This window comes from Pezoporus flaviventris, unplaced genomic scaffold (assembly GCF_033815535.1).
Source record: "Pezoporus flaviventris isolate CSIRO_AGI_PZ_B2104156 unplaced genomic scaffold, CSIRO_AGI_Pfla_v1 ptg000007l, whole genome shotgun sequence".
In the NCBI taxonomy this organism is placed as follows: domain Eukaryota; kingdom Metazoa; phylum Chordata; class Aves; order Psittaciformes; family Psittacidae; genus Pezoporus; species Pezoporus flaviventris.
Window position 1 is genome coordinate 31,305,083 of NW_026892555.1, and position 144,179 is coordinate 31,449,261.

The 144,179-nt window shown below is 37.8% G+C and overlaps 1 protein-coding gene and 2 long non-coding RNA genes across 8 annotated transcripts; 1 reads left to right on the forward strand and 2 right to left on the reverse strand.

The window, feature by feature from the left end:
* Positions 1-10,486: 10,486 nt before the first annotated feature.
* Positions 10,487-72,583, reverse strand: HNF4G (hepatocyte nuclear factor 4 gamma). 6 transcript variants are annotated; one of them, XM_061448257.1, is made up of 11 exons: positions 72,321-72,583; positions 44,611-44,711; positions 26,556-26,724; positions 25,531-25,625; positions 20,626-20,732; positions 16,704-16,859; positions 14,310-14,397; positions 12,072-12,224; positions 11,655-11,891; positions 11,035-11,157; positions 10,487-10,641 (listed from the first exon to the last, which is right to left on the reverse strand). In XM_061448257.1, the coding sequence occupies exons 3-11, from the start codon at positions 26,699-26,701 to the stop codon at positions 10,523-10,525; spliced, it is 1,224 nt and encodes a 407-aa protein (XP_061304241.1). In that variant the 5' UTR covers positions 26,702-26,724; positions 44,611-44,711; positions 72,321-72,583; the 3' UTR covers positions 10,487-10,522. The 6 variants fall into 6 exon arrangements, with proteins under 6 accessions (XP_061304241.1, XP_061304244.1, XP_061304242.1 ...); XM_061448260.1 differs by having other exon boundaries at positions 72,224-72,583; XM_061448258.1 differs by lacking the exon at positions 72,321-72,583 and adding an exon at positions 45,810-45,871 and having other exon boundaries at positions 44,611-45,111.
* Positions 37,317-45,818, forward strand: LOC133266739 (uncharacterized). Its single transcript, XR_009742499.1, has 3 exons — positions 37,317-37,470; positions 37,628-37,691; positions 45,673-45,818. It is a non-coding gene; the product is annotated as an uncharacterized LOC133266739 (long non-coding RNA).
* Positions 72,584-73,257: 674 nt separating the features above from the next.
* Positions 73,258-73,864, reverse strand: LOC133266331 (uncharacterized). Its single transcript, XR_009742329.1, has 2 exons — positions 73,730-73,864; positions 73,258-73,600 (listed from the first exon to the last, which is right to left on the reverse strand). It is a non-coding gene; the product is annotated as an uncharacterized LOC133266331 (long non-coding RNA).
* Positions 73,865-144,179: the final 70,315 nt, after the last annotated feature.

Sequence of the window (144,179 nt, forward strand, 5' to 3'; positions counted from 1 at the left end):
TACCTTTAATTCATACCTCATATATTTTTTTAAAGTAAATGTAGAGCTTGTAATGAGCTGGACTGACAGATTTTTAGATCACAAGCACAGATCCTCAGAGATACATGGGCACTTAATTACTATTTAGTTACCCAATTTCCATTGCTTTCAGTAGTAGTTAGGTGCAAAAATACCTTGGAAAATTGGTGTTGAAGTTTAGATTCATGTATTAGCTACAGCGTAAAGTTCTCATTGCTAGAACCATTTTGAGGGGTACTGTGTCTAAAGGTGTTAGAACATGTAGCAGGCTCTCATAGTCCATCCAGCCATCAATATTACTTCAAGTATGTGAGTATAACTCTACTTGTGAGCATAGCTTTGCAATAGGACAAAAGTTTCTACACGGCTGGTGCCTGAGCAGTCAGTTCCACCAACACTTCATATGGAGGTGGACAGAGTTACTTCCTTCCTTCAAAACCAATGTCCAGGTATGTAAATCAGAATTTTCCATCTGTGATTAATTTGTATTCAAAATTACAAGGAGGACATAGAGGACATTTAGCTTGATCTGCATTTTGTCTTCTTACATTGTTTCCTGTGTACAGGAGAGAGAGCATTCATTCTGCTGATAGTAGTTGTGTCTTTTAAAATACTGTGGTTGAAGCAACAACAAATACTGCAGCACTGCAGTATTTTCCATTCTGCAGGATGGTATGCAGCGGCATGTGGCCTTATCCCTAAACAGCACAGAGTGCAATCACATTTAAGCATAAGCTCCAGTGAAGTCAGCCATGACTGAAGTTAAGCACTGCTTAAGTGATCTGTTGGATTGGGTCAGAGTGCTAAGCATTTTTTCAGATTATATCTCAAATGTCTTAGCAGCCTGAGGACATCTACCTCATGCTCTGAAGCTGTTTACTCTTACACACCGGGTTACACTAGTGAGTGATATTCAGATACTCTTACTTTATATATGAGCAGAGATAACAGAACCCTTTATTTATGCATCAGAGTTTGAAAAGCAAGCTATTCTCTTTCACAAAATTTTTCTTCCATCATCATTTAAACTATGATGTACCTCAGTGTTTTGTACTGTGTCATAATATTGCTGTATATATTGTAAATATTGTAAATATTGCTGTAATATTTGTAATATAACAAAAGCAAAATGCCCAGTGCATGAATAAAAATCATTCCAACGGAGCAACAGCTTTAGTGGAGTCTGAGTTGTCTTTATTCCACAGAAAAAGAAGCTGAAGTTAACTCCCTTCAAGTAACAGGGTGATGTAGCCCTACAGACATGCTGGAGCAGGCACTCTGCTGCTCTCTTCTTGCATTTGGGGTCATCTGCACCACTTAGCCTCATTACCACGGGGGACATGAGTCACGTGGGACTGAGCAAGCACTCTCAGTTGTATTCCTCATCACCTGAAATGAAAGAATATTAAAGGAGCTTGACACTCTACTACAAAGGTCAACAAATAACTCTCAGTGTCTCCATATATAAAGCAAATGGCAGTGGACAATGGGCACAGCTTTGTCTCCTCTGCTGGTTGTAGGTTAAAACAAAGTGACAGGAAATAATGAGGTTTAAATTGGTGAATTGGCTTGTGTGTACTGAGGATTAACCTGTAATACACATTGCACCCAAATTACAGAACTTCACAGAAGGGCAACTTTAAAGCATTGTAGCAGACACTCTGACTGCAATGATAGCTCATTTACAGAAATACTGGTGTTCTACGTGACTGTCCTTCCATCACATGATGAACTTAGATTATAATCTTAAACCACCTTGTAGTAAAATAGAGTGGTAATAGAAGATGAACACTGCTTAAAGATGATTTTAGTAAGGTGAGTGGTAGAGAAAGCTATGATCTGGTCGAAATGTTACATTTTTACTAATACTTCAGGATCAGTATTTATGAGTGAAACAAAGCACAAAGAGGCAAAGCACTTTGTGGACTATGCACTTGTGCTTTTTTTTAAAAAAAAGAATGGGATGAATTAACTGTGCTGTTTGCATCCTTCCAAACACTGCCCATAACAATCCAGAAGTAGATTGCACAGAGAAAATGAGTGGAGTCATATGGACCTTTCTGTCACCATATATCTCCCTGTGACGTGATGAAGTACCATGCAGTCGCTAACATATTCAGAGGTTATAAATGGCCAGTACTGAGTACAGCAGCAGCAAGTAACAGAAATGACAGGATGTTCTGCATCCTCCTAATTCTGCTGCTATTTCCTCTTGCTCTTTCTAGTTATTCTAGCATGTACCTTTTTTTGCCCCAGGAATCTTAGCCAGAGCTCACATGAAATGGGGCTAGCAGTGTGACAGCACAAGTGCTATACGCTTGATGAGTTCAAGTATTCTTAGTCACAGGATTCAATATAAATTAAGCTGTAAATAAATAAGTACTCTTACTCTGGGAGAGATAAGATTCAGGTGAGAGAGGGGACAGAACAATACAATTAATAGTTATTACACTAAACAACCTTTATCACCAGCAAATTATATTACTAGTATTGAAGACAGTAATTTGAGCAAATAGTTCAATACACATGCTTTAGTTAAAGTAGGTCCCATGAGTCTATTTAGTGTGCTGATAGAGGTGTATCCTTTGGGTCTGATAGTTCCTACTGATTTGGGGTTTTTTTGACCTTTTAACAGCTTCATTCACCACCCTCACTCCCTCCAACGAGAAAGAGCATGAAGATGACACCTGACATAGCATGGTCAATTCCAAGCATTTAAAATTTGAAAAGAGCAATCAAAATACCAGCAATATTGACTTGTATAAAAAAATCAATAAGCTGAATTATTTCCAAATCAAAATAATATGTCTTCTGATTTTTCTGCATGTAAGTTTCAGTGTTTGATGAGATTGTCTGTTAACCATGATGTCTTGAAGCTTGCTCTAACCATGACAAAAGAAAGATTCCTATTCACATACTCATATACCTCCAGAAGCTGAGACACTGCAAAAGGCAATAGTGCTGTGCTAGTTCCTTGGCTGACTGCCCTTCTGTGCTCATCAAGCTTTCTTGAATCTATCCTCTCTAATAGGGTACACTCAAGTTTAACAACACTTTATTTTTTAAGGGATTTTTTTACCACTTTATCCCTATCTTCAAAGTGAAAATTTCTCCGTAAGCACGTTTGCTTACCTGAAAGCTGCAGCAGTACCTTCCTCATGGTCAGGGAGATATGTATTAGTTTCCTGCCCTCTAGAAGGACTCCATCCCTATTTTCATTATCAAATTATTTGTTGCTTAATGAACAGTACCTCAGGCTGTCAATCTCTGAAAGAGGCACAATGTCACAGGGACAGAATATCTGCCTCTATGTATTTAATCACACAATGCAATTTTAATCAACCTGCAAAAAAGCCTGCATTAAAATAGAGGACGGATCATGCTACAGTTAAATTGTGATTTTGCTGTTGAGATAAAAATTGGATATTAATGGTCATGTTGCAAAAGAAAAGTGCACTTCACAGTACATAAATTAAATATATAAAGTTTGTTATTTTATAATACATCTGTCTGCATATTTTAGAGTATTGTTCTGTTTTATTACATTTCTGATCAAGTCTAATGCTCATTAAAAAATCTAATATGACAATGAAAAATTTTATATGGAAAATCCTTGTCCTCTATTACAATTGCTATCTGCTCCACTTTTTGGAAACCACAGCAAATTAGTCTTGGGCCATGGTAATCTTAATTATATCTTGGAATAGATGATGTTGGAAATATATTGAATAAACTCTTTTGGTGAGATTGCCTTTGCCTCTTAATTCAAAATCTCTATGTTCATATGCTTACATTATTTAAATTACAAAAGGCAGGCATCTGAAGAATGGGATGCTTTGTTGGGCAGTCATATTCATAAAAATTCAGTCAATTGTGAGGGGGTCAAAAAAACAGCAGGGAAAAAACTGCTTGCTGATCAAAACGTAACATAAGCTGCACCATTTTGTTTAGGCAGCAAAATGCATTGACTAAACCTGAAAGTTTTATATGATCTCAAAACTGTGTTTCTATGAATCTGGCATACTTTCAGTGAGATAGCAGTTGTAACCCAGTTACTTTCTTTTAAAAAAGACATTAAATAGGGGCCATTCTAGAAAGTGACTCAAGCAATTCTGCAGATCAAGTGGCTGAGAAGGTGATAGATGAGAACATCCCAGCTCCAACATTTTTTTTCCTCCAAAGTTGCATCAAACTGAAATGTTGCCTCTGTACCCAACTATAAACTTGGCCAAATTTTTATCTCTTCTCAGCCTGTAAGAAGTACAAAATAAAGCATAAGTAATCATAATGTATCAACTGGTACTACCACTTTGTAAGGTGACTGACTGCAGGCACCATAGCATTCACTGTGCCCTTGCTGTCCTTCAGTATTCCCAGAATGAGGGAACTTCCAGAGCTGCTTCAGGAAAAGTGGTCGGGACATGTGCACATCTAGTGCAGGTGATACAACTGGCAGGTTCAGCTGTGCCACATACAACAAAACATGATGATAAAAAAGGGATTGGTGACAGTAAGCACTGCCATGGGCTACACAAAGGGTCCTATTTCACTCCATGGCATTATGTTGTGAACTGCTCACGAAAAAACAAAAATTAACCAACTGCTCCAACTTCATCTGCTGTTTACAGCGTACAGGTGATATACTGGACACAAACCAAACCATATTGAGTAAAGCTGTTTAATCTTACACCTCCACTGCAGCCGTTCTTAGAATCTTTTCATGAAATTGACAGTGTTATCAGATTTTTACAGGTCTTCTTTAGTTCCTTCTTTTGCTAAATCCCCTTCAAAGACTGTAGAACATCTTATTCTATACTCTATTAAAAAATTTTTACCTAACCAATTACTGTCTTCTTAACTTCTTAAGGTAATTTCACTCCCAGAGACACATCTCCCTGTGCAATCTTTGTCACTATGCTTCCTTGAAGACATTCAGATTCTAAAACATCAACTGCTTTCTCTTTGGTCAACTTAATAACAAACTGGCAGAGGGGCTTATGCGGGAGTCCAAACCCCACAGAACCACTGAGCCTAATCAGACATTTGAGGTTCAAAAGTGCTCAACTCTTGCTACGATAAGACTCAAAGAGACCAGCCAGTGCTATTCAGATCTAAGTCAAAGACATTTTAAGTGTGGATTTCTAGCCCTTCTCTAATCTTGGAGCCGTGACTAAGCTTTAGAGGAAATTACACGCAATCAGACTGGCTAAAGGAAAACCTTCAACATTTGCTGCTGTTTACCTGATGGAGCACACCTCATCACATTAGGCATCACTGACATTCACCTCTGCAAAAAAAAAAAAAGTGGTGTCAGGCCCCAAATCATTGGGTAATTAAGAGCTCTGTGCTGGTGCAAAGCTGCGCCATCACAATGTGACCTGGAGCAGCTATCATATCAGGCACTGTTAGTGAGGAAGGAACAACCTGCTCAGCCCCACCAGTAAATCTAGTCTTGATGTGACATCTGCACTTGGTTCAGATGAACTACCAGATAATGTCAGTAGGAATCATAACTCCACCACAAATTAAGGAACAGAGATCATTGTCATAAGAATGAATTTTAGGCATAGCATGCTTGCTCCCCCATAGTGGTGAGATTTATGCCCATCCTGTTTAGTGGCAATTAAGAGGTATTCTGCTGTTCAAAGACAATGCCTCTTGCATTTTGTGAAAGAAAATTGAGGTTCTCTTTCCCTGTGTAAGTCTTGATATTTCATTTCTCTCTTTAAGTTTCTTAGCCTTTAATAGTAATTTTTAGTTTATAATTTATAATATAATTTTAATTATAATATAATATTATAATTTATTTTATAATTTTGATTAGAAATTAGGCATGCATTTTAATTTTTATGAAAGATATTTTTGAAAATATATTTCCTGCAATTCATCAGGAATTTACCTTTACTCTTTTCTGTAATAAAATTTAGATTTTTACTTCAGAGGGTGGTTCATTTACACATAGACTTTTCAAATAATGATAATATTTGGTTATGCCATAAGACAATAAGGAAACAGAAGTAAGCAGAGATGACTGATTTCAATCTTGATGACAACTATGTTCTTTTTCTTTTTATATTACAAAAACAACAGAAGAGAGGGAAACAATTGTGTTGTTAATGCAATTACTTTAAATTTGAGGGTAAACTATGTTTTTAATTTCTTTTTGTTTTTTTTCCTATGGAGAATAAAGGGAAAGAAGAAAGCTAATAGCTCTACATCAGGGACAATATGAAAAATTTAGACATCTTCAAATCAATACAGAAGATTTTTGAAAACCTTACTGTAAAATCTGGAGCTAAATATTCTCTTACTATATACTTTAGCATAAGTAGCACAAATATCTGAGCTGACCAACTAGAAATGGTGTTATAATGACATTAAAGATTTTAGTCACAGACTGACATACATCCTTGAGGTAAAAATAAAACTGCCAGGAATACAAATATTAACCAAGAGCTGTAAGAGATTTTCTTATATTCTGAGAATGCTAAATTTTTTCTCACAGAAGGCTCCTGGAGCTCATTAAATACCTTCACTCACATTCAAAATTCCTTACTTGGGAGGAATTTTGTATGGTAATTAGAACTGAAACTTAATACATCCATCTTGCTCTTTAAAATATACACTCATGATTCACCCTCTGGAGCTGTTTGTAAAGATGATTTATGGAAATCATTTAAAAAAAGTCCGTTAGCACTTCATGCCATTGAAGATGCAGGGGGAATTCCATGTTTTCTCCATTGTAGGCTGAAAAAAAACCCCAAATCTCTTCTGTTCCTTAAAATCATAAATTTCCTTCACCCAAATCAGCATTTACAACTAAAGGGCAAAGAAATCCTTTATCTAAAGTAATCAGCCACAGACACAAGTTCCTCAGAGGAACCTAAAGATCTCCAGCATTCAGAACTGGAGCTTCTTCCTCCCATGGAAACTTTGCCCTGCAGCTCTGCACTCCAGAGTAGAGTATACATGAGCATGTGATCAAAAGCAAACAGCCCAAGTCACTGTATTATTACCACCACCTGATCAAAAACCCCCAACTCTCCCCTATTTGGAATCTGCTCAAAGGAGGCATAAAACTGATCATAATCCTGAGGAGATACTGCTTATCTTCAAAATAATGTATCTGAAAAAAAGTCTTTCTGAATTTTTCAAAGTCTTTATCTACAAAATAAATAACCGCATAGATGCAACTAAATTAGCCTAAACAACAATGCACTAGAACAATGAAAGGGAGTGATTTGTTAAGGTATCCCTGTCTAGTGAAAAAAAAAAAAGCTGTGAAACATGTGCTTCATTTTAAACACAGATGGAATTAAGCATGTGCTTCAGTTCTTTTCTGAGTCAGAACTAAAAGCTGTAGCTATGTAATACTTTGCCACATTACAGTAGAATCAACTAAAATGTTGCCATCTTGTTTTTTCATATGTATTCAATATCCTTCTCGAGCAGGGGGCTCCTGTGACAACCTCCAGAGGTCCCTTCCAACCTCAGCCATTCTGTGATGCTGTGAATACTGTAGAGATGAAAGCATGCTACAGTTTTGTATTTATTCATAGCATAAACAATACAAAGAATTGTCATTGTTTATGTAAATAGTTGAAAAAAAATGCCAAAAGAAAAATGTGTCATTTGGATCATTCATATTTCTTTATTTAGCTTTGATGGGAAACAGTCTAATTGAAATATTTCCAACAACCATTTAAATTCCAAATGTTCAACACAAAAACTTGGTATCAGATCTCAAACATATAAAGTTACATCTCATTATAATTTAATATTTAACAGAGCTAATCACTTCTGATTTTTCATAATTAGGTTTACAAAAATAATGTTACATTTATAAAATAAATCAGCTTTTCCCAATAAATTACAGTGGTGTTCTTATTCAAAAATGTAATATATCGTACAAAATAGATAACTTTTTGTCAGATGAAATACTAAAGCATAATTTCATCCAGTACATTTTGGCAGTGTGTGAAAACATTTTATTGTACTTTAGATCTAAAGTACAGTGTTAAAATGAAACCTATTAAGCTATTTATTCACAGTGCTTATATTAAGCAAGAATGGCCAACCTGCAGACTACTTTTTATTTCCAGTTAAATGTTTTTGGTCAGGCCAATACTGTCATGTTTATGCAACTGACTTAATTAATTTGACCTCGTAAAGTCCTGCAGATCCATCTTGAGTCCAACACTCTTTCTATGACAAGTCAATTTTTGAACTGCTTAGCATCTCTCATGCATGATTTACCTTTGTGTTTCCCCACAGAGTTTTGGTGGCCAACTTGTAAAAATAGCACAGTAAAGATTCCCCTAAAGTTAATGGCAAAATTTTGGTACTCTATTCTGTCAGAAAAACTCATACTAAAAGGGACTTGTAAAAAGAGAAATGCACTGATAAAAAATAAACACTAAACAACAAAAAGAAAAACACTCTAAAAAGCAAAAGGTGAAGATTAAGAGCTACTATCCGCAAACTTTACAAAAGCAACTATTTTAAAATAACAAAGAAACACAGCATCTACCCGGTGGTAGGTATATTCTCACTGAAGCCTTTTGAATGTTAAGGTCAGCTCAGCATTTACTGCATTGCATTCCCTGCCTGCAAAAACATATCTGAAGAATCACATCAGTTTGAGCAACTTTTAAAAGCCAGAGGTTTAACTACACCATCTTTGGATGCTTTGATTTATGCAGGTGTCTGGTTCAGGATGACCAACATCTCACCTTGAAGAATTTCTGACTCCACTATGTTTTCTCTTTGCAATAGTTCAGCAAACTGCAACATTTTACTCTGTTTTTCTGTATTTCTCTTACATAACTTCTGAGAAGAAAGTCTACTTTAAAAGCATTAAAGGAAAATCATTGCTGTCTGGAATAAATAAAATGTGCAAAGTGGTGATTTTCTTATGACATCACTATTGTATAAGCAACGGGTCACTTCATATATCATAATAGATTATTTTCACAAATTGTAAATAAGTTGTTACATGCCCAAGTAAGCATGTGTCACAAAGCTCCCTTTGTGCAGATCCACAGAGGGTCCAAATCTAGGTGGGTTATTATAGACTCCAGACACAAAACTTAGTTAATGTTGGATTCCCCTAGACTGAAAAAGGAGGAAGAGGAGGAGAAGGGAGCTTGTCATAGTAAATCAATTCATCCCAAGCTTCTGAAAGCTCTTCAAAATCCAGAGGACGAGTATTTGGTGCACTGGCTGTCTTCTGTCTTGAAATACCATGGTTCAAGCCAGGAACATCTGGAGCTGAACTCAGGCACATTGCCACTTGAGTTAGCAAACTCTCCCAGAGCTACCACATAACTACAACTTTTTTTGTAGTTGGATCCTGGAGTGATTGCTGAAACATTCATTCACCAGCTAGTTAGGCAAATAAACACAATGACCACATTGACACTAGGTAAATTAAACAGTACAAAGTCTATACTCCAGCCCTGAGGTCAAGTGACATGGTCTGGCCATATTCCTAGTTATACTTTCTGTGCCCCACATGAGAGGTGGCCATATCCAAAGCACATGGTGAGAAGTCCCTCAACTGGACCTGTTCCCAACGTGTGCCCAGAAATTGCTACAGAGAATACTAGTTTGTCTTGACCAAAAAGCATACCAGTCCTTGTTCTCATCTATATCTAGCAACATATATGCTAGCACCCATGCCTCAGCACTGTCCAATTGACCGATATAGACATTACTGTGGATACGAATTTTAAGAACTCCTCAAATATATTTGCCCATGGTATGCCCTCTGATTCATACAAACATGTAAGCAGGGAGGATTCAACTCTTCTTTTGAAATTCTACTTGAAAGCAAATCAAAACTTTTTTGTTAATGAGGTCGGTATTTCTGTCCATTAAATATTTTCTCCATTTTATTTGAGGCATGTCCTTTGGTTGGTAGCCTACTGTTTTACTGTTATTGGAATCTTGGATTTTTGCCTGATTAACCCTCTTCTTAATATCTACAATTCACAGCTAAATAAGCATTAACCAATTCTGTCACAGTGAAAATATTATATACATATCTAAACCAATAATATTAAGACAACTAAAACAAGAAATAAAAAACTAATCTGTGCAGTTACAAGTTCTAAAAATAATATCAACCTCTATACATATTTGTCAGACTGCAGTGTCCACAGTTAAAGTTGTATGCAGCAGTCAGAACAGTGAGTATTACTTTCCAAATCATGAGGTGTTTTAAAAAACACCTACAGTAGTGGCTGCTGAGGAATTACTTCCTTTATAATCCTGAGTTTTTAAATGTGCAAGTGTCCTACCAATTTATCTAGTGCATAGGAAGGCAGGAAGGCAGGCAGGCAGGAAGAAGGAAGGAAGGGAAGGCAGGCAGGCAAGCAGGCAGGCAGGAAGAAGGAAGGAAGGGAGGAAGGGTGGGAGGGAGGGAGGGCGGGCAGGAGGAAGAAGGAAGGAAGGGAGGACAGACAAGGAAGGAAGGACAAGTAAGGCAGAAACAGAAACATTATCACAATGGTTTTTGTTTCAAAATTGATTGTGGTGCAATAACTGAAGTCTGATTTGCAGACATTTTATATTCTTGCCCAGACCCTTGAGGAGGGGAAGGTAATGGAGTTTCTGGAGTTGCTGAAAAAGAATACAGAAAGAATTAGGGTTTTATATTCTGGCCCACTCGGAATACACATATACATACCACTGCAAAGAAATGAAGTTCTGTTACATTTGGCAGGCTGTGGAAATAGGATACTTTAATTATCATAATTTTTTGTTTATTAAAAATTGTGCATGTGAAAACAATGATATATCAGGATGGTGCTGATTTTTTAAAAGTAGATTAGATTCAGGTCAAAATGTCTTACTTAACACTGTTTATATACGTACATTTTTAATATGAAATTATTTTAATTCAGGAATGTTGATGAAATAACTCTATGAGCACTGACAGGCCATCATTCTAATTAATATTTTTAAATATAGAAGTGAAATATTATGACAGAAGGTTAACTTGCAATTACTTACAAATCTGTTCCGTATGTACAGGAGCAGACATGGAACTTATAAGGATAGTTTGGCCTGTTAATGGATCTTGGGCTAAGTGAGGATGTATTGGATGATGTAGATGACTGGCATCATTAGAAGTACCTACAAAAATAACATGAGCATATAACAATTCAAAAGAGCATGTCATTGCAGAGACTTTTACTTCAGTAATTACATTTCTGCAGACTAAATATTTTGATTGGCAATTTGAATAACTGCTTCTGGGTATTCATTAAACAATTTAACAATACTTCAACCATATTAAGTACTGTGTTTATTTGCACTGTTTTGATGGTATTAACAGCAGATTTCCTGAAATATTTGTAAGGATGCTTCCTTCTACCTACAGAATTGAATGTCTAGATATCCATCAATGATTGAGAAGTGCACAGCATAATCTGAGGCTGGAAGACTGAGTTAACATGATGAGCAGCCAAGTCAAGAAGGCTTCAGCTAACAATTACATGACCCAAAGCTCAGCCAGCAAGGCAGTGGTCGAAGTGCTTGCTCACATCATGATTCCCTCAACATCCCAGTAGGCTAAATTCAATATAATATGACATGTACAAAGTGGTGAATTTAACAAGTTGTTTGCTTACCTCCCAGTAACATTTCTTGAAGCAAACTGTCTATTTTAACAATTCCAAAGAGTTTAACCAGTTGTATTTGCTCAATCATTTGCCAAGTGATGCTCTGGAGTGTAGGCAGTAGAAGCAGAAGTTCTCCAAATCTTCCTCGGGAGTCATACTGATGGTCATTAATATAATCCTCTAAACTGATTTGGACTTGGAACCTCATGTTCTTAATCTTCATTGGATTACTCAGGCCTTTTGCATCTGAAAAAAATGACAAAATCTTAAAGTCAGGCCAGATTATTATTTGGGAGGAGCACTTCACTATTTTTCATTTTATTCTTTTTCATCCAAAGGTAACATGAGCAGATGCTACATCAACAAAAACTACTTTCAATATAATCACATGTAAAATAATTATGAGACATATTTTCAAAAAGATACCTGGATCAAAAAACACGATCGCTTTCAAGCAAGCATACTCATTGTCATCTATATGAATTTCCTGGAAGGGTCGGACTAATTCATCTAGAATCCGATTTGCCACTCGGCTGATCTCTACTTCGGTACTGTTGCGATGGATTATGTAATTGTTGCCTTAAAGAGAAAGAATACCAACACATGGATTGATATAAAGACTTTAATGTAATGTAGCAGATGAAGCCCATTTTCAAAATACATTTCATTTTGCTTAATCATTTTTTTCTTTTAGTATGTATCATACAAACCTGTTCTTTGTAAACAGAGTATGTGTGCAAAATACAGCTGTCACCCAGAAATAATCTGTGCATGTAAATATACCAACTTGTAAAGATTCTGATTAGTCCACAGCTCTGATGTCCATATTTGAATGCACAAGTATGGAGCAATTCAGCCTTTATCTTTTCATAGTAGATAAATATAATGGCAAACTGATCTTAAAATTTCTCCTTTCTCCATTAAAATAATGTTGAATGATCAGGATTTGTCAGTGGACAAAGAAGTCATCTTCCAGAGGAAGCATCAGAAATGCTTCTTTTGCCAACAGATGCATCTGTAATTCCTAATCAAATTTAAAAGCACGTTAAAATTTTCAGTAAAGAATGAATTTGCCCTGCTCTTTTAATTTTAAATTACCATTTTGGAGAAGTCTCAATCATGGCATCTTAATTCACCTTCTGGCCAGAAATCATCTAACATAAGAGGTGAATACACTGTGAAAGCCACAGAGCTTCCAAAAGCCGTCAAACAATTTTTGAAAGAAAAGCTGATGCTTGTATAACAAGAGATCTATGCCAAAGTAACTCGTAAGCTTTACAGATATCTGCCTCTAAGTATTAGAACCTAGCCTTGGTGCCCCAAATTGTTTCTTCTTTTGGTATAAATGCTGATGCTCGTGACACTGACTATAATTTTCTAGTTATTATTTTATCAGTATTTCCCTTATTACTTACTAATCCCAATAAAACTACAAACATTTAATTCCTGTATTTATGGTCAGTAAAGGTGCATCTAGAGAAAAAAACTAGGTCAAGAAAGTAATTTGTATAGTTTTTAACTTGAAAGGATTGCTGATGAAAGTATTATCTCCAGATATTGTCCTGCTTGTCCTTTTAATGTTATGATATGAATAAAAATAAAGTAAAGCTGATTTAGAGCTCTAAGAAGGCAGGCCCAAAGAGGAAGGAGAAAAAATAGCAGAAAAATTCCTTTTATCAATGAAGAAAGCAGTTTGAGTCTATATTCCATGTAGTCTTGCCTCACATAAAAAAACCTGTCCAAGAAGACTTACACATTTTCTCACAAAACAGCCCAGGTGCTGCACATGTTTCATGATGCCATTTTTGGGAAGGTGTACTTCAGCATGGCAGAGTGCTGTGTCAAGCAATGCTAACAAATGCCTCATCATGTCACTATGCACACAGTCAAACATCTTCCTGTTACTGTAACTCTCTGTTGTGTGAACGAAGGGAAGACGTTTCCACCATGTGATGATGTCCACTTCCCTAATAGCCATAGTCTCTTTAAATAATTCAGTGATCGAGCCATTTCAAGTGACCAAGAATATGCAGGCATGACTCCTCACCATGTCATGGATGCACCCATCTCCCACATGGCAGGGGACAACAGGCGTGCTGTTTGCATGATGGCCACATGGCAATTGTCATGGCAGAAGTGAGAGGGCTCTTGGAAAAACGAGTTGCAAGGAACAGGCTGTCCAATTTTTTCTAGCTTGTAGGGTTTCTCTGACTATGTCTGAAGGGCTCTTGAGAATGCTCCAGATAAATGGCTTTTATGAAGACTGAAATTAATACATCACCACAGGTTGGCTGCTCCTCTCTTAAGCAAAGGTGTTTTATGTTGTTTGGCAGGTTCATTGGTTGTTTTCATTTGTACTGTGGCGTGTTTTATGGGACAAAGATGCGGAAAAGATAATAATGTAAGGAGACAATTTGGCATGAACTCCCTTAAATTATGGTTTCTGGTATCCAATAAACCTTTAGACATAGTAACTCACAGGAAACTATCCACCTGCTTTAGCTGGAATGAGGCATGTGACATTATGTCATTAATAGCTATTTAGCATTCACAGAATGCATTGCTTTGATTGTGCCAGAACAGCTGTTCCACTTTAAGTGATTACATGGTTGCTAATGTACTATAACATAATCATTATTAATTAAAACAAAACCCAATATTTACCTAAAAGTAAAATGTCCTTATATGCCATGGACCGTTTTGCTGCCCCAAGCAACAGGTGCTCCCCAGCATGTGCTCTTAGCAAGGCAACCTCAAGGAAAGAACAGGAGACTCATTAGATGATAAAGCAGTAAATTCCAACAAGGGCAAAAGAAATAAGGATGCCTATTATCGTAAGCATATTAAGCTGCAGGTATATGTTTAAGACTGTTAAGATTCTGATGTAAATTGTAAGTGAACATAAAAACCCTAACACTGAGCTTTAAGCAACCTGGTCTAATGGAAGTTGTCCTTGACCATGGCAGAGGGGTTGGAACTAGATGACCTTTAAGATCCCTTTTCACCCAAACTGTTCTGTGATTCTCTGTATTGTTGCACACTATAATTAAATTGTCAGCCTCTGTCACTTGTAGCATTTGGTCTATATTTTAAACCTACAGCTCTGCAAAATACTTCTCAATACAATGCTTGTATTTATTTTCTAGTGAATTTCCCAATGATTATTCCCTTAACAAAATTTTCTCTGGAATTTTAAGTTGACACTAAAGACTCTGATGGGCTTGAATGAACCGTTACAGTAAATTTGACAGTATCTATATATGTATATATGTATAGATATGTATAGATATAGATATATATAGATATATATAGTAATGAAACTATATGTTTCATTTTTCTCACCTTGAATAAAAAAATTATGCAGCACTTAAAAGAGCTTTTTCTCCAGCAAAGACAGATACGCTAAAACATCCACTACTGTCAGCAAAGAAGAAACCTGATTCATACAAGGAAGGCACTTACTTAAAAATGTCGTCATTAGTTTACTCTTTGTCACCTATTTACTTTCCTCTGTTTTTAATGCCTCTGTGAAACTTCAGCACTGGTCTCTGTTTCCTCAATGAACTCTTCTCTTGGCAAGTAATTTTTTTCTTCTGAATCCAAGCCAATACTTTATGAGTGATGTAAAGGCACACAGCATCTAGGAGTACTTAATGTGTTAAAGACTTTTCAGGCTCTCAGTAGAATTAACTTATCTGAGCTGGCCTGGTCTATGGTTTGTAACTCAGGCTGATTCCCAGATCAGGAATAATTTTTTCAAACCAGATGTTTAGTTATTTTATAACTAAATGCACAATGACCCTTAGAAAGAGGCTATCACAAATGAAGAAGCGTAATTTGTTTTAACTCCCAATACCTCTGTGACTACACTTCCAAGGTATGTAAGGTTCAGCAGTACTTCTCAGTGCTCTCCAAGCACTGCACAGGTGTTTTCAGCCTCTCTTTCAAAGCTGTTGCTTATTTGTTTGCTGTTTATTTGTTTTTAATTTAAATACAGACAGGAACTTTTTAATGAGGTCTGATCCCTTCTCTTTTCCTTCATGGCATCTTAACAATAAAACCAGCAATATTTTTGCTTGCCTTTGTTGCCCTTGAGAACACTAAGCTCATATTATGGTGGGTCTCCTGTGGCCTGAAACACCTTCATATTCCTGAGGAAAAGTACATGAGGAATGACTCAGTTTGAGTCTCAAACACAAGGATAACCTAAACTTCCTTTCAGGATTTTGTTCAAGAGACTGAAAGGGCAAAAAGAGAAATGAGACTATTTCACTTCAAAGAGATGTTTTCAAGCTGAATCAGATTTTGGTGGACTGGAATCAAGAGATCCTGAACCATGAATTAACCTCCTGCCCAGGCAGCTGGTGAGAGAACCGCAACATGAAAACACTGGTTCTGAGTGTGCAAGCACAACTTACTCTGAAGCCCTGTGTTATATTAGGATACGTTAGAGATGAGATGATAGATGAGACCTGTCATAAAAACTCTTAAGAATTTTCAAGGTTTGATGCTTTTTTCTTCTGTAGTCATTATATACAACATATATGAAATATTATTTTCTATTGATATCAGTATGATTGGCATGTGTTTGAGATTCTAATGACTTTTATACTTTGCAAATAGAGAAGATCTACTTCAAACTAAATTACATGCTGTCTTAAGCCATATTACAATGAAAGGTGGACATAAACACTTTGCAAAGCATGCAAAGCATGCAAAGCATGTCTTCTTTTATAAGTTTGGGTTGGTTTTTTTTTGATTTTTGCATGCATGTTGCTATCTGTGCCTCCAAAAGAATACAAAAAATGCAAAACACTGAAAGACATACTGTTTTTCTGCTTTTCTTAATGTGATGGACCCACATAAACTTCATCTGGGTTTTTTCTTAATATTTTGTGGTATTGCCATTTTAAAACTTAAAAAAAAAAATTAAGATGGTGGGTTTACCATGCATCTCTATTTGATCAGACAAAAAAATGAGTGTGTAATCATAATGTTTAAATATCACAGAAATAACAGAACAATAATTAAAGTTCTCTCTTTGGTCTCTTCTTATACCTGGTCATCCAGTGGTAATTCACAGAAGCCTGGAATATATTTAGCCCATTCCACCAGGACCAAAAGTTGTTGCTTCATAGATTCACAGACATCACTAATACCAGCAATTTTCTTAACATTTATATCAGTGCTAGCACCGGGACTGGAGATTGAGATCTAGCCATAGTGAGAGGAAAAAAATTTACAATGTTAAATTTCATATAATTGCATTTTCACTGGTTAAGAGCATATTTAAGAAAAAATCACAGCAGTAATCATGCATACCCTTGAGAAGTTCCTTGACCATATAGTCTATTTGTCTGCATGTAAATTATACAATTTCACTTCTATTACCAGTGTGTATTACAATATATTAAAAATTACACTATTCATATCATAATATCTTCTCATTCAAAAATACTATTTTAAAGTATGCCAAAGTCCTTACTATTTGTACGGGGAAGGTGGGGTTTTTTTATTCCTTTGAAATGGTTGATATTTACTTCAGAAAAAAAAAAAAAAGAAAGAGCTCATAGGTCCATGCAGCAACATTAAGGGCAAAGAAAGAAAGAGACAAAGGGGTATCATGTTCTTCTAGTGAAAAGGTAAGTATCATTAAGTTTAGAAGGTAAAACAGGGGGATTTTAGTGCCTGGAGGAGAATGGTTTGTAATGATAAAGCAACAGTATAGGCAGAGGCCTGAGAACATTTCAGACTAAATGTAAAGGATATGAGTGTGCATTAGACCACCTGCAGTGAACAGTGTTCTGTGAAATAAGAAGAGAGCAGTATCTTTCTGGGCCTGAAGCTGAGGCACTTTCACATAATCACTGAGCCAAATCCTGAAATTCTTAATGTCTTTGCAAGGAAATGAACAAAACTGAGCTTGTATTTTCAGTCAGGCAGGAAAGACAACTTAAGATAAAACCAAGTTTGAGAATAAAGGTGAAAGTTTATATCTGCTATCATACCAGGATAAAAAAGAAAAAGATACCAGAAGAAGACAAAGATGAGGAAGAAAAAAAAAGAAGAAAAAGCAAGAAAAAGAAAAAGAAGAAGAAAAAAAGAAAACAAAAAAGAAAAAAGAAAAAAAAAAGAAAAAGGAAAATAAACCAAAAAAGATAAAAAATGAAAAAGAAAAAAGAAAAAGGAAAAGAAGACAAAGAAAATTCCAGGATTGTGGGTGCTACTTAGGTTGCCTCCTACCAAATCCCCTTAATTCACAGATCCATATTAAATCTCCCAGTGGGATTTGTGGTGAAACACCATTATCCTTCAGTGTTCAAATGGAGTTGTACTTCTTGAGCTAAAGCTCATTGCTTCCTACATAATTTAGTAGTCTAAAACACTGAAAACAGCTTAGATATCAATGGCAGCTAACCAGCTGAACACTAGTTCTCAGGGAAATACAGCAGCTAGGCCAGTGAAAAAATCCTCAGACACAAAATTCAAAGGCTGTCATGTAGGGAAAAGGTGAGAGGTATTGTCTTTTTGTAGACAGCACATTCGTGAAATCCTTGATGTAACCATGAGCCCATTTCTGGTGTGTTCCACAGATTGAAACAGCAATTGAAAATACTAAGTGTCATTCAGGTGAGAGCTACCAGAATGATTCAGTCTAGAAAACCATCAGTACAGAAAGACAGTAAAGAAATCCAACATATTTCATAAATTTCCAGAAGAGTACAAGTACTTACACAAAGAAGAGCTCTGATAGCAAGAGGCATTCTGATCTACCAGAAAAAGATACCACCATGCACCAACTAGAAATTAATTCAAGAAGCAAAACAGGCAGATCGCTTAGCTGTTACACTTAGTAAATCATGAACTTAATACATTGTCCTTCATTTAATATCTTTTAACCAAAGCTATGCATCTTTATAAATTGCATGCTATAGAACAAACTAGAATCTGCTGAAATTGCTTAGTGAGCTGCTAGGGATTCATGTGATGACTCCCATGGAGAACATTATGAACTCCTAGGGTTGCATCTCCTTACAAGAATATGAAGCTATAGATTTCTTTTTCTATTTCTCTATTGCTTTAACCTCCTTGTCATTTCAGGGGTGCAACACTGGAGTCTCTGATTTCATAGAATCATGAACTAGCCCAGGTTGGAAGGGACCTCAAAACATCACCTCATTGAAGCTTTTTTTGTAAGAGAAGCCTATATGAGATTATCTAGCACCCTGTCCAATCACATCCTGAAAATCTCCAGTAATGGAGACTTCACCACGTCCCTGGAAAGGTTGTTCTAGTGTTTGATTGTTCTCACTGCAGAAAATTTTTTTCTTACATGAAGATGAAATGTCTCCTGGTGCAACTTGTACCCATTAATGACCTGATGAACATGATGATGTAACACTATATCCCTATTGTCCTGAGAGCCAACAGACACACATGCTTTTACTCCTACAAGAGTCCAGCGTGCCTCTCTCATATTCACATAATCCTAGAAAATCCTGGGTCTGAACAAGAAAATTTGTAGTCAGATATGTTCCCCCTAGAAGGGATCTTCAGAGACAAAATAATTCATTTTCCTAATTTCAAGATGATTTTTTTTAAAAGGGATGAATGCCACCTTCTTCCTCATTTCACAGCTGATTTGTGACACTACTACACCTTCCAAGTCTCTCCTCAGGACTGAACTCATCCTACAGACTGATCTGATCAAGAATAAAACGAGGACCTAAAGTCTTTACTTTTCCATCATGCTAATGTAACCTCTTGGTCTTTAAGGCCATATACAAAGAGTGTATCTTTGTATATGCTTGGCATAGTAGGAACTATTCTCTCCCACTACAATATACCAAATAATAATAAGTAGAATAATCTTGTGTGCATACGCAAGATGATGTTTTAGGCCACGAATATACCATCTGAAAAGAACTTGGTGGCAGCAAGAGCTGAGGATATGATTCTGTTTAAGACAGCTTTTATTCCTGTATTGGATATACCAGTTGGACATGATTAAGGACTAACTCAAACAAGCACAATAAGCAAGTTCAAAGAATTACTAAGGAGGCAAAGATAAGTATATTTTTCAGATTTCATAGGTATGAAGGTAGGAAGATCCATTACATTCACCTAGTCTGCCCAGACATGAAATATGTGCCAAAGACTATCACCCAGTAATTCCTGCATCAATTCTTTACAGACAGTTCCACCCTAAGCAAGATGCTGATAAAGGATGAGATTATAAAACATTTGGGGATGTATAAATCAGTCAGCATGAAATCGTAAAGGTGGCAGTTAAATTCTATGTAAGTAAGTAAGAGGTGCAAGAATGCAGAATCAATGACCATGACTTATCTGAGGCGCAGAAAAGGACTGGAGACTGTTCCATTCAGCAATTGATTGGACAGGGAAAAAAAAAAAAAAAAAGAAAAGAAAAAGAAAATTAAGTAATTAAGTTCAGATGAGATAAAATTTAAAAGTGAGATGTGAATAGACTTTGCAGTTGGAGCACTTCTGTTTGAAATATTTATCATGTCTAAGGATATTAAAAATGGGATTTTCAAAAGAATCTAAGGAAGTGAGTGTCCACACCCCTTGGAATGTAATGGATTTGGACAATTTTTTCCCTAATGTTTTATGGGAAAGCCAGCCTCAAGGATAGCTAGATGCCACCAGCTGCCTGAGACAGCAAGTGATTTAAAAGCAGTAAGAACCATAAAGCTTTATTAAGAAAGGTGCCTAGGACATATTGTCCTCGACAAAGTAGAACTTTTTTCTTACTGACTTTAAGAACGTATTCTATTACCGATTCTTTCATTGGGAAGAGAAAGCTGGATACATCTTGGAAGTAGAAAATAAGTAGTTTTAATGATTACATTTAAGACAGTAAGAAAGTGAAAAGTACTTAACTTTCCAAAAAATGATCTTTAAACATTTAAACATAAACATTTAAACATAAAGTCATTAAACAATTTGATCTCAGTACCTGACGGGAGAGTGTCTCAGCTTGTGACAGTGTGCTAATAGAGGGGATGTTGCAGCCATCAAAAGTGTTTCTTCTTGTACTTATCCTGTCCCGTTCATTTTGTACAGCTGGAAAAGAATAATCATCTCATTTATTGACTTTTAGACATTGACACACAATATAATTTCATAATTTTACTAAATAACTATAAGAATTGAAAGGTGTGACATTCAAGAAACCCCTTTGTTTAGCTCTAAGTAATGAGGAAGGGTGAGAATACAAGATTATGGTCTTTATCTGGCCAGTTGGTCTATACAAACTATGTATAACTAATTGTAAATAGATATTGAATTATCAGAACTTTCGTGACCAGCTGTATTATAGAAAAACCTCTTTCTTCCTTTGAACTTGAACACATGCTGTCAGTTTTGTTATTTTAAACATTTTTTTTATTTTAAACAATTTGACCTGCTCAACAGGTCAAGTTGTACACCGACACCACTGACAAAATGTCTCAGTCAGAGGACTGGACTGAGGTATGTCCATCATATTTGAGAAATCATGGCAGTCAGATGAAATTCCCGATGACTGGGAAAAGGGTAATATAACCCCCATCTTCAAGAAGGGGAAAATGGATGACCCAGGGAACTACAGACCAGTCAATTTCACCTCTGTGCCTGGCAAAACCTTGGAGAAGATTCTAGTGTAAAGCATGCTAAGGTAAACGAAAAACAACAAGGTGCTTGGTGACAGCCAGCATGGCTTCACTAAGGGGAAGTCTTGACTGACCAATTTGGCGGCCTTCTATGGTGGGGCTACAGAACTGATGGACAGGGATAGAGCAGTTGATGTCATTTACCTGGACTTGTGCAAAGTGTTCAACACTGTCCCACACAACATCCTTGTCTCTAAATTGGAGAGACATCAATTTGATGGATGGACCACTCAGTAGATAAAAAACTGGCTGGATGGCCGCATGCAAGGAGTTGTGGTCAATGGCTCAATGTCCAGTTGGAGACCAGTAATGAGTGGTGTCCCTCAGGGATCAGTGTTGGGACTGGTCTTGTTTAACATCTTTGCCAGTGACATGGACAGTGGGATTGAGTGCACCCTCAGCAAGTCTGCCGATGACACCAGATTCAGAGCAGCCCTACGGAGAAAGACTTGGGGGTGTTGGTTAACATGAGCCGGCAGTGCGCGCTTGCAGCCCAGAAAGCCAACCATATCCTGGGCTGCATCAAAAGGAGCGTGACCAGCAGGTCGAAGGAGGTGATCCTGCCCCTCTACTCTGCTCTCGTGAGACCTCACCTGGAGTATTGTGTACAGTTCTGGTATCCTCAACATTAAAAGGACATGGAACTGTTGGAACAAGTCCAGAGGAGGGCCACGAGGATGATCAGGGGACTGGAGCACCTCCCGTATGAAGACAGGCTGAGAAAGCTGAGGCTGTTCAGCCTGGAGAAGAGAAGGCTGCATGGAGACCTCATAGCAGCCTTCCAGTATCTGAAGGGGGCCTATAGGGATGCTGGGGAGAGACTCCTCATTAGGGACTGTACTGGTAGGACAAGGGGTAACAAGTTAAAACTTAAAGAGGGGAAGTTTAGATTGGATATAAGGAAGAAGTCCTTTGCTGTAAGGGTGGTGAGGCACTGGAATGGGTTTCCCAAAGAAGTTGTGAATGCCCCATCCCTGGCAGTGTTCAAGGCCCGGTTGGACAGAGCCTTGAGTGATATGGTTTAGTCTGAGGTGTCCCTGCCCATGGTAGTGGGGTTGGAAGTTGATGATCTTAAGGTTGTTTCCAGCCCTAACTATTCTATGATTCTATCCTATGTATCATGAAGTCTGAAAGCTCTAATCCTGCTCTCCTGTGAGAACCCCTGAAACACGAATGAATCATGAAACTAAGCCATTAGTAAGATAATTTTCAAACATAAATCTCATCCTCCTCCTCAGTGACACTACATTCTTAACCAGTTTACAGAAGATTAACTAAATAATAAAAACAAATAAATGAAAAAAAAGGCACCAAAAAAGTTTCAGGCCAATAAGTTTTGTCTCGTGGGGTCCAAAAAAAAACGCAGTTGAAAGGGCTTTGGATAAGGAATCCTTTAGCAGCACACACAGGGCTTATGACGCAACAAGGCCAACTTTTGTACTGAAGGAAGAATTAAAAAATTAAAGTATCGATCAGATTTTTTAAAAATCTAGATCAAGTCCAAGTTTAGGCCAAGGAGAAAAGAAAAAAAAAAAAAAAGAATTGCGATGATCAAATCTTTTTATTGCACAAGGAATCTCATGATCTTTTAAGAGCAGCAGCTTTATTTCCAAAGATGTTTGCTATTTTGTGAGAAACAATCTGCATTACAGAATTTAGGAGCAGTACCAAAAGCTTCAATAAAAACGAAAGAAAAAAATCTATTCACTTAATAGTTTTCAGGGTTTATCCCAACAATGCACATAGTTTATTCCAGAGGTGTACTAAGTTTTTGCCAAGGACACTCATTGATGTGCCTTTTATTGAGGTCACAGTAAGAAATGTTGTGCAGTGATAAACACAAAGCAGTAAATGTTCATGAAGACAGAAAACAAAAAATATAACCTTTTTCAAAAGAATGGAAGAAAACCCTATTCACTGAGTTTCAGCAGCTTAAGTACTACATAGGTAATTAAAATAAGTTTGGGCCTGATTAGCATTAGAAAAAATAGTCAGCTCCTCTGACAATCACTGGTAAAGTGCTGGAGCACTTTAAGAATCATAGGGAAATGCTTGTTTTCTCCCGCATATGTATAATTTTGGATTATTAGACTGCATTGTCTGTCTTGCTAAAGCTTTTTTGTCAGTTCAGGCTAAAATTGCCTTAAACAGAGACTCCATGAGGAAGGGGGGATATTTGCTCAAAAGGGGCTTGCATAGCTAAAGCTTTTCTCACCTTTGTCCTGAAGAAACCCATTTGCTAGAAACAAGCTGAGAAACTACCATAAAGACTCTGCTACACTTACACTATGAGACATCCACTGATGGTGTAGAGAGGTATATAACAACACACAAGCAGTAAAATTTACAGTTCAGTGTTTTAAATTATTTTAGCACTGGGAAGCCTTAAATAAACATGGCTTGGATGGAATGAAAAACTAAATTTATATAGGTAGTGAGACCAGAGGAGGCTGTGTGGAGTATATTAGGTTAAAAGTTTTGTGCAGGATACATCTTCACTTCATAAACAAGAGTCAGCAACATGCCTTATGGCAATGTCAGTTAATATCAGTGTTTATTTCTCTGGTTTTGGGCTCCCCAGGACATGGGGAAAGTGAGCAGTGTCCAGCTGAGGGCTATGGAGATGTAACTCACAAGGTACACAAGAGAGAAGCATCTTTGCTTATATAGAAAAGCGAGGACCAAGACAAGAGGCAGGGAGTCTTAATTTCTGTAGTTTACAGGAAATGGGGCCGTTTGAGAGGAGAGGTTCTTCTTAGATGCACAGTGAAAGAAACAGAGGCAATGCGCACTACCCTAATTGCAGTAAAACACATTCTAATCACAAGGAAAAAAGGGTGGTCAAGCACTGGAAAAAGTTGCTGGGAGAAGTTGTGGAATGTCTCCTCTCAAATGAGGGCATAAATCTCGCTGGACAGGGTCCCAACCTACTTGCTTGAATCTAGAAGTTAGACTTAAATGGGGGCTAGAGTAAATTACTTCCGGATGTCCCTTCTGAGCTAAACTATTCTTTAATCCTGGGGCTTGAAAGTCTCTGACGCTTTGCATTTTGCAAAACTCTTAAAGCTGCTGTGGACACACAGGTTTCCCCTTTTCTTCATTTCAGATTGATAATACAATATGTTACTGGTTTTAATGGACCAAATTCCAAAAGGCTAAACTGTATTCAAGAGATTCACAAGCATTAGCAAATGCATTTCATGCATAGGCAGCGTAACACTGTTTAAACTATCCTCATCCAGCTGCAAGGAGAAAATACATTTTACCTCACACCAAAACTTGATCACTAGCAAAGCAGTGCTATAGTATCAATATAAAAGAGCATTAAGAAACAGCTTCCTTTTACTTAGGGAAGCTATGTATAGACAAAAAAATATTATAGACTAGTTACAGCACACGAGAACTGCACACTCACATCGCAGACTGGCCTTCAGGCAGATACACCATGCGCCAAACAGGTAGCAAATTTCGGGATGAACCATTTTTGAGTGCTTATTTGAACCAGATCAGGACGTCTTTTGACTCTATATCGTAATTGCCACTGAAGCAACAGACCCAACAACCTGATACAAAAATCCTCTGATACTCCTACTGCCTTTCTTTCCCTATTGCTCTGCTCCTGTGGTCAACTGGTTCTTCTACTTTGACAGAAGGATCACTGTGACATTGGCAAGTAACAATCTTCCCATATTAAGTCCTAGTGAGATCATAAAAATTTTTAATTAATGTGGATAATTCACTGTCAGCTGCCCCTACTGTTCTCACCACCACTTTTTTGCTTCCCCTGGCTTTAATTGCTTCAAACATTTAAATTTAAGGGAATAACCAGTAAATTTGCATTACTTCAACTCGGTAGAAGCAAAATCCCAGACACAGATTTTTATGATTCAAATCTGGTAAAAATTAAAATCTCACACTTTGAACTTTTCCAGGAGATGGCTCACCACTTAGAAATCAATGAATCTTGGTGCCAGGATTCACAGGTTAAACAGCTGCAAATTCATTTTAAACCCATATATTTGCTAATGCTCAGTGGTGAAAATTAGATGATGCATATTTCACCTCAATACAAGAGCATTTTTCCATCATGAAGTCATTATAGCAGACTTTCCACTGAATTTTTTGCTGGAGTTTTTTAGAATTTCTATTTCATTTTAAAACTAATTCAGGTTATTTCTCTTTTTATATCAAATAATAAATTACTCCATTACCTTCTTTTTTCATTCCTGCTCGAAAACACTTTTTTAAACGACAATATCTGCATTGATTCCTTTTGTCCTTGTCAACAATACATTGCCGGTTAAATCTATCAGAGACAAAAAGAGGTAAACGTATAAAGCATTAATAAAGCAGCATCCTGATTATGAAGAGGAAAAACTAACTAGTCTCGCCTATCATAAAAATGTCTACAAAAACAACTTTCTTCTTCTGTTGTTTTTATTTTTTTTATTAATTATTTTTGAGGGATATTTCATATCTGCTTTGTTTGAAGGAATATACATATATGTATAGACACTTATATGCATTGGAATGGGAAAGCATGGAAGATTTTGGAGTTACATATGTGCATTATTTACACTTCAGCTTATTTGTGAGATGTGTCAGTAACTGGCTGCATCAAATGGTGGTGGTGGAAAAAGGGAGGAGAAACTACAAATCGAAAAAAGAAAGGACCATCAAAGAAGATGCCAAGCATGGCTGGCATGGAAGAACCCTAGCCTAAACAGGAAGTATTAAACTAATGCTAATATTAAACAATGAAGGAAAAGTGTGGCAAACAACATTTCTAGTTACAAGTAATTCTTACAAAAAGTTTTCTCCTATAGTGATTTTCTGAACTCTCAGAGGTGTCTGTATATTTTGTGGACAGCTTAAAACTGATATATTATGGACTTGTGCATGAACAGAGCAATTTGTCAGACATAGTGCACAGACCTGTAGTGTGATAATTTGGGCAGCCAGACACCCAGAAATTAGCAGATAGCCATTCAGACTGACAGGGGGGCCATCTCAACAGACATCTGGAATGTGTAATATTAAGTAGTCTTGAATAAAAGACATTTTTTTCCCATTATAAGATCATAAGAATATACCATAAAACACATGTTCATCAAAAATGCTGGTTAGAATTCAATGAGGAATTAATGAAAATACCCTGACATAGTTCTGAGAAGTCTGAAAGTAATATTTGCTTAAATTCATTAATTTAGTGTCTCTAGATGAACTTTTGAATTACCTGCATGTATAGACATGATTTTTCCGTATACTGCGCCTAAAGAACCCCTTGCATCCATCACAGCTTGAAGCACCATAATGTTTTCCAGTCGCTCGGTCTCCACATATTGCGCAGAGACTACTGACCCCATTGTCAGTGGCATTCATGTTGACAGTGTCTCCTGAACTGTCTGAGGGAGGTAAGAGCAACATATGTAGTTATGGAAAGTACTTTCAACAACCACCCTATGAAAATTTGTACTTAAATGGAGGCGCTTTTTTTTTGCCTTTTCTAATTGCTGCTTATTATTTATATAACACATTATATATGATTACATCTGGTTCCTGTCCAGATCAACACTTTCAGAGTTACAGAGATGTTAACAGAGTTTATGAAGTTCAAAATAGCAAGTAATTTTCTTGACCTCTTTCCAAATGAAAGGGGTTAAAGTGTAACTCTGCATGCATATACGTTCTTTGCTAACATGAAGAGGAACTTTGGCACAAAGCAGTGTTAGCTAGTTAGCTGGCAAAGATCTCTTGCATCGGTTCTTATAGGAGCTGGCAATAACTGGCAACTATCATACAAAAGCACATAGAATCATAGAATAGATAGGGTTAAAAAGGATCTTAAGATCATCTAGTTCCAACATCACTGCAATGGGCAGGGACAGTCATGACAGCAAATAAACAAACAAAAAAAAAAGACAAGACTTTTTTTGGCACAATACTTGATGAACAAAGATTGCATGTTAAGACAACTAAGCGTTATTTCCTTGTACAAATTTTCCAAAGGAACATTGGTGCAGACTTTACTTGCACAAAAGAATATTAGCTATGTGATTAACAGTTAGTCACTGAATATTGTAAACAGTACTGAAGAAATTCACCTGAAATCAAACCAGACATATCTATTCTCCTTTGAGTCACACTGCTGAACTGATTTGTTCAAGGAAATAATTACAAAATAGCTTTTACTGTTATGCTTCTGGTTTTACAAAAGAAAAGCTGTTTGTATCATGCCCTAAATATTTGCAATTTTTCTGTCAGTGAGAGGAAAGAGTGCCACGTTAATTAGTTACTCAAACATGCATTCAAAAGTCAAGTACATGAGTTCAGGAACAGTGGACAGCTCAAAAAATAAAACTGTTCACACTGATACATACTATTATTCAAAAAGTACTACATGCAACTGAAATACATTATTATGCAAATATATTATAAAATGTTCATTGTGTCCCAAAAACCTTATAATTTAAACAGAATTCTTTAGACAAAGAGAGAAGAAAACACAATTTTTTTCTATTTTACAAAAACATAATTGGTAGGAATTATATTCAATATTGACTAAATACAAATGAAAACTTAAAGGTAAGAATTCAGTTCTGTAAATATTTTATTTTAAACCTATATTTTGTCATGACTAGAAAATTAATTTTAAAAATGGATTAGAGAATTACTTTAGCTAGAACAATATAAACCCTTTCTTTTGGAGTTTTGAAATTTCGATTCATAATGATACAGCAGAATAATTAAAAATACAATATGTAAATTTAATGGTGAAATATTTCATAACAATGTAAGTTGGGTGCATGTGTTAGGATATATTTCTCCTTTTTGGCATTATTCAAAACAAAACCTTTGGGAAATTCACATGATTTTTCAAAATTCTTTGACTTCAACAGCACTGCATAATCTGTCTGAATGTAGCTTTTTAAACTTCTCTGAATGTTAGTAATTAATTTAGGCAGCTAAAAAAGACACAAAGGAAAGTTCATAAGAGACAGCTTTCAGTTCCAGATTAGCACTGCAACTGCAAGACAATGTCTGTATAATTCTATAAGAAAATACTTAAGGTAAACTCAAAAGGAAACTCTAAACAGGAAAAGGCTATACCTAATAGCTAATAAATAAAGTATTCACTTACAGTGAATAATCACCAACATCTGATGTAAAACAGCATAACCTCCCTAATCTGCTTTCACATTTTATGTACCATTAACAGATCTAGTCAGCAAAAAAACCCAAACAAATGACCATTGAATTCATCCATATTAGAACCAAAAGCAGAGAAATCATCTAAAAGTTGCATAATCATTGTCGACAGCTTCGGAATCACTTCAGGCATAAAGGTCTGTTTTCTCTTCCTGAATCAATAATCAAAGCTATCTTTCTGTTTACTAAGCTTGCTCTAAAGTGACATCAGAAATTCAGATAAAACTTCAAGCCCAACAATAAAAACAACTTAGAACTTACTTAGGTTCTAATTTAGGCAGTAATATGTGGAAACGCAGAAGCTAAATATTTTTCCTCAAAATCAATAAATATTTGCTCTGCCTTTAAAAAATACCTATTACAGTAGGTCTATGAGTTATACTTTATGATACAATAAAACAATTTGTAAGTATGTTAGAAGATTTGGAAAGCCATTTTAGAGTAGCTTAATTTTCCTGATACTTTTCTTCACTTTAGTAGACTGGTATTTCTTTTTTTGTTGTTGGTTAATACTCAATGGCAGGATGAAATGGTGTGCTTCCGATTTCAAGCCTAACTTACTGATGCAATTTCTCAAAAATGTATTGCATTACAGATTCCACCTAAAGTTAAACTGTTACATTAGCCAAATGCATATAGATTTTCTCAGCTAAACGTTAGCCTTTAGAAAGCCAGTGTGGGTTTGTTTGGTTTGGTTTTCTTTAAAAAAAAAAGAAAACACTAGTTCATATGCACATATTTAGAAAGACTAGTTTAACATTTAAATAGATAAAAAATTAGTCCGACAATTAAAAACTAGGTATCAAGAAACAGTGGCTAATTTTTTTCACAAGTCCCTGGATAATTTTGTGAGTCCTTCCAAATGTTATATATGAAATACACTTTCGTGTCCAAACTGTCAATACTAGTTATTCATTTGTCTTACAGTAAATAGAACAACTGCTGAATACAACATCTTCTTCCTTTGATTAACTGACTGGTGACACTACAGTTCAGTTACTTTACTACAAAACCCCTCTCTTATTTTCCTTAATGTTAAAGAATTATAATGTTATTAACTTAAAATTAGTGATGAAGTCTAAAGGAACAGGTCTGTAGTTTAAAAACAACCCCCAAATGGTTTCTTAATAAAACATTTAGCTAACACCATATAGCATTACTGAACACTTTTTCTGTTAACTGGCTTGATTTTGCATCACAAAGCAAAACTCACCACTGCTGTTATAGAGGATCTGCATAGTTTCAAACTCCAGTGCCGTATATGTCGGATCTAAAACTTCACTGTAGTTTGCCATTTCCATGTCTAGTATTGGTTCTGAGAACCTCATCATTGAATGCAAAGCTAGTGAAAAAGCTGCTCAAATGTATAACAAACACTCCCATTCTGTTTCACAGTGATAGATAATCCAAAGTTAACTATAACTGTGTCACTTACACGCTGTGATGGGAGGAGCTGGAAAACTGCTTCTGCATGCTATATTCTACCTGTGGAGATATGATACAGCGCAAACCTTCCGATAATCTTGGAGTGCTTTATGGAATAACCTTATCAGAAGTTGCACTGGTTCCAGCTCTTGAGTGAACTCAAGGACACACAGGAAGCTTCCTATCTCCTACGCCCTGCTACACATTTTGCTGTCCATGTGGTATAACCAGTCCTAAACAAAAAACTCTGGTTCTTCTATGCAAAGAGACTGTAGGTTCAGATGTCATTTTGCTCTCTCTGTTCAGAACAATAAGGAAGGGTGACAGGATTATGGACTATCCTCATACACAAATCATCCATCATCATATTTTAAAAGACAGATGCAAACCCTCCCATTTTTACAACTGCTAGCATTAACAGTGGCAATGAGTTGGCTGTGTAGGCACACTGAACTGAGGCCTCAAGCAACACAAGCTCTAAAGCAAAGCCAGTGTCTATATCCCCATCACACACTGTGTCGCTGCAATGGCTCTAGGCAGTGGACCTTGCACACTCTCAGAAGGTGGCTTCCTGCTCTAACCTTTCTTCATACAAGATATCATAGCAGCATGTTGTTTTCAAGCACCATTCAGACACACAGGGAAAAAAAGTATCAGTCACTTTCTCTGAAAAGAAGAATATCTGGGTAGGTCATCATTGTTCATCAGCTGGTACATGTGCCCTGTACAAACCCACTTAAAAACACTCCTGTAAAACTGCTTCAACCTATGCAAAAGATAGCTGAATTTCACTTGCTAATCAGGTGCTTTTAAATGTTGGATAGCAGAACTTCAAGTGTTATTACTTCTCAATAAATTCTTTACAGAAACCTACCCTTGACATTGTTGAACAAGTTACATTAAAGTTTACATATATGGGAAAACTGCCCAGTTTATGTTTAATTAACAAGAGCTAGTAGCTGTTTATACATCATTGAAATTCATTTTAATGGAAAGAATGCCTGCAGTTGCTGTTCAGCATAAATACCTGCAAAATGGCACAATGAAACAACTCTCTGATTAAGAGATTGATGACAGACAAGCTACCAATGAAGAAGGAAAATTTACAGGGGAAGACCTAGAAAAAAAGCCCTCTGAAATGCATCCTTCTAATTTCCAAGTCCGCAGAGTAACTTCAGAGTCACAAATAATCCTGTCTCCTTGTGGACACACAGATGCAGTCTCAGGCCAGTCCACCTCCTTACTCCAGTGGATTCCAGTGGCTTAATTATGACAAGATTCTTGTCTAAGTCACAGAGGTATCTCCAAACCAAAGAGCAATTATTATCATGGTACTGCTTTCACAAATTCTCCAGATATTGAAAGCTTTCCACAGGCACTGCTGTCCTTTTCACCTACTGTTATTCCTTTTCCTTTAAACCATTCATCCATTATTATACTCAGTAAGATATCAAAAAACTGAAAAACTTCTTAAAAAAGACAAATCTATAAAGTTCTGCCTCCTTATGAACAGCACTTTTATTAACAACCAATGTAACTACAAATACTTCCTATACACTACAGAAGAAAAATAACATATCAGAATTTTATAATATACTTAAGTTTATCATTGAAATGTTAGAATATTTCATGCCTACGATCATGGAAAATATTCTACTCAGAAAGTATCATTTCACAGTACTAGAAGTACTCAAAGTTGCCTAGTCCTCAACCATAGCTAATACCTTTTTATTTTTCTTAAAGCAGCATATTTAACAAAACTGATACAAAGTTATTTGCTGACAGCTCATATTTGTTTAGGAAATCACAATAACTTCATCATCACAAGAAGGAATAATTTTATACTACTCACTGACTCAGTTTGAAAAGTTTCTTCAGCAGCAGAACTTGTATTTGCTACAACAACATTTTTGAATTTGTATAGTAATTGCTACATAAACAAGTTACTAGCTACATGACAAGCTATACATTGCATTAAATATGTTATTTAAAATAAAATACCAAGGTTTATATGTTAGATTGTCTTTTGTTCCTTAGAGCATACATTTTCATGAGATTTTCTGTAAATAATCTCTGGCTTTTTCACACCAAAATTTTATTCTTTTTCACACCAAAATTTAAAAACAAATCTAAAACTACCTGGATTTTATTTCAAAACCCCAGTCCTGACAACATTCTGGCATATGAGTAAATTTAAAATAAGTCAATGAATGTAAGATGGAAGATATCATCTATGACATGATCAAATCCTGCTGTTCACTCTGCTTTTAGCAGAATTTTTTCAGTGCTGCCAAAACAGGCCCCTCAGTGACTGCTAAAGAGAGGGAATGAATTGACCCTTCATGCTTCTGTCATATAAAAACTCGTTTCAATTGATTTTTTAATATGGAAAAATGTGCACTACAAGAAAGACATTCTTTACGCTTTTTTCATGTTTTGCTAAGGAAACTTCTCATAGTGAAATTTTGCATTCATAAAAATCTGCTTTCTGAGGAATTTTTGGCACGATGTACATCATGGCCAATTAATGTATACTAATGACTACTGTAAAATATTAATATGTTTAATATGTATAATTAACATTTCAGCAGTAGATCAGAATGCAGTCCTGTAATTAGAGCAGCTGAGGAAAGAAGCTAATGATGAGCAGCTTTTGGTCCTATGTCAATCCAAGCTCTGTAATGTCCACTAGTCTTCAGACCCCCACACAGCATATTTCTCTTCAGATTGGATACCTGCACTGTTTTCTAAATTATGAATGACCTCACAGCTTGGAGTATGAGACGTTCATTCAAATTCTAAGTCAATTCATCTACAAATGACAGCCAAGAAGTATCAGACTGAAGTAAGCATAAGTTTTAAAATTGTATAATTACTCAAACTGAGAAACATTCCTTTGAGATAAGCAGTACTATAAACCTGAGTGAGAAATGTTTTTTCAAAATAAATTTTTCAGTAATTGTGAAGAAAGACAAAGCTTCACAATAATGCTTTTGTTGATGTGGCTTGTCATGCTTTTTCTTTAAATCTGATGACTCTACAATCACATGCAGAAAGCATTCCTATTTTATCTTAAGACTATTAACTCTGTAAATTGCTCAGCTGTCCATAATAAATGTAATCATTCTATCTGACTGTGCTATAAAACAGAACAAAAGCTAATAAAATACAGGTCATTTCCATAAAAGTGTTCCTGTAAATAAAAGCAAACCTCAAACTACTATCACTACTGAAAAAGAGTTTTGGTTTTCTTTTTTTTTTTTTTTTTAATAGGTACTAATATATCTTTTTAGCATTCCAGCTCAGTATGAAATGAAGAAATGTAGATCCCCAGAAGAAAGCCTTAATTTAAAGGTATTTTTTTCTTGTTTCCATGTTTTCTGAGTGATTAACACATCTTCACAGTATTTCTTGCTTTGCAAGTACAGTGAATTAAGGTGGACATATTCAGAAGGCATCCTATTTTTGCCAGTAAACTGGCATGTTTGCCCAGTATGTTGATAACACAATTTTCATGTGCCTCCCATCGCATTTGGTGGCACACACCTGAGATAGGGTACGAAGAAAGACTACTAACAAAACCTAATGAAACTGTATGAGCTGAGCCAGAACACCTCCTTATTACAGTAAAAGCAGACAAAGATCTTCACATTGGCCAACAGCAGTGTGCAAATTTCCACACGCCAGCACGGAATCTCATCTTTGGCTTACAGAGACACACCCCCATGAAATACTAGGCTGAGGGTTCCTCAGTCTAGGAAGACTAGTAAGATACCCTCAGCACCATACTATCTAGCAAGATACCCTCAGTGCCAGGGAGAGAACTGACAGTCACCATCACATCAGCTCTGCTGCCACCCACACCCGAGTATTTCATAAATGGTCCATGAGTAATGACTGGGAAATGTTTGCTTGTATTCTAAACCATACAAAATTCTGACATGTTTGACACTAAAGAATTTGTAACACTGTAGTGTTAGTTTACTTGATGGAGATGTCTGGCTTCTTATTTTTTAAATAAAAATGTTAAAGTTGGATCAGATCTAAAAGTTAATGATAAAATCTAAATGTCAACCACCAAACTTCTTAGAAATCTTGGAAAATAGTCATTTGTGCTTAAGACCTAAACATCATGATGGAAACATGGCTATGATCACTTACAACATTAAAACATTACAGCAAGTGTCTTAACACAGCCATTCCATGCCTACCCACACCCCCCCCCCCCCAAAAAAAAAAAAATCAGAGCCAAACAAGAACAAAATTGCCTTTGAACTGGTTAATGTTAAAAGATTTTTCAGAACAATTTGTGAATCATGAGAGCAAATGTACAGCTCAACTGCTTCCAGTAAGATGATCAAAGGCACCATCTCCTACACACTTCTCAAACCCAGCATCAACTATCAGCTTTACTGAGTAAATTTATGGCACTTAGAAGCTTCTATGCCTTTCATTTTGCATCACTTTGTCCTAAAAAAAAATGTGGTCAAATAATACCAGTAAAGCCAGTACCGGAACTGAGTAACAGGTTTTCATGGCACATTTACTAGGCAAGGTGGTAAAATAAGCTGCAACAAATCATGCTAGGTGAAACCTAAGTACAAACCTTTGTGGAAAGTCTAGGCTAAGCCTGTTTCCATTACACACATTTCTAGACACTTAGACCACCTCAGGCATCCTATAAAAATGAGATTCTTACACATATTGAATCTGCACCTTTTTTCATTTGAATTGGTGATTCATTATGTTGAGCACCACTGTATCAAACAGGAAAAATACACAGCTTTCTTTAATAAGTTATGATGAGGGTTGGGTTGGTTTTTTATTTTTTTTCATTTTGGTGTAACAGGGAACAGAACATTATTACAAAGTCTGAATTGTCTTTATATTTATGCTTTGAGCTTCATAAAGTATCCATCTCTAAGAACACCCAGCTACAACCTCAACTACCACGAATATGAATAAATTCAGAAAGCCAGCAACACGCCGGGCTTCTGACTTGTCAAACACTACAGACCCACCCTGTTCAGCAAATTTTTCAAGCTGGAAACAATCCCAAAATAGTTACGAAGATGTCAATGAGTAATCTACATCAGAGTTTCAAAAGTGTGTAAGAGATTTAATACTTCAAGTTCTATGAAATGCATCCACTTGGGTCTTTACCCTATCTGTACTTGAGGGGAAATACCAAAGGATTATGAAAGCTCTAAAATATTTTGAGCCTGAAGAATAGTTGCTGCAGGATAACTCTTAAGATAATTTACACTGGCTAAGGATACAGTCCACTTTCATATCCTCCAGCAGTTTTATTCTAAAAGGATACATGATTTATTCACTTTATATACCACATTGTCACTGAGGTGATATGTTACTAGCATAGCAACAGTAATATAATGGTGTCATATGCAAAGGGAAGATGTTACATCCATGACTTAAGCTCAAGGTAATCAAATCTGTCTGGTTTATCTGATTTTATTTATCACTTATACATGCACAAATACATCAGTGAGTACCTTGAGTAGCACCTCATAAGGTACGAGACGCATTCCAGTTTGCAAACTCTTAGTTGCATTCTCTCTTTAACAGAAAGGTGTGTTTTAAGGATGATTCTCATGCTGCATTCATTCACTGTCTGCACAGATCAAAATTATTAATATCTGCTGCATTTTCCAGACGACCTGTGCATGCTGTCATGGTTTACTGAAATGAGTGGTGTATCTATGTGTGGTGGTTCTGCAGCTGCACTCTCCAGCCCTTGATTACCTACCAGATTCAGGAAGATTTTTGCTATTTTTATTTCACATTATTATTATCATTATTATTATGTTGCACTGAATTTCTTCAACTAAGGAGAGCTGAATTACTCCTATAATAAATGTATGTCAGCATCTAATAACTTTAAAACTCTCCTGAGATTTCTTAGCCTACAACTTAGCATAGGACAGCCTTTCACCAATTAATACCACTGCTGAAGAGCAGGAAATAGTCCAGAAAAAGCCATCTCATAATCAAGAGGTCATACATAGACCATTGTATATAGGTCATCACAAAACATCAACTAGTAGCTGTGCAACTGCACTGATAGAAAGCAGTGTGTCTGGGTAATGAAAGTCAAGGTTGTGATGGTGCCTACTGAATAAACACATTTATAGAAGATTTAGAGGGGTAGCTAATGGTGAAGTGGAAGCCTGATGACAGTGAGTCAAAAAGGAAGTTAAGGGGTCATCTCATGGCTCTCTAGAGCTTCCTGAGGAGGAGAAGTGGAGAGATAGGGAGATGCTGATTTCTTCTCCCTGGGATCACTGGTAGGATGCATGGGAATGGTTCAAAGGTGTGCCAGGAGAGGTTTAGACTGGTCAATAGGAAACATTTCTTCACTGAGAGAGTGGTCACACACCAGAACTGGCTTCCTATGGAGGTGGTCAGTGCCCCAAGCCTGCTGATGTTTAAGAGGCATTTGGACAGTGCCCTTAATAACAGGCTTTAACTTGGTCAGCCCTGAAGTGATCAGAAGTTGGACTAGTTGAAAGTTTTAAGTCCCTTCCAACAAAAACAGACTGCTCTGCTCTGCTGTGTTCTGTTCTATTCTATTCAGTCAGAACATAGTATGCCAGGTACAGGACATAGAAGGTAAAGACTGAGAACTCAGAGTAGTTATATTCCTTTATCTAGCTGTTCCAGGAGGCTGTCTGCAGTATATTGCAGCACATGTGGACATCAAATGTTATATAGATTTAAAAACTTGGTTTATACATACATATGTATGTGTATATATGCACACACAGGAATTTATTGTCAGTGTTTTTCTGACAGCTGGATTTTCCTCCTGAATTGTCATTGAGTATACCTACAAAAATGGATTTGACAGGGGGAAACTCTTCCTTCTACATACTGGGTCCTAGTAATTCTTGACATTGTATTGTCCATGTGCAGATTCCCTCCATAAGATAGTTGCAAATCTGCATTTTTCCACTTCAATCCATTCCTGTGCTTGCTTTGTGTCCAGATTAACAGTAAATTTGCTAACCCTATCTGGCTTTAGCAGGCACTATTGGAAAATTGTGCATTTTCATGAAGAGGAAGGATAAAAAATAGGATACTTCTGCTTTTTATGTAGCAACAGATAAGCCAGACTGTTAAGTATTTGACTCGCTATTAGGTAGACTTTACTGTTTAGTATTTCTATTTTAGCTTAATATTCTTCAATTCGTTTTATTCTTGAAAACTTACAATAGCCATGAAGCATAGCCAGTTTAGATGGCTTAAAGGATTTTTGTAGCATAGTTTTATGGTGGGTTTTGCTGAGTTACAGTTAAATGACTGGAGTCACTTGTTAATTATTTGCTTAAATCAGGTAACTCATTATTTTCTGATATACACAGGAAATTAATCAGAGACTTGTTCTGCAGAACAGAATGAAATGAGAAGAAAAGAGGAAGGAGTTCAGGTATAAGATAAAGCCAAACCATCATGATATTGATAAGCAAGACTAAAAACTCTTGTTCAGTCATCCCCAGGTGATTAGTAATTTCTTAAGAAGCCTTCTTGGCAGGTTTTTATACAAACTTGCTCATAAACAATGTTTTATATTACCAGTTAGATAAATTTTATTTACAAATTATCCACATTTATCTTGGAAATATTGCATAATGAGTTGGTTTTTTTTTTCCACAGGTAAACACCATTGCCTTTCTCATACACAATAAAAGAGTTCAAAAAAAGGTTAACCAGCATAAAGGTAAGGTTTGTTTGGTGCTTTTTTTTTCAGTTTGCCTAGAATCTTTTGTTTGTGTGTGATGAATTAATTGCAGCAAGTCTTCAAATTTCTATATTCTATCCTCTTCTGAATTATATTTCTACATACTGTTTCAAAACAAACTCAGTACATTTCTGCCTGTGCTAGTGACTATATAACTCATGGTCCTATGAAAAAGACTAATTAAATAACTAGGCAGAGAATTCCCATTATTTTCAGTTACTCTGTCTAAAATTAAAAATTTTAACTAGAGTCTAAACTGACTCATCACATTCCTGCAGAAAGAATGTTGTGTCAACACACCTGACTTGACTCTTCCAAGGCACTAGCATGATTATGCTTAGCTTGGCAACTTCTCTCAATTTTATTCTTATGAAAATCAGTTAATGGGAAGTTCAGAGCATGTTTATGAGTTTAAACAGAAATTATAACAAAAGGACAGAAATTTAAAAATATTACCCTCATGAAGGAACAATACAAAATTATTAAAATATTCTGTATCAATGATATTTTGTAACAGCTCAAAGTATCAAAATTATTCAATTTTATGCATCAAATAAATATGAAGGGTTTTTTTAAAACAAATTAACTTCTGGGGAGGCATGCATTTAAAATACCCTGAATTTTAAAGGGATGCTTTCTGGTTTGAGAACAATAACATATTATGGGATTTAGTACTGCTGAAATAATAGTTTGTAAAGTATTTCAAAACCAACAATCCAAAGCTTCTAAAATATCCTAAATTGGGCCAAAGAAACCATTCCACTATGTCATAAACCAAGAAATTTCGTATTAAAATTGTATTTTCCTTAAGAGAACAACATCGTTCTTGGTTTCAACAAACATGAAACAACAACCATATCTCATTGCAAAATACAAACAGGGCTGTCCTGAGAATAGTGGAGGACCTGGACACTTGATGCCTTTATGGAAAGAGGCATCTGCATTGTACGTCTTATAAATTCAGATCCCAGAGCACATAAAACAGAATCTTCTAGAAGAGCTTAAGTCTGTTCTTTCTTGTGGACATAGAGATCCACTCTGCAGTTGGACAGTGTTTCTCTTTTTATTTTAACACATCAGGTGTGTTCCCAGGTAGGAACAGAACATTAGCTGTGACCTCCAAGAAATACAGACATATCTGCTCCAAACACATTTTTAACAGTGATTTTAATAGGCTTAAGATCAGTAAAAGTCCCTTTTAAAAGCTGATGATAAATATTAGAAAAATAAGGTGGGCTGCATCTCTCTGGTTAATAAAGCCAGAGCACTGATCAAGCTGAGCAGGAAAAAATGCATTGGCATGGAAACTATGAAAGAAGCGGTCCTGTGAAGTTGTGCTTAGCTTCAATCTTAAAAGTGGATAAGAGGAAACTTTGAGAAATGGACATAGGTGCAGTTACAGGATTATAGAATCATAGAATAGATAGAGTTGGAAAGGACCTTAAGATCATCTAGTTCCAACCCCCCTGCCATGGGCAGGGACACCTCACACTAAACCATGCCACCCAAGGCTCTGTCCAGCCAGGCCTTGAACACTGCCAGGGATGGAGTATTCACAGCTTCCTTGGGAAACCCATTCCAGTGCCTCACCACCCTCACAGCAAAGAAACTCTTCCTTATGTATGATCTAAACATCCCCTGTTTAAGTTTTAACCCATTATCCCTTGTCCTGTCACTACAGTCCCTAATGCAGAGTTCCTCCCCAGCATCCCTATAGGCCCCCTTCAGATACAGGAGGCTGCTATGAGGTCTCCACACAGCCTTCTCTTCTCCAGGCTGAACAGCCCCAACTTTCTCAGCCTGTCTTCATATGGGAGGTGCTCCAGTCCCCTGATCATCCTCATGGCCCCCCTCTGGACTTATTCCAACGTTCCACGTCCTTTTAATGTTGAGGACACCACAACTGCATACAATACTCCAGGTGAGGTCTCACAAGAGCAGAGTAGAGGGGCAGGATCACCTCCTTCGACCTGCTGGTCACGCTCCTTTTGATGCAGCCCAGGATATGGTTGGCTTTCTGGGCTCAAAGCGTGCACTGCTGGCTCATGTTCATTTTCTCATCAACCAACACCCCCAAGTCCTTCTCCTCAGGGCTACTCTGAATCTCTTCTCTGCCAATCTCGTAGCTGTTCCTGGGATTGCTCCAACCCGGGTGTAAGACCTAGCACTTGTCATGGTTAAACTTCATGAGATTGGCATCAGCCCACCTCACAAGCGTGTCAAGGTCCCTCTGGATGGCATTCCTTCCCTCCAGTGTATCAACCGAACCACACAGCTTGGTGTCATCGGCAAACTTGCTGAGGGCACACTCAATCCCACTGTCCATGTCACTGACAAAGATGTCAAAGACCAGTCCCAACACTGATCCCTGAGGGACACCAATCATTACTGTTTTCCAACTGGACATTGAGCAACTGACCACAACCACAATAAAAATTATCAAGATACAATCTGAAAAGTTATATGTAGCTGCAATAATGTAGGTTAAATAGTCATGTCTACCTTAAATATCATACGTAACAGCTGTGTCTGAGTGGGTCTTACGGGCATCAGCAATGCCCATGTGTATTTCTTGGTTTTAATTTGTTCATGTAAGTAGGCTCCATCATTTTATCAGAAAACTTTGCATTCAGAAACATTATCTCCATATCTGTGACAGAGAGACAAACTATATTCCCCTTTTTATGAACAGAGAACCAAGGCAAAGGACAAATAGTGTTTATGACACCTGAGTCCACATGTCCACAATATAGTCATCTGCATGCAAATTAGATATCTTACTTCTTTTGTATACGATGATCAGAAACAGGTACATTTAAACATTTTCATCATACCTATCTTTAACAGTAGGTTGAATTGAATCACCTCTCAGAGCATCCACTTCTTCCCACTGGTTGACTAACCAAAGTGCTCACACAAGCGCACAACCACCTAGTTAGGTGGAGTGAACCTACACAAAGGACTCCCCAAAATCTGAGAAGAGAGCTGAAGGTAGAGACTCACCTCCTGTACTTTTCACCTTAGCACTTTCTCAAAATTGAAAATATATCATATAGCCCACCTGTTACAGATTCTGAATGCCAGAAGAAAAACATCCTTTATCATATTTTAAAACAAATTCAAAATATTGTTATATTCCTAGTTCACATAATGAATGTTTGTTCCAACCTAAAATATGTTTCAGAGGGCCTGAGCTTCAGGAAGGGAGTCAGCCAAATTAATAATAGCCATGTGTACAATCATAAAATGATGAACACTATTCTAAATGAGGATTAACAAAATCAGGCCCAGGTACTTCTGTGTTTTATAAAAAATGAGATATATGTAGTATAATCCAAAACCAAGTTAGGTGAAGATCATTTCTCATAACAGAGAACAACAAAGCAAATATTAAGCTACCTTGTCTAAATGTGGGACAGCTGTACTGCATGGTGCTGCCTGCAGTTCTGGTTTGTGAATGTGTACCCAAGAAAAAGGAGAAGGAAAATAATAATGCAAAAAAATATTATTGTCGTTGCTTTTGTGAGACCTCACCTGCTCTTGTGAGACCTCACATGGAGTATTGTGTACAGTTCTGGTATCCTCAACATTAAAAGGACATGGAACTGTTGGAACAAGTCCAGAGGAGGGCCATGAGGATGATCAGGGAACTGGAGCACCTCCCATATGAAGATAGGCTGAGAAAGCTGAGGCTGTTCAGCCTGGAGAAGAGAAGGTTGTGTGGAGACCTCATAGCAGCCTTCCAGTATCTGAAGGGGGCCTATAGGGATGCTGGGGAGGGACTATTCATTAGGGACTTTAGTGATAGGACAAAGGGTTAACAGGTTAAAACTTAAACAGGGGAAGTTTAGATTGGATATGAGGAGGGAATTCTTTGCTGTGATGGTGGTGAGGCACTGGAATGGGTTGCCCAGGGAGGTTGTGAATGGTCCATCCCTGGCAGTGTTCAAGACCAGGTTGGACGAGGCCTTGGGTGACATGGTTTAGTGTGAGGTGTCCCTGCCCATGGCAGGGGAGTTGGAACTAGATGATCTTAAGGTCCTTTCCAACCCCAATGATTCTATGATTCTATGATTCTGTTATTTCCTGAAGGGGATCTGAATATAAAATTCAGTCAAGAACGAAAAGATACAGAAGTGAAGTTAAAGCCTGGGCGTTTGTATGTCACCCAATAGTCAGTTTTAAAAGTCCAAACAGAGGAGCTATATGAAATACCGCTATTGACATGAAGAATCCTGAATGCATTCTTAATGCTTAATTTCAAAGACCTTAGAAGATCACTGAGTTCAACTTTCTCCTCAATCAGGTCAGTCCAGGTTGCTAAGGGCTTTATCCAGCCATATCTGGAACTACTTTGAAGGATGAAGACAGCCCAATCTCTTTGGGCACCCTGTTCCTCTCCTGGACATGGTATCCCTTGCTTCTCAGAGGGGGCATTTTTCTCCTTACCCACAGTCTGAAATTCTCCTGTGTGAAATTACATCTATAGTCTCTTGTCCTTCCACCTGCGCCACAGTGAAAAGCCTGGCTTCATCTTTTCACAAACCACCTTTAGGCAGCAGAGGCTGTTGTGAGACCTCTTCCCCAAAGGCATCTCATCTCCAGGCTGAAATTGGGCAGGTGTTCAAGGCCCTGACCATCTTGATGGCCCTCCTTCGGACTTCCTCCATTTTATCCATGCCTATCTTTGAAGAAAGAAGAGGACACAAGGGAAGGGAAGGGGCAAAACTGGATTCACCATTTTAGATGACATCTAACAACTGTTGAGTAAAACGGAGTAATCACTTCTCTCGATCCTGCTAATACAGCCCAGGATGCTGTTGGTCCTCTGGTTTCAGGATACACTACTGGCTCATGCTCTGCACTCTGTCTACCAAGACCCTTTGGTTCTTCTCAGCAGAGCTTCCCTGCATTCAGCTCCCTAATTCTTCCCCCAGTACAGGATTGTTCCACAACTGTCCCCCAGTTTTTCACTTAACTGAATTTTTATTCTTTCAGAAACACAATACCTTTCTATTGTGGCTAAATAACTATGGCATTCCCTATTTTTTATTTTTTTTTTTTAGATAGATACATAAATTACCATAAGGGACTTAGTTTGAAAAGACTCACCTAGCTGTCTCAAAGAGTTTTCATTAAAATACTGCCATGTAGGTTCACTTAGCCAAAATAAGAAGTCAGACAGTCTCTTCCACCAGTATTTCTGGACACATTTCATAGAGCCAGCAAAACTCATCTACACCTCCTGCTGTCATTCATCTGACAGTGAATGGCATTTCTTCTTCCATCTGCACGAGGCGGGGATTTAAAAGCTGACATTATGGCTGGAATTAAGGAGTATTAATGGCTTGCCAGCCATGTTCAGGGCATGAGAATTTAGATCTTATGGAAGAAGACTAAAAGGAGCTGTTTTGCCCATCTGAGGGATGCAAAAAGTGAGAGGGAGTTTATTTCACAAATAAACCATGCATGGTCAACATCATAGAGGGGCTGGAATTATTTAGATGATAAAACAATGCTGCCATAACAACAAAGGCATAAATTTGAAACTGGCAAGTAGAAAGCTTCTAAACATGGCAGGGTTACAGCACTGTAACAAACTTCTATTTAGGTAGTATTGATGAGGAACCTAACCAGACACTGAGAGGAATTTATGAAAGGGCTGGTGACATCAGTCAAACTGATGACTCAGGAGATCTTTTCTAGTCTTATGTTGCCGAATATTTACATCATTAAGATTTGTTTTAAAAGTGGTCAGTGAACTATATCAAGTGTGTTTTTCTAATTATGAATTAAACAAATATAAATGACAGCAAGTTAACCTTAGTGTGATAAGCAATTAACAGAATTATGCTGTCACTGCAGCTGATACATAATTAACAACTGCTGCAAACGATGTTATCCATCTAATTTGCCCAGATTGGAGTAGCATTATCCTTAGGCATGTTTAGCAAGTTCTGCAATTATGTGCACTTGAGTGAAGTGCTCTTTCCTAATGTGTTCAAATTCACAAAGCTGTTATTAGAATTGCAAATAAGATATACATCAGCATCATTTCCTCTGCCAATCATTTTCTCTTCTTTGGAACTATCCTTGACAGAAAATTAAATTGTAACAATTCCAAAGGATGTTTGCACAAACTATGCAAAGTGGTGTTATATAATTAAAAAGGGAAAATGTGCAAAAACCATCCTGATGAACCAAGCAGGACTGAATTCAAAATGCACACGTTGCTGCTGAGTGGGAAGGAACAAGAATCATGGAGTTCACTGGGGTACAGAAGGAAACATTCACAATAGAACTTACTTAAGAAAGTGGAAAAGGGAAAAATATTTTTTGAAGTGCTGTATATTTAAGGCCCAGAACAGAAGAATACCTAATCACTCAAATTCTAATGAAATCAGTAGAAAAAATCATCCCCTTTCAAGACTGGGTCTTCAAGGTCAATACATGTTGGAGCTGCAAATCCTCAATTAGCTCTTTAAAGCATTAAAAAAAGAAAAAAGAAAAAAGAAAAAAAAAACCAAACAAACAAACCAACCCAAAACAAAAAATAGTGTTTTCTGTTCACCTTTCCCAGAAGGATACTGGAAAATCTGAACAACTGGAGAAAGTCATAAGATATGGTGAGGGAGCAATTGTCCCACGAGGAGCACACACAGACTTGGGTGAATAACATAATTATACCATTTAACAAAAAACTTTGGTGTGTGCATAGCTTGCAGAAACCAAGCACAAATTTCTCCAGTTTCTGAGGTATTTATGTGGTTTTCAGGAGCTCATGACCTTTCCATCAGTTGCATCTCCAAATGTTCATCTTTTTCTGAGAGTTGCATGTGGAAATAGGACAGCTAGCAAGAAAGGAGGTTGGTGAAGCATGCAGCAAAACTTTACTTACATTCAAAAAAAAACACAACACTGTATAGAATCTTCAGTTCTCCATACACAGGCGAGGGAAGGGTGATTTCCTAGACTGTTTTTCCATCCTCTAGGTAATACCTGCAGCCAATAAGAGTAAAATAAATGGAATGCAAACCAACTATACTCCTAAAGAAAATTCTTATTTGGATTATAAGAGCTGAGAACACAGTGCTTTCACTCAAGGTACAAAGGCAATTCTGAAGATTAAAGAAACTTTGAGAAAACACTTAAGTCATCAGACAATGTTGATGCCAGATTTTCTTCCACTTGTAGAATTAAAAAGCATAGAATTTATACAATGTCTTAAAATACTATCTGGAAGGATTACATATAGGGAATAAGAGACAAAATGGTTTTTAAGAGTGTAGAAGTGTTGACATAGAAGCATATGAATAAAAGATTCCCAGCTCTTTGGATGACTCTAATGTTTAGGTTCTGGGTAAACTGCATAGTAAACCAGGTTTTGTAGTAGAAAAGCCTGAAAGAGAAATTTAATTTGACTATGTGGAGAGGGTTTCATGAAGGATAAAGGCGTAAAGGAAACAAAGGGACATTCTGTAGTAACCTTGAGAACTACTTTACAACTCTTGCAGCCCCATTGACTTTTCTTGGGTAAACTGCACTTTTAAATGCTAAGCTTTAGCTGGGCAGTAACTATATTTCTTTTTTTACTTTATGCATATTTATGTCAGAGTTACCTATTAATTCTATAGATACTGCCCTGGTTTTGTCTGGATAGAGTTAATTTTCTTCCTAGGTGAGAGGCTGAATGGTACATGGTTGCCAGCTGGGTTTAAACCACAACAATTCTTGTGTATGTGTCCTCTGTACATTTATAAGTAATTACTGAATCAAACAAAATATACACTGGTCACTCATAAAATTCTGAAATTTTTTTTTTCTGCATCCCAAATGTAACTTCATGCTGTTAAGATCCAAAAAAAAGAGCATGCTATTTTCAGGTTTTCTTATTGAAAAAATACGCATCCACTAGCTTCAACTAAGATAATATTCCTTGCTTTGTTTTTTATTTCACTAGAAACCTTTTGGGTCATACATCGTTCTTTCCCTTGGAAGAAACTGACAACACAGAAAATCATTTCTGGACATCAGAAATGAAACTAACTTTCCTTATTTAGATGCAACAGGACTTTAGTCAAGAACAGAGATTCTTACAGTCTAAATTGTAGGTCTGCTGAGGAACTACATTCTTTATCAATCCTGTGAAACTGCAGTGCATGCAAAATAGAAAGCAGTAAAATTATTAGCCCATCAGTAATTCCTATCCTCAGAAGTGATAGTTACACCAATATACCAGATTGATGCTGGCAATATCAGAAATTAGAGTGTTTTATTTAATACTTAAATACACATATAATTAATACTTATCTGAATATTTTCACATTTAGACCCTGGTTAAGAAACATACTGTTTGACTAACTGTGAAGGAAAAAGCACTACTTGTAATGACACAGCCTCTCCCACTGGGGCCACTATAAAGACACATAGAAACCATCAGGTGTAGTGAAGTGAGGATGAAGCCTTGAAATGGATCTGTTATTTAGGTCCCTCTGTGCCTCTATCCCTACCCGTGCTTATCTATTCAAGGTAAATTAGTCTCTCCACCATCCATGATGAGAAAAAGTTAGAATCTCTATGGAAAGCACACACTTTTTTATATACCTTTTAGCTCTACATTTTCAGAACTCCCTTACACACCTAATCCTACAGCCATTAGTAAGGCAATAAAATGACATAAAATGAGCAAACAGCAATAAAGCAATCATATCCCAGCATGTTTATTTAGTCGTGGTCCTTAATGACAGAGACCTTCGTACCCACTGATACCTGGAACTGCTACTAATTCTCCTGTTTCAAATCCCTGGTTGTCATTGCTCGCAGACTTCTGGCCAATGTTTTAAAGCCTGCTTCACACAAACTGTGAAGTAAAAAAAAACCCACAGAAAGAAAGATTAACTTTATAAATTCAGTCAAAATCCATTTTCTTTTAGAGCAACATTGAAAGAGTTGAATAAGGGAGGCAGAATGGCGGAAGTGGACAAGTATGAACTTTTGAATCTGACAGCAAATCAGACTTTCCTCTCCTCCTGACAAGCAGTCAAATTTAAGCTGTATGAAGTATATCATATTGTGACCATTTTTATAATAATTACTACATTGATCTGTTCCTTTGAAACAGATCTTTTCAACTGAAAGAGCTATAGTTATTTATTTAGTATTTAAGTAGAGTTTCCTCTGTCTTTACAATTTACATTACTTTCTAAGAAGCTTTAAGAAGCATAGCTCCCATGAGAGGACACTGATAATCTACACTGACTTCTGAATAACACAGAAAGGTGTAATTTGATCCAGTGATTCCTACTGGGGATCGAAAATATGTGGTTGTCCTATGTAAGAATCCATTTTGATTTTGATTTAAAAATGGCCAATAACAATATGCAAAAAAAAAACCAAACAAACTCTAGGGACCAATCACAGCCTACTGATTGGTTACAGTTGCAATCACAGCCAAAATCACAGAATCATAGAATAGTTAGGGCTGGAAAGGACCTTAAGGTCATTTTGTTCCACCCTGACTGCCAGTACACCACATTGCCCAAGGCCCTGTCCAACCTAGCCTTGAATACTGTGAGGGATGGAGCATTTACCACTTCTCTGGGCAACCTGTTCCAGTGCCCCACCACCCTCACAGTAAAGGACTTCCTTATATCTAATCTGAACTTCCCCTGTTTAAATTTAAACCCATTACAGTTTGTCTTATCACTACAGTCCCTGAGGAAGAGTCCCTCTCAGCATCCTTGTAGACCCCCTTCAGGCATTGGAAACGTTTTTCAAATAATATGCTCTAAGTAGAAAAGTTGGTCAAAAACTACTACAAGGGAAAATTTCCTCTTTTCATTTGAATTTTCAAGTGTCAAACAGTATGCTATTGTGTAAATATATTAAGTTACTTCCAGTTCAGATATTTCTACTTACACCCTTTGACCATTCCTGGTTGATTGTTTGGATTTTTTCCTATTTGTGAAGAATAACCCATTTTACTATTTTTAGGGTTGCCTCTTTATGTCATTTAAAATGCCTGCAGAGTTACTTTACTTCCACCCCACCATGTGCTGCCTATATTCCAGTTTTTCTTTCCCAACATTTTTCTCTCCTTCCCCTGTCCCACTTACTCCTTTTCAGCTAATCTTTTCTCTCCTTGAATTTTTTTTAGTTTAATTAATTACCTAAGTACAAAAATAACTGTAAAAGAATTTTTATATATATACATATATATATATATATATATCATGAAGACCCTACTGAAATTAGAGAAATTCCTTAATGGAAACATTTTGTAGTATAAAAAAAAATGCATCTGAACCTGGAAGAGGACATTGTTGGATTTCTTATTACATTCACTAAAATGTTAGCAGATTTTCTTCTTTGAAACCTTCATAAGAGATGCTCATAAAATGCCCATGAGTACAGTTACACATTTCCTGTGACAATTTGAATGTGACTGGTCTTTGAATCACTTTTTAATCTGAAAAAAAAAAAATCTGGATATATTTTCTATTTTTTATTCTTTCCTGGGTTCATTGTTTTGATTTTGGGGAGAGGGGGGGAGGGGGGAGGGAGGAGGTAAACTACATTTCCCCTGCTGTATGATACCTCTGTTGTATTACTCGATCGTCTTTTGCTCTCTCCATATTCTCTAGACTTTTCCAGAGATACTCTCATTAGCCTTTTGTCAGAGATATATTTTTTTACTACAGATTTCAGCAGTTCCTCTTTTTTTTGCTTTGGGAACCTGTTCTCTTTTGAGAAACAAAATGCACAAATGGGAAAGCCCAGTCATAAACTACCAACTGCTCAGAATAAACAAATTACATGACCAAAACAACATGTGATATATTTCATTAATATTGTATGCAAAACATACAACAGGTTGTGTTTGCACAAGCAAAGAAATGTACACAATAAACAGAAAAAGCATATAGCTTGGCAACATTCTTCAAATAGCATGCTCTGATTAGAAAAGTTGGTCAAAAACTTCTCTGAGGGAAAAATTCCCCTTTTCATTTGAATTTTCAAGTGCCCAAACACTGTGCTATTGTGCAAAAAAATGGCTTGCTGAAATAAAAACACAATAAAAAAGAGCTATGTGTTGAATTATTTCATTGAGCTAGGAACCAAAGTAAAGCACTGTGATAAATCACATCATTTTGCTTAAAAGCAGGGGAGAACAAAACATGCACAGATAGAGAAAGAAAAAAAAAGAAGAAAATAATGGCAGAAAACCAAAACAAACCCGTGCCCCTTTCAAGATGATTGAATTTTGTTTAATCCATATTTTACGCTCTGCTACATAATTTTACACTCTTGACAAACTGTCAGGCAATTGGAAGAGGGTAGGAAAAACATATGCAGCTTTTTGTCAACTTTATGCCTCCCTAAATTTAGAAGACTTTTCTGAATAAAGAAACTAAAAATAAATCAGGAAACAGTGTCAATAATGGGGTCTGAATTATCCAGCAATAAAAACCATGAAAACATTTTTAATATATTTACATAGAACTTTCATCAAATAAATAGTGGCAATGAGACTTGACTAGCAATGAAAAAAAAGAAGTGATTTGTAGCTGACTTATACAGATGACCTTTTAAAAAAAATTACACTGCCTATATATACTGTGGCTTGTTTACTTACATGTTTAAAATACTGTAAAAACTCACAGTTAAAATGTGGCCGACGTACTTTAGGTAATCTTAATCGCAAAAGTTGGCACTGAAGTCTTGGGTAAGCAAATATATTTGCATTAATAGTTACAAATTTAGTTTCCATAATGAAAATAGATGCCAACAAAATATACACAAAACTGAATGTCAACAGATTTATATTGCAATTTTATTTTCATCACATATATATGTTTTTTGTTCATACAGAGAGAAAAAAAGCCAAGTTTATGATGTTTGGCTTAGGGACAAATTTATGAAAGAGTCATAGAATCATAAAATAGGATTGGAAAGGACTCTATTGCGTGTTTAAATGCAATGCCAGTTATCTTTAAGGAAATGTGCTTATAAGTTAAAAATTTGAAAAACTTATAAAAATCTGTTATATAGAGATATAACTCTATATATATCTCTCTATATATCTCTATATATATCTATATATATCTCTATATATATCTCTATATATATCTCTCTATATATCTCTCTCTATATATATATATAACTCTCTCTCTATATATATAACTCTATATCTGTTATATAGAGATATAACAGATTTAAATCTGGATTTTCAAGGAAGAAAACTTTCAGAATTGTGTAAACATTCCCCATACTAATTCACTGGTCATTAGAATAACACCATCAGAAAGACCTGACAATAATGATAACTACTAGGCTAAGTAAAAAATTTGGTTAATATGTACAAATTTTCTGAAGAAGCATTCACAAAATAATGGCAGTGAAAAATAAAAAAAAAAGGAGGGAGAAAGCTAGTTCTCAAATCAAGAAAAATTTTCATTAATCCAATCATGAAAAATCCAATTCAGCAAAGTTAAAAAAAAGTCCTTTAAAACTTTTGCAAATTGTTTTTTTCTAACTACCTTTAACAATAGTTAGATGCAACACTGAACCCAGATTCATATTTACATCCATTTCTGTCAATTCTTGACCTCTTCTCTACAAAAGAATATATTAAGTCTAGAGTTGCAGCACAGTGCAGTCCACCAGCCTAGCTAACAAGATTAATCTTTTTTCTCTTTGGGAACTTGTTACTACTGAGGAGCAGAATGATCAGCCAGCTTTTTTACAACCCCTGGATGAGATTGATCATGTTTCACCTTACAAGTCACTCAAGTCCCTGAAATTTTTCATTTTGTAACCCCTTCATGTTAGTCCTTATGCTCCTTATCCTTTTCAGTCTTATTCGGCTTTTGTTTTCCTATGTCAATGAACATAGACTTTTACACTCACTTTGACAAGTCCATTGGTAAAACCACTGATTGTAAGAGGTAGGTAAAAGTAAATGGCATTAATTCTACCAGAAGTGCTAGTAGATAGGTGCTGTATCAAGCCACTGTTCTTGATTTTCCAACATATCTGCATTAAGCTAAACAAATATGATCACACAATAAACTTCCAATATTTAACTGAATGTAGTCATAAAGTATACAACTCAGTAACCAAATCCACACACAAAACATGCAAATTATTGCAAAGCAGCACTACATCTGAAACAATAGCAACATGCTGTATCTCGTAGACAGTACTAAGGGACAAAGTACACGATCCCTTTCAATCTCAAAAAAAGTTGTGTCATTTGGGATATTTGGCTCAAACAAGCCTGTGGAGAAAGCTATGTAAAACTCTTAGTAAAACATAGAAATAGAAAAACAAATTTTTTTTTTGCAAGAAATTGCAAAAAAAGCAAACTTCTAGAAACAGAAGTAAATCTAGAAATAGAAGCTCATATGAGTCTGAGGGTGATCTTCAAATGAAAGCTTGATGGCAAGTCCAACAACAGATAGTTAAATTTTACTAAGATCATTAAAAGAAATTGTGCAGCTGTTTTATGCCATAAAAGGGAAACTTTGCAATTGTTTACGCCACAAAAATATTTCTTCATACGTTATGGGCTGCTATTGATTTTAGTTGAAACAGTCCATTAATTGTTGGAAGACATGGCATAGAAAATACTGTAAAAAGCAGTAGCTAGTCTTCAGAAAACTGACTAAAATTATGAGATGAGAGGAGATTAGATGAGAGAAGATTAGATGAGAAGAGACAAATAGAAACAAGGAGAAACAGTGAGAAATACTAGCCTAACTATATTCTTTAATAGAGAACACTCTGTCTACACCAGTTCCAAACACTGAAGGTGGTGAGCAAAAGGATCTTAGACCTGGGTAGAACTCAACAACTCATATTCTCAACAAAGTATCTGTGGGCAACCTGAAACCATAAACCAACAGAAGATCAAGTATCCCCATAAAAAGAGGTTGCAGAGATTTGTCAAAGTATTGGGGCACCTTAAGATGTAAATACGCACTCTAAGAGAACCCATGGCTCTTGATAGTATCTGGCCTCACCCTGTTTGAAACCAGCACACTGAAAAGTGTGATTCTCAACTGAAAGAGTAAAAAAAGGGAAGGATTGGTATTCAGAAGAGGCTGAATTCAGAATTGCTGGTATTCAGAAGAGGCTGAATAAGAGCAGGTATTTGTACAGTGACTTTTCCAAAGAGGATTCTCTCTTACATTTACAAGTACATGCATGCAGCCACAATATTCACTGTACCACCCTTCTCAAGAGGAAAGAGAACCAGCAATCACAACTATTTACGTTGGTTTTGATCACCCTTTTCTTTTTACTGGCAGAGAGGATAATGAGTTTACGGACTCCCCGTAGGATAACGTAGGCTGTATTTCACTAAACATCTACTTCCATCTTTTGATGCATGAACCCCTTTGAAAATCTGACCTCAGCCCTAAGTATTCCCTACAGAAGTATAATGATAAGACTTTGTATTGGCTAGACTTTTTTTTTTTTAGTTCATCGGTTTGCAATTCATTAAATTATTCAGGCAACCATAAATGATAGCAGGCAATTCTTATTGCTCAGTTCCAGGTGAAAATGAAATCCGCTTTACGAAAGAAAAGTCTTGGAAAGTACAAATATCAACTGAATAAACTTAAATTTTATTTTTTTTTTAGAACTCATCTCCTAAATAAAGAGCCCAAGTTTCTTTTTTTTTCTTCATTAATATGAATTTCATGGGCACTCTATGCAGCTAAGAAGTCTAAAATAAATACATAAATTTTAATTTAAACACCTTTAAATTAACTGAAATAACTGAAATTATTTTAAACATTTACAATTATTAACAAAACCCATTTTCCACCAAAATTGGTTTCCATGTATCTGAACTGCATGTAACTGGACTATCAGCCACATTCTACTATACTAAGACAACACAGCCAGTAGCAATTGAGAAAACACATTATACATAGCACTTAGTTTGTCATGAAATTCTAGATAAGTTAATGATAGATAATGGCTTACAATTCATGTGTGACTTATTTTAGCAAATCTCACTGATACAGCAATTCAAGCGCACTGCATCAAGCGAACTGCACTAAGTGTAATCAAATGGGCTTGCAGAAAAATCATCAGAAATTACAAAACACTTAATAAAAAAGAAAGTGACGTGCTTAGAAGTCTGATGAACTCATTGTTCAACTATTTTAACACACCTGTTTTATTAAGATTTATGCTGTAGAGTTTGTGGAGAAAAGAACTCAAGTGTCAGTGTTTGTTATTACCCTGCTCCTTACCCAAAGCTATTGAAACTGCTACAAGGAACCTTTCCAGTATCCCTGAGATGTCTGCCATCTTGAGTGACATTAAAATGATGTGTAAAAGGCATCGATGGAATGCCTCTTCCAACTTTTTAAGTGGGTTTCCAGGTCCACATCCACATCTCAGATGCATCCTTAGATACCTAAGACGCAGATGCACACTAGAGTTGCCCTGTGGCAGCAGGTCTGCAGCAACAACAAATTTCGCAGCCTCATGAATCAAACTTTTTCAAGAAGCCCTGATGAAGACATGGAACAACAGAAGTCTGAGAAATATCTGTTTATCTGGACGAGTCTATGTGTGACTTCGTTAGTAATTTCCTTTCATTATGAAAGCTAACTTTAAACCTAATCCTAGCCCTACCCTTTCCCTTCTATCAAACAATCATTAATCCAGGAAAAAATCCCTCCATCTTAAACCTTGATAGCTTTGCTTCTTTAAAAGCATTTTTGAGGAAATTTGCCCAAGTATTTTTGGAAAATTAATGATACTTTGATATCTTGTTAATTTAGATGTTAATGTCTAAAATCACAAGCAGAAAGCATTTCAAATCTCCTGAGCCTGCAATACATCTTTGCTACATATTTTATTGGGATGAGGTCTGGAAGGGTACCCCTTGCTTCCCTCTCACTAGCCTTCCTGGCAGGAGAAGAGCTTTGGCATATGCTTGCTCTTTCAAGACAGGACAATCACAGACCAGGACAAAGGGAGCACACAACACCAGGAGGCCCACTGAGGCACACCCATGCCAATAACATATCCTTCGCCTATACCTAGTGATTCCTTGGAAAAAACTGCAAGCTTATTGTTGTGTGCATTCTCACAGCAAAAAATGCTTTCTATTAGACATTTAAAATTGTTTGGTTTATTTTTCATCAAGCTCACCCTGTATTACCACAGATGCAGCCCTTTTTAGGAAAAAAAAAAAAAAAAAAGATAAAAAAAATTGCATGGCATTTACCATTTTCCGTGAGATTCTGGTCCTGCGATACAGGAGTGCAGCGTGACAAAACAACAAAAGCCTAGCAAGATATATTAGTAAATATGAATAATTCTGTAACATGATAATTGAAATAACAGTATCTTCAGATACCTTCCTACTTGGGATCATCATGAAACTCCTGATTTACCAGTATTATGTGCAAGAACCTAGTGCAGAAAAGCTGAACATATGAGACAGAAAACACTTAAGGTAGAGCAAGAAGAGTCCTGTTTCCCACCTTCTGCTGTCCTGTAGATGGCCTTCACACTACCATAGGAAACAACCTCACTGTTGATCACCCCAAACACAGCCCAGACACCTTAGGCTCTAGACAGCAGCTCTCACTCTGCAGCTGCTGCCAAACTGACCAGTGATAATGGACTCACCTAAAACAAAAAAAAAATCACTCTGTGATCAAAAAAAACCAGGTCACAAATAACAGTGGCTGGAGCACAGTCAACAAAAACACAGCATGTCTGCATTCGTTTGTGGTGGAAGATCCATTTTCTTATATAGTGCATATGATTTAATTTGTGCGGTTTGAGACGGTTTGGGAAGCACTGAACCAACCTGAAGTAAAAATACACATGCAAAAACCTAAACCGGTATTAGGGAACTTGAAACACCTTTTCCTATAAAAAATATAAATAAAAATTCAGGAAAATATAATGAGGCAGAAAAGATATTAGAATAAGATCTGTCTTAAGAGATCAGGTGAAACTAGCCTAATTCCACAATAAAATATAGCCCGAAGCATAAATTTTCCATTATTTAGTTTTCTCAGCTATTTTTATTCACCTAACAGCAATACAAATCTGTGTAACTGTGTAGCTACAGAGATCTCTAGTGTAATCTAAGTATATGCTTTTAATTAATAAACAGCAAACATAATAATTGTCTAAAGCTGAATTATTGGTTTTACATGATATTACCTGTCCATTCTCTTCTACAAAAGTACACAGGAACAAGATGAATTTCTTTGCTCTTCTGCTCCTGTTTCCAGAAATCTAAAGATTCAGAGCTTTTTAGACTCACCTTTTGTAAATTACATGGAGTTTGATATTATGTAGTTAATTCACATGCATAAAGACGGACCTTCCATAGACATGCCATCTTTGGTAGCAATGACCACTCCTCAATAGGAAAAATGTACTTTATCTAGATAAAGAGACTAAAACAATTCAAATTACCTTATTAGCAACAGGCCCAGTAAGTGTGCATCAAAATCTAACACCAACATACTATTTCTTCCAAGACAAAACATTACATTCACCAAAGTAAATTATCTGTAAGAGTACGTGTAACAGTGCCCTCTGGTGAGTATGTGCCCAAGCAAGATGCTTTCGTTATAAGGGTAAAGAGAGATTTTTGTGGTGGATAAATAATTTGGATAATTTTGCAAGCTGAATTAAGGTATAACTTTTCAAACCAGTACTAAAGTAGTTAGATGTTTTGAGATTCTAATTACTTATATGCTCATTTTTTTAAACATAAACTGTCTGAAGAAAGAGACAGTAGCCTTGACTAAGTGAAGATTTATGAGTGCTGTGGGCCACATAACTACTTTTATGGTTGAGAATGTAATAGATCCTAAGCAAACACTGATAAGTCCTCTATTCTTCTGAGAAGTACCCACCCACCAAGTGTCCTGACATTGGAAAGTCCCACAGTTTTGATAAGAATATAAGCAAACTAACTGTAGAAAACAATTTCTTAAGTCAGTTGAAAACATTCATCAAATGTTTTGTGGGCAAGGGCTGTGTCTTCCTTCATTATTGGTCAATGATCACTGAATTTTCAATTCCACTGAAATGTGTAAATCCTCCTGAAATACGTAATTATATACACACACTCATAAAATACACTTATATATATATATTTATACATGTATGTACATATAAAATCAGGTTAAAATATTAGAGATACTTGTTACTGAATCAAGAAGTAAAATTCTACTTTCAAAAGGATTGTCAAACAGAACAGAAAGTATGTCATTTAAAAAAAAAAAAAGTAGATATGAAGTTGTGCTGGTATTTGATGTCTGAAAATACTGTTCTGGTCTAGTTCATTACCTGCTATCTGGGATGAAAGCAAGAGTATCTTTACTGGAAATGTGATGCTCCTTCATCAATACCTCCCAGTGATCACATCTGCTCTGTGTCTGAAAGTACCCTGGCCGTTACTTCTAGCCCCTGTAGTACAACCTGAACTGTAGCAGTGCTCTCGTAAAGGCAGGAAGATCTAGGGAAATTACTAGAGCTGTTTGTATCTATGATGTTTGTACTGTGTAAGAATTAGAAAGTGAACTTCATGAAAATATTATCCTAGTCAACCTCTCTATATCTTACAACCACTCTTCTCACGTATATTAAATATGCCTCATCACCATCTTCCTCTGACTGTGGTGACTAATTAACTTCACTGTTTGCAAGGAAGGAACTTGGCAGTCCCAGTTGGTTGTTTAACAAACAACCAGCTGTCCCCAGAAGACTCAAAGGAGTCACTTCTAGCCAAGTTCTTTTGGGCCAGGTATAAACATCAAACAAAAATCTACCTCAGCAGATGGCAGCAAGAAGGAGTGGGCCAACAGAATCTGTACAATGTCATCAGCAAATAAAAAAATCTGAATTTTACATTATTTTGTAATGTTTGGTCAATTTATTATACAGACTGTGATTCCTACATTGGACACTGTCCATCTTGATCATAGCTCATGAGAATTTATGCTTTAGCCTCCTCTAATACATTTACTTAACACCTCTAAACACCCATCTTATCAGCTTTCCCAAAACAGAGGCAACAGTACTTTCAAAGGAGGACAAGCTAATTCATTTTACACACACACAAAACAAATAAAATATAGTGTAGTATGTTGTAAAAAACAACTAATTAAAACAGCTTCAAAAAGTTGAAAGTTCTTCCTCCTTTGCAAATTGTCATGCTGACAAACAAGTAGATTGAGTAAACTCTTTTTCAAAATCTAACCCAGTTTTGCCAGAAAATTTTACAGCGGAATATAAAAACAATTTGATTTATTTTGGCAAATAAAGAAGGAAAGAGGCTGGGCAAGTCAGGTCTCCAGTAGAAACATTAACTTTCCTGATAATACTTTAGCAAGCGCTAAAGATCCTAGAGCAAAGGCTACCTTTTTATTATGGTAGCAAACGGCCTTCAGCCTCATGAGGCCAACAAGAATCACTGTAATATATGAAAAACATAGTAATGGTTCAGATCAGTTTGGGGTCTACTCTGAAGTCTCAGATGTAGGATCAATTAGAATTCAGCAAATTAAATTACTAGCTTTTAAACCTTCCTATCATACCCTTTTGTATAGCTCAATGGATACTTGCGAATTAAGACAGCTGTCAACATAAGACTTTATCCAGCAGCGAAATGGAAGAGTGAAACTATAGTTTAAGATGTCACCATTTGCTTATGCAAGAGAACTAAGAGCTTGGCTGTCACATAATGTTAAGCATTCATCACTGGTGAAGTAATAGGTAGCTGAAATTACTAGGATGAGAATGTGGTTACCAGGTGCCACACTGACCATTTTGGTAGAATGAAAAAAAAACATTATCCAGGGTCGTTGTAAGCCATGATGCATGGGAATCTAGGGCAAGTAACACAGAAATTTCAAAGCAAACAAACAGATATGAAAAAACACATTTCTGCAAGAAAACCTTAGCAAACTGAAAAAAAACTGACAAATTTGTTACAGTTCTTGTAAATTCAAAGAGATTTGACTGTAATGGACATTTGTTTCAGGTAATAAAAACAAGAACAGAATAAAGTTGGAAACAATGTCCTGCTTGGGGGTTCAGCCCAGGCTTGTTCCGCTTTCTACAAAGCTCCACATTCCCTAAGGTGCAGCTCACTCCCTTGTGTGCCACCACAGCTACTGCAGAGCCTTTGTAAAAGAGTTAAAGGCAGTTTTACTGAAATTAACTCTTTATTAATCAAAGACAAAATAATTCTCCCTCTTACAGCCACAGAGAGGAGGGGACAGTTACTTGGAAAGAGGAGAGCCCTGGCACTCCTGGCTTTTTTTAGCTCAAAATAGTGCATCTCTCAGTGCTGTGTGGCATGATTGCATCAAGCCAGCTTTATTCTCCTGTTCACAAAGGGGTACTTCACATGTCTTAGATCAGTCACAACTTGCTCCAGTGATTCTAAAGGAAAAAAAACAAACAAACAAACAAAAAAAAACAAACAAACAAAAAAAAACCACCAACTTATTTTAGATTAAAAAAAAATAAAAATACAATGCCAACTGGCAGAACACACAGATTTCTTTGAGTGCTACTGATTTTCCTGTGCATTCCAATATCTCAATGTGCTCTGAAAGCAATTTTGCATAGTAAATAAAGTAAAAAGAAATCCACATTAATCTATTTATTCTTTCTTTAGCTGCATTAGACGGACAAAAGACAGTTTCCTTTCTTTGGACTGTGGGATCACACCATTACTATCCTTCAACACAAAGTTATGAGAAAACACAGGATGAAGGTCTTTTTTGTTTTTTTTATCAAGTTTTCATATTGTCTACATTTTCCATCTCAACTGGTTTTGTTCAAACTAAATCTAGTTCAAGAATAAAAAAGTTCCCACCTCATTTCCTTGAGAACCTAGTTGTTTTATCTACCTCAACAACTAAGCTACTCTGTCATTTCAATTTTCACATATTTTCTCTGTGTGCATTTGTTCTACGATACAATAAAATCTCATTTCTTCAGCCCACTGCCATAAACTACTGCCCAGAACAAAGCTCTCTCTCAAATCCAATCTCAAACAAAATGAAAAAGTGAAAATCACAAATGAGAAAGTGGACCACAACCAATCCTATGGGTCCCATTCCCACAAGATCTGTAAGTTATTTTGCTTCATCAAGTAAACCTGAACTATGGGGAAGGTATTATCTCCTCTCTCATTGCTGAATAAGAAAGTGTTAATAAAAATAAGATCTCCTTCCAGGGACATAGGAGTGTCAATGTTAACCACTGATTTGGCTGAAATACACTTCTTGATCTTAAAAAGTGATTACCAGATAAAATATAAACAGCTGATATGTTATTGTTTAAATAAATGAGGACCTAGACTGTCACATATCTGGTGGAATTACTGTTGCTAAACTATGATAACTATAAATAGTAATTATTTACTGTAATGGTAACACCTAGAAGTTCTTTGTGCTCATCTGAGTTTTCTCTCAGACATGTAACAGCCCAAGTAACCAGGAAGGCAACAAAAACCTTTATGTCATCTATACTTCTGCACAAAGCACTTAGCTGCAGAGGCTCTCAGAGTTGAAAGAACTTTTAGCTAGGGATAATCTTATTTTTGTTTCAAAATTTAGGACATTTATTGCACTTTCTCATGCTACCTGTTAAAAGCTTTGTAATTTCTGTCTTTAAATCTCTGCATGTGTTTTTCTTCTCCTGTTCATACAAAGCCTTTAATAGCTTTGTATGGAGCCCCACCTGCTAAGCCTCCCCAGGAACACTGTGATAGCTGTAACTCATATTATGAAGCTTTTCCTTCAAACAAAAATCTGGAAAAAAAAAAAAAACAAACAAAACCCTGAAGCACTTATATAGCAAACATTTATAAATGCTGGAATTGAGCCACTGGATGTGAAATTGTGACTTAAAAGGACTAAGCAAATAATCAAGTAAGGTTCTTTGCAGTTAGAAAATTCTCTGTCATATAATGGTGGCCTTAAGCAATTCTTGCAATCAAGAGCAAGCAACTGTCTGTATCCATACTGTGCTATTGTTGAGATACAACCTAGGCAAGCCCATACAACTGCTTCAGTGGAACTACATGCAAAGGCAGCTAGAATTAAAAAATCAGTTTCACACAATGAAAGTCTGTTTTAATGAAAACAATGGAATTAATTTTACAATGGTTTTTAAATTGGTGTAACTCAATGAACTGAATTTCAGTCAGCAGAGAAATTAACAAGAGAGCGTGCAGAATTGGTGCAAATATTCCCTCATGCCACATGATAACAGTGACATACTAATAATAGCATATTGTTGATGATGTTCCTAGAGTCTTTGGGACTACTGAAACAGTTTCATATTGTTGAAAAGATGTACTTAGAATTCTTAATTCAACTGCAAAGAGGAATTCTTATTAATAAAGCTGGGTTTTAATTATTCAGCAGAGATTTTAGAAAGTTAGGTTGCAGTGAAAAATTCGTGATGACTTTTCAGGTTGGTACCTCTTTCTTGTCAGGTTTACCCTGATGTGATTTCATAAGTGTGCATATGGTACACAATGAGACATTAATGAACTTGACAAGCTGCACTATATTAAAAGTAAGCCTCTGACATGTATCACAGTATCACAGTATCACAGTATGCTAGAGATTGGAAGGGACCTCAAAAGATCATCTAGTCCAATCCCCCTGCCAGAGCAGAAACACCTAGATAATGTTACACAGGAATGTGTCCAGGTGGGTTTTGAATGTCTCCAGAGTAGACTCCACAACCTCCCTGGGCAGCCTGTTCCAGTGTTCTGTCACCCTCACTGAGAAGAAGTTTCTTCTCAAGTTTAAGTGGAACCTCTTGTGTTCCAGTTTGTACCCATTACCCCTTGTCCTATCGTTTGCCACTGTATATGTATACACACCTTGCAAGACATGCATATTTCTCTAACTCCTTCAACTTTCCCACTGCAATATTGTAACATAAATCTATTGCTACTATACCTGGAAAACACTCATTTTGCAAGTCTCAATAATTTGTTTATGTCTAAGTAGAGAATCCTTCCTTTGCGGACTCCTGCAAAGATCAGTCCTGAAAGCTCTGTTTCTCTTCTCTCCGAGGTCATCACCTTACTTCTTCCTAAGAACTGAACCTGAGGTCAGTCACCTATAATCTTAACAACCACACCAGCTTCAGTGGTGCTTAACTTTAACAACGTTAGCATATCTCCTTCTCCTTTGTCCCTGCTATTGAAGTTAAGTTCTCATCTTACAAAACCAAAGCCTGAGATGTGCCCAAACAAAGCATCCCTTTCATTATTTACACCTTCTCTCTCCTTTTTCTCAACTTCTTCCATATTTCATAATTCCAGCACTAATCTGGTTCTTCTGCTTGTGCATCTCATCTGTTTAGAAACTGCCAGCTGATTCCTGAAACATGTTCTATATATTAAAATTTCCTTGGCAGACACCCAGAGTGTGGGTTGGTTTCTCACTTGGGTTTTTTTTTCCCCCAAAACTGTGAGGGGAACAGCTTACTCAGACCCAAACCTAGCAATGGAAAGTTTAGCAGATTTTGTCCCTTTTCAAAGATACCTCCACGCAGAAGTCCAACTCTGTTCAGTAGTTGCTATGACTGATGTCTGACCTGTGATAGTCCTGGCCAAAGCGATTTAGGTGCTAGAAGCTAGTCACTTCATTTCATTCCTTCCAAATGTAAAGTGGAAGAGCAGAGACTTTGGAAATATGCCCCACACACATCTTCACCAAATACATCATCTTGACTTCCATCTGTTTTCAATTCAACTACATCTCTTTCTGCCCTAAACCCAAGCTCTCCAGTCCTACAGATGTACAGACTGTAATCCACCCTCTAACACACTGAATGATGCTCCCGTCACACACACACACACACACACACACACACACAACCCAGGCATATATGATCAGCATTTGTACAGCAAAAAAAAAAAAACACCTTTGAACACTTTTCTTACTTATTAATACTATGTCTATAACTTGCACATACTTACCTTGATTTATCTAGGGCAAGGCAATTCAGATGGAACTGAACAGCTAACATAAACACAGAAGAAAAAGTATATAGTGGGAAAAATCAAGTTTTACCTTCATATAGGTTAAAAAAAAAAATCACAATTTTGCTTAAATAAAAATATGCATAACTGTTTTTTAGAGACACATGGGAAGTGTCAAATGACCTGTTTGGATATAGTTATCAACACAGACAGAATAGGTATTAAGGCTCAATAAACAGGCATAAAGAAATTGCTTGGGGAATCAAAAATGTGTAGGTTTCCTTCACTTCAACCTACTCCGTTTCTCAACATAGCTTGCTAAACCTTAATTATTTATTTAAGTAACAGTCTACAGTAAGGTTCTTACATGTGGGACATCATTCCAAAGTGTTCTAAGTGAAGTTCCTAGAAACTGAAAAACATGTTGGAGCAATCCTAGGTGCTACAGGTAGGGCAGGGAAGAGATTCAAAGCATGCCTGCAGAGAAGGACTTGGGGGTGTTGGTTGATGAGAAAATGAACATGAGCTGGCAGTGTGCGCTTGCAGCCCAGAAAGCCAACCATATCCTGGGCTGCATCAAAAGGAGTGCGACCAGCAGGTCGAAGGAGGTGATCCTGGCCCTCTACTCTGCTCTTGTGAGACCTCACCTGGAGTATTGTGTGCAGTTCTGGTGTCCTCAACATAAAAAGGACATGGAACTGTTGGAACAAGTCCAGAGGAGGGCCACGAGGATGATCAGGGGATTGGAGCACCTCCCGTATGAAGACAGGCTGAGGAAGTTGGGGCTGTTCAGCCTGGAGAAGACAAGGCTGCGTGGAGACCTCATAGCAGCCTTCCAGTATCTGAAGGGGGCCTATAGGGATGCTGGGGAGGGACTCTTCATTAGGTACTGTAGTGATAGGACAAGGGGCAACGGGTTAAAACTTAAACAGGGGAAGTTTAGGTTGGATACAAGAAGGAAATTCTTTCCTGTGAGGGTGGTGAGGCACTGGAATAGGCTGCCCAGGGAGGCTGTGAATACTCCATCCCTGGTAGTGTTCAAGACCAGGTTGGACGAGGCCTTGGGTGATATGATTTAGCATAAGGTGTCCCTGCCCACAGCAGGGGGGTTGGAACTAGATGATCTTAAGGTCCTTTCCAACCCTAACGATTCTATGATTCTATGATTCTATGTTGGTCAAGACCTCGACTAGCCGAACAATTATTCCAACTTTATTTTGAATTTTATATCTTGATTTTTATTTTGAGGATCTATTGAAAAAAATAACCAAGCAAAAACAAAAACAACAAACAAACACTGAAATATTTATTGCTCTGGCCTTTATTTTGGTCAAGATTATTTTTTAAAAATTAATTTAAATAAACAGGTTGCTTAATTTAAAATTCCTAAACACTAGCTGCATATTGGAAATAAACATAAATAAATATGAAAATATAAATATATATAAAATATATATACTTTATAAAAGGTAAGAATTGTTTAATGAAGCACCTGTTAAAATATTTTTTTCTTACAACTATGTTTAGTATAGCTGCATCTGTTTTGATATTGCTGCACATTTTACTACATGAAAAAGTAGGTGTCACCGTACTTATAAGCATAGCAAATCTTATTTCTTCACACATTCATTACATATGACATTCAATATTTTTCTTACTCAAATAATGCCTATCTTCAGGTTTTTCTGCAGGTCATCATCAACCCCATCCTGCTTATTTCGTTTGGAGTAATTCCCAAAGGGTTACTTCAAAGAATTTCAAAGATTCAGTATCATTAAAGGTTGCCAGCTATGCATAAAAGTGACCCTTTCTTGCACTATAATCTGCTCAAAGAACCTCCAAACACTCACTGGAAGTTTTATATAAAAGTCAACAATATTCTTCTATGTTATATGGTGCCTTTTAGGAACTTAAACCCCTTTGCTTTAAATGTTGACTGTACCTAAGCATAGGGCCTGTTTTTAAAACAATTTCTATATTTATTCACATGGACCATCCACTTTCTAATGGGTGATTGCATAGAATCTTTAGGAATGCATTTAGAAATATAAGAAAGAAATACAGCACATGAAAGAAAGAAGGTGGTAGTGGCCTCATACTACCTACACCATACTGTGTATCATCACTAACTGTCTGACAAATCACAGTTTGACAAACACTGTTTTGTTCAACTATAAATGTAGGTATTTATAGACTAACAGATATGTTTAGTGTCATAAACATCCCCTTTGGTTGGAAAAATTAAATTAGATTCACTGTTTAATATTAGGTGGCTGGTTTTTCTTTTTCTTTTATTCTTTCTTGAATTACAAAGCTAATGAGGCATACAAAATGATTTTAAATTAATTTTAGAAAGGATGTAAGACTTGCTTTATAGGAAGGTTATTGATTTTCAACAGGAATCTAAATATGTCACATAGTAATAACAGCATTAAATGTTTTGTATCAGGGCAAGAACGCAAGCAACTTGCTGACTTGTATGATTCACAAATATAGAAAATATATATAAATCCAAATGCTGTATCTAAAGCTTGAGATACACTGTAAGTAGGTCCCAGTGATCTCAGCAAGGAGATATGCTTGTGCATACACAAGCTCCTCTCACAGTTCTGATATAACTACACTGACTCTAAGTTCAAGGTCATCTCAAATAGCCACATTAGGTCTGACCAAAAAATGTGTTTGAATTTTGAATTCAGTGGTATTAGGATCAGGACACAGATAAAGAGGCAAAGATGAGGATGCTTGTGTTCTTTGTCACACCAAATCCAAACTGCCTATGGAAAGCATTTCAGCTGAAAGAGATTCCTGCAAACAGCAGCTGACAAGCCACAGATTTTTCTTGTATCCAAAGAAGTACATCTTGACTTCCCAAGCATTACAGGAAACACCGAATTCTTTATCTAGCTAAGAGAAATGGAGCATCTTTAATTCTCCAGGATCACAGCCTGCACTTGTGGTGGGTAGATATAACCTTTCCAGAGAAGTGCACCACACAATCCATTTCAAAATTTTTAAAGCATTAGAGGGTTCACGCCAGAGCTCCCTAAAGTTTCTGTTTTGAGTTGTACTGGCCTGACGTAGAACAGAGTTCTTAAACCGAAAACTAGAAATCTACTACTTTGACTACCTAAAATTACAAGACAAGGAAGACAGAGAAGCTGTTTTCACAGTTACTTCCTAGAGCAGCTTCCCCACAACTATTTAACTACATTACTTTGTCCAACTGATATTGTGTACCAGGAGGAGTTTTCCTTCGTGACCTTCCTTATGCAGCTGAGGTTTAACAAGCACTCTGTTGGCTTGACAGGCTGTGCAATGTGGCTTTCATCCTCTTGTGGACAGCAACAGCTCTGCCTTAGAAATTCAAGGCTACCAAATGCAAAAGGCGAACATAAGGCGTTAAAAAGTTTGCTGCAACCTCATAGATGTGTTCTTCAGGCTGTTCACAGCTGTGCTCATTTTCTACCTGCCAAGGCTTTTGCAATTCATACATGGATCTTAATTTCAGAGTGCTCATTTAAGCCCTCTGGTACCACAGGATTTTGGGAATGATCATTGGGAGTGCTTTTCAATATCTACCTTTTTTCAGCTTCAAATACATCTTGGCAAATAAATTACTTGACCTATTGGATTAAAATAAGTAAAAAACGCACTGCTAAGCTCTGTACTAACAAAATTCATGGTCAAATTTCTGTTAAAATTTCAATCCCTTTCTCAGCCAGAGCCAGCAAACTACTTACCATTTCCTTGCCCTTGGAATATAAACCTATTAATTGAAAGTTTCACACTTTTGCTCCATTATTTAAAAGGCCTTTACAGTCTTGCTATTGGAAACATTACTATAGTGGAGTTGCTTATTCTCCTATTAACCACTAATCAATCATTAAACATGAGAAATGAGTTAACCTCAGTCAGTTTTTTGAGCAGGCAAATATCCCTATTTTTATGCCCTAGTCATCTTACTCTTTTTGTCAGGAAAATAAAAGATAGTTTGATGACAGAACAATTTGTTGAGGCACAGCTTCAATATTCTAAAACTTCAGCCTCAGTTCTCCTCAGAACTGACCATTCCTTTCAAAGGGGACAGCAGAGATAGCAGCACACCCCTACCTCAGCCACGGAAGTTCAACATCCACCATATCAATGCAAGCGTTCCCGTTACCTGGCATTTTAAGCACCTATCTCAGCCACGGACAAGGTATGTATCAATCCTGACACTTTTGTTATGGGGACAATGCCCTTCAGGAAAGGTGGGAGATTAAGTGGACATGCCAGCAGTGCTAATGCCTTGAGCTGCCGCATCTCAGCTGAGCCTGAAAATGGACGTGAAATGCATCAGCCTGTGGCAGGGAACTTGTACTGTCCTTCTCCACTCTTACTTATCTGCAAACGAGCATCTGAATGAATCCTGAAAAAATCTAAGAAGATGGACCCCAAGTTACCCAAAAGGTCAAACCAGACTTGTGTTCCTGTGAAGTACAGAATGTGGCTAGATTCTTAAATGTAGTATGGATTGTAAATTCCTGGGAGCTGGGGCTCTGATTCTTCCCAATTATGTTTTATTCCCAGTGCTGAATAACAGTACTTAAGGAAATACAGATCCTTTAAAGTATTTTTTATGTGAGATAAGTTCTTTTCATCTTGACTCACTTTAAACCAAAAACAAGCCATGACAAACAAACTAACAAACAAACAAACAAAAATCACTCACAAAGTTAGCCTAATACACCCACAATTAGCTTAATGCATTTTACATTTTTACAACTAAGCTTCTTCCCCCTAATCCTGAGGCTACTTTTTGTTCTTTGGGGAAATTCCAGTGGAGACTTCCTTTTATTTTTTACTTTTGCAGATATTGTTTTTTCTTTTAAAAAATTGCCTGGTTTTCATGAAAGCTTAGATATCAATGCCAAACTCTTAAAGGGACTTGCTTGTATCCCTGTAATTTATCTAGAAAATTTTAAAATGAAACACAGCAAGAAAAATCTTATTTCAAAACTGAGTGCCTTCCTTTGTGTTTTTTTTTCCCTCTTACTATCATGGCTGAATTTATTCATATTACTATGATTAAATCAAAAATTTTGCCTTAAACTTATGTCAGACCAAGTTCTGGCACTTCAAAACTTAAGTAAACTAAAAAGCACTGCCTCTAAGTGTCCCTAAACCATTTGTTAAAATTACATGTTTAATATCAATATAAAAAGTCACTGAGCTCAGAAAGTCAGATAAAAAGAAAAAAAGTTAGAAGCAATAATATAGGGTAAGACACTGTAAAACATGAACTGAGACAAGAGGCTCAGAAGACATTAAAGCCTCTTTAAAAATGTAAATCTTTTTGAAATGTTTTGGATTTGCACATTAAAGTCAGGGATATCACTGTTCTCCCAAACGTCAAAAAGGATATTAAATAAGAACAATACATACCTATTATGTAGATGGTGTCTACCCCGAAAATCAGAACCAGCAGTAAAAGCTATACATTGTTTTCACTGTTTGCACATAAAAAGCCTATTTCCATTTTTGTGAGGACTAAGGAAGAAATAGGGATCAAAGTGTAACTGCCCAGAAATGATATGAATCTACATACACAGCCAACAACATACAGGAATGATCTCTATCCCACCTAAAAGAGTCATAGCGTGGCTACCAAACGGTCCAGCAGAAAAGACTGTTTTCAACTTCTCTAGCAGTTGGGAGCAGGGGACTAATAAACAGGTGAAGTCAGCAGTTTGGTGAACAAAATCCTGCCCATTTTTAAAATCGTAATTTCTCCCTTGGAAATACAATAGCAGGTGCAAGCCAACAACTGACTACATGCATGAGGTTCAGAAAGAAGACAATTAGTGTGTATTAATATGCAATCACAGTGTGATAGTTACGTCACTTGCCTGAGCAGGGTCTAGACCTCTACAGAGAGAATTTTGTCTGCTAATCTAATGTCAGTCTGACATTTCCTTGCAAAAGGAATTAAGTATAATTATCCTGAAGAACATAACAAAATATACTGTCTGCAAGACACTTTGGGGTGTGATTCTGAAACAGATGACAGAAACAGTGGTATCAGTAAAAATCATTGTTCTCATCATAGTCATCAATTTGCAACAAAACAAAACAAAAAATAAAAAGGAAGAAGAAACTGTGTAGCTGCAGAAGGCACAAAAAGTGCCTGAGATACATGACCCAATGGTGGTCTCATGGAGCAATCTCGAAGCCTCTGGACCAGCTCTAAGAGTATGAACTGGTCCACTTGTGCCCAGTGTTGAGACTCTACATCTCAGCAGTTAATGGGGAAAAAAAACAACAAACAAACCAACTTATTTAACAAAGAAAAAGGGAAATTGAATCTGCATAACTTTATGCCAATGAGGCCTAGTTTGGTTAGCAAGTAGCTGGTTACTGATGGACATTGCTGTCTCAGACAAGTACAAACAGGCTAGGGTAGCCTAGCAACCTCATGCAAAAATTATTCTCAGAAAGGGGATTCTCACTGCAACATTGCCACAGATGCACTATCAATTGCAAGCTGAATCGTATCTGTCATTTCAAGGAGGCTAGATCTCCCCTCTCCCGCCTGAGCTAAATCCCTGTGTTTGAGCAGGTATTGTCATACATACACATCAAGAAATCCTCTTCCATCACAGAACTAAATACAAGTAAGATAAAAATAAAAGTCTAGGGGCAAACTTTACCATGCTAGGGATACAGGAAATAGTGCTATTTGTATATGTCTGTTGCAGTTGGAATCCCAGCTAAACAGAAGGCAAGAAAAATCCACACAACATCTTGTATACTACTGACTGTAATGTATGTCCTTGTTGCCTGGATACCTCTAGTGAATTACCGAGCAAGGGTACGAGTCTTTTTCCTGGTAAGTATTAAATAAAAAAATCCCAACCTCCTACTCTGTAACAGGCAGAAGATGCACAGGGAGGCTTCCTGCGGCTGTGCCAGCTGAATGCCAGAAAGAGACAGATCAAGCCTTGAGAATTTTAAATCTTGTGGGTTGCCATGCCATGTTATGAAGTAAATCTCATACAATTCATCACCCAAGTTGCAGAAAAATAGTTCGAGAACTCAAAATAATGAATTCTGTCATTTCCAATAGAAGTGTGAAGGGAGAATTATGAATGAACCTTTTAAAAACACGTATGTGGAGGGAGATTGCCCTTCTACAAAATGAAAGCAGCAGGCTTCTATTTAAACGGCCCAATCCTGAAAGCGAGACCTTTCATTTTCAATTAACTTAAATTGACAATTGAGAAAGGTTTGAAAATGTTGTTGGAGCCCTTCAGTTTGATAGATTTCAGCTCTGACATTACACACTGCATTCTGACCTGATTTTCAGGGGGTGCTGTTTTAAAGTTGAGGATTTGAAATGAAAAATATTTGACTCAATCAAAGCTGTTGCAAGACATTCAAATGCCTTAATCGTTAGAAATGTGTTTCCATGTTTTTTCATCATGATACGTTATATAATGCATCATTCATTAAGATACATTAGAACCCAAGAGCCATGCCTTCCCACAACATTATTTTGTGTTGCAGTGATACTTTCACTGAGAAATTAAATTTTATTAGAACACATTACCATGTACAACAGGTAACTACCACAGAAATAAAGATTTTCTTTATATTCTAAAGCAGTCTACATTACTAGTCTACATTACCAGAATTATTTAATATTACGTACTCTGTGCCAACAGGAGTCAACATAGGCAAACCAAACTAATTTTCACGCTTTATATTCGCTTTTAAAGACACAAACGAAAGACTTTAAAACAGCTGACCTACTTCCTTAAATAAAAAATGAGAAGAAAAAAATCAGAGAAAATTTCAAAAATCGCAAGCAAGAGATGAACCCTGAAATCACTGAGGAGTAAGACAGAGAGAGATCCCCGCACTGAAAGAGTCCGTTTATCAATTAATATATATAAACTACATTGCCCCTGCTACTTAACAGATATAAAAGCACAATCTGCTCAGCTCAGAACCCCATTATACCATATATGCCACCAATATACCGTATTAAATCAGTTGTGATTATTGTTGTTGTAATGCTCAATTCCCAAATAAACAAAAGCAATCAGACAAAAGTTGTTTTTTAACGTCACATGGGTTACCACACTACTAGTTTTGATTTCTACTTTTTCCCAGAAAGTCTCTTTCAATTAGTGACCTGCTAAGAAGAATCAGTATTTTCTAAAGTAATGTCTTGTTTCTAGTAGCCAGTGGAAATTGATGTGCATGATGCAGATTTCTACATAACACCGATGACATGTGCTGGACACCATTTTTCCACCCCAGACGAAAAAAAAAGCTTGAAGAGACAATATGATCAGTCTCTTGTAGTATTAAGTCCATACGCACAATATAAATTCTGCCACAAAGTTTGAAGCAGAAGCTGTGTCAACCACATGGATCGAGTTCTGTTCTTGCACTACCATAGCTGTTTGGTAAAGTCTGTGGAATCAAACAGGACTTGATTCAGAGACTCAAATTTGACCAAGCAATACTAGGCTATGCCTCGAGGAACGGGTGTAGCAAAGATGTGTTTATAGTAGAACACTTTTGTTAGGAAGCTGGCCTGGAGAGGATTTAATGCGCAAATTAGCAATAAACTTCAACTGGCCATCCAAGGAACTGGCTATTATAGCCAGGCCACAGGAATTCCATTTTCCTCGTTGTACCTCCTGTATTCCTCTCTGGTGGGATGCAGGACAGAGGGCAGTGGTAACTCCAAGCCACCTGAAGCTTTCCCCAATACACTGCCTAAGAGTACTTAAAATAGCTGTCCTGTAAATGCAAACTGGACCTCTGAAATGCTCTAGTTCCACACTACTGCTACTAAGGATAAAATTTTGAAATAGAGATATTCCCCTAGTCATATGAGAGAAGCTGCCAAGAAAGTTATGATTCGTATTAAGGAAACACAAAATCTGTGTTTATTGGAAATAGGTCTAAATGTGTAAGCTACTAAAATTAAACAGTAACACCATGAACAAATGTAACAGCATATTTATTTATTTATTTATTTATTTAAAATATGTGTATGAAGTGAGCCTTAGGCAGCCTGGTGCACTTCAATATGAAGAGAAGGTCAGGGAGATGAGTGCTGGGCAATGGAAATTGTGCTTTTAAAATTCTTTTTTCCTGTCAGTGCTTCAAAGACTGGAAGATAACGAGAAGTGTGAACTGTGTGACTACTGAGCATTTTATCCCTTTTTCCCTTATCATATGACTAGAAAAAAAAAAGGAAAAGAATGAAATTACTAAAATATTGTTCATAACATCTGAAAATCACCTGCATGTATATAAATGTTTTATAAGCCTCCTACCTAAGTTGTAAGAACTTCTGTTCTTAAGGAATATGGGGAATTACATAGCACTTTATAGTTTTCTTTAGCACTTAAGCAACTTGGGGACTTTGACAGCTGTGTAGCATAGTCAGTCTTGTACACTAACTCAGTTAACAAAGATGGTACTACAAAGTACCCTACTGTCCTTGATAAAAAATCACAGTAAATAAATGAATGTGCAGCACTGTACAAGAAAAGGCCTACATAAAGGAAGGTCCAATTTAACACAGCCATAGTTTACTATGGAACAGTATTCATTGTTGCAAATGTGAAAACTGGCTTTGAATAGTGTTATTGTTGCAACCTCCTGTCCACTTCCCAAAATGCTTGACTGTACCTTCTATTTCAGTGTACAGGAACAGATGTTCGACTCGCAGGTGCGAGTGACATCTGAAAGCTGGCCTTCATCAAAGGTACCCTGTAAACAGTGCACCTGCAACAATGCAAAAAAACACTGGAAACACTGCTGTGTCCACCTGCAAACCCCATCCTTTGCTTGCTTTCCCCCTTTCATGTTAAGACATTTTCTCCCTGATAATTATATAATTATGTATATAATAAGTATTTCAGGATTCTCTATCAAGGCATCCAGCACCAGCCAAGCGCTATTACTACAGGCAGCCCTTCAATAACAAATCTGCACAGTTCATTCTTAGGGCGAAGAAATAAATCAGGGAGGCAAAACTAAAAAAGACATTAGAAAATCCTCCTAAACCCGGTGCAAAGTCGTGATTTCAGCCTCCAACGAGTCACAAATGACAGAGCACAGACCCAGCCTGCACCGCAACCGGTCCTCGAGCCACGGGCCGGGGCCGGGGCCGGGGCCGGGGCCGTGGCGGCTCGCACGGGCGCAGTAGCGCGCACCAGAGCAGCGCGCAGCGGAACTGTGCTGCGCTGGGCGGCCGCGTCCGGGACACGCACCCGTGACCCCCGCCCCGGGGCCTGCGCCCAAAGTGGTGCGTTTCTTCTGGAGCGCCGCGGGCGCTGACAACAGGGGCACGTGACCAGGAGTATTGGGGAGGGAAAAAGTATATATTATATATACATTAAAAAGTAAAATATGTATAACATGAAATGTCCCCAGGGCGGCTCCTGAACGCTTTCCCACGGGCAGGGTCAACTTTCCCCACATTGCACGCTTGCCCCCTCCGGCGCGGCGGGCTGCGCAGGGTGCGCGGGGCGGTGTCACTTGGCGGCCGCCGGCGCCTCCAGTTCCCGGGAACTTACCGGCGGGGCCGCCCCGTCCCTCGGCCTCCGGCGGCGCGGTTGCGGCTCAGGGAGACGGCATCCCCCGGGCTTCCTGCCTCCCCGCACCCCCCGGCTCCCCTCGGGCGTCCCGGCGCTGGGCTGCGTGACTTGTTTGGTGCGGCTGGCACCGTCTTTACCATATGCTGTAGAGGGAAGGAGGAGGAGAGATCGTGTGTATGTGGAGAGCGGGGAGGGGGGAATTAACTTTGCTCAATGGCGACAGTGCAGCAGCCTCAGCCCAAGCATCAGATCGATTTACTAAACAAACTGAAACGTGGGTGGGGATGTTAACCAGTAACCAGCAGCCTCAATGAAAACTGAAAGCCGCTCCTGCCGACACCGACTGGCCCTGCAAGCAGCTCGAGTCCCGCCGAGAGGCGGGACAGGCTCTCCCGGCCCGGCCAAGCTCAACCCGCCCCCTCTAGCCTGCGGCTGGCAGAGCCCACGGTGTCGCGTAGGGGCTTTGCCCCGCAGGCCCAGTGCCCCGACTCCAAAGCAGCGCCCCCGGCTGCCGGGATGCCGAGCTGCCGGTTCATGGGCCTCCCGCACCGGGCTACCCCTGCCCCGCTGTTTCCCCGGGGGAAGGGAAATACCCCCCAGGGCCGCCCTGCGCTGCCCCCGGGGGGGCAAAACCAGCCGCCCCGCAGGGGCCCCAGCTAATCGTGACCCCCGGCCGTCCTCAGCTGTCCTCAGCTCTCCGCCCTGTTCGGTAGCCACAGATTTACACCCAGACCTCAAGGATGTCGCTCCCTTCGCTGCACTGAAGCTGTTGGGAGGAGGGGGAGCGCCCCTATTTTAGTTAGGCGCCCGGTGGTATAGAGAAACAGGACCAAATACGGGGATCGCTGCAAACTCTGGGCTCCCTGAGCTGAAGACAATTCGTCGGTCTCTTAGGGAAGGTCGTGACACAAGGAAGTATTCATAAAATAGTAATTGTCACTGTCCTCCGATATTGAACATTCACAGACTCGAAACAATAATTAACGCCTCGCCTATGGTATCACCAGCTTACACCCACGGAGGCATTAGGAAGGAAGAAAATAATTCAAGGCACTGAAGGTGTGGTGTTGTCACTCCAAATATAATCCCGGGGGGGCCTTCTCGGAGGCGTGAGAGCAGGCTATTTGGAAGAAGTTCCCATGTAAGAACGCCTAAAGAAAGTCCCTGTGAAAAGGAAATGCCTCGCGTGGGTGCGTGAACGTGCCTGGCTCCATGGCACGCCCGTGGCAGTGATTTAACGACACTCTCACAGGAGAGCTCTACACAGGAAGGAAATTGAAAGAAAAAAAAAATATGAAAAATGTTCCCTTTCTCCAGTCTCTGAACGCGGCCGGTGACTGACTGGTTTCCCCAGTGTGGAGATCAGCGAATTTCCTCTACTTTCGTACCGGTGGTACCTCTCCATGTTGCAGTATCTCGTTAAGCTGGCCAATTCCTCATTGCCAGAGTTTGCCAATGGAAACTCTGGATCCAGTTCCTAGGTGGTTTCGATTGTCATTTGGAAGGAACAAAGGGAAATTTTCTTCACAATTCCCCCTCCCCCCCCCCCCCCCCCCCCCTACGAACCATTAATAACCACTGGAAATAACTGCCCAGATAGCCACAGGGAAGGTGTAAATATAACCAAAGCCCTCCAGTGTTATTTCAAAGGTGTTTTTAAAAGACCAGTAAAAGTCGCGAGGAATACTTCTTCCTGAGGAGTTCTTGCCCATCTCCCGCCGCAGATAAAATACTGCAGGCAAGGGCAGCGCTGACAGTGAAATAAACGTTACTGCTGCTGGCTACAGCGCGCCTCGGAGCAATCCGCAGGCGCAAATACCCGCTGTAAAAAGCGACCGTCACTTACACGGGGGCTGGTTTTTACCCCTCTTCTGAGCATCTCGGCCATATGCCGTGGGCTAATAACCAGTTTTCTTGGGTGACTACAGAGAACTGGTGAGAGTTTATTTGCTGTTTTAATTAGAATAAAGTTAGCATGCTAAAGCCATGTGGTCATCTGCATCCACTGTATTTCCACACTTGAGTCTGGAGGGGGGCCGCCCAGTATTCCAATCACCTCAAGCGTATAGAAACGTTATTATTATTATTTCTGTGGGAAAGGTACTGCTTCGTGCCAAAAGCAAATAGCTTGCAGAATAGTAAATGGAATTTCTTTCATGTGCGAGAATATTTGAGCCTATTTCTCATCACATAAGGCCACATTTGATTTAACCTTAATGTAACTAGTGGTTTTCATTTCGACTTCGGCGTTTCTTAAATGGTTTTTATGAAGTGGTTGCCTCTTTTAGTTATCAACGTTTTTGAGGTAGAGTGGGGGGCAGCATAGAGTCCCCTGACGGTCACCTCGCTGCCACTACTACCTCTGAAGCAGCATTTTCACGTGTCACCTCCACGATGAAATCATGCGACAGCCCGAAGAGCTGTGAATTGCCCGGGCGCCCGTCCCCGGGGGTCCCTCCTTCTTCCCCCAGGGTTGGGGGCTCCCGCCCCATCCAGTCCTGCTCCCCCCCTTCATCCGCTGAGGGTGGAGCACCAAGGCACTGGGGCAGCGGCGGGGACCTTCTGCCCAGGATTCCTGAAATCACTGGCTGGGCCATCAGGGAGAGGAGATGCCCTTTTTGCTTAGCACACTTCTCTCTAACTACGTCCCGGAAGGCAGGGCTAGGAGAGAGGACTGAAGTTAGGGGCAGAAACCTAGGTTGCCTTCTGCAGGGGAGGTAACGAATATTTCCAGGCGTTAACCTCAAGGGGGAAGTTCCAGGCAGTTCAGTTTCTGTGTCAATTTGGAGAAGCCCCTTTAAGCACCTGGCTGCTTCTGGCTGTGGCCGCAGCCCCTTAGTCCCCGCGGGCGCCCAGTGCGGTACGCTCCCGCAGCGCAACGCTCTGCCACCTCTGCCCGGGTCTGCCCTTCACCGACCTGCTCCAACCAGCGTTTGTCCTCCCTCGCCCGACAGATTATTCGGAGAGAGAAGGGGACCTGCCGGGGCTGACCTTGTTGGCGGCGGGGCCGGGGCGGGCAGCCGCTCATCGCGGCAATCCGCCCGGACTCCGCTCGCTTCATTCCGGTATCATTAACCCGCCGGTGAAGCAACTGTTTGTGTGCCCTCCCTCCCTTTCTCGCTCTTCCTCCCCTGGGCTGCTTTTTCCCTGTTACTGATCCATCTCTTGTAAATCATTTATGGGGAACCAGGCACTTGTCTCCTAGCAGGAGCTTCTCTTGAAAAACTTTCCCATCTTCAGGCAAGCGCGTTTTCTTTGTTAACACGACTGATAAAGGACCCCGACGTGCCTTCAAAAAGCATCTAAACGGCCGCCGCGAACCATAGTCACTTAGGGTCATGGGCTGCTTCTGGCTTTAAAAGCACAATACAGGAAACGATCAGGACCAAACCGGTTTAAAGAAACAGCTAGTTTCATGTGGTTACCTGAAACCGTACATGGGAAACGCGGTCTAATTTTACAGGTTCTGGCAGGGAGAGTTAGAGCTGGCTTCTGCAGAGCCCTTTCCCCTCCCCCTGATCAGACAGCACCTGGCATTCTGGTACTAACTAATGTCTCCGTGTTTCCTTGCTTCGAAAAACAGGGTCAGAGAGAAAGTGCGTTTTTCAAAAGAAAATGAGAAGCTATAAACACCTTTAAACTCCGAATCCTGAGATTACACCGGCACCACTCGGCTAGGAACCGATTTCAAGAGCTGAAATATTAAGAGACTCTGCTTTCTTTAGAGATTCTCTGGCTAAACTCTTAATTGCCAGGATTTCGTGAAAGATTTTCAGACTTTACGATCATTTATGATCCGTGCAATAAAAACTCGCTGATATGGGCAGACTGGTTCAAGGTGTAATGCAAAGATGTATTAGGTGCCCTTGGCAACTATCTGTGGGTGCTGTTTGTATTCTCCGAACACGCCCTTCACTGCAATGAACATTTCTGTAAACCGCGGGTTGGGTTGTTCATTTCCAGAGCTCTGAAGGTTCACACAAAAGAGCTATAGATTTCAGGCAGAGGAATCAACTGCTTAGAAACTAACTGTAGTCGCCCGAAGAGTTCAAATGCAAGTGAGATAATTACCCTTGACGAAAAGTAAACTTCGAGGGAAATCTATGCCTTTCCCCCTCATAAATTAAAAGCCCGCGAGAGAGCAGATTTGAGTATTCAGAGCTGCAGTGCTCTCCTGACCCCCGTCAAGGCGGAGATTACATTACTGTCCGCCACTGCAGAAGGCGGAGAGGTACCCCTCGAATTGGAAGACCCCTCAGAGGGTATTGACGCTCCTCCAATGATATTCTATTTAGAAGTCTCACAAGCCAGCACCCCAGGCATTTTAAAGATTATCCCCCTAAAGATCTTTGAAGATTATGCTAATGACTGCAGATTACAAGAGTTTACTGCGAGAGCGAAGAAACAAAACCAGCCTCGTGGCGGTCGCCCATGGTAATTTTCCGCCTCTCTTTTAAAATGATTTGCGGCGCCCTCCCCGCGGCCGTTCCCCTCATTAGCGGTGGAGTGAGGAGGGAGGCGAGGGGGGGCTCCCGTTGCCCCTCTGTGTCTGACGGTATGAAGGGGGGCTGCGCTTTTGAGGAGGCGGGGGGGGGAGCGCCGGGACGGACAGGGCAGCGGCGGCTGCAGCGGGGCGCGGGCGGCGTGGGAGACCCAGCCGTGCCACCTAGCGGCGCCGAACCGCCCTATCCACCGCTGCTGCGCTGCTGCCCGCAGACCCCTGCTGCTGCCCGCAGACTCCCCACGGCTGCCCGCAGACTCCCCGCGGCTGCCCGCCTCCTGCTGCTGCTGCCCTCGGCCCCCGCCGCCTCCGCCACCGCGGACGAGCGCAGCAGAACTGCAGCGTGCCCGCAGCTGGAGCGAAGCGGAGCTGCAGCCCTAGCCGGGAGCGGCTGCCTGTAAGCGAGAAACAGCAAAGTCGTGCCGCCTGCCGAAGTGTTCCACACGAGGCCTCCAATGTATTGCAGAGGAAAAGGAAATGATCGGCAGCCGAAAGACTTCATGCTTCCCGAATACTTCCTTCATGCCCACGCACCCATCTTGACCCTTTTACCCCACAAATGTTCATCATGTAGATAGACTGCTAAATAAAGTATAAGAACCCAGTCTCCGTCCTGTTTGTTCCACCTAACCCATGCCAGTGATACTGTTAACTTCTTCCCCGGAAAAAGCACATTTTCCGATCATGCAAATTATGGGTGGGGACACGTCATCATCAAGGACATTGTCATTAACGTAACGGTAGTGAGCATGTGGAGGTGCAAATCATGCTTCGCTGTGTTTGTTTTTCTGATTAAAAATCCTGCCAGGCTAAAGCTGAAATAAGGGCTCAGAAGCACAAACACAGTTACTGATACAATGAGAATATAATGAAAATGATTCTCCAGATGAAAACAGTAAGTGCACATTTGGAGACACTATTTTGATCTTGTTTAATGCAGGCCATGTTCATGGTATGCTTTATGCAAACTGCTATTATTTTCCTCCCAAAATACAGTCAAGATGCATGCATGAACAAAAGATAAAATGAAAAATACTTCGTAGCTATTGTGAGAACTTCAATATACCATATCTAAAAGCAGTGGTCATAGCAGATCAACGTTGTAAAGATTTGTTGCTTGGTCTGTGCTTGGGAAGTGTATAGTTCTATCATTATTTTATGTCATTCACATGATTTAGAATGTACCTCATGCTAATTTATAAAAGTGATCAGAAGGTTTCTATGCATGGCAATTTCCGTGGATACAAATCTGCTAGTCTACATGCTCTGTTCAGTATGGGCTATTCTGAAATGATCCTTACTCAAGTGGAGACATCTCCCTTTATTTCTGGGCATGCACTAGTGGCCTTAGACTGCATCCCAGGTCTTGGGAGATACCTTGGGAACTGTAGCGTAGGTAAACAGAGAACATTGCTGCTGGAAGAGATTTGAACAATATGAGTACACAGCAAAACTGCAACAGGTTGGAACAGAGATTAACAGCTCATGCATCTGATACACGAAGTAGATTTAGTTAGGGATGATTGAATTCAAAATGTAGGCGGGGCAAAAGAAGATCTTTTACTGATAAGTGGGCATAATTCACGCTGTGCACACTGATAAACAGAGTGTATACATTGATACTGACAGTGTAAACATGGCATATGAAAATCATCTTTTGCTGAGAATTGGGGATAATCCAGTCTCCATGACATCAGTTGATGAAAATTTCCTCAGTATTTTCAGCTGGGCTCTGTGGATAGCAAGCACCCTAGAAGTCTAATGAACCATTTAACAAATTCCATTTGTCTGGGTTAATAATAATGTCGTAAAATAAGTGGTCTGTCTGGGCTATTTTTATGCTCACATAGAAACAAAGAAGATGAGACAGTTCAACTCTGCTTAAGTGTTAAAGTGTACCAGCTATTTTTATAGCCCCTCAGAATGCCTTGTGCTTGGCACTGAATTAAAAAAACTACAGAACAGCTTAGGAGCACATTTTGGGTGCTAAATTGTTTAAAAGAATGTTTTTTAACTTATTCCAGTTTTAGATCACCACCTTTTTGATGGAGGTGCAGACTCATGTCAATGTTTGTAGTTTTATTTACTTTTCTTAGTTACCTCTTAAATTCTTCTTCATCCGTCCATACCATGGCAATTCACAGATCAGCAGCTGGGCAGTGCTGTTTTTGGAAAATGCAAGCCAACTCCTCCTGGCTGGTTTCAGTGGAACTGGGTGCATTTTAGTTGCTCCAACACAGTCAGCTCATGGCTCGGATGTCTAGTGCAGAAGAAGGCCTGAGTGCTGGCCACAGCAAATGAGGCCAAAGGGCTTGACAGGGGCGAGTGCTGAAGAGCCATGACAGTTCCACCTTTGCTCCAAGGACTTCTTCCTAGGTTATCCACTGTCTAGCTGAAAGCTGCCACCAACCGTATCACAATGATCCAGCTTAACTTTAATTATGTTGACTTGTTTGCTTTTTAATCAGATGATTCTAATAGTACTGGGTAGGTATGCAGTTACAATAGTGTTTGGGGTTCAGTGGTGGCAGTCGTTTTTCTTGGTGGCTGGTGCAGTGCTGTGGTTTTGACTTTCAGCCTGGGAACAGCGCTGATAACACCAATGTTTTTAGTTGCTGCTCAGTAGTGTGTACTCTGACCAAGGACTTTCTGAGTCTTATGCTCTGCCAGGGAGGAGGAGAAGCCAGGAGGAAGCAGACACAGGACACCTGACCCAAACTAGCCAAAGAGGTATTCCATACCACAGCATGTCATGCCCAGTATATAAACTGGGGGCAATTACCCAAAAGGGGTAAATCACTGCTCAGTCAGGCTGTTTATTGGTCTGCAGGTGATGAGCATTTTTATTCTTTTCCCTTGTTATTTCGCTTATTATTATTGGTAGCAGTAGTGTTATACCTTAGTTACTGGACTGTTCTTATCTCAACCCGTGGGAGTTACATTCTTTCGATTCTCCTCCCTGTGCCTCTGGGAGCTGGGGTGGAGGAAGGGAAGGGGGAGTGAGAGAGCGACTATGTGGTTCTGAATTACTGACTGGACTTAAACCATGACAGACAGGAGATCTAAGAATATGGAATCTTATAAGGAAGAAGTTCTTTACTGTAAGGGTGGCGAGGCACTGGTATGGGTTGCCCAAGGGAATTGTGAATGCTCCATCCCTGGCAGTGTTAAAGCCAGGTTGGACAGAGCCTTGGGTACCATGGTTTAGTATGAGGTGTCCCTACCCATGGCAAGGGGGCTGGAACTAGATGATCTTAAGGTCCTTTCCAACCCTAACTATTCTATGATTCTAAGAGGGGATATTACCTTCAAAATACAGATCAAAAGAGGACTGGAAGATTGCAGCAGAAGGTGAGTAGTTGTGTTTTGGGTTAATGTCCTGGGTTCTGAGTTGCTGGCTGGGCTTAAACTATGACAGTTAATTACAGTATTGGAGTTCCTGAAGGTATAACTTTAATCATAAAGTCATCATAGAATCATAGAATGGTTTAGGTTGAAAGGGACCTTCTAGTCATGATCATCTAGTTCCAGACCCATACCATGGGCAGGAACACCTTCTGCCAGACCAGGTTGCTCAAAGCACCATCCAACTTGGCCTTGCCTGTTTTTGAGGAACCCACAACTTCTCTGGGCAACCTGTTCCAGTGCCTCACCGCCCTCACTAGAGTAAAGAATTTTTCTAAATCATCTGTGAGAGGGAGAGCTGCTGTCTATCTTCAAGTTCTGAAGTGACCAAATTCAGGAGTAGGCTGTTTTACATGTACCTCAGCCTTCTATGTACTCATATAATTACCAAAGTTAGTAAGAATGCAGCTACAGCTGTGATTCTTTTATATTCCCCATACTCTGTACACAGCACAGCAACATTCAGATCAAACCCTATGTTAATATTTATACTAATAAGTATTTTTTTATTTCTATAGTAATAAAAAAAAGAATGTCATTTTAGTAAGTTTTTCTTAATACTGCTATTGAACATAGCTATAGATCCAGAACTCCACATTTACATTTTCAGTAAGAACTGTGTGATACAATGCAGTCTCCCTTACGTCTAACCTAAAACCTAATTACAGTATGGGCATTCTTATATTCTAGATGATGAACCTAAATTTGTGATTTATTTAATTTTTTTTCATGAAACTAAAAGCTTAATAAAGAATGTGTAAACGCAAACATCACTTATCATTGCTGAGAGACAATATATTTACCTGTAAAATAATTTGTAAACTTCAGTGACTGAGCCCAGGAAAAATGTTGAGGTCACAATAAAAAAAACCCACACCCCATAAATCACATCACACTATATAAATAAATAATTCCTAGCTTTCAGTGTATTTTCTCATACTGATTCATGCAAACAAGCATTTTCTCTCAAGGAATGGGAGAGATAGATGCACATTTTTGCCAGCTTGACAGCAGGATGTTTTACTGAAGTGCTCAGATTGTTTTTTGCTAGAAAGTTTCTATGTGCAGTTTGATAGCATGCTAACATGAGTGAATTTGCAAGTGTCCACCTTTCCCTGAGAGAAGGAAACAAAAAGACCATTTAAATCAGGATGATGTATTGGTTAGAAGAAATTGAATGCATCAAACTTATCACAAAATAGCTGGTTTAAGAGTTATTGGTTTGCCTCTGTAATAAAAAAGATGTAAACCAAAAGAGGCATGCTGGGAACATGAAAATGGATACATTGAAAGGAAATTCTCTCCCTAGTGTGGAATACAGTGGATTCTCTGAAATGATGTCCTTGGGGAACAGCTGCTTCTTTGTTGTCTATGCTACCGTCATCATGGAACAGCTGATTTGTCGTTGAGGGATGATCTCTGTATATGTTTATACATTTGTTTAGCTGCATTACTTCCTCTGCTTTATCAGTAGACTTACTGTGTGATATTTTGCCAAGTTTTTAGGCTTTTTTCTGTTCTAGTTCCTGATTCATGTATGGTATAATGAGATGTTTCTCGCACTGGGACAAAGAGAAGTTCTGGGGAGAAGGCCATACTCACGCAATAAACAAAAGAGGCCCCAGACTCACTGAAGAGGAAGCTGCATGCTCCACACAGGTCTAGCACACGTGTGTAAGTAGACCCAAGATACATTTTTCAGGTGCTTGATAGAAACCATGCGCACAAGAACCTACTTTTCCAGGACCTGTGTTTCATCTGAACTATTGGTGTGCACCAGATCCATATTTTGTCACTGCATTTGAACCTCAGGGTGTGAGATTTGTACTATGAGGTGAATTTCAGACTTGCTTCTCTTCTGGAGCATCGCTGCTGTATACCCTTCATCATACTATACTGTATGAAACAGGGAAGGGTATTCAGAAACATGAATCTCGAATGAGCCCTAGGGCTGCAGAAAATTTCAGATGAAGCTTCTTGAGAAATCTTGCTCTCAAAAAGTCTCTTAAACTGACTTGTGAATGAAGAAAAGTGACCAAACCATTACCAGGCTGGAAAAAGAAGCAATAGAACAGCTATTTACATGTTTTAGAGTTACTGTCAGAGTTCAAACAGATAAATTTACACCAATTCAGCTATATCCATGTTTCATGTTACTTTTGGAAACTCAAATATATGTGAAGTAAAACACTTGCTGAAATACTTTTATGCAGCCCTCTTCTGGACCTCAATTACAAGGCTTGTGCTAGTCACAGAGGCAGAATATTTCTGTATGAACATAGCTTCATATAAGTCTTTCTGTAGAGAGATCCCCTCTCCTTGCTTTCATTCAAAATCCCTAATTGTAGTTATAATGCTTCATGGAAGGAAATATAGAGAAGAAATTATGTATTTTCATAATTTAGTTCCTTTGCATGCATCCTGATTTTGGCCGGGATAAAATTACAGTTTTATTTCCTTAAAAAGTGTTAGACAGCTAATAGGAAGAAAAATAACTGTTACAGCTGAAAACAGGACAAGCTTATGCAGTGCTGTTTTTTGAATTTAGTATAAGAATAATGCTGCTAACACACCGAGGTGTTTTAGTTGTTGATAAGTAGCACTTAAACTAATCAAGGACTTTTCAGTCTCTCATGCTCTGCCAGTGAGGAGGGACACAAGAATCCAGGAGAGAGCAGACAGGATACTTGACCTGAACTAGACAAAGGGGTGTTCCATACCACAGCATATCATGCCCAGTATGTAAGCTGGGGGTAGGTGGTCAGGAGCCATTGGTTGCTGCCTGGGGATCAGATGAGCATCAGTCAGCAAGTGGTAGGCAATTGTATGGTGCATCACTTGTCTTTCTTGGTTTTTATTCCTGTCTTTTATTATTATGATTATTATTATTATTTACTATTTACTGTCCAATAGTTATTCATTATATATTATTTATTACTATTAATTTTACTATTTTAATTGTTAAATTGTTTCTGAACAATTAAAACTGAACCAGGCTGAGTTTCTTATCTCAAGCCATGGGTTTTACTTTTTTCGGATTCTCCTCCCACTCCCACCAGGGGGGTAGGGAGTGAGTGAGTGGCTGTGAGGTGCTTAGTCACTGGCTGGAATTAAACTCTGACAGCATGTAACAATTTCAACAATTTGAAGTCCAACTCTCTGCAGTAGTTTCTGTGGCTTATATTTTGTGAGAGTGTATAAAATGTAAACTATTTTATTTCTCTGTAAATGTCAGGAGAGTATAAATCAATAATAGAGTGGTAACTGCAATTAACTCATGTCACCCCTGTGCCTTCACATTAGCATCACTGAGAATGGTCTTACCCTTTCAGTGACCTCAGTAAAAGCAATAACATCCTTTTCTTCTAAAGTTAATTTTTTTAAGTGAACTTAATGCTCCTGAAGGGTGATAGATTGACAATCCTGTAAAGTGAAGTTCCTTATTTGGTCATTGACTACGGGTAGTATGTAATTCCACAAATTATCTAGTGATCCAACCCTGTCCCAGAAGGATAAAATGGAGTCTAGTACTTCTTCTTTTACCCATTTCATTGAGGCATCACAAGTTAGATGTCAGTTGTCAGGGTAGTTTCTGATGCAGTTGCTGTCAATTAGACAACAAGAGTTGGAATTCCAATCTATTTTCAACAAGCAACCACACATTACTGTAATCGGTATTGACAGAAGGTAGATGACCATCACAGACCTGCAAGCGTAGGCCCTGTATCCTGTTACCAATCCCCTAAGCTGTTTTATTTGCAAAATGGCATCAAATAGCAGTTCAGAAGGCATCAGGAAATCCTTGAAACAACTAAGGCTGTTAAATGCAATGGAATAACCTGTTAAGCTGATAATAAAATTTTGAAAGCTTTTATGCTTACTGAGGAAAATTGAGAAAATTCAGCAAACAGGCAAGTGGAAGATAATTGAATTACTCTCACAAGTATATTTTCATGTATGAATTTTATACTATAGTATAGTGCTAATCAAGTCTGTGTGTATTTACCAGAAGTCTGAAAGATAATGGCACTGTGGGCCTTGCTACTGCAAAGATTTTTACTCAGTTGTCCTCTCTGCTATGGGTCTCAACCAAACAGAGGAATGTCTCTGTGCCTCTCTCTCCTGTCTACGAGGAAAATATGCAAAAAGGGTTTTGTAGGGTACAAACAAATATAGAAAGGTTATGAATTGTTCTGACATAGTGGCAATAAGGGAGTCAGATATGAAGCTGAGGTAAGACCATGCTAGGATTCACTCTTCAATGGTTGAAGGGTCTTTCTTTCTTTAAATACATTTGTAGGGAAACATTTGAAGAACAATTAAAATCGCACCTGGCTCTGATTGATCTCTTTGTAGGTGTACTTCTGCATTTCTTTGTGAACATGGAGCTATTCTCATCAAAGTGTAGAGGAGGAGAACCGGAGCTGCATCTATGGTAGTGATCTGGTGTGTTGGTGTGGTTGTTTTTCGGGTGAGAGCTTGACATCTCTGTACTTGGGTTCACATGTACACACTCTAGTGCAGTGAGGACAAATTCAAAGGAGTTTTCTTCTCAGTGTCTTGCCAGGACACCATCCCCTATGCCCCAGTGGCAGTGTGGACATGAGGAACCCCTTGCATTTGACATGTACAGGGAATTTTGGCAGCAGCAGCAAAGCACTTTGGGGTGTTGGTACAGAAATCTTCACTGCATTGCCTTTTAAGTTTAGATGTATAGACACACATAGGACTGGCAGCTGGTGTGATCTTGACTGCCAGTGCTCATGCAATGTGGCCATATGGTCCTAGAACCATCGCAGACTGCTCAAAACAAACTGCTCTTTTGTCCTCCATTAGTCAGTGATGTAGTTGCAGCCAGCAAAGGGCTTCTCCTCTGCTTTCTGCCCCAAAGACTTTTGCCATGAACGTTGTCTTCTACTGCTGTGGTTTAAACCCAGCCAGCAGCGAAGCACCACACAGTTGCCCCCTTGCATCAGGATGGGTGAGAGAATTGGAAAAGTGAGAAAACTTATGGGTTGAGATAAAGACAGTTTAATAAGTAAAACAAAAGCCACATGTGCAAGTAAAGCAAAGCAAAACAAGGAATGAATTCACGATTTCCCATCAGCAGGCATGAGTTCAGCCATCTCCAGGAAAGCAGGGCTCCATCACATGTAATGTTAACTTGAGAAGATAAACATGATGACTCCAGATGTCCCCGCCTCTTCCTCCTTCTTCCACCAGCTTTATATACTGACCATGACATCATAAGGTGTGGACTATCCCTTTAGTCAGTTGGGGTCAGCTGTCCCAGCTGTGTCCCCTCCTAATTGCTTGTGCATCCCCAGTGTGCTCACTGGTGGGGAGGTGTGAGGAGCAGAAAAGGCCATGGCTCTGTGTAAGCACTGCTCAGCCATAACTAAAACATCCCTGTGTTATCAACACTGTATTCAGCACAAATCCAAAACATAGCCCCATACCAACTACTATGAAGAAAATTAACTCTATCCCAGCCAAAACCAGCACATCTACTTTTACGTGGAAAGTAAGGATTTTGTCTCCCATTTCAACCTTCTCTGAAAAAAGGTATAACCAATGCATTTTTTAGCAGGAGCAAGTTTAGGTCCTTGGACTATATACCAAGAGATCTGGGTATGATATGAGTCAAAAGTCCTTTTTTTTCTACGGTTTTATGGGAATCAAACGCAAGAGGTTAGGCTGGAAATGACCTATGGGGATATCTATGCTTTCTACACCATCCCTTATCTAGACACTGAAGCAACAAAAGCTAGAGGATATATTGAACATACTGCACATAGCCAGAAGTGCTTTCCATCATACTCAAGCCCTACTGTTTTCTTTACAGTGAACTGCTCTTTGCAGCTCTCTTAAGGACTGAATCTGGTCTTTTGAAATGTGACAGGAGTAAATATTTTGAGGATAGGATGATGGGATTTTTTAATATGTTGCAGGGACTTAGTCATACCTTTCACAAAATATATTGGAGGATGTATTTCCAACCCTTGAGATAGCTTTTAAAACATTTCACCTTGGCTTATCTGGGTAAATCCAGTTACCCAGATTGCAGAATGCTGTTGTGCCAGGTTACACTGATGTTTTTCCTGTGGACTGCCTGTCTGGGCTTCCTTCAGGACATTTGCATATGTGGCATCTCTTCTTAGATTTAAATCCAACCACTGCTCAGTATGGCATCTCATTAATTGTACACTGGAAAAAAGAGAAGGAGAACACTGTGACCTGTGTACATGTAGTACTTAGTGAGAACCTAGGGAATTATTTAATGATTTGAATCACCTCAGATATTTCTTCTACGTCTTCAATGGCCCACCACATCCCATATGCCTGTAGAAATTGCTATAGGGCTCAGGTGGTCCCTCATTAGCTATAATCTAATTTAATTTCTTCCATCTTTATGTTGGAAGTACCTTCAAATAAAGCTTGATGGCATAATTCTCGGTGGCCATAATTAACAAACAAGGCAGAGGTAGGACGAGAACCCACATATGAGCGCAGAAGAGATCCGTATCAGTGGTAGACATTGCAGTGTTTACCCAGTACCAGCAAGCTAGTGAACTCAGCTGGCAGTACCCCCTGCAGGGACAAAGGTAGTGTTAATTAAAATCCATTATGCACAAAAGGGCCATTCCTAATGAGTACGTACTGATGGTTAACTGTGCCTTTTGGATCTTCAGATACATTAAAAGTAGCATGAGAGATTTCTTTTCCCAGAAAGGGTTGTGAATTTTCCTGAAGGATTTTGATCTGCACCATTGCTTTCTATGTGGAACCACATACAGTGACAGGCAGAGCATGCCAAAGTATAACATGTCTATTAAAAATATCATAATTTTGCAAAAACTATTCAGCCTGAGTTTCTGAGTAATGTTGTCAGGTGGTACTCTGGAAACATGAGCATAGCTTCTCCCTTTTTTGCATGTGATCATAGGGGTCAGAAGAGATGGCTGCTGAAGGTCTCTTCCAATCTCATGTACTCTATGACTTTATGATAATTTCTGCATTTCTGTGAAGGACGACTAATAGCGATAAATCTATATGAGCTACAAATTAGTTAATTTCATAAGAAATTTAATAATGATGAAGTCGAAGGTAAAATTCCTTTTGCCTCAATGGAAACAAATTTGCTTTTGTGGTGGAACATGATTTTTTTTTATACTGAATGCATTATAGAATGTACAGGTAAACGTGACCATACAATTGCAGTAATTGTTTACCATAACTCCACCCTGACACATACTGACAGCCATAAGCATGCTTCAACTTACGGATCTTCTGTAAATACTTGCTCTGGTTCAGCACCAGGTCATACTGCAGACAAAGAATCCTATTACATTTGTCTTTATCTTTCTTGCTATGGGTTTGAATCTGTCCTCAGAGCAAGACCAGACCTGAGACCTGCAGCACGTTCTTGGACCCCGCATGCCAGGGTGTGAATGGTGTGTTTGCATGGTGGAGAGCTGCCAGGCTGCTCAACATAACCCTCTTTCAGAGCAGACTGCATGTAGTCCTGGGTTTCAGAGAGCCTGTGACTGTGAGAAGGCAGGAAATTTATCTGGCTTTGAATAGTAATTTTGGGTATCAGAATATCAGCTGGTATTATTTATGGTCTTAGGAAGTTGACTGCTACCAAAGTTCAATGTGTTTTTGTCAGCTTCTGAGGGACACTCTGAAAATCCTAGCTGCGTGCCCCAGTATCCATGCTGTACACAGATGAGAGTGCTATGAAAGTCTAGACACAAGGATACTGTTAACAGGAGCAAGTGAAACTGAGAAATCAGCCTGTTTAATACGGTTTCCAGTGTTACATCCAGAATTTCAGGTTTCACCTTTGCAGAAATAACGTGCACCCTTAAAACATTTTCGCTGTTAAAGGTTTGTGAAATCAGTTGCAGTTTTGATCACTTGCATTTCTCAAAGTAAACACTAGATGGCCATGTGGCCTTTTTCTTCTTGCCGTGTTAAAACTTAATTACGAAAAAGCCCCTGTGGTGCTCTTGATGACTATAAATATTATCACATTAGGAAATTTCTCTAGAAAATTTAGCCCGTGTTAGACTGATTGCATCAGAGTCAGAACTACACAATTGTATACAGTACCTGATAAGTACATACTGTTTTCTATGCGATTCAGTAAAAAAACAACTTAAAACAATCTTTTTATGTAGAAAAGTTCCCAAGTAACTTTTCAAGATACGTGTTTGTAACTTGCTGTATTTTAACATAGCTTATTTTCACGAAGGAAAATTGATTGGTATGGGTGAACATTCACATATCTATATATTGCTAACCCCTAAATTAAGACCTATAGTTATCAGTCTATAAAAATATATGACAGTTTGCATTCCAAAAGCATAGGCATCTTTGAGAAGGAAAGTTATAGCAAACAAAAGAGTTCAGCACCCTCACACATTACTCTAGGATGAAGTTCACTTTATCCTCTCTGTCATACCTGCCTGGTTTTCTGCAACTGTAACTTCTTGAGATTTATTTGTAAAACTTGAATCATTAAGAAGGATTTGATGGAAATTATTATCCTACTCATGTTTCTGTAGAAGTGCTAAAGTATTCTTTCACTGAAAAGGCAATATTGTTCCAAAATTCCTAGTAACAAAATGGAACACTAAGTCCTTCTGTTTTTAACAGGGCCTTTGACTTCCAGAGATTGAATACCATTCTTGCAGATTCTTTTTTCAACCCATGCTTTCATTACCTCTGATAGAAATTTTCCATCATCTGGTTTTGGTTCATTTTAGAGTAAGAGGGAAACTTTATGAAAATGGTAGATCCGTTGCCCAGAGAACTCCTGGCCTTTAAAAGAAGAAATGGTAAAAAAAAGTCTTATATATAAATTGGAAATACCTGATAAGTCATAAAATAAGTTATACAGGAATTATGTATTGACAATTTCTTTCTTTCTTACATAGGCATTCAAAAAATCAACAACAGGCTACTTATTCACAGAAACATACTGTAGACTTTGGGAAGGCCTGATAAATTTCTTTGATGTTCCCTTCATCACTGCACATTCCATAGCTTTTTAATAATGTGAATTATTAAGTTCTATGAAATTCTCTTCAAAAAGTTATCCCTGCTTATGGAGAAGATGTGTACACCATCCGTGACTTCTTTGGCTGCAAGTTAGATAGACCTTTATTGCCAAAGTAAGGTCAATCCTGGCATTACTTTCTGGGATGAAAGATTCATTTCTTTCTTAGGATACTACTAGATACCTATACTAAATGCCATTAAGATGTAAGATCTTTATGTTCTTCCCAAAGATTTGAGATGCATATTTAAAGCATTTTTTTTTTATTTTAGGCTGATGTCTTGTTCTTCTTTTATGTTAGCCTCGAGTGGCAGATCTTTATTGACCATAAATTTCTGGCACTCATGTAGTGCAGATGCTTCACTTTTAATATTTGGATGGCAGAATACTCAATTGTATTGAAAGCCAAGGAATTAGATTTGAGTTTAATGCACTGCTTATTACTCTCAAAAAGCTGTTTATTTCAGGCGGATCAACTACGTATGAAAGCTGTTATATCAAACAGATGAGCAGTTCTCTTCTGTAGATAGGAGAAATCCTTGTTTTAAAATCTTCAGGGCACATACAGTGCTACCCCAGGTAGATGCCATTACCTTCTAACAGGTAGGTCTGGGCTCTGGGGTTTTGCTTGTTCTCAAAACGCATTTGGCAGCTGTAAGCTTTCAGTCAGATTCCAGTGCACTTCAGCAGGCAAACCTAACCTGCTCCTTGTTCAGTGCTGACCCTGCTTACAGCAGGAGGCTGGCCTAGATGGCCTCATGAAGTCCCTTCCAACCTGAATTATTTTCTGATTCCAGAATTTAATTTGTGTTCCTGAGAAACATTTTGAGGCTTTTTATTACTTCCTACCAGTTCCTACTTTATAAAGCTGTTTATGATTTTCTGCCTTTCTTGGGAGAAAGCAGAAGTTATGGTGGTTTTAATTTCTAAACTATGAAGTTGGTATCTAAGCTTACACTTATCCTGTGGAATAAACCAAGTTTGGAGCATAGAGTTGAGCAGTGGATCACAACTGCCCTGGCTATTTAATTTTTAGTAAACTCATTGACATAGTTTAGCCCCTCCCAACTAGGGCTTTGCTTTCCAGCTAGCAGACAGATGGCTGGATATTTTGCACAGATGGCCATTCCCAGAAAGTAGAGGGGATGTAGCCATCCTGTTCCTGGAGGGAAAGTGGATTTTCCATAGAAATGTGAACTGGACAATGTGAGTTCTCTTTGGGGCTAACCTTCCCCAGTCTAATTTACTATTAGGATAGATAAATTCTCATGTTTTGAGGATCATAGTGAAATGTCTGCTGACCTCAGATCAGGCACCAGACTTGACTGTAAGTGCAAAGTCATTTGCAGACATAAATTTGTAGGAGATTGTAAGCTGAGTTTCACTGATTGAGAAGTAGTGTGTCTTGTGGGAGCTGTTCATTTAGAAATTTCATTAAGTATGCAGATTTTCTACTGCTGGATACTTTGTTCAATAGTATAAGAGTTGTGTGGAAGTTAAGGATGTTCAATAACATAGAAATAAGCTTGTCTGACAGATATGTCTCCCTGGAAATATTGCTGATTGAGCATAACACATATAACTGTTTATTATATATCTTACAGTAGATGACTTCATGTCATGAACCTAGGGCACTTAAATAAAGCTCAGAACCTTACTAGAACTATTGTTATTAAATCTGATGTCTGCTTGCTCTATTAGGACAGGTGTTTCCAAGGCTGCTTTATGTTGCTTGAGGAGGAAGCTGTCTAAGAAGCACTCCACATCCAAATCCGTTGACTGCTACATGGTAGAACTGACTGCTTGCTTGCTTGCTTGCTTACAAGATCATAACTTTTTCAACTTCATATTCATTGGGTAGCTCACCAGACAGATGAGAAGTTGTAAAGAAATTTTGCAAGATTCTTCATTTTGGTTCAAAATTCTTAAGGACCTTTGGAAAGGTACCAGCACGTCCAACAGCCTTCTGTAGGGTAATATCAGGAAGCTCTTGTTTTATCTCATATACCAGGAAAGGTACTGAAGATATAAAGACTGTCTGACAGTTTGACATGTTTCAGTAAGTTGTTTATAGACATGATTTTGAGTGGAACTATTTACTGGAACCTTCAGGTTCCTGATATTTATAGGATTTGAATTTACTTGCAGCAGCTTGTGAGTTTCTTGATTTGCAGAATCAATAGGTGGAAGGTTATGCTGACATTGCAGAACTGGTGACCTTTGCTATGTTTTCCCACCATGTTTATCAGCAGGTTTTGCTGTGGTCAAGTTCCTATTTGGATTAGACTCCTCTTTTTGCTAACTTACAGGAATGAAATGAAGCCTAACACAAGTCTTCAGAAGAAACAGGAGTCAGGTTTTCTGTTATATCCTTAGAATGTTCTTAATCTACATTTCCCACTTACTTAGGAATCAGAATGTGTAAACTGACAGAAATGCTAGCTTTAGGCACTGGCTTTGTAGTAAATTGATGCATAGAGCTCTTCTAAGAACAGTGGGGCTGGGTGTAGAATAGAAGTCATTCTAGCCCCAGGGTCTGGTAGTTGGACCAGGGGTAGTAGAAAACAGATCATGCATAGATCAATATGCAACATAAAGTAAAATTATAACACATTTCCAGGTGCTAACCTAAAATGTTCCTTGGTTAGCACCAAAATCAAAAGGTATTGTTTTTCTGGAAAGTCCTTAAACATACTTATTTCATCATGGGTGATATTTCCATGTTTTGTGTACAATGGTGGCTTTTTAAATCACTGACATTGCAGTAGATGGTTTGAAAAAACTCACAGTGTTGTAGCCATTGATTCCACATGGAATGTCTTACAGGTGTTCCCCACATGGAGGTCACAGGTTATAAGACAATAACTTTTAATTCCATAAAATGGATTACTTGGGCAGGTTTCCTGAGATTGCAATTGTTTCACTATTCTGTAGTGAAAGGGAGCACTTGGTGGTATTAGAATGTATATGTTCATCCTGAAGTGACAGCCTTAGCTGAGTTTTCTGAAACATCAGGAAATCAACGTTTTCGTGATCACTGACACCTCACATTTGTATTTTTTCCCCCCACTTTTTTCAGTATCTCACCATATGGTCTATATTCCACTTCAGGATGTATTGTGACAGATTTATTATCCTGTCTTAGCTGAGGGACTTTGTGAATGTTCCACTGTTATCAATTTTCTATGTTATAACCACATAGTTTGAAATCACTGAGCACACAAAACACCTTTTGGATATTCTTAATAAGTATTATACCACTTCAGTAGTGATGATGCCAGATGAAAATTTAAAGTTGATAGGTTAGAAACTAAGATATAAAACAAGCATCATCTTCCATATAAAAATAGGAAGGTAAGAATTCCACACTGCTGTGCCAAGGCAGGAAAATAAATCTCTTGAGTCTGAAATCCATCCCAGTTTGTTATATATTCCTCTAGTCTAAGCTGATACAGTACAGTGTATATACTTTCCCACTGCCTTTTGTGTTTGTGTGTGGGATTTCACTTTTGCTGTAAAAAAAATATTTTAAATGGTAAAATATCCTGAGGAAATAGTTTTACTTAGGTAAGAAAAATCATCTGCCTGAGAGGTTGCCTGAACTGATGGTGATGGGTTTGAATGAACCAGTGTGGCAAACCCATATTCTTGTGATTATAAAACCTGAGAGGATCCAGCCATAACTATTATATCACTAAAGAGGTTGGGAAACTTCTTTTTGCTCAATGTGTGTCCAAATTCCTACATAAATTAATGTAATTCTTGATATTCTGAAATGTTTGAGGCATGATTTGAATTTACTGTCTCAGTTTAAATAATCTTTATCAAATTAACTCTCAAACTAGTTCTGAGAACTTATTATAGACTGTCTTCTTTGCTTTACTGATTACGATCTGTGTTCCTTAAATCTTGGAAGTAAATTAAATTTTCCTGCTGCACTCTCCAAGAGTCATCTGAAGATATGCACCATGGTATGCACTGTTGTCCCAGAGAAGTACCCTGTGGGTAGGGCTGGCAGACTACTTCTTAGTTTTAATTGCATGTTACCAGCTAGTTACTACAAGCATTGCATGACAATATGTTGTCATCTGTTTTACATCCAAAGATTATAATATACCATAAATAATTAAAAAAAAAAAATCTTTTAAGTAGTAAGATTCTACTTAAAATGCTGAATCATGTTCATTTTATCAGTGTGGAAAGTCTCTACATTCAGATTACATTTCCCCATTCAGTGTTTAATGTTAAAATTTGTCAGTTAATTTTATGGTCTATTGCTGATTGTAGTATTCACCTTAAAAACAATCTAGTTTATGTTGCTATTTTTTTAGAGGTCATGATATTTGTCAGTTATTATCATGTAAAAAATAGAAACTCCATCTTCTCCTGTGGAAAAATAGCAGCTTTTTTAGCTGTGGCAAATTAAGGTCCAAAAGACTGTAATCATACATTGATGTAAGTTCATACCTAGTCATTTCTAGTAGGAAGCATATAGATACAAAATAAGGAACAAAGCAACACTGCATCATATACCTGTCTTACCCACTGTATCCTACTTCTCTAGGAAGCAAGTTTTTCATAAACATTTTCTTCTTCAAAGGTCCTGTCCTCGGTCCTTTTCTGGTACGACTGTCAGCAGTAAAGGAAACTGCATTCATTATTTATACTGGATCTAAACTTTAAAATTATTATTTATGCCAAATTGAAGACTATTTCTACCAGAAAAAAAATCTACCTATGCTTTTTTCTATACCTTCAGATTCAGGCATTCTTCCTTTGGGGTCTCTAGAGTTGCAGAATTTCCTCATTTGTCATCCAGAGACTAAGACATTCATAAATGAGCCACAATCAAACCTACCTTCAGAGTAGGAGGAGCACTGGAGGGAAAGGACTACAGTAGCATCACACTGTATCTCTTGCCTTATTAGTTTTGCTGTTTCCGCCTCAATTATTTGTCTTTCCATCCTTTGCATCTTGAAACCATCTAAAATTGAAAATATCCATGAGCCGCCTACTCATTCTGAAGTATACCCAAAAAACAATGTACTATCTCTCTGCATGTTGGTTTTATATCTTGTGTGTTTCCTGTCTTTGTTAAATTAATTATTATGGATTATGAGCGTGGATCAAATTCATCAGAGTGCCAAACATAGGAGCTGGGAAAGTTCAGGCTGGAAGGAACCTCAGGAGGCCTCTAGTCGAGTCTCTAGGTCAAAATAAGGTCAGCTGTGAGAGCAGAAAAAGGCTTTAAATGTTTTGGTCTTGAAAACCTGCGCAGCACTGCTGAGCAACCTGCTTCATAGCTTGTTTGTCCAAACAGTGAATTATTTTCCCCTTATGGCCAGTCTGTGACTTTCCTGTTTCAGCTCATGCTCATTATCTGTCATGCTACAGTTATGCAGTGCTGAAAAGGGCCTTGCTCCATCTTCTTGTTCGATCTCTTTGTGCATGTGGTAAGAATGCTATTAGGATCACCTGAAGGGAAGAATCCCTTCTCCTAAGGCACGATTACCACCCTCTAACCATGCTATATGCTGTTGTCAAAGCAAATTACATGTCAAAAAAAATTCTGTCAGGGGCAAAATGAAACATTTGATATTGGGCAGGACTGAAGAACTGAGTAAGAATATGCTACTGTTTCAGTTTAGCAGAAGGGAAAGGTCTAAACAGCTATGGATTAGAGGCAGATGGAGACTGAGAGTCCTGTTGTGGAGGAGACTTTTACAGAAAGGTATCACTGCCTTGAGCATTTCTGAGAATGTCATAATCTTCATAAAAACAGGTTTGGAGAAAAGGAGTGGGAAAGTTCTTATGCTGCAGAGGATGATCTTTGTATTCTCTCATATCTGTAACTATCACACTTTGCAGGAATGCTTCCATGATGACTGGGGCTTTGAGCAACCTGGTCTAGTGGAAGATGTCCCTGTCCATGGCAGATGATCTTTAAGGTACCTTCCAACCAAAACCATTCTATGATTCTATGAGTAGCAGCATATGACTGTATTTCTGTTAGCTTGGGTTATCATATAATTTTAACTGCCTTTATATGTCAGTGGACACTGCCTGAGCCTTTGATATTGCTGTACACTATCCTGATTTTGTATTTATGACTTTAGCTGACCTGTTTTTCCATGCATTGCCTCTTCAGTCTTTCTAAAATGGTCCCTTTCTACTGTTTCTGAGCTTCTGGCAGTAAGTATTTTAAGGAAATCTTGTGTGAGAGTGGGCGCAGACCATCAGACTTAATAGTTATGAACGGAGCTATCCTTCATGAAAGTGGTTGATTCCTTTTTCGAAGCTGTTTATAATTTTGGCCTCCACAACATCCTGTGGTATTGAGTTCCATGGTTTGATTGTCTTCTTTATGCAAGAATTTCCTTTTGTTTGTAAAATAAATTCTTTGCATGATACTTCCTCTTTGCCTGTAAAAGTGTCCTGGGTTCAGCAGCAGCAGTCATGTTTCTCCTTCTTGGTAGCTGGTGCAGTGCAGTGTTTTGACTTTCGGCCTGGAAACAGAGCTGATAATGATGTTTTGGTTTGGCCAAGGACTTTGTGAGGCTCATGCTCTGCCAGGGAGGAGGGGAAGCCGGGAGGAGGCAGAGACAGGACACCTGACCCAAACTGACCAAAGAGGTATTCCATACCACAGCACGTCATGGCCAGGAGGTAACTGGGAGTTAGCCGGAAGGGCTGGGAGACTGCGGGGTTGGAGGAGGTATGGGTTGGTGCTTGGTCAGGCCTTGGGGGGCCAAGTTATTGGTCGGCTGGTGGTGAGATGTCGTATTCTCTTCCCTCGTTATTTCCTTTATCATTATTATCATTGGTGGCAGCAGTAGTGATCTGTGTTATACCTTAGTTACTAAACTGTTCTTATCTCAACCCGTGGGAGTTGCATTCTTTTTGACTCTCCTCTCCGTCCCTCCGGCAGCAGGGGGAGGGCAAGAAGTGGGGGGAGTGAGTGAATGAATTGCCTGACTGGGTTTAAAACACGACAAAAAGTTTTAGTCATCATTCATTTTTGTGGACTTCTGTCACAGCCCTGCCCAACTGTCTTTTCCTCACTGAAGAGTCCTAGTTTACACCATTTCTGTTCAGCTGTCTGACAGTACTGATTATCTTTTCTTTCCATTTTTTCTAATTCTGTTGGAATCTGTTCACAGTGGAACACGGTATTCAATATGTTAGTCTAATGCAGACCTAAACAATGGTATAAGAATATTCTTTGTTATATTTCTGTTTTTAAGGGTTGATGAAGAGCTCAGTTCCACATCTTTCTTGATAAGAGAACCTTAGAACTCTCATCAGCTGAAGAATGCTAAGATATATTTTTCCCTTCCAGTAGTGTTTCAGGTTTGTTCCTTTGCAAACTGCTTTGATGAATTCTATTATTTCTGCCACGTTGTATGCCTCTTCCAAAACTTGCTTTCAGTTTGATAAGCAAAACTGCTTCGGCATGATGGATGATTCCATGTGGATTGGTCAATCTATCCTATTATTTTCAAAACCTTGTTTAAATTTATTTCTGTCTCAGTTATTCTAGGAAATAGGTGTGTCAGGTTTTTCATAGAATTTTGTCTTTTAATTTCTTCCGTGCTACCTGAGACTAATTTCATGAAACTTCAATATTTTCCTCATACTGCAAAAAAAATGTGATGTTTGGTAGTTTTACAGTATTTTATTCCAGAAATGCCCAGAGCTAGCCCAGAACTAAGATATCTCTTAGAAAGCTGGTAAAAACTAAAGCTAAAATAAAGGTTCTTCAGTCACACTGTGAAGGCCCTCTAACTCTTAGCCATACTGCTTCCAGGGAAACAAATCTTGCCTAGTAGCCCAGCCTACAGTGACCTATTGGTAGTTTTTAGACAGATGCGCCTCTCAGAAGTTGAAGCATTACAATTGAAACTGCCCTACATGGTTTTCAGAATGTTACACTCGCAAGTATGGGAATGTTTAAAGCAGAACTTTTATTACCCTCAATATCTAAAACTAAACACAGTTTGGACAAACACCATCTCATCTAATCCCACTACAAGAGTGAGAACTCTCAAGCTGCAGAGGACTCCAGGGTAGGTAACAAGCCCCTCAACCTAATCACAAAAAATATTAATGCAAAAAGACAGACAGTTGTGACCTTGCAATCATTCAAAACTGCTGCAGATGCTCTGTGGCTGTTTTAATTAATGGGCTTACTGGGTCTTCTCTCATGAAATGATAAGCAGAATGTAATTTGTTGTATCTAAAAACTGGAGGTAGTTTCACTTGTTTTGTTTTTTTGGGGGTTTCTTTTTTTTTTAGAAAGTAAATCTATATTAATTTAGGGTTTTGGGTTTTGTTTATTTGGTTGGGGTTTTTTGTTGTTTGGTTTTTTTTTTCAAAAACTGTTAAAGGTTTCATTCAATCCTATATTATTTTGGGGGGGTTTGATACAATTTTCACAGTCAATCAACTAGATATGAATTCATTTTACTTCATAAAGTGACTTGCAATCACTCAGAAAAATATCCAGGGATATTGTGGGAGCAGCAAGAATTATTAAAAATATTCAGTAAAACTAAAGCTCCCATTTTTCAAAGACGGAGCAAAAAAGGCATTTTAACTTGCATTTGACCCACTTGCATTTAACTAATAACATTAAATGCAAAACCACTCCCAATAAAAGTGGAGTGAAAAATAAGAATATGTGTATATAGGAAAAGGAAATTAATGAAAGGTCTTTAGAATTTCTAGCCCTATGTGGGTAAACAAGATAAAAACACCAGGAGCTAAGCTCCACATGTTTTAGACAAGTTCTCAAGACGTTGAGAAAGTATACTCAGTGTTACATTTGCTGGTTTACTTTTTCCTAGTGTAACTGACCTATAGAGAATTCCCAGGGGATGAAATAGATTCTGCTGCACTTGTTGTTTCTTTTATAATCAGGAAAAGACACATTATAAAATGGCATAATTCTCAAAAGTTTGCTGCTCTAATTAAAAAGTGAATTTTCCCAATGTTTTGCCAAATAAAGCTCTTTTATGACAAATAACCTTTTGATGGGGAAACCGCACTGTTTGGACACCAAAAAGTAATTTTAAGGCTTATCTTGAGTCTGTGCCATGGTAAATATAGGTTAGAGCTTCTTGCCTTTCCTCTCTTTACTGAGGAATCAAAACAGCCATATTACAGGAACCAGGTTGTACAAATATTCTACTGTAAATGTAACTTCAGTTTGGTGTGACAAATTCTCTTCTAATGACATTTTTAGAAGGATTACACATGCTCCTACATTAGGGCAATAGTTCTATAAAATAATGTGGCACTGTTTCTATTAACATAAACTTCCACTGCTTTTGTTTAACTGCTTCTTTTGTTCTGACTTTTTTTTGTCATGTCTTTTTTTCTTTCTTTTTTTGTTTTTTATTTTTAAAAAAAACAGTTTGAGGCTATTTAGGCAAGTTACATTTGAACTGAGAATCTCAGAAAACTTAAAAACTATAAGGCATTTTGAAGACACAGAAAATGTAAATGTTGATAGTTATGGGCTCAGTACCACTCTCACTAACATTAATTCAACAGACTTTCAAGTAAATACAGTGTGAGTCTGTAAACAGTCTCTATTAAAGAACCCACAGGCAATACGCTAAAAGTGAGAGAAGCCATAGCTTCCTAACTTGCAAACCTTGGTCAGTATGGGGGGGTGGGGAAAAGAGGGTGTTGGTCTTTCCCTTAGCTTTGAAGTACCTAGTAAGGTATGGCAAGTTAAGTCAAATTCCATGTGAATGAAGATGTAATGGTGCAGCATCTCTCTTGAATGTTTTTAGTTTATATCCTCAAATTCCTTGGTTTGATTGGGTTCAGTCCTGAATAACAAAGTCCCTTACAAAATTAGCCAAATACAAGTCTGTCTTGACAAGATGCTGAGGGTCTCCTTGTGGTCACTGGAAGCCAGTAGCTGATGTCACATTATGAGAGACACGCAGCAGCTTGCAGATTTTTCTTTTGAGTTAATAAATGTGAAGTGCAGCTAGGCCAACATTAGGTAGGTAGCCCCAGGTCTGGGGATTGTTGGCAGCCCAAGATGTTAAACACTTTCTGTGGGGCTCTTTTCATGTGTTGAGGAAAACATCTGTGATCCTTGCAAGCATGTAATGTTATTCCCAGAAATTAGAAAGCAGTAGGCAGCATCACAAGTGGTAGTGATTTCTCAGCCTGGTATATACACAATAAAAGGTAAGAGGTTGAGGTAGAAAATATTTTGACATCCACCTATGTGTATATGCTATTGTATTTCACAGGGTATATTGAACATCAAACTTCTCATGTCTTATTACCCCAAGAAGACAAGAATTGCAGACAACACAGAACTGCAAGTAATCCATTTTTATGACAAGTTACCAGTTTGAATGAGCAATAGCAAGCATAAGCCATTCTCATTACTGTATTCTCATTGTCCTCCATAGATATCACACCCAGGGAAATCTGTACAGTTATTTTATTTAAAGAATTATGTTTCATGTTACTAGATGTTCTTGAGCTGACCACTTATCTGTGCCAGCCACTTCCAAAACCAAATGTAAATTATCCTTGCTCAGACAGTTCAAGAAATGCACGTCAACAATGAATAATAGTTACGAGCATTTATGAAACATCTAAATGCTTCAGAAAAATTAAAGCCATTCTGCAAATTCTGGTTGTTCAGATTCTATTTTGATGTGTATGCTAATGAGTATACAGTAGGCTGTTATAATGCATGTTTTTTTAATGAATTGCAGAATATACATATGAGCGATAATTAGAGCTCTTGGGAACAGCATTACCTAAATCTAATTTGCTGACATGCCACCGTAAGGTCAAGTAAGTCTTTAAAGAAAAGGACTGTAGTAACCTGAGATCAGAGACTTCCAGACTTTTCTTCAGCTTTGTACCACTGCATATTCATGTATATTTTCAGCAGAAAAATCTGACTCTTTTTGATAATAATTCACAAGGCTCTAAGCCCTTCTGTTGCCGTTGACTGAAACCATTAGACAGTACATTGTAAATTAATATGAATTTCTCATACTATGCCCTTGGTTTTACTCTGTGTTTGTCCTTTGCAGAAAAATATTTTTGAGGATTTCAGCAAAATAAAGAAATTCCATAAACTATTAGGTCTTCCTTGTGACTGCACATCTTCACTGCCATCACTATATAAAATTATTCATATAGCTCAGTTAATTTGTTGGTAGCTTCCTCATTTCGTTCAGCTGCAATTGCTGCTTATTTGAGTTGATGTGTTACTTTTATAACAAGAGATACTGGCACCTATCAACTTACAAATTGCTGTTCTTTACAGTGACAATGTTTTGGTAGAAATTTATTTCCCTCTGTATTATGAGAACATTAACTTCAGAAAACAAAACAGTGAAATGTATGTTTTCATTTCCTGTTTTTTTCCTAAGTCTCCTGATAAAGTCTGGTAAATTCTTGTCAGAAAACATTAGGGAAAATAGGTCCTAAAACCATATGGAATTTTCCATAAACAATGCTGCAGAGGTTTGTGTTTGATTTAGGAGCTGAAAAGTGAGCTCTGAGGTATAGATTACAATTATACAGATACTGTATGTTAAAATATCAATCTCACAACTAATAATTATGTTGAAAACATGCTGAGGTTGCTAACATCTAAAAATATGCCAATAATAAAAGTTTATGATTAGGAATGATTCCAGGCTATAACAGTGAAGAAAAATAATGGATCCTACTGTGGACCCAGAAGCAGAAGGTTTTCTTGATCCTAATGTTACATAGCACAATGAGTTTATTCTGCTTTATCTGGAATACACTAAGTAAATATTTGCCATTCATAGCTCTTTCGAGGAAGTTTGAACATCAACTCCATGGTTTTCTTTTCAATAATTTTTATTTATTTTAGAAGCTCCAGGAGAGGCTAAATTCTCACTCTGCTTGTCACTTCATCAAGGAACTTGCAGTTTGAGTAGCAAAGATAGACAAAGCAGGCCAAAATAATCTAGTCCCATTTTACAGAAAGGGAAGGCCATGACAGTGATAGTTTTTCTATTTAGAGCATCCTTCCAATCATGATGAAATAAATCCCCATTTTTAAAGCTTTACACAAAGACTTGACTTTCCTGAATAATGAAAGCCTTTTCAAATTAATAATGTGAGTCATTAGGTCATGTAATATTCCTAAAGCTAGCAATATGAGGATCTGATATTTTCCTTACATTTATAAAGACATAAAGAGGAGACTTTTTTCTTTGATTTTTTTTTAAAGGACAATTTTCTTAGAAAAAAAAAATTATTAACTGTAGATGGAGTTAGGTTTTTTCTTTTTTTTTTTTTTCTAAAGTTACAAAACAGTGGCTGTTTTCTGGATTTATTTTGTAAACACTGTCTTGATAATAGCTTTTATTTTTTGGAGATCTATGGCATTTCTGAAATTCATCTTGCTTGGACAACATTCATTTTTATTTTTATATTGTCAAGCATGAAAAAAAGTCTTAAGCAACTTTGAGAGAAATATTGTGATAGGAACTAATTTTGTGATACACTTAGTTTATGTAGATCTGTCCTTCTCACTAAATATCTGAGAAAAAAAATACAAAATTTTGAGGTACCTTGTGATCCATTAAATTCCTAAGTAATCTCTTCCTTATATTTCCTTTTTATCGTCATCTCTGCTCTTGTCTCTTCCTTTTATGCAAACTACTTTTCTATAAGATATTTTCACTGCATTGGATGTCCACCTTCTTCCCTCAGGAGGTAGTCTAGTTACTCCCAGTCCTTGTACACAGAGTTCAAGCCATCACAACCACCCTTTCATCCCTCCTTTGTGTTACTCCCCTTTTTTATCATTTGTGTTCTGTTGTCTACCCTTTAGACCTCTCATTTTTATCTTGGCTCGTGCTGCCTCATACTAATCAGAGCCCGTTTTTTCATTTTTGAGTCATTCATCTTCCTACAGTATCTCAAAGATCTTGTTCAGCTCTCTTTTGTCCACTTTTAACTGGTTCTTATTGAATATTATTTTTTACAAAATAGTACTTTGCAAATAATGCTTTTCCTAATGTAGCTTTCTCTACTTTGTGTTCTGCAGTCTTTTCTTTCTGTTGTCTCCATTCATTTTCTTCTGTATTTTCTCATTATTGCACCTGTCTAATTCAAAGCCTGAAGTAGCTCCACCTTTATGAGATTCTCACTGAAATTAATAATGCTCATAAAAAAATAAAATATTTCTATATCTGGAAGCTCTCCATATAAACCCTGCCTGCTTTTCAAAGTGTTCAGGCACAATACAGTGCAGGTTCAGTTTTAAAGACGTCTGTGTGATTTGAGAACAGATCAGGTTGACTGTTCCTATCTGTCCATGGTAGCCCAAATAATTTTACCCTTCACCCCTGTTTTGGGTTCTTGAGTTGGATGTTAGAAGTCTCCGCGTAGTCAGTGGCTTGGTGAAGCAAGGAAACTACTCAACACAAACTTCACAAAGGACACCCTCCTCACCAGAATTTCTGCATAATTTGTTTCTATGTCCTACAAAGAAGGGATCTGCAGGGATTGCAGGGGGAGCCCAAGTGACCAGGGCCAGGAGCAGGGGCAAGCCACACTCTACAGTTCTACATTTTCGTTACATAAACCGATCATGGACAATTGCTGTCCTTTCCAGTTGTAGCACTTCACAGGCTCTTTTTGCTCCACCTGCCCTAGAAAAATTCTGTCAGAAGGTGGTTGGTAGGTAGCTTATCTGAAAACTCATTATCTCTGAAACAGATAAAATTCCAGTTAAATGTCGGAGTAAACCACTATAGTGTAGATGCTTTCTAGACAGTTATTTAGCATATTACTGTAAGAAATAACATTGGTAACTAAAAAAAAAAAAAGATCTGCTGCGCATGTATGTCAGTGTCATATCCATGACACATGAGATGATATGGTATGTCAATAGCCAACTATTGATTTAGACTTTGGGCCTAATCCAAAATCCATTGCATTAACTTAATATTCATAATCAGATCCTGAAATTGGAATTTATTGTCAGTGTTTATATGTAGAGGTATAGAATTCTGAATGTAAATAGAAAAAAATGATCACACCTTAGTGGTGTTTAATAATTCTGAATAATTTTCTCTCCTGACTTCTTCACATCTCGATAAAATCAGAGCAAACCCAAAAGTATGCTTAGCACCATAATTATTTCATTATGGGTCTAAGGACAAAGTGCTGGAATTGTTAAAAGTCTTGTGGTAAGCCCACTGAAAAATGAATAGAAGATTTTCCATTGCCTTCAGTAAGCTTCATGTAAATTCCAGTATCAGGCTCATCCTTCACATATTTGTGAGTGAGCCAAGGCTCACCTGTTTGAGTGTTTTATTTAATACTTCACAGCTTCTGGTAGAAAAGATGTGCTTTCTTCCATCTGCAGAAAAATTTCTGAGGCTATGTGTAAAATCTATAATATCTATACCCATACATATATATGAAAACTAAAATATATACAAATGGCTAGCTGTATAAAAGTTCCTTTCATGATGAAGGAAAAGTTTGTATGTGTATGGGAAGCATTAACTGAAAACACATGTCTGGCCAATGCTTTCCTTAAAAATACTTCTGATAAACTTAGTTTTATTAAATCGTTCCTTATGAAGCTAGCTGAAATGCTGAGATGATAATGGTGGTTGGTAGCTCTAGACTTTCTATGATTATTACTATCTTCTGAAGCAATAAGCTAAAATTTTTAGAAAGGGATTTTTAACATGCTCTTTCACTGACCCAGCAATTTTTAAAAAACAAGAGAAAGCCTGTTGTTTGTCTGGACAGTCCCTATGTCTTTATTCTTAAAGTATTTACCTGGTACTCATTTATGTTTCAGGGGCTATGTACAAATGAACATACCAATGAGAGCTGTCATTAGCTGCTTACAAACAGTACAAAAGCTGTTGCAACTGATATGAATGTTGACAAAATCCTTGGTCAAACAAAGCGGCATCTGTGTTTTCCCCTGCTTATGCTATCAGCCATGTAACCTCTTTCAGTAAATGTTATCATAGACATGGAAAGTCTCCCAGAACATACCTCATGGCATGGATTCTCTGGCTGGCAGGGAAGGGTGGGTTTTGCTGTGTGTTAGATTTCTGGCTGACAGAACCAGCAAAGTCTCACTTTCAAAGAGAAGGCAAGAATACTTGACTAGAAGCCTTTTCCTCAGGTATTGTGTGTCTCCAGCATTGATACGTGGAATATTTTTCAGGGCAAACTTTTAAAAGTTTGGATTATGTTAATGCTGAATTAGGGAAAATAATACTTTTTAACATTTGTGTACACACAGAGAGTTTGGGTTCTGGGGAGGAAAAAGGAGTTTTTTCAACACTGAAAGGAACCCCATCGTGCTGTAAAACACAACATAAAATTAGACTTAAGTTTTCCAAATTTGTATGGATGTACTTAACTTTATTACTTTGAACAATCCTAGGCAGTCAAAGGGTACAAAGCCTGAGAACCCAGGAGGAAGAATTTTACTATTATTATGATATAATTATCATTATCTTAACTTTAAGCTCAGAATTCCATGTCTTTAGAGGTTATTTGTATCCATTTTAATGGTCTAATTTACTTTCAGATGTGAGCAGCAATCCTTGTGAGATTTTTCTGGAACACTTCGAATTCCCAGATTTGAAAGTACCTTTTCTGCCAGTTATCTGAGGTGAGAATCAGGTCAGAGGTATTGTTTAAACAGCTTCAGTCTGAAAAAGAAAAGATTACATTTTTACTCTTTAAAATGTGAATATTTCTGAGAAACCATCCTCATTCAAGAAAAAAACGTACCTTGTTTCTCTGATGCTTGCCACATAACCTTAGAAAGGACAATATTAGATCGTGCCTGGCACAACACAGCTTATTATTCTTATTACAAATTATTTGCTAAGTGCCAGCATTGTGCTGCTTCACAGAATCAGGAAGAGAAGGAGACATTACTCCTGCCATGAGGATTTTGCACTCTAAATAGGCAGATCAGATAAATCCATCTCAAAATGCATAGAAAGATCTATGGGAGAGACCTACAAAAGCATGTTGCTGTGTTTTCATTTGGGTAGATAATAATGTCTTTGTTGAATTAATCAGTGGACAGAATAAGTTAAGTAAAAAAAGTTCTTTTAATTAACATAAATATCACATGGGGCTGATTCCAGGACAAACAGGTACATAGAAGCTATGCAAAAGTAACCCAGAGGCTGAAACAAGCTATAATAGGATGGCAAAGAAGGACAAGTTGAAGGCCAAGGACAGAAGTTTAGGCTTGATATGAAAGATCAAAAAGCCAAGGAAGAGAAACAGAAAGGAGAGTGATACGGATCTTGTGCAAATAAAAGACTTGCATAGACTGAGATACAGACTGTTCAATTAATTTATAGCAAAACTTCCAATATGCTTTGATTGTCTCTTGAAAATACCAACTTATCTAAGGAAGTATGACAGAATAATGTAGTTGTCAATATGTTGGTAGGTGAAATGTGCTTTCAAAAAAGTAAGAATATATTTGCAGAATGTATCTGGGGAAACATACCAGGAATACCAACTTCCAAACACAATCTTACTTAAACAATTTTAAAAAATACAGAAGAATTTTTTTCTTGTTTAGCTTATTTTCTTATGGCCTTCTGTTTCCTAAAGCTTTGCTGGTCTTTTACTCCCAAATGCCTTGAAGTGTTGTAGCTCAACCTAGTTTAAATTTCATTTCTCACTTTGGTACATGAGATGAAAGCTATTCTTCCAATTAAAAAATATGTTCTGCTGTCTCATACTAATGAGTAATTATCTATTATCAGATATCTCAGGCTTAGATAATTAATATAGCCTTTGAAACAGTATGGGTGAATGGTCAAGTACAGCCAATTAAATTAAGACAATGATCTGTAACTTTCACTGTTTTAAACTATATGGCTTGATTCTGTAACAACTGTCATGTATTAAATTTCTGTGGTATAACTAAAGCATCTGTTTTAGAAAACAGAATATTCCCTGGTTATTAATAAAGCTGGGGCCACTTTAATTGTTTTTGAATGTCAGTATAGTGTTACCCAATGCCTGCTGTGTTACATTCAATTCACTTTTAGGCACAAGATCACAAAAACAATTTCACTGAAACCCACAGGGAAACTGGATGTTCAGATTGAACCTTTGTCCTTTAACTATAATGTTTTCATCTTTAAAATTCAAACTCCAGAAAAAAAAAAACAACAAAAAACCAAAACCCATAGCCTAAAATGAAATAACAAATCTCTCAGCAGTTGCTTGGGGCCACATGGAGTAACACCACCACACGTGCTCCTAAGGGTGATCTTAAGAGCATTTTGCCAAATTTAAAGTCCAAAGCAGCTCACCTTCATTCTCTCAGTTCTTTTGTCAGGGCTGTGATTTGTCGAAGGACTCATTCTTAGAACCCGTGTCAGTTTGATGAAGGCATACATTTTAAATGTAATGGAGAGTGACATTAATCCTAGAACTCTGCACATCCACCCATACACAAGATTTGCAACCCCAGTTTTAGAGCCTACTTTCTAGTTCTTGGACAATTTCAGCTGCAGGACAGCCTTAAATTCTCATACTAAGGAAATTATCTCATTTATATTAGGATGAAACAGGAATGTTTTCTGGCCTGAGCAACAACAAAAGAGTTATACCAGGTTAGCTGTATTGCATGAACATCATAGCCTGGGTTTGCATGTATAAAAGCATGCATGCACATATTTGAAATATCCGTATTCTTTCAAAAGAGTTTTGAGCTACAGGATGCTAGGATAGTTGTAGTATGTTCATTTGATTAGTTGATTTTCATTCTTCTAATTTACAGTTGTTAAGATTTGAGGTGGATATTGATAACAATGGAGATTGTTAGCTCTGAGGAGCCATTTCACCAATAGTTTGCTCCTCTTTCTGGAGACAGGATGCTTACATCATACATCTTTGTTGCCGTAACCCACATTCCCTGATGTGCTCTGTGGTCACTGATCATAGATGTTAGTTAAAAACCTGCAGTTGGCTGAAGATTGTAACAAAATATATAATATTTATTAACTTCTAGTAAACCCATCTGTATTGGTCCTTCAATTCTAGCTGGCATTTGACAGTCCATGTATGTGAAATTTCCTTAAGAAGAATATTAAGTTTGTTGCCTATTGTGGAGAAAATTTAAAGATATACAAAGATGTTGATAAAAGGTGGAATTTTAACTTAACAGAAGAAAAGATCACATGGGTCAGTTATATTTATGACTTGTGTTTTGTCAGTTAAGGCCAAGGATGCCTCAGAATGTCTCTCAGAAGCATGGCTTCAAGACTAGAGTGTTCTATTTGAGAACTTGCACAAAATGTCTTCTGTTTCTATTGTCATAGCTACTTTAACCAGTAAAATTAAAACTTGGCCTGTCCAGCTGATGTTTACAGATTGAGTTCTCTTTGGGACTGACCACTACCCTTACATCATTTACTTAGAAGGCTTTTTTTTGAGTGTGGTGAACATCTGAACTTTGTCTTTACATAGTTTAGCCTTCTTTGAAATAGGAAAAAGAGAGAGGTATTGTGGTGAGGTATGACACAGTGTTATCACTTGAAACTGTAATTGAACAAATGTTACTATAATGTCATTCCATTCTACACATTACATTATTTGGAGACGATGCCAATGCTTTGGAACATGATTGGTTTGTTGAAAAAAAATGCAGATTGATTGAAATACAATGCTCTAGTTGTACAACTAAAAATATTTGCAGAATTAAAGGTGAGATAGTCAGAAGTGCATAATATTTTCTAGTTAACTCTTACAGGTGTCTTGTTGATTTTAACGGGCACAAACTTACCCAGACACTGGAAACTCCTGTTTTACAAATAATTGTTCCATTTACTTGAAAAAAAAGTAATCATTTTACAGTGCTAGTATATCATATATGTATCAGACAGTGCTAGTTCTCCAATATTATCAATTTAATATGCCTAGTCTCTAATTGTGGTGTGACAAAGGGATAACCCCAATAAGAATGTTCTATTATTTTCTATCATTTGCTTGTGGAATTAAAATCTGTCAAGCTCGTACTCAAAAATGAAATTTCTCGGAAAAAAAAAAAAGGCTTATGTGCTTTTGTGTTTACAGGACTGGAGCCTAAACTTTCATACAAAAGCTTCCATGTTGTTAAGAGGCACAGTAGAATTCACAATAAAATGGAATGAAAACACGTAGTTGTTTCAATGTCAATTACAAAGTCTTTAAGATCATATGCAAGACACTGCCTATTCAGGTACATCAAGGGGACAATACTATAACAATTAATTCTCTTCACTCTACTACCATCAGGCACCAAAATACGTTTTCTCCTATAGTTTGTGTTAAAGTTACTCACGATCCTTATACTTCAAGAAGAGACCAGAAAATATAAGTTACCCATTAAAAACAAACAAACAAACCCCACAAGCCTTCCTTTGACAATGAAGCAAAAACATATGCTGTCTAGTGACACAATCTTCAGCTCATTTAATTGAGAAGGGGATGGGCATGAAGACCTTGTAGGTGCTGGATTATATTATCCCCAAGACATTTTTGATAATGTAATTTGGGACAGTCGTGTATTCCAAAAGAAAATTAAATTACTCTTTGTTGTTTTCGTGATTACCAGGGACCAATATTTTCTAGCGGGGATGTTTTTTTCTACCCAGAGAAAGTAGGAGTTGCATTAGAGGCTTTAAAATTAATCTCAGTTTCCCTTCAATTTGGTGACAGAATTTTAACAAGTTGCTTCCCGGATCTCTTGAGAGCTTCCCCCAGCATCTCATTCTGTTAAAACCTTAGATGTACCCCTGCAAGTACTATGGAATTTAAAATACAGTTATAAGCATTTTAAAATTGGCCTTGCTACATCACCACTATTAAAATTTCTATTAGTTTTTTATTATATGTAATTCCCCTATAGCACCATAGAGTTGTCTAATAGCAAATTTACTCTTCTCTGTTATAGTTTATATGGGATAAAGGTGGGAACAGTAATGTAATGTAAAATTCTCTGTTCACTTGTTTGCAACTTTTTTTTTTCTTTTTATTTGTTAGTTTTTCTTAAATTTTTACCTTGTCCTGTATCATATGTAATAGATGCACTTTTGCTGCATAATGGCTACTTTGTCTCATTCAGCTCCAAAGCATGAAGTTTTCCAGCACCGTATGTAAATTGTTCTCTTCAAGTCAATTGTCTTTCACAACTTTCAAGTAAAACATGGCTTCTTTCAAGCTCCAAACAGGCCATCAACTCCCTGGTTTAGTCTCCTAAACCAGAGAATTTCTATCAGTTTTTTGTGCAGTTTCTATTTCAGAGGGAAATGAGGCAGATGATCTGTGTCAGGGGAAATTTGTTGTACATAGCAATATTTATATGGTGTTCTATACAAAACTACAGAGATCCCATGTTCTTGAGCTGTGGGCTTTACTATGCAATTAGTTAACGATTTCTCATTTTTGCTCAGTCTAATGTAAGAACATATTTACACAGAATAATTTTTGCACTTATGAACTAGCAGCAAAAAAATAGTGCTTTCTTTCAGTTCAGGAACATCACTCAGGTTTAGCTTATGAAGGCTGAATTATTGTAGTAATCCCCTCACATTTCTTTATAATACTAATATATATGTGGGAAATTACTATGGAAAGAATATCATGCTGACTCTGGTGAGGTCAAATTTGGTTAGCAGGAAGAGAAGATCCACAGCGTGGATTAGTATTCAATTAGAGTGGAAAAATACCCAAGGAAAAGACATTGTAGGGACAAAAGTTATACACTGAGCAGAAGCACTTGATGGATGTTTAAAGCATTGTAAAAGAAAAGACAACTCATTGTTACACTGGAAAATAAAGTACAGCTTTATGATATTGGCATAATAATCTTCCAGACAGTAAAAAAATATCATCTTCTAGCATACTGTGAAGTCGAGGAAAAGAAATATTTCCAAAACTCACAGGTTTCAGTGTCATTAAAAATACAATATTAGTAAAGCAGATATAAAAGGCTGGGTATGTGAGTGGATCAAAAAACAAAGCAATTATAGTTTGGCTGGAGGATTTGAAGGATGCAGAGAGAGTTCTTACTAAATCTTGAAAGAAAAAAAGAAGAAGGAAGTCAAGTGTAAAGGAAATCAGATATTATTTTTTCCTGATCTCTTGCCAAACACCCTGTTGAAGAGGCAGACCTTTATTCCAGTAAAGAAAGTTTTCTTGCCAAAAATGTGGAGGTGGCTACTTTGTTCCCAGCCAAGTTTAGGATGAATTATGAAAATAAAACTTACATCTACTGGGACCCTCAGTCATCTGAAGATCTGTTGCAACATGTTGAAAGTGACTTAATTCAGGAAGATCTGGATTCTAGCTCAGGCTCAGAGGGAACTTGAGGACTTTATGGTTTCCCTTTTTTCTATCAAGTTTTATAGCCCACATTTGTAGTAAAATAATGTTGTTTGAAGTTTGTATGTTTCATGGGAGTGGTGTCTTGAAGAAGTTTTTTCAGTTAAATGGCACCAGATGGAGTGTTCAGTTTGTGACAGGATTCCAGTGTTCGGATTGAAATTATGTTCTTTATTTCATGGCTTTATGGTATCAGCAGCTATTATACTGGAATATATTCTTGCTCCTCAGAGAAATTGAATAAAATGCATCTTGGACCAATTTTGGAAAAAAATAAATGCTATGCTTAGGTATTACCAGAAAGGATTTTCTTCATGATGAGATTTCATTATTTCATATCAGAGTACGAATTAACTTTTCAATTCAATAGTATGTCTTGGTTCTGTTTTGACTATGTGACAAACCCCAAAGATACATAGGTAGGACAGAACAAATCCTCATAATCAACAATAATAATTAGTATTTAGTGTGAAATATTAATAATTAGTATTTATGTACTAATATTAGAAGGTAGTACTTAATTTTAACTTTTATTTGCCATCTTCGTTTATGCTGGTGTCCTCTATATTTTAGAACCCCTACTTTGTCGAAAAATCGAAGGTCAAAGAATGAAGGAAGGAGATCATCATTGGTAAATGGCAGGGCAGTAAGATTGCTACGAATTTGGTCATTGTCTTGTAACAACTCTTTATCCAAAGTAATAGGGGAAAGAAGGCTGCGGAATAGAAATTACCAGCCAAAGAACAAAAGTGAAAGAGATGTCATGAATTATTTTAGAGGAGAGAGGTCATCTCTATAATGTGTGAAGACCTTTAGAAAAAGAAAGCATAGCAGTAAAATGAGAGTGTGAGTGATTTTATCTACCGTCTTCTTTGAAGAAGACTGGGCTCCTCCGCCCACAAACTTTTAGCAATGGCAAAGACTCTAAAGTGGGAAGATAAACATGTGGAAGATTTTGTCTTCCCTAGAAAAAACTGGCAGAATGCAAAGAGTTTTTATAGTAGGAAAGCCTGAGGAGACCAAACTCAGGTCTCTCTTGTTGTGTTCTTTAGCAAATACACTTTCTATACTTATATTATCTAAAGAAAAGGAAAAATAAAAAAAGATAAATAAAGAAATATTTTAAACTTTAAAATGTTCTCCAGTGGTTAGTATAAAAGCAAACCCAGTCACAGGTGGGTGAGAAATCACCAGTGTGATAGAAAGAGTTGGAAAGAAAAGTTAGTGGGAAAGTTTGAGACATCTCCTCACTCACTTTGAGCTATAGGAGAGTTAGATTATAGAACAGCTGATCCTTAGAACAGGTCCATACAGTAAGAGCCTATCCCATAGAGAGTATTTAGCTTCTTAGACACATTGGAAATCTTTTTGTGAACCGATTGGTCCCTAGGTAGTGTGTCTAAATCACATTTAAAACTGAGACTTAACCTAGAAGGCATTCAGACATTCCTCAAAGTTTTGCTCCAAGTCAGTCATGTCTTTTAAAAACTAAAGGAATCTCTTGATTTGTAACCAGAAACATTTTGAGAGCAAGAGGAAATTCTGGAATACACATACTCCCCGAAAGCAGAACTCTTCAGCAAGAAAACCGCAGACTCCCGCCAGAGCTCAGCTCAGGTTTCCAAATAACTTGAGGTGTGGCACACTGCAAAAAATAAGATTTATAATAATTCCTTCATACATTTTAAATATATGACTGAATTGTAGGAACAGTTAACTCATGTCTTCTCTTTCGGGAACAAAACCGATAAAGGGGCACTGTCATGTCTTCCCTCCCCCAGTAAAATGATTTCATCCATTAACATTAACTGCTTATTTGTAACTTTCTCAAGCAATTAATTTTAATACCTCCTTCACCTAAAAAGAAAAAAAATGCACTGTCTTTAAAAACTTGAATGAATTACTGTTGTTAAGAACTAAAGGAAAAAGATATTTCATTTCATGAAGGAACTGCAACTACCATAGTCTCTTGGAAAAAAAAAACAGATAAATAATTGCAGTTATGACAAGCGTATAGAGACCAAGACCTTTCTATTTGCTCTTACATCAACTTTGATAGCTATAGTGTTCTGTGAAGGCCAAAGCAGATTTGTAATTTTTGCATTGATTTTCCCCACAGGTCTATACAAACAAAAAAAAAAGAAATAAAAAATCAACTAACCATATAATCATAGAATCATAGAATAGTTAGGGTTGAAAAGGACCTTAAGATCATCTAGTTCCAACCCCCCTGCCATTGGTAGGGACACCTCACACTAAACCATATCGCCCAAGGCTTCGTCCAAGCTGGTCTTGAACACTGCCAGGGATGGAGTATTCACAACCTGCCTGGGCAACCCATTCCAGTGCCTCACCACCCTCACAGTAAAGAACTTCTTCCTTATATCTAATCTAAACTTCCCCTGTTTAAGTTTGAACCCACTACCCCTTGTCTTATCACTATAGTCCCTAGTGAAGAGTTCCTCTCCAGCATTCTTGTAGCCCCTCTTCAGATACTGGAAGGCTGCTATGAGGTCTTCTCCAGGCTGAACAGCCCCAACTTTCTCAGCCTGTCTTCATATGGGAGGTGCTCCAGTCCCCTGATCATCCTCATGGCCCTCCTCTGGACTTGTTCCAACAGTTCCATGTCCTTTTTATGATGAGGACACCAGAACTGCACACAATACTCCAGGTGAGGTCTCACAAGAGCAGAGTAGAGGGGCAGGATCACCTCCTTCGACCTGCTGGTCACGCTCCTTTTGATGCAGCCCAGGATAAGGTTGGCTTTCTGGGTTGCAACCAGCCAACAAACCGCAGAAAAAAAAACAAGCTGATGAAACACTCTGAAGTTCAAAAAAAGAAAACTCTGGGTTTCAATAATCACATTTAGGTCATTAAAATTCTCATGTTAAAGGTATTTGACTAATTTGCTGCTCCTCTTCCCAGTGATGTCTTGGACTTTCAATTAATTTATTTTCAAAGAGATGGGTCTTCTTAAAGCACACGGGGATCCTTATTCACTGAAATGTCATGACAAAGGATCTCTCTTGATATAATGATTAAACAATTCAAGAAATACCCATTCTTGAATCAGTGATGACTCCAAATATTCATTGCACTGATTGCATTTAACAACATAACTCGTGCATCATTCCTTGCCACTGCCATGCCTGGTTGTGGACACCATTTGCTCTCTAGCTCATGAACCCACAGACAGCTTTCCCTTTCCATCACAGTCACACAGCACTTGTTTGAAAAATCTAGTGAGCCATGAATTGTTAGTAGCCCACACTCCACATGTAGAAGACTATGTAGATCAATCACATCATAATAATTCCAATTATTCCAGAGGAAAAACAGTTAACTTTTCCTAAAAAATCTGCATGTGAACATTATACCTGCTTACATAGCTTTATTTTTAAATGTTATTGTGACTTTTTCCACTATTTATTCTGCTTTTTATTACTTTACTTTTGGCCATCCAATCATACTGTATTTCCTAATCTTTTGGCTAGACCTGTATTCATGCATCCTGTAGTGTTTTCATCTTTTTGTATCGTTGGAATCTTTGTGAAACATTCAAGCTTTTCATTTGAGAAATGATTTTTCATCTTTTGGTGATGTAATGAAGCCTTCAGAGTTCTTTCCTGCCAAGTCCATTGCACGCTTTTATTAGCACTTACACAACAATAGTTCATACAAAAATTTATATATTTCATATATAAATACATATATCATGCATATAAATGAAAACAGTGGAAGTGGAACAAATAACACTGCTTAATCTTTGCTATTTCTTCCTTAAACAGGTCAGCTGTTTTCCCTTTTTTCTTATAAGTAATCACCTTTCCCATCTGAAACAAATTAACTCCTGGGGAGGATATGTTCTGAGAGCTTTCATATGGTCCTTGTTACCAGGGAAACTACTTCTTTTGTCAGTATGTATTCTGAAGCTCACAGACAGCGTAGATTGCTTTGTAACATCAGATGACAAGAGACAGCAAGGGCCAACTAGTTTGCATGTGGTTTTGGAGCAAAAAAGAATAATTAGAGACTCTCACAGCACTGGCCAACATTACTTATCCTGGACAGCTCTTCAAAACAGGTGTACAAAATAGTGTGGTTTATCTGTGTGTTCAGCTCCCTGTAGGTTGATGAAACAAATATTGTCGGGGGGTGGTGGCAAGAGGGTGGGGGGATGCAGCACAGACCATCCATCGGTGCTGGGGAGTCCTCTGCTGGGGGACAGTATGTCAGGCATGTGCTGGACGGCGTATTTTCCATATTAGCCACTAAAGACACTTCCCTTTGAGCAGGTTCTTCCTGTGTAGATGCATCTCATCTTGAAAATGATTTGTAACATTTATTTAGTTTTTGTCACTACACTGTGTGTATTTTTCTATGGTATTAAGCCTAGGGCTTCCACTTCCTAATAGAATATAGTACCTGAGAGCATATCTTCCTAATGAAAATGCAATTTTTTGAATGTATGGTCTGCTTTTTTATTTTCAGCAACCAAAATCAACAGGCACAGTGAAGAAGTAAAACAGAGCTATGATTGTACCTAATAATAATTACGGCTGTTTCAGAAGTTTCTCTGGTGTACATTTTTAATCTGTAATGAGCTCAAAACCCACACTGGATTGAGGGAGGTATTTGAATTTAAAATGACTACTAACAAACAAGATATAAAGTTGAACCGATAGTGAGAAATACTGTGCCATTAACAGCTTTTGAAGATCTCACCAAGGCTTCTGTTTTCAAAACTCTGTTAATAACAAGGCTAAATATATGTGGTATGTCTTTACCAGTTTGCATTTTTAACCACATTACTTTGTCTAGAATTTTATCCAGAGGAGCTGGTTTGTTTTAGAAGTGAAGAAAGACTAGATTGATGGATCTAGAGCATTGTTTAAAAAGGAAAAAGGAAAAGGAGAAAGGGAAAAAAAAAAATCTTCTGGACAATCCATTTTCATTCTTTGGAAGACTAAAATAATAAAATCATGAGCACTGGCTGCAGAATTGGAAATATGACCTCAGTTTTAATCATAATCATTCCACCATCATTGTAATAGTCCTGATGAGTTGAAGTTCAGTCTTGAAATCCATGTATATGAATGTAGCTGCAGCACATAAGCATGAATAGTGGTTATGATCACCAAAAGTGTAATACATTGGCAATACATATCAAACAGTACTTGGAAACATTCTGTACTATTACTCTGAGCAGATCACCAGTTAGTGATGATTCAACAAGAGGAATACAATCAGGAATGATAAATAGTAGGCAGCAGGCCAAGTGAAATAACTAGTAGTACAGAAATGAGAGAAGAAGTGATTAAAACCACTGCTTTTTCTGACATGGCACCAGATGCATTAAATACTAGCACAGAAGTAAGATTTCTTGCCCAAAAGCATGCAATCTAAACAGAGCTTTTATGTATATGATGCAAGTTAGTCCAAGAAAACCAATGGCACCAGATGCATTAAATACTAGCACAGAAGTAAGATTTCTTGCTCAAAAGCATGCAATCTAAACAGAGTTTTTATGTATATGATGCAAGTTAGTCCAAGAAAACCAGTGCAACTGGATAGCAAATTTATGAATGCATTTGATATAATGGGGTGTAAATAATTTTCTTGTGATTGCTTATGATTTTCAATGCATAACAATTTTCTATATAAGGCTCATGTTTCTCAAAGGTACATTTAGTGGGCCTGATGCAGCAAAAAATATGGATGTGTGTTTACATCTCAGAACCATGTACACAATAATTTTAGATAAACTCTCATTTGCATCTGATTTCAATGGGCCATAAGCATGTGCTTCGGTGTTTTGTGAAAATTAAGATTATCCCACTTCCTGCTAAAATAACAGACATGTGGAGAATAAATCATAAAACCTCTTTCCTGTGGGACACTGGGCAGTAATCCAAAGTAAAAGAGATTAGAGCATGTGAAAAGCTCAGGTGAGCTCTTCCTTGGATTCTGCAAACATGGTATTTTCAGGTTGAGTTTGTAGCTAGCAGGTTCTGCAGGAGCTCTGCAAAAGCAGAGCATTTAGACCCTCAGGGAAGAGAGAATGCTCTTCCCAATCTCTTTTACCAGTGGTCTCCCTTGTCAATTAAAAGGATGCCAGCTACTGTCAGCTAGGAGTCTGTCAAGCCCTTAGTGTAAGATGCCTGAAGGGAGGATGCAGATTAAAGCAGTGTAAGAAAAACAGATGTTAGAGCATGAACTAGAGATGTTCTGAAATTCAAAGAGGTTGTTCAGCCTTAATGTGCTTAATTATAGAATTCCTTGTTGCTGTCATTAAAATTGAACCCTGCTGTTAGCTCATTCATCTGTGCTCTAATTTCCATTAAAAATGTTCAGTTCTCTTAGGGGTGGTAGGACCACCTAGATTTGCCAATCCCTGAGATGTTGCATCAATAGGAAAAAAAAAAAAAATTCTCTTTACGATTTTGAACTATTCAGTGGTAAATGTAAAAAGGAAGTCCACTGCTTAAATTCCAGGACTAGCGATTAGACGATCTAGATTTTATTACATTAGATAGATTCGTGATGAAAAACTAGCTCCCTTGAAAACCTTGAGAGTTTTCCTATTAACTTCTAAAGACCCACGATTTCTCCCTTGCTGTTAAAGTTGAAGTTAGTAATTCAGGTCAGCCTTTTGAAAAGGCCTCAGAACTACAGATCTTAAGAGAATACAGAGCATCCCAAATATGAAGCATCAAGCACTGGTGAGCTCTTTTATGCAAATTCTGTATCTCATTTTTGATTCCTTCATTTTCCTATGTTGAAAATAACAGATAATTTGGGGGGTTATAGAGAAGTTTTACTTATTGATATTGGATTATTAATCAATGAAAATAAAACAGCTTTAGAAAAAATATTAAAAACTGCATGTGATTAATATTCTTGCTCTTCCTTTCTTCCTGATCTGAGTCAAAACTGTATTTTCAGTTTTCTATATAATCTTACAGTTTTCGAATTTATTCAGTCTAGGATAGAATGAAAAATGAGAGCAATTTGGTGAAATACATTCTTTTAAAAATATTTGGAAACTACACTGAAGACTTCCTTTCAGTAAAACAAAAACTGTTTTTAGCTAATGTTAAAAAAAAATCTTTTTTTATATGAATTTTGTAAAAGCAAAAGTTTTTCACATTTTCATGAAAATATTTTAGAACCATAGAATCATTTAGGTTGGAAAAGACCTTTAAGGTTATTGAATCCAACCCTTAACCTAGTGCTGCCAAGTCCACCTCTAAACCACATCTCTAAGTGCTTATCTACACACCTTTTAAATACCTCCAGGGATGGGAACCCAACCCGTTCCCTGGGCAGCCTGTTTCAGTGCTTGACAACCCTTTCAGTGAAGAAATCTTTCCTAATAATCAATCTAAATGTCCCAGGGTGCAACGTGAGGCCATTTCCTCTTGTTCTATTGCTGATTACCTGGGAGAACAGACCAACCCTTGCCTTGCTAGAACCTTTCTTCAGGTAGCTGTAGAGAGCAATAAGGTGTCCCCTGAGCCTCCTTTTCTGCAGGCTAAACAATCCCAGTTCCCTCAACTGCTCCTCACAGGACTTGTGCTCCAGACCCTTCACCAGCTTTGTTACTCTTCTTTGGATGCACTTCAATACCTCAATGTCTTTCTGGAAGTGAAGGGTCCAAAACACACTATTTGAGGTGTGCCCTCACCAGTGCCAAATAAAGGGGGATGATCACTTCCGTAGTGCTGCTGGCCACGCTATTTTTGATATAAGACAGCCACCTGGGCACACACACTGGCTCATATTCAGCTGCCTGTCAACCAACATCCCCAGGTTTTTCTCCACCAGGCAGCTTTCCAGCCACACTTCCCCAGGTCTGTAGCATTGCAAGGGCCCAAGTGCAGAACCCAGCATCTAGCCTTGTTGAACCTCATCCGATCGATCCAGACTGAACAGATCCCTCTGCAGAGCCTTCCTACTGTCAAGCAGGTCCCCTTTTTTAGAACATTGACAAATGTTCTACAGAAAGCCCAAATACTGAGACTTGGGGAATACCGCTTGTGGTTGGCCATCAGCCAGTGGTTTCCAACCAAGGAACATATTAGTCCTAGCCGCCTCAAGTCATAAGGAAAAGAAAAGAAAATCAAGGAAAATGTAAACCTCATATTTCAAGTTTCCAGAAAACAGAGTGAAACCAGTCGGGATTTATTTTTGCCGCATAAATATTTAAGTTAAACATAGAGATGAAAAGGTTGAACTTGTGCCTACAGGAAGCCCAGGAACAATCTGAGCTTCCTTTTCAGGTTTTGAATGAAATTTGAATGAATTACATTCAGTTATGTAAAGACGCCTTCAAATATGGTTAAGGACTGGGGAGAGGATCACCCGCTCCTTCAAAGTCACTCTATGGGAAGAGACCGAAGTGTCTGGAAAACACTGGGATGGATTTCATCATGGCAGCAGTTACAAGTTATGTGCCTGAGACAGTGTGAACCTGAACTAGAGAAAAAAGGCTTCTAGAGCCACAAGTATTTGTGTCCATTTAATAATAAATGTCAGCATAAAAGGACTGACACCAAAACTCAGCATTATATCATCACGTAAGAACTGCTTTGTTGCAATGTTCACTTTTTCATATACCCAGCTCAATAATTTTGTCTAGAATTTTATTTGATTTTTTAAACATTTTGTTGTCTCTCACATAACATTGACTCAAAAACTCTGAATTTCACATCTAATACCTAAATGGTGCTTTATAGTTCTCAATATATTCTCTCATTAGTACAAAGGCCGCAAGCTGTCAATCTAAAGGAATTCTGTACTTTATTCAGGAACCTAAATAATTGCTCATAATAACCTGCTCTTAAAGAGATGGCTCTCATTTGCATATATAAAAAACGTGATCAAGTTTTCAGATCGTTTTTGTATTTATAATTGGGAGCAAGTACTATTTGATATACTAGATATTTCTCAAAATCAATTAGGAAACTCAATAGAAGCAAAACACTTCTGTGAGTTTAATTTATACTACATGAGCTGATTACTTTGAAAATTAGCACATCAGATTTTTGTTATCACTCTTTCAATGTATCAGCCCTGGCAGTACCTGTGACTGTATTGTAAATTATCTGTTTCTGTTGACATTCCTACAAGTAAACCCATATACTAAGGTACTGCTGAATAGTGAGCAGAGTAAGGTTAGGAAAGGAGTCCAAGCAGCATAATTCGAAAATGAAAATATTCATAGAAACATATGAGGGACTGTTTTCACAGCTAGTTATCATAACCAATCACAAATGCTGCTTCAGAAAGTGTCTTTCAGTTTTAGGAACTAGGTTGCTGAAAGAAAATCCAAGTTGTTTATTTATTCTTTAGTTGAAGTATAACTTAAAATCATTTTGGCGTGGACTATATGCAGAGATATGGCATATTTGGATGACAGTGCCCTTTCACAATGGCTGTAGCTTTTTCCTGGGAGAAAAATATACAGAACATAGAAGACAGCTTAAGACAGATATTCACAGGATTTGGCAGGTAGCAGAGAGAAAATGGAAAGAAAAGTAGAAATCTCCATACCTCCATAAATCCTTTTTTTTAAAGGATCAATGAGCATCATTGCTAATCTATGCGTTCACTTTAATATCTTTGTTCCAAGGAACTGGTAAAATGGAACAAAAAGGAAAGGCAATGAGCAAAAATCCTCATAGACATACCCTTCTAAATCAACTCAAAACGAAACAAAAAACAAACACCAAAACCAAATCCCTAGTACCACAGTACATAACCCCTGGTATGTTTGAAATCAAAACAGAGTCTGGGCTGTACCATATTCAGCACAAAAAGAGCTTCCAGATCTGGCCTTCAGTCTGCTTGTCTGAACAAATTATTCCACTATTTCTCCACTTTGCTGGTTTTGGCTGGGATGGAGTTATTCTTCTTCATTGTAGCTGATATGGGTCTGTGTTTTGGATTTATGATGAAAGCAGTGTTGATAACACAGGGATATTTTAGTTACTGCTGAGCTGTGCTTAACACAGAGCCAAAGCCTTTTCTGCTCTTCACACTACCGCACCAGCAAGCAGGCTGGGGGTGCACAAGGAGGTGGGAGGGGACACAGCTGAGACAGCTGACTCCAACTGACCAAGGAGATATTCCAGACCATATGATGTCATGCTCAGCATGTAAAGCTGTGTGAAAAAGAAGAAAAGGGCGGATGTTCAGAGTAATAGTGTTTGTCTTCCCAAGTAACTATTATGCATGATGGAGCCCTTCTTTCCTGGAGATGACTGAACAGCTGCCTGCTGATGGGAAGTAGTGAATGAATTCCTAGTTTTGCTTTGTTGGTGTGCACAGCTTTTGCTTTAAGTATTAAACAACAGTTTCTTATTTTCTCATTTTTACCCTTCTAATTCTCTCCAATATCCCACTGTAGGTGAGTGAGCAAATGGCTGTGTGGTGCTTAGTTGTCACCTGGGATGAAACCACCATTCACACTCTGCACCAGGAGCAGTATTATAGAATCACAGAATCATAGAATAGTTAGGGTTGGAAAGGACCTTAAGATCATCTAGTTCCAACCCTCCTACCATGAGCAGGGACACCTCCCATTAGACCAGGTCACCCAAGGCTCTGTCCAACCTGACCCTGAACACTGCCAGGGATGGAGCATTTACAACTTCCTTGGGCAACCTATTCCAGTGCCTCACCACCCTCACAGTAAAGAATTTCTTCCGTATATCTAACCTGAACTTCCCCTTTTTAAGTTTAAACCCATTACACTTTGTCCTATCACTACAGTCCCTAATGAAGAGTCCCTCCCCAGAATCCTTAGAGACCTCCTTCAGATACTGGAAGGCTGCTATGAGGCCTCCACACAGCCTTCTCTTCTCCAGGCTGAACAGCCCCAATGTTCTTAGCCTGTCTTCGTATAGGAGAATTATTGCATCATACTGGATCTACAAAATTGTATCAGGAAAGAAAATATTTGTGTGTTTAGAGTGATATTAAGGCCTTCAGGGCAGCTATTTTGAATGTAAACTAAAAGTGCTTTCAGCAGTAAAATATCCCAGGACAGTACATCAACATATTACTCCAGAAATTATCTTGGTAGGAACAATAAAACAACACGGGATGTGATGCATTCTGTTCATCTCAGAAAAACCTCTGAGTTGGTCTGTCTTGGTAGATATAATGCAGACTTTTTCAACTGTGATTTCAGTGAATGTTAGGTTGGTATTGTACACGAACAAAGCAATACATTTGCTTCTCCGGTGTTTTAGAAGATTTTGCAAATGTTGGTCAAAAGAAGGTGGGAGAAGGTGAGCCTCTTCATGCACTTGTAAAGAGGCCAATAACAAAAGAGAAATCATCAAAGAAAAACATAGTTACTTTTAATTGTCTCTTCTCTGCTTAAGGAGCTGTAACTTTTTCATTAACAACACTAAATTTACATTGGAAAAAAAGGAAGGGGAAAGAAGCTTTTGTAAAAATAGGGGTTATTCAAATAGAAAGTCAGTTACAAAAATGTATTCTACAAATCTGTAAATTCATTCCCATAGTCAGATATTACAAATTTTGTTCAAACTACTAAAATACAGGTGCAAACACTTTCAGTATTAACAAAACAATAAATATATATTCTCTTCATTTTTTTTCCCACAACTTCTATGAATCTGCCCCAAACACAATGTAAAATGGAAAACAGCTTAGGAAGGGCTCTTACTTCACATCAAAGTCTTTCACTTTGCACCCCATTGTTATTTCTCATAAGATGTGGCCTCCGTTATTTCAAAAGCACCTTTTCCTTGTTATTTCTTTTATATCCTTCCAACTAGAGATAAATTTTTACCATCTTCATTGCTAGAAATTATTTTTCTCCTGAAAGTATATTTTAATTTTAAAAGAAAAAAACACCCCCAGACTTTATATGGCATTTCATATTTTCACAGTACTTCTGTAAGACCTGTAGTTTCATCAGATTAAACCAGCAAAGTTGCTGTTTGATCAGCACTAAAAGACTCCTGTTCTAGAGATCCAATTTCTCAGTGAATAAATGTAAAATGACTATTGTTTTGGATAAGCTATTTGAGCACTGAGCTTAATATGCTGTAGTAAATATTTCAACCTCTGAAGTTTTTTCTGTAAGACATGATCATAAGACATTAAAATCTGTGGATATTTTCTAGTTAGAGTGAGAGCAAAGTGTCTCCCCCAAGTTTCCTGTCTAATCCTATGCTCCTATACTGTATCCAGTAGTTGTTTCTTTTCCTTTAAATCATGAGTTTCTAGTTACTGACAGGTCCACCACTTGCATTTGTTAACCTGAAGGACCAAAGCCATTTCTTTTTCTCTCTCTCTCTCTCTTTTCTCTCTTTTTTTTTTTTTTTAATAGTGAAAAAAATTTACATCTGAAGTCACAAACTAAGTTTCTCTGGAAATGAACAGGCCTTATAAAACCTGTAAGGAAAAACCAAAAGGTTTACAAATATTTTTTTCAGGATCTTTAAACCTTTTCTATAGCCATCTTGAACCTGCTTTACCACTACTCCCAAGGGTTCCTCATAATCTCTGCTTTGCCTCCTCCTCCTCTTCCATCCCTGCTTACCTCTGTTTTGACGGCCAGTCTGCACGGTGTCTTTCTGGAGCCAGTCCAGCCCTATTTCCCAGACACGCTCAAGCAGGGCAGAAGTTTGCCAGCACCTCCCTTAGGGAAAGGCAGGAGGAAGCACTAAAATATTCAAATTTTCAGAAGAATTATTTGAGATTAATGTTTTTGGCAGTTTTGTCCTGCTAAAAAATTGTCTGAAAATACTGAATGTGTTTAGATGCCCTCTCAAGGACATGACATATATCTATCCAGGTTTGATTCAGTGGTACAATGCTCCTGTAAGTCCTCTTTAATTCCTCAGTATGCGTAATAGGTAATTCCTCAGGCATCATAACCAACCTCCACGTATGCTGCTGGGTAGGTCTGCTCAATAATGTCCTGTCTGAATAGGAGCTGCATGATAAGCTTATATAGTATTCTAAATATCCTAGAGGGACATTACCGTAATTAATTGCTGCCTTCATCGCATAAAGATGTAGATCTACAAACGATAATACATAAATGACTTTCTCCAAACCCAGTTTTCTGACTGGGGCATCTGTCCTTTGGTTGCTGGTATTAAGCAGAGTTGGTTCTGATCTCACCTGTTCCAGCATATATAAGGCACTACTTCCATATGATTCAATGAATATGTAATAATCAGTAAGAACAGAATCAGACCTTGTGCATTTTATGGGGAAGTATTTGAAGATAGCATCATTAAATTACTTCTGCCAGATAATTAGATTTAGATTAAAGCTTAGGTTTGACCCTCTTTAACTCAAAGGCAAAATACCCTTCAAATTCAATGGGTCCCTGGATTTCATCCATAATCCATACTTATCAATTTCACCAAATGTTATTCATCTAAAAAGTCATGTCAGAAAATGACAAGTAAAGTAATTGATTCTATAGACAAGACTTAATGGAAAGAAGAAAACACGTTAGAGCAGTTGGAGGTTTTTTTCAATATTTGAAACTGATTAAAGGCTGACACTATTAAGCATTTCCTACATTGGAATCCTGAATGTAATGCACATGTCACTAAAAACTCCAAATACATTTCACTGTGTAAAGCTCTGCAATCTGGTAAAACAGAAAAGTCATTATTTATTTGCATCCACCACAATTAAGTATCTGAGAGGGATTTCAAACTAAATGGGGTATGTGTGGGTTGGGTCAGTATTTTTTCCTTAATTTTGTTAGACTATAACTTTGGTAAGAGGTGATAAACTCAGGCTATTTTCTCTATGTGAATGAATATGTGCCCAGCTGAAAGAAAACATTTTGTGTTCGACTGGTGGGCTTTCTTGTTGGTTTGTAGTCCCTTTGGCACTGCTACATCTCTCCATGTAAGCTTTCCTATTTTTTCTTCCCACACTTTTTTTACTTTTCTCAATATGAAAATGCATCTTCATGTTCCATATGAAAGCACACCACTGGGTGACTGGAGGTGGTGAACATATCAATTCCAAGAGTATTTCATGCAGGTTTTGAAACAGATTTTTCAAAGATGAGTAGCTGCTGGCTTCTTTGGCGTATAACCATCACCTGAGGGTCCACCCAAGGGTACCACTGTAGCCCAACATGCACCACTAGGTGTCAGCGCAGTCCCACAGATAACAATTAAGTGACTCAGTGACGACTGTGTAATTAGCAAAAAATGCATTGAAACGTGTGCTCTTTCATTTCTAACACCTTTGAACCAAGTTGGGGCGCTTTTTCGGGGGTGGTTTGTTTAGTGCTTTTGTTTGTTTATTCATTTTTTAAATTATCTTCATTCCATTTCCTCCTTTCCTAATTTTCGGAATTTGGTAGACAAGCAACATGGCAATCATGGTGTTTTCTGTGCGTTAGCTATGATGTCAGAGCAAACGCCATGTTAAGACAGCTCAAATTTTTCTGTTACTTGAACTGTATTTTATTCCATAAAACTTTCAACATTGAAAGCATGAAGCAAGAAGAGTTAAGACACAGCAATCCTACTTGAACATATTTCCTGAAAAATATAGGCATACATTATTCTTTTTTGATTTGCTGTAATAATCTGTTATCTTTTGTCATGCATGTTATACTGATTTCATGCATGAGTGGAAAGGACAGATGATTTATTAGGAGAGCTCTATTTATCCTGCCAAGCAGCTCTGGGTTTGAAATTGATATGTACTTAAAGAAATACAATATCTCAAGTCACAGTTATGAAAATACAATCTTGGATGCAGCTTCATTAAAGGTTTTCTTTTAAGAAAATATGAGCAAAAGAAATCTTAGCTGTTGCTCATTTTTGCATTCTACATAAGATTATACTAATGAATGAATGATTCAGCCCGAATAATTTTTTTACAGCTTCTGTTTCTGCCTCTGTATTGATTTCCATTATTGTCGTGGTTTAAACCCAGTCAGGTAACTCGTTTGCTCACTTCCCCTCCTTTCTTGCCCTCCCCCTGCTCCCGGAGGGACGGAGAGGAGAATCGAAAAGAATGCAACTCCCACGGGTTGAGATAAGAACAGTTTAGTAACTAAGGTATAACACAAATCACTACTGCTACCACCAATAATAACAATGATAAAGGAAATAACAAGGGAAGAGAATACAACACCTCAGCACCAGCCGACCGATAACTTGCCCCCCTCAGCCCGACCAAGCACCGACCCATACCTCCTCCAACCCTGCAGTCTCCCAGCCCTTCCGGCTAACTCCCAGTTACCTCCTGGGCATGATGTGCTGTGGTATGGAATACCTCTTTGGTCAGTTTGGGTCAGGTGTCCTGTCTCTGCTTCCTCCTGGCTTCCCCTCCTCCCTGGCAGAGCATGAGGCTCACAAAGTCCTTGGCCAAACCAAAACATCATTATCAGCTCTGTTCCCAGGCCAAAAGTCAAAACACAGCACTGCACCAGCTACCAAGAAGGAGAAAAATGACTGCTACTGCTGAACCCAGGACAATTATTCATCCATAATTATGGTACAAAGTGTTATAAAATGAGATTTGATTTTGAAACATTGCTTGTAACTGGCTACCCTTCAAAGCTGGAAAAACTGAGGCATCAGTTTGATTACATCAGTCTATCACCAAGCATTTTTTTTGGAAATATTTTTAGTAGGACTTAAAACCCCATTAAAATATGATTATACTGGGAGGATAAGCAGGGTCGGGCTCGGTTAGTACTTGGACGGGAGACTGCCTGGGAATTCTGGGTGCTGTAGGCTTTTAAAAAGAACTATCCTGGTTTAAACAAAATCAGCCATAAATCACACAGTCGCTCTCTCACTCCCCCCACTTCTTGCCCTCCCCCTACTCCCAGAGGGATGGAGAGGAGAATCAAAAGAATGCAACTCCCACAGGTTGAGATAAGAACAGTTTAGTAACTAAGGTATAACACAAATCACTACTGCTACCACCAATGATAATAATGATAAGAGAGATAACAAGGGAACACCTCACTACCCGCCAACCAATAACTCGCCCCCCCCCCCCAGCCCGTCCAAGCGCCGACCGATACCTCGTCCAACCACGCAGTCCTCCAGCCCTTCTGGGTAACTCTCAGTTACATCCTGGACAAGATGTGCTGTGGTATGGAAAACCTCTTTGGTCAGTTTGGGTCAGGTGTCCTGTCTCTGCTTCCTCCTGGCTTCCCCTCCTCCCTGGCAGAGCATGAGGCTCACAAAGTCCTTGTTCAGACCAAACATTTGAGCAGTAACTAAAAACATTGGTGCTATCAGCACCTTTCCCAGGCCAAAAGTCAAAAACACAGCACTGCACCAGCTACCAAGAAGGAGAAAAAATGACTGCTATTGCTGAACCCAGGACAGAGGCCTGCAGTTCTGTTCTAATAAGAAACTCCTTACAATAATGATAAATCATCATTCAATATAATGGTGAGGATATTTCTAAATAGTAAGCCCTGAATAATTTGAATGTTGCTGCGAAGATACAGGCATTCATATTAATGGAAAGCTAATTAAAACTTTCTCTGAAAAGAGTGCTGAAAGCAGGAGCAAAACCTCTGTGCGTTAATGAAGTTAATGAAGGTCTCCCTTTCTGCAAAATAGTCTTGTAGTACCAAAGTCAAGAGTTTTTGTTTAGAAACTGGTCAAGTCATAGAATCATAGAATCATAGAATAGTTAGGGTTGAAAAGGACCTTAAGATCATCTAGTTCCAACACCTCTGCCATTGGCAGGGACACCTCACACTAAACTATGTCACCCAAGGGTCTGCCCAACCTGGCCTTGAACACCTCCATGGATGGAGCATTCACAACCTCCCTGGGCAACCCATTCCAGTACCTCACCACCCTCACAGTAAAGAACTTCTTCCTTATATCCAATCTAAACTTCCCCTATTTAAGTTTGAACCCATTACCCCTTGTCTTATCACTACAGTCCCTAGTGAAGAGTTCCTCTCCAGCATTCTTGCAGGCCCCCTTCAGATACTGGAAGGCTGCTATGAGGTCTCCACGCAGCCTTCTCTTCTCTGGGCTAAACAGCCCCAACTTTCTCAGCCTGTCTTCATACGGGAGGTGCTCCAGTCCCTTGATCATCCTCATGGCCCTCCTCTGGACTTGTTCCAGCAGTTCCATGTCCTTTTTATGTTGAGGACACCAGAACTGCACACAATACTCCAGGTGAGGTCTCACAAGAGCAGAGTAGAGGGGCAGGATCAGGCCATCCAGCCAGTTCTTTATCTAAACAGCCAATCAGTGTTAGATGCTAAGACTTAATCTAATATTCAGTTTCTTCCCCTACTTCTTTTTTATAATGTAGGCTTCACAATGAGCAGGAAGCTGACTTGGAAAGGCTGGACAGCTGTTATGACCCACTCAAATTGTACACTTTCTCTCTGTGGGTGGTTGGAAATCCACTGTCCTGTGTCTACTGTCCTGAAATACTACCTCTGAACTGAGAAGAAACTGCATTTTCAGCTCTTGAATGCTTTCATTAGTTTACATTTGACCATGGATGGTTGTTGATTTTTTTTTTTAAAGAGGGTTGGAAATCTTGGTTATTTCCACTAAATCAAACTCAAATGTATTTTCATTTAAAAAATTGAATTTAAATGTTAATGACACCAGTCCAGTTTTTCCCAACATGTAAATATGTGGAATCAAAACTTTAGTTCACTGAAATAAAAAAATCCCTTTGATATGGTCTGCGCTGATCATTACCATTTAGGAAAGAGACCTTGTGGTTATAATAGGTATTTCCAGGAAAATATTAGTTCAGTGCTCAGAAACTGTGAAGAAGCAAATCGAGCCTTGAAAATTAGTAGAGAAGAAGTAAAGAATAAATGGAGGACACCATTGAAACACTCTACAAATCCATGGGGAGCTCACATCTTGAATAACAGGTATAATTCCACTCATCCCATAGTGAAAAAGAATATAATAGAACTGAAAAAGGTACAGAAAGGGGGCAATAAAGGATGGTCAAAATTATGTAATGGTTTTCATAAGAATGGTCAACAAGCATACTTTGCCTTTCCAGCTTGAAAAGATATCAGGGAAAACTGATGAGGTTCTGTAAAATCATGAATAGCATTGTAAAGGGGAATAGAGGGTAACATATAATTGTGTTACAGTAAAAAATCTAGGAACATGAAAGAAAAAATACAAGACAGGTAAAACAGTAAGAGTTCTTCCGATAACGCTTGCTTAAACTGTGGAATTCCTTGCCATAAGGTAATATTACGGATGCTGAAAGTTGTGATGGGTTGAAAAAGAATTTGCACAGTCTGATGAAACAAAACAAGCCACTGAGTCCACTTAAATCTGTGGATCCCTGTGATTTCCGGTAGAGCTTTCTTCAGACTACTGTCTGAAGCCCACCATATTAATTTCAGTGCAGTGCATTTAAATTCAGGTCATTGCAAACCAAGCCACAGAAGTTTTAATAACTGTGGCCAGGTCAGATTCTGTCAGGAGAAGGTCCAACCTCATGACTGGCCATAAATGAAAGAAGTTGGTTTTGGCAAGTTTTGTCATATAGTGTAATGAGAAATGCAGAAAGATGCTGAAGCTGCCTGCCATTTTAAGAAATGAGAAATGAGAGCAGCTGTCCCTCAAGGAAAAATTTTATTACAGTGTTGGTTACTTGTCCAAAATGTTTTCCTCTGACTATCAGAATTGCTTTTATTGTGCCCAAGTTTAGTTCAGCCAGCTGTTCTTAGTCATAGCACTAATTCCTCTTAGGTTCCTGGACAGGTGGGGAGGGGTAGCTTATTGCAATTTGTTTTATTGGATGGCAATAAGTACAAAGTTAGTTTACTCGATGGGAAAGTGATGTAGAGCTGAATGTCACAACATATCCCTAGCATTTCTGTCTATTGAGTATGACAGCCTCCCCACAAAAGTTGCACTGCTATGTTAAATGAAATGAGAGAAGAGCAAGAGTTTGTAGCCTTCTACATATGAAAATTTTACTGACACCTTGGCACTTCCAGTTCCTCAGTTTGGAACTCATATCTTACCACTGTCCTCTGTAAAACCGGCAGGCAGCAGAGAGTTTTAGATTTTTTACGTTTTTTGTCATCAACATATTCTCTATTATATCCTATAGAGTAGCCTTATTTAACTGTGAGTCATTTAGGTTTTACTTGTCCCTAATTATCTAGGGCATCTAATATAATTAGAAAAAAAAAGGATGTTGTAAAGTTCCTTTTACAGCTTTCATGATAAACAACCTAACAGTTATCTCTAGGAAGCTATTTTTCCTCTACCTTTCAGAAGCATCAGCTTCAGATAAGCAGAAGGACTACAAATCCTTAAATTGCTATAAACTTATTTCCTTGGGTTATGTTTACCTCCCTTGATGCACCAAAAGTGCTGAACTCAAGTGAGTTTTTAATTTAGCAGGGTTAATAACTATCAGTTCAGTGTGACTCTCATAATACAGCTGGCTCTCAAGGTGTGTAAGTGACCTATTGATTTCCTCAACAATTTGTGGCTTGTTCTGATATGAGTACAGATATTTGTGAAGTCATCTTGGTGCAATGACAAACAGTCAATACACTCTGTTATTGAAACCTTTTACCTAGTTGCTAGATAGTATTGCCTGGAAAGCTACTGAATGAGATGTGTTGTCAGTTTACATTGAAGGCTTTCAAGAAGTAAATGCTTCAGTTTGCTGTGCATGCTTTATTTGCTTAGCCTTGTTCTTTCCCATAAATTAGGCATTAAATGTGAATCTGCATCCTGATACATCACAAAGACAACGCTGAGCTTATAGCAGACAGCAAATCAGAGAGATGAGGTAATGTTTTTGGACTGTCTCAGCTCCCTGGGGTGAGACAGGTTGGAATTCCCCCAGCATCAAAGATCTGTCCTCCTGTGAGATATAAACACAGGTTATCTTAGCCTAAGACTGGTGGCAAGCAGTGCTGCACATGCTGACAGAACTCCTTTCTATTCTTTAAAGAGCAATAAATAAAAATCTTCCCAATTTCTTGAAAGCCCCCTATGCAGTCATCTCATGATGTGAGAGTGTAGATGGCTGGTTTGTCCTTTTGCAGGGCTCAGCTTTGCTGCTCTGTCAGAACATCACTGTGTGAAGGGTGACCTCTTTTGCCTCACACTTCCCTTGAATCTGAACAAAACCATTTGCCACTTAATCTTTAGCAGTGGCAGATGGGTCTTGCCCATGGAGACAGCTGAGCTTTGTCTTACCTCACCTCCTCTGCCACACATTAGCCTCAGCCTGCATCTGTCAGGAATTGTGTGTCCCAATACGTTTTCTTTCCTTGACATAGGTGATAGAGAATGACATTTGAATCCTACACAGTAAACATCCCAAAATGTGCTACCACCAAACCTTTTTGTTCCTACTGCCCAAATCATAGAATCATAGAATAGTTAGGGTTAGAAAGGACCTTAAGATCATCTAGTTCCAACACTCCTGCTACGGGCAGGGATGCCTCACAATAAACCATGTCACCCAAGGCTTTGTCCAACCTGGTCTTGAGCACCGCCAGGGATGCATTCACAACTTCCTTGGGCAACCCATTCCAGTGCCTCACCACCCTTACAGTAAAGAACTTCCTCTTATCTAATACAGGAGGGCTATAACCTGTCTGGGAGGTGTGAAAGACAAGTTGACACTGCGTCTCTCCTCTCCATACATTAGCATATAAAATCCCCAGCAACACATCTGCCCTTCAGCCACTGATATCTCACAATAACACTACTCTGGCCTCTTCTAAAGTGGAGGGAAGAGAGGAGATAGGGAGAAGGACGGACAAATATGGCTCACCCTCAACCTCTCTTCTCTGATATTATGCATGTGATCCAATCTCTGGGAATCAGAAAGCAGAGGGAGGTGCTGGGCAGTGCTGTGCAGGGCCAGACCCCTCTGTGCAGAGGGCTTCTGGGCAATGAGCAGCACTGGCTTTAGTGATCCTGCAATAGAAATGCAGACTTTATTTGGTGTTTTGCATCACAGCTCTACAAAAACGTGTGTGTTGTTTTTGTATTGCTACTCCAAGGCAGATGTCCTGTCTGGGAAGGATAAGGCTTCAGCTTTTGCTCTATTTCATTATTGAATAAGACAATAAACAGTGGTTGAACATAAGACTACAAGACCACCTCATCCCTCTATCCAATCATGAAAACAGCCATATTTATGTTATTCCCTATATTTCCTCATAAAATCTGCAAGCATGAAGTATCATACTTCTTTCACATGTCTGAAAGGAGTAAAACCAGCAGGCAGAAATTCAATCAAATGCTCTTTCAGAGAAGCATATAAGAATTGATCCCTCCTTTAGGATACCTCTTAACTGAAAGCCTATTGCAGAAGTTTATTCTTCCAAAGGAAATTCCACAGACCCATTTGTGGGTATGAGTCTGAGTTTCTTACCAATAAGGACAGTAAGGAAAGTAAGGAAATAACACAAAAAGTTACTGTAAATTGCCTGGCAATATGAAGTCAGTTAAAAGGGATTAAAACTACATAGATGCATGTACTGGGAATAAACCAACCTGGATCACTCCAGCTTCTCATTACTTCACACTTGCTTTTATCCACAAGGTATTTAAAACATTAAGTTAAACATAGGCACACAGAAATAAAATCCTTTGCTGAATTCTCTTTATTTTCTTGAATGATTCCATATACAGTTGATCTCACAGAAAAATTGATTACAATTTATTAATAAAATGACACTGAGGTATAAATTATGTTCTGCGCTTGCACAGAAGGCTTCTGCTCTTTGATATTCTTATCTAGCCTAACAAACACCAGCTGAAATGAGAAGAACCTGTCTCTGAGGTGATAAGTCTGACAGACAACTTAATTATCTTGACAAAGAAGAATTTTCTTATTTGGACAATTGGAAGTGAGAAAGCCATCCTGCTTTTAGTATCCCAGAAATAATTATGTATATTTTAATATTCAGTCAGGAAGCAGTACTTTCCAGTCACTGTCTCTAGGAAAATGGATGTTGGAGATTGTGTTAGAAATAAATGTTATTAAATGGGTTCTCTGGAACAAGGAATGTTTCATATTGAGAGGATAAGCTGTGTAGAACTGTCTGAATCATTGAAACGAAGTGGCCCATCTGTTTGCATGCAGAGCAAATGACGACTAGGTATGTCTCAGCCAGAAAATCAGAGCATGAGCATAGCCTACTGGATTCTAGTAAAATTGCATTAGCTGTCATTGCTTTTGAAAGGGGTTTTGCTGTTTAAGCTTTCACATGAACTGCAAAAATTTTCCCTCCTTGAATCTTTTGCATGTTATCCTAATGGAAAATCAAAAAGAAATGATTGATCCCCTAATTAGTGAGTTACTAAAGCTACTGCTAACACTCCACACTGCATCCTGAATTAAATCAAAATGAATTTACTCATTTTATTGCTTATTTCAAGAAACACCATGAGTTATGTGTCTCCCCATGGCCTCATAAAGTTAAAGGCTTGCTCAGTTTTGTATATTAATAAGTTAGAGCAATACAGTTATCCACATACAGATATTCTGGACAAGACAGAAAGAAGCCAGACAAATAAATATTAAAATTGTTCATTAAGGGAATTAAAATTACTAAAGAAATTCCAGTTCTACTTTATGGCTTTAGCTAAAACTAGATTCACTGTCTGCATGTGAGCATAAGCCAGGAAATGTGGTGATAATTGCTTAAAAGTCAGGATTATTTTTTTTTTTCCTTTTATTAAGTATGATTTCTAGTCCTTCTAGCTCTGGTAGCTCTTAGTTCTTTCCTAGTGTAAAACTTGCATCATTCATAAAGAAAGCTCGTATCTTAACAGAGAATGAATCTACCACTTCATCACAGGCTTCTGAAGAGCGAGGGCTGCCTCATCTAAGCACCGCGGCATTGTATACCTCTCTAATACCTCACAGTAGCCCCTTGCTTCCCTTTAAACAGAGTTCACAAAGACCATTTAGTCTTTATTTTTTAGCCTTGCATGTCCACAAATCTGTGTCACATCTCACCTATCACTGAATGAAAATAGCAGCTTCCCTGGAAACAGTTAGGGCAGCACGTGCACAAAGAGACAACAGAGGGATGGACAGCTTGGTGAATCAAAACTTAACAGCAGACAGCAGGTGAATGAAGAAAGGAGGCTGGATGCTTCCTAAAGTACTTGGTGATTTGCCAAATCTGTTTTTGGGGTGTTTCTATAAGCAGAGTCTATGTGACATATTATCAACTAATAATAATTTTGTCTACTAAAAACCAACAGATACTTTATATACTTTGCAAAATACTTGCTTTAACCTTAAATCATCTAAACATATATAGCCTGTAGATATTAAAGGACAAACCTTCATGATAACCAGAGGACCTTCAAAGTTGTTATCAAATATCTCAGAGTAGATGGGAAGCTGATAACATGCTTGTCATCTTTGGCTTGTTTCAGTTTCCTTACTTTCAGTCTCGTCGCTGATATCCAGCAGCTTCTCTGCTTGCAATTCTTATTTGACCTTTTTGTTGCAAAGTTATTGTGGAGGCTTTAAACAGTTCTTTATGAGATCTCAGTGGGTGTTTCAATCTGAAATTCAGGAACAGTTCTTGTTATAATCCTAAGAATCAGCATATACAAGCTGACCTGCAGCTTAGTGTTCATTTCAGTCCCAAATGTCTATTGTCTCTCACAGTAGGTGCAGAAGAGCACAGTATAAGGAAGAAAACTGTTTATTAAAACTGCTGTGAAACAAGAATTAGGGGCTTAGTGTGAAACTGCATTCTTTCTTAAACTGAAATGTCCTTACCACCATTTTAAACTCTTTGGCTACTGCTTATGGTACAATGATAAAAATTTATTTCTTTTGCCCCACAGAAGTAATATCATGTATTTTACTCTCAAATTGCTTCTAAACGAGTGCAGCTGTGGTAACTGCAGATTATGAGTAGGTTCTAATTTTTCTCCTAGAAAATTATCTGTATATTGAAAATGCATTTGTGCTTTCAGAGCTTAGATGAACTAATCATACTACCAAATTGAAAAACAAAACTCTTTCGATTTTATTGCTAAGAAAAAAAGAGACTGTGCAACTAGCACTAGAAACAAATGAAAATCTGAAGATTAGGTAGTATTCTGATATTTTCCCTGATGTTGATTAGGAATTTTTTTTTGCAGATGAACTTAATAAATTATATTAGAATTTAGTCCACTGGTTCCATATATTTTTCCTTAGAAAATGTTATTAATCACTACGTGGAAGGGAATAAATAAGAATAATAAAAACATCTGGAGGAAAAAAAACACAAATGAACAAACTCAAATGGGAATACATGGACTAAACTATTTTTTTTTCTATTTTTTGCAGTGATGAACATTAAAGTGAGAATTATGGGAGTACTTCTTTTTTGACAGAAGGGGTCTGTAACCTCGTATTCTTGCACAGCAAGATAGATAAACTCCTTTATGCAAATAATTATTGCTGTTGCCACTCTCCACATGGTCCCACTTTTATTTTTATTTTTAAATTGACACCTTCCCTTCTACTATTCATTCCTTTTCATCACCAGCTCATGTTTTTTCTTCCCATTTATCAGAAAGAAAGCAAATAATTATTCTCATAACCAAGAGTTAAGTTAGAGGGATTTGCATTCCTATTCTGCTCAGTGTCACTTAGGCAAAAGCTCACAGAAATAAAACATAGCTTGTATTGAAACATACAGTAATCTGTTGACAGTTTTTGATACAGCAAATATGTTTTAAGAGTTTTCAGTTCCAGCAGCATCAATGCGAATATTTCTTTGACTTAAAATGCTTCACCTCTACCATTTTCTACTAGACTTTTCCTGTTCATGAAAAAAAAAAAAAAAGAAAAATCCTTTAATCACGTTTCTAAGGTAATGATTTGCAATGACACAGTGGCAGTGAATCAGGTGCATTGTCCATCAGTTGTGAAATCTTGAATGATTTCAGAAAGAATATTGTAATAGGCCATATAACTAGAGCCCATTTTGCTGTTTAATGTATGTGAGTGCACTTTAAATATCATTGGACTCTTCTATGGCAGCCACACCCTTTAAGTCCACTTTTTAGCTGGCCAAATGGTAGTTTTGTGTTCAAAGAAATTGCAGCTGCCATCTCCAGGTTAAGACACTGATCTGTATCTTGGCACTAAGGACTATGAAACTGAAACATACACAGTGTGCTCTGTCCTTTTAGCCAAATAAGACCAAGAGAACTGCTGTTGTAGCTTTCTTATTTCTATCCCCAAACCTAAACAGCAGCTTTAAACACTATCTGATAGAGCAGGCCTCTTGTAGTCCTTAAAATCACTGTACTTCGCATTTCATTTCAATAGCAATGAGCAAAGGACTCAGAAAAAGTCTTTGTTGACCATAAATTAACATGAGCTGCCCAGGTTTTGGTACAAAAAAATATTTCTAGTACCTCTGTTCAAACTGAATGGCACAAATCCCTGGGGATGTGCTTATCAAAACAGGACCATGTGTTCTGCATTATTAACTAGAGGCTGTTTATTCAGATAAGTCAATATGTAGAAGAAATTCTAAAAGAACATTTTGTTCCACAAAAAGAGTTGAGCTGAAAATATATTCAAGCTTTAGCTTTCATATTGGTCAACCTTTTGTTTTCATCTTTCCTACCAGCAGGGTGGTGGAAATCCCATTTCCCAGATAGCACAAGCTGGCTGAGAGCAATCATTTTCTTCATTTCATTTAATTTCTTGTGCAGAATGGGCTAAGGATATAGCCTGGAGGCACCCCAGGGTTCGATGTACTAAGATGCCAAAGCACTAAATTGAACAGGAAATTCAGAATAAAAACAAATAGCAACAAGATCTATGTGAAATGTTCAGACAGTAATTCTAGTACCTTGGAATACTCAGCATTATCTTTCTTCTGACTGATAATAACATACATAGAAAATATATATCAGTAGCAGGGACATAGAGGCAGTTTCTATAGTCAACCAGAGGACAATTAAAGATGATTCCGACACTCATTTCTTTATATAAGGTGTACTCTCTACATAGTCCTCTACAGAGAATACAATATTTCCCTCTCTTGGAGTATTTCTTTAATGAGAATAAATTGGCAGGGCAACTAGTGAGTGCCACCTTTAGCTGAGGGCACTATTCTTTGCTGCTTTGTGCTTGTCCAAAGGGAACATAAAATACAAACACATCAGAGTAGAATGTTTTCCCCACATTTACTCATACAATTTGTAACCCATTTTTTAACTGTGAAAAGGAAGATGCCAGTCATTAGTCTACTTCTCTTACCAGCCTGCACCTAATACACTTGTATGAAGGAGCACCTGTAGGTATAGCAATATCTCTTAAGTGGTTTCATCATATATTAGTGTCAAGAGATAAAATTTAACGAGCTGGAAATTAGACATAATACTTTGGTATTAGTTGTGGGGTTTTGTGGGTTTGTTTGGTTGTTGGTTGGTTGGGTTTGTGTTTGGTTGGTTTTCTTTTTTGTTGTTTTTTGTTTTTGTTGTTTTTCTAGGAGGTTTTAAGGCCAAATCAAAAAGCAGACATCAAGTGGACGTAAAGATGGCTTCAGTAAAAAGAAGATAGTGCTTAGTTTACATGAAGACAGCTGGGCATCTGAGAATTGTCTGGGTCACTTCTTGAAGTTGTACAGAGCTGGAAACAAATCTGTCAAGACTGAAAGCCACTGCCATGGTGATTACTAAAGGCTGATCAGTAACATCTGCTTACATGGCAGTGTGCTGAACTGGTTAGCACTGATATGGAAGACCGGAAGACCACAGTCTTGTTACCAAGTCCAATAAATTCGTGCATGGGTTTGGAATTTTTCATACTAGGGAGCCTTAGCTTCCTGTTTATGGTTATTGCTGAAGAAAACTTAGAATCAATTGAATTTATTCATACTTATTAGAATTAACTTTTTTTTTTACATTTTTGTTAAAGGTTTTAGGTTTTTAGATTCATAAATTATGCAACTGATGAAAGAAAATGTTTTTGTTTTGTTTTGATCAGTATTTTTCAACTGAGCAAACCATTTTCCTGTTCATCTTGCCTTAGACAAGGAACTTATACATTTCAAGTACCAGAAAAATCTCACTGACTGCTGTGCTAAATCAAAACCTTGATATGAAGTAGGGTTGCATTCCCATGGCTATCCTACATACTATTATTCAACAACACAGTGTAATCTCAATGAAGATATTATTCACAATTTCTTAATTTAAAATATACACATATCTGTAAAATATTTGAAACTGATTTGTATGACAGACAGCATAAATGTTACTATAATATGTGCACAGATGATACTAACAGCTTAGTAAAGATTTGGTCTTGAGTAAATCATAACATGAGGTCTCTCCTGGAGCTGTACCAATGCACATGTGCCCTTGTGTACCCTCCTCTGCTGAAATGTTGAAAAGGGTTTATGTGAAGAAACAAGCTGTGCTGCATATGCAAAAGATTGATATAGCAGGTTTTTGTCAGGTCTTCTACTTATCCCTTTGGCATTAAACACAGATACTTCAGTAAAAATACAATGAGAACATGGAGGAAGTCAGCCTTACTTCTGAATTTCCTTCCATAATACCCTTAAATTCTTTCACATAGTTTTATCTGAAGCCTGCTTTTGTTGCTTTGTAACTTTGAGGGGAGATTTGGGATTTTGTTTTTGGACTGATGTCCTATCTTATTTCAGAGAAAGTGTAGAAGAAAAGCTTCAACAAAACCTTCTGTTATTGGTGCCTAGAAGAACAAACAAAAGTAAAATGAGATCATGGTTCTCATCACTTTTTCTGCTTATTTTCTATGCACCCCATCAGTGCTATTGTAGCACTGAACACTGATCAATTTTTTCTTCCATGTGGAATACATATTTCAACTGACACTGGGAATCAGTATTTCACTTTGTTTCTCTTTTGTTCCTTGATGTTTAAATATCCAGTGAGTTACATCTCACTGTCCCCATTGCCACTGCAGAAATCACATAAATCAGCTGTTTTAAAGGGTTTCATGATAATTGTAAAGAGAATTTTAGAAAAAAAAAATAAGCAATAGGCAATTGTATCTCAAATAAAGAACTATTTCATGAAGAACAGCAAAAGGAAAAAGTGTAACAACAGTGATTTGTAATGAGGTTGATGTGGAGAGACTAGTAAATTATTTCAGTTTGAAAGGAAACGAGAGTGCCACCCTCTACACCACAGACCAGTTGGCTATGTTTTAACAGCATCAGATTTGCTCCCTCTAACAGCAGTTTTCAAGGGCTTTTTCCCATCAACCTCATACCAGCCCCAATTATGAGAAGGTGAACTCTGCAGAGATTCTGCACCTTGCTTGCACTACATATGCATTCTATAGGTTGCCTTAGGGATAATTTTTCCTCTAATAGCCAGTCATGGAACCTAGTGTGAATTAAGATTTCTTGCCATGGAGACCAAAGCATCTTTGCACAAAGCACAGACAAAATTAAAATAAAGCACTGATTATATAGCAGACAGATTTTAAAAACTTGATATGCACTGTTGCTAAGATTAACACATTTTATAAAAGCATTAGAATGACTTTTTAGTAATTTTCACTGAATTTTTCAGTGCAAAGGAGTTACGTAGAAAAAGTTGACTGGGTCAGACTTCTGTTGTTCTCCCTCTGCTGATTTGTTAAGCTCATCTAAGCCAGAGATAAAAGACCATTTATTTAGGAGTGGCTTTATGGAAAGTACTCAGTTCTCCTACCCATATGAACCACTTAGGGGGAAGAATGAAATCATGGGGGGTAATGTTTGCTGCTTTGAAAATTAATTTAAACCAGTGAAAACCACAGTTTTTAAATTTTCTTGTGTTATCATCTTTCTTTTTCTTTTATTTCTTTTTTTCTTATTTTCTGTTTGTTTGGGTTTTTTTTGGTGGAATACTGCTCTTCACAACAAGTTTCCTCCTCCACATGCAGCCTGCATAAAGCACACTGCATCCACACTGCTTTGTTTTGCAGATTAAGTCAGTGCCACGCAGTTTCAAGTAAATGATTTCCAAGAGTCTTCAAAAATTTTAAAATTCAAACCTCATTAGACCTTTTCAAACCTGAAGTTTGAAAGAAATGAAACATCATTGCCAGGTCATCAGAGTGATCACAATACAGTTACTGGACAAAGTAGTGCAGGAGTGTGTGCTCATCCAGAGGTCTCCCCAGAGAGCAGCAATGAAAAATATTCATTATTCAAGGTGAAAAAACACATTTCTGTATGGAGTTCTAGAAGCAACCAAAGATAACAACAATAGCACACAAGAACTTTCCCCTTCAGACTTTGTAATTTTGGTTGAAGATGGAAATTTAAGATTCCCCTAGAACTTCCACTGAGGAGGACCTATACCATCTAGTACATGTAAAATAGCATAATTTCTTTTGCTGTAGTAAGCTGGTTTTACCTATGAGCTGGCCTTGTATCTTTACACACCAGAAGAAGCTACTGACCTAGTAAAACTCAGTTGTATGGTGCTGGAGTGAAACTCTTCTACCATCTTTGAAGGCAAATGTTGTGTAGGTGGAAGAAAGCAAAGATGAGAAGAGCAAAAGAAGAGTACCCAGCAAATTCCAATTCTTTCCTAATGCTTTATTCAAGATACTGATTCCCATGACATGGTATATCTACATACAAACTAGAATCAAACATCAAAGCTTGTTCTAATTTTTCTTGATTTTTTTACTAAGTTTCTTCAAGAGGGCCTACAAAGATGCCAGAGAAGGACTCTTCATGAGGGACTGTAGAGACAGAGCAGGGAGTAATGGGTTTAAACTTAAACAGGGAAGATTTAGGTTAGATATTAGAAAAAAAGTTCTCTACTGTGAGAATGGTGAGGCAGTGGAAAAAGTTGCCCAAAGAAGTTGCGGGTCCCCCATCCCTGGAAGTCCTCAAAGGCAGGTTGGATGGGACTTTGAGCCCTGGTCTGGTGGGAGGTGTCCCTGCCCATGGCAAAGGGGTTGGAATTAGAAGGTCTTAATGTCTTTTCCAACACTAACCATTCTGTGACTCTATGATTGTACTTCTGTGTGCATGAGTCTTCAAATTTGTGCCCTAACTAAACTATGAACCTCTTGCCAACCTCCTATGAACAAGTTACACTGTTTTCTATGACCACAGCTTGAAGCAGTGCTGAGTGAGCCAAAATGCCTTCTAACAGGTAGACTGGGCAGTAGGTGACAGCTGGAAGGTGATGATGATATAAAAGGATGAAGAACAGCAATATAATAGTTCCTGAACTGGGGTCATGGCTGTGGAGAGGCAGCGCTTGTTTCATTTCAGTGGACCTGGTTTATCTCAGCTAACTGTTGCCAAAGAGCATCTGGTTGCCATTGCACTAAAATGGGCCAGCAGTGCCCCTGAGACCTCTTCTGTGACAGCTAAGTTCCAGCTTAAAGAAGTAAGAAGCAGCACAGGGCCAGGCAGTATTTCTATGGCTGCAATCACCAATGTGTGCCTTGCACATCTCTGAAGGCATCCTTATCTGATGAGAAGGATGTATTAAAACTTTTAGTAATCTAAAAACTCAATAGCCTGAAGCTGTTTCTTAAACTGTGTGGACATGGAAGTAGAAGGCCTCTAGTATTTAGCCACACAGATATAAATGATCAGGGTCTTTCCAAGATAACGTCATGGACTTGAATATAGTCCAAGCGTATAATGTAGTCATGACCCACAGGCTTCCCAAGGGTGCAAACAGAGTGAGGAAATTAGCCTACTTTACCTTATTGAATAGTGGAATGCAACACACAGCACCAGGCTCATAAGAGCAGAAAGCATATTGGAAGGATTATTTTTCCCCATTAGAAGCATGAAAAATTACTAGTGAACCATTTTTACAGTCTTCTTAGATTGTTGACATCACTTATTGCTAATTAGGTTAGGGTAAAAAATGAGTTTGCAACAGCCTTACAGAAAATAGCACATGAACATGTTTTCTCAGTCCTCAGCAATCACATGGAAATAGAAACAGTGAGGTGACATGGATCAAGCTCAAAGTATGTCAGTTCTTGGCCAAACCAGCATACGCTTCATGTTTACTTGACAGATTAGCACACATGCTTGTATCAAAAAACATATCAAATCCAAACCAGCTATACTGAATCTAATTTGTATTCACCAAGCAATAAAGCCATCAGGGGAAGTACCCCAAACCTGATCGAATAACAATACTAATCCAAGTCACCAGTTACTGTCAGGTGAAGTTGGAGAAATGTGAATAAAAAATAGAAGATTTCTTTTTGTTTAACTTCAAAATCTGTAAATGTGTATTAAATTAACTATCCACATGTAGTGGCTATGAACTTTTTTGCTGAGATGAAATCCCAGGAGATTTTCAATAGCTTATCTTTCTTAGCTGTTGAAAGCAAAAGGTTTCAGTGCTGCTGTACACGGGAGTTATGTGATACTGATTCTATACCAAGTGCTGTGTCCCAAGGTGTGTTATGTCCTAAGATATACTGATACAGTCTTCATAGAAACTCGTAAAAATCTCCTTGCAGGAACTTCCAAATAAAAAGAATTGAGTTATATATTATATCATTGTAATACAGAATTGCAATTGAGGGTATTATAGTCTTATCTTAATCTAAGTTTTACATAAACATGTCATTTATTAAGACAAACAATGGAGTTTTTTAAATGTTAAAAAATATAAATTGGATCAAGAAAAAACATACTGGGTTTGGAATATTTTACTATAATTTTAATGAAATTCAATTCTATGTCATGTTAACCAAGTCTTGCCTTAGCAGACCTTCTACTAACTGTCTGTAACCACCATGCTCTGTGAAAACCAAACACTAGACTGGGCTTTGGAATGCAGGGTGAAATGTGCCACATGAATATAATCAAGGTCAAAAGAGCTAAACTTCTAGGGAGGGAAGGCTTTTGTTTAGCTGGGTTTTTTTCTTTTTTTTTTTTTTTTTTTCCACTTGGAAAAGCAAGTGCTATTGAATCAGATTTGTGCTGGAATGACTAATAATGTCTCATAGCCCAGTATTAGTAAATCTGTGGGGTTTATCAGGATTAATGTTACTGGAAAGCTTCATTCAAGAGTATCAGGGGCAACACAGCTTCTGTTTGAGGTTTTTCACTATAAAGAGTACAGTTCAGTGGTTTAAATGATCAACATATAGTCAGAAAATACATGTCATTAGGGTGTGAAAATATGTGATGGCCCCTTCTCTGCCAGTTCAGAGATTACATGAGTAGTTCCCACCCTCAATCCTCAGGATCTTGTCTCTTTAATGTAATAGTTCACCCACAGCTCTACAGATCCCTGTTTCAGCCTGTGATATGCCTGTCAAGGTTCTGGTTGTCAGTTTTCCTGTTACTGTCTTTTACGTAAGGTTGTTAAATCAATTCAAGACTGGTCTCAATGCACTGAGGTGTCTTCATCTTTCAGTTAATCAGTAATAAAATATTTTTATACTTAGACTAGTGAATTACATCACTTTTGACTTGTTTTAGAGCTTTTGAAATATTTCATCCTCTTCAAATTCCCTTTTATCAGAGGCTTAAGTTGCTTCTTATCTCTCAATTTTAACAATTCTAGACAGCTCTGAACAGAGACACGGTACTATGCTACATACTGTTTTCTAAAACTTAGATACAGATACTTTTTTTCTTGTCCTGTTATTAATTTTTTTTATTTTTTTTTTATTTTTTAGTAACGAAAGAAAGAGAAATTGCTCAAAAAATAAATGCAGCAGAAACAGTCCCAGGAAAATTCTTGTGAAAGCTGTATTAGATGAGAAAAATGCAATGCTTACCTCTCTAGAGCTTTGGGTCTGTCATTTTTTCCATGCTGGTATCTCTAACATATTTTCATCTCGCATCTGCCCTGGCAGCAGATTACTTCCTGTTCTGGAGACCACTGAGTGACACCTTCCACGTTCTTATTATGTGATCAGGTGTCAGCTTGCTCATAACAGCCAGAATGACAGTGCTGGCATCACTATATGAACAATAATATTTACCTATGAGCACTGTCTTGGGTGAAGTAGATCATGTTCCTACAATTCTAAGAAAGTCAGTCACTACCAACGAGCATAACAAGTACCACTGAGAATAGCAAGAACTGGAGCTATTTTCCAGAGCTTTACATATAATTTTAAATTCTCCTTCTTGCATATAGTTAACTTCTACTTCACTGGACAGTTCCATGGCTACTGAATCCAATCCAAAGTAACATATTCAAACTTATTCAACCACTCTTATTCAAACAATGTAAATTTGCTTCTATTTCCTTTGCCAGGTCCACTGATTTGTCTGAGAAACTGTAAGTGTTAAGCTTCTTGGCAATTTTTAATTTCTGCACCACATTTTCTTATAGGACCATGCAAAAGTGGAAGTTAATAAATTTTCCAAGTTGAGCTATAGTAGGACTTCAGAATGGAATGACTACACGAGACTAAGTCAGTAGAAGAGCACTCCAGTCTT

Coding starts and splice junctions, on each gene's coding strand:
- HNF4G (XM_061448256.1), bottom strand. CDS start 29,859: ATGATGAGGTTCTCAGAACCAATACTAGACATGGAAATGGCAAACTAC. Junction 25,626..26,555: donor AATCATGTCTATACATGCAG/GTAATTCAAAAG, acceptor TGTCTCTGATAG/ATTTAACCGGCAATGTATTG. Junction 14,398..16,703: donor AATTACCACTGGATGACCAG/GTATAAGAAGAG, acceptor TCTTTCCTTGAG/GTTGCCTTGCTAAGAGCACA.